The sequence below is a fragment of the Phalacrocorax carbo genome, chromosome 3 (genome assembly GCF_963921805.1).
Source record: "Phalacrocorax carbo chromosome 3, bPhaCar2.1, whole genome shotgun sequence".
Lineage (NCBI taxonomy): Eukaryota > Metazoa > Chordata > Aves > Suliformes > Phalacrocoracidae > Phalacrocorax > Phalacrocorax carbo.
This window is the reverse complement of record NC_087515.1, coordinates 93,307,932-93,452,110: the sequence shown is the minus strand read 5'-3', so window position 1 is coordinate 93,452,110 and position 144,179 is coordinate 93,307,932. Positions and strand designations below refer to the sequence as shown.

The following is a 144,179-nucleotide window of genomic DNA, read 5'->3' as shown; positions in this document are numbered from 1 at the left end:
CATTTAAACAGAATCAGGAACAGTCACTGAGTTCAGTCACTACAAATCACATCTTAGGAAATATGGTTCCTGGTGGTGAAAAATTACTCATCTTAAATATGTTTTTAGAGTTGTTTTTTAATTGTACAGAAGCATATCTTTTCTCATTGTTAATTTTTTCCCACTTTGTGGGGTACATAGGGGATGTAATGTTTTTTCCAGATGCCAGGTTGTTTCAGTCAAAACTAATTTTTCCCTTCTAGCTGGCTGTAATCTTTCAGGGCACCCCAGAGTCACAATTGATCTCTGCTTCTCAGACCATTATTTTAACCCCCAAGCTGAATCCAGCCTGTGAACATCCCATTTTGCTCATGTCTATGCCCATGTGAGAAGCTCTTCTACTTAACAGATGTGCTAATGAGGAAAAAAACCAGAACAACGCTGACTGGTTAAAAAATGGCAAATTTGAATGCTTAATGACTCCTCTGGGTTTTTTTTTTCTGTGTAATTTCTTCAGAGGACAAAAGTTTTGCTCTTTTTTCGTTAATCTACCTTGGAGTTTAAACATATTGTAAAGCAGATTGGCTTCCAAGTGTACAGTGCCATTCAGTTATCTCCATCTTGCCATTTCACTGACATGTTTACCTGCCTCTGAAGTATCATTACTAGCTCTCTTGGAGAATTTTGTTAAGCTTGTATAAGTACTCTGCTTATTGCATTGCTATTCCTTGCTCCAGAATGCATTTTCATGCCCTAGCTGCTGCTGCTGCTAGACTTTTGTTGCTTTGAACATCTCTGGCTTTGTAAAATTCCACTGACTCTTTCAGGCACCAACCCGGGGGGGCACCCAAGAGGAGTGACTGATCAAGCATTGAGACCATTCTGTAGTGTGATAGGACACCCTGTTCAGGCTTGCAGAAGTGTGTGAAGATCTGTATTCATCCTTAATTTAATAACTTCTGGTCGTTAATCCTAAATTAAGCTGGTAAAGAGTTCCTAGTGGCACAGAAACCACAGGCTTCCATGGAAAAAGCTCAACTCAGGGTGCAAAAGACATGATGGATGGCAGTGCTGCTCTCCTCTTATGAATTTTTTTGCCCAGCATAGTTTCTCTGCTTGTGCTGGATTTATAGCTAGCTGGGAATCCATCAGAAAGACTGTGCTGGTAGCTGCTAATTGCACAGTGATTTCAGGTTGTCAGGTTTTGATGGAGAGTGTACACAGAATTCTCTACACCTCATCTTCCAACCTGACTAAAGTCTCAGAGTCAAGCCTGACGGGAATGGGTTAGGATGGGTTAGGATGGAAGGGAATTTAGGATGACATGTGATTAATTCCAAGGCTTTGATTTTGTTGGTTCCAGTAAAAGTTCTCCTTTTATGCAGGACCCTCTACACTGGCAAGAAGATATTGCCTACCATTTAGTCACTATTTGTTCTAGCATCACTAGTTACACTTTTGCAGTTTCTTCAGCTTATTCTTGGTCTTGATCCACCAAATTCAGAAGTTCATCAGTACATGACATCTGCCTTAAGAAAATGTACAAAAAACATTACTCAATGAAAAACATTTTTCATTATCTAAATGCTCAATCTACACATTTTGGTGATGCCTCAGAAAAGCTACATACAAATTTCAGCCACAATAATGATCAGAGGGGTGGAACACCTCTCCTGTGAGGAAAGGCTGAGAGACTTGGGATTGTTCAGCCTGGAGAAGAGAAAGCTCTGGGGAGACCTTATCGTGGCCTTTCAATTCTTAGAGGGGCTTATAAGAAAGATGGAGAGACACTTTGTACCAGGGCCAGTAGTGACAGGACAAGGGGTAACGGCTAAAAATGAAAAAGGGTAGATTTAGATTAGACATAAGGAAGAAATTTTTTACAATGAGGGTGGTGAGACACTGGAACAGGATGCTCAGAGAAATTGTGGATGCCCCACACTTGGAAGTGTTCAAGATCAGGCTGGATGGGTCTTTGAGCAACCTGATCTAGTGAAAGATGTCCCTGCCCATGGCAGGGGGTTTGGACTAGATGACCTTTAAAGGTCATTTCTGACCTAAACTATTCTGTGATTCTATTATTCTAATTTACTGTTTCAGAATTGTATAGCATTGGAAATGCCGAAGTGTATTTGCTTTGTGTTAAAATTTTTTGGTGTAGTCATCCAGATCTCATACATTTTTGTCTCATATTACACTTGTTGACATTGTTACTAGCATCTCAATAATTGACTTTAGTTTCCAAATACAGCCTCATTTGAAGTATATTGTTGAATGAAAAGTATATGCAGCTAGAGCCTGTTAACTGATCACATTGTGAACTAAGCGCAGCATGTTCACTAAAGGATAACCAGAATTTTGTCACTCTGAAATTTTTAAGGAAAATACCTGAATAAGCATTTAGCAGTAGAAAGATGCCACTTTCATTAGTGCATGGAGTGGAAGGATTTGGGAGGTTTGGGTTATTTTTAGAGGGGGCAAGCTAGGTGCTGTGGCATATAATGGTTGCCTGGTAACATATCTAGGATTACAAGATAGCAGGGTCATTGATGTAGGCTTATTTCATCGGTAATAAAGAAAAGGAAAAAAAACCAACCAAACCCACTCCAGCAAACTGTTTACTTGGCAAGCTCTGTTTTTCAGTGTTTTGTGAGCAATTCAGTGATGCCAAGCTTTCAGAAATATATGTTCTAGAAATGCAAGACCCGGGTAGCGGCTTGTTAGTCACTGCTTTTGTTGTATCAATAAGAGAGACAGTTTTGCCTTTGGGCTTGGATTAAATTTATTTTCATTTGCCTTGCATGTCAGTTTACAAATTCACAACCAGTTTTGGATGCTCCTCTGTATGCTCTTCTGCTTTAATAAATATTTGTTGATATTTCTTTTGTATTATCTTTGGACCTGATCCTAAGAGTATAACTCATACTGAATGCAAAATTTATTTAATAAGATCACTCATGTTTTCAGCTAGTACATCTCATCACTAAGAGTGGCAGAATTAGGTTCTACATAAATGTAGACTGGTGAGCTTTTCTAAGCATGTGTACTTAAGCCTCTATTTAGGTATTCAGCTGCTGAAAAAGTATCCTAATTTGCACAGGCAGTGAGAACTTAGAGTGAACATTGTTTGCTATGAGCATTTTTGATCCTCAGAATGTCTTGATTTAGGGAGCATTCAGCAATTTTGGCATCAAAATATGCTTGAAATTGTTGGTTAGCAAATACAGTTGTCATTGCCATATTCTTAAGACCACTTTTTTCTCTGAACATGTCCTACCTTTCTGCCAAAAACACTCTCCAGCCAAATTGCGGACAGCTACGTAAGTCACTTTGCAGGTGGTTTCTCAGAGGTTCAACCTCTTTCTTTGAAGTCTTTTAACTTTCCCAGAATCTTTTATTTCACTGTCAGGGACCAGGAACTCATCCTACATCATATTTTGTTTGTTGCTAAGTTTCTTTAAAGCTCTGGTGTAAACAGGAACTGATAGTGATTGATGATGAATCACACTGGCCCTTGAGTTTCTTATGCAGTAAAATTAATCTTCCTGGGTTCACATGTATGGACTCAGCCTGTGACCTCGCAGCTGTGACCTGTGCTGAAGCACAGCACAATGAATCACAAAAGACCTTGTCATAGACTTGGAGGGGTTGAAATTCTCTTTTGTTACCCTCTGGACTCTCTTCCTAAGGAACAGAGGGACAGTCAAACTGGGGAGCATTATACTGTAGTGTAACTTACTCAAATAGCCAGAAGGCTCAGCCAGCAAAAGAGATGTGTTCTGTCCTAGGCACAGGTCCTAGGATTCTTCTGATTTTGGGCGGGTGGAGGGGTGTGTGTGGAGAGTGATGTTTTTGTTTTCTGATCTATCCTGTTGTTCAATAAATGCTTGTGTCAATCTTTGGTGTTCCTTGACTCCGCTGGAAGATGTTTACATCATCAGTAGTTTGCACATCTGCTAGGCAGACTTTTAACATCATTTTAACATGTAAATACAGGCTCTTGTGGAAAGGAAAAGGAATACAATGGGAGAATCACTGCTACCAGCTTCTTCCTAGCACCCCAGTCCTACTTCTCTTTTTTTGTGTAGGTGGTTACCTGAACTCTCCTTGAGAAGCAGAACCTCTTCACACTCACCTGTTCCTCACAAAATAAATCTTGATCCCTTACACACCTCTCATATTTGTGCCATGTTTTGATCTATATGAAATTGCAGCCTGCAATGGACAATATTTTCTCAGTATGAATAAGTAAATATAAAAGATCTACCTTCATTATCAAAACGAGGCAATTAAACCCTTGCTTCCTCCAGGTATTTCACTCCATCAGTCCAGCTTTCCTATTGGGAAAGTTTTCCATTTTGTCATTTTGGTTTCTGCTAACAAAAAGTCTTTTTTTAAAAAATATCTGCTTTGGTTTTTGTTTTTGTTTTTCACACACACACACACACACACACCCCCCAGCAGCATCCTTCAAAATCTCATCTCTACCCTTATTTCATAATTAAAATAGATAAGAGAATCTCCTCCCTACTTTCCATCTCCATCGAAAAGAAAAGTAAAATGGAAAATTTTCTCTTGAGTATTCTGACTCTTTTAATTACCATCTCAAATTTGATCTAGGTTTTTTTTTGTTGCTCAAAATAATTTTGCTTGCCAGCAATTAGAGATAGCATGTTGTACAGCAAACTGTTCCAAACACTGGGGGAAACCTCAGGAAAATAGTTTCCATGGTGTTTAGTCAGACCTGCATAACTGTTGCTTAGGGAGGAAAATAAGACAGGGGTACTCAAGAGCAGCAAAACAGAGGGCACTTTATGTTACGGGTTTCAAACTGACTGTTCAGTCATACTGGCCAGACCTGGCTGCCAGCCTGCTGATGTGTTGTGCCACAGCATGGATGGGGTACTTTACCAAGGTGAATTTGTTCCAGATTCTCAGCCTGAAGGCCAGATTATTATACGATTCGCTTTCCTTTTTACTTTGACAGTTATGATGAATAAAAGATGCTGAAAGCATGATTTATGAAGGGGTGGATCTACAGAACTGCCTCCTTCAAAGACCACCTTTCTTCTCTTAGCTCACCACTCACACAGAGGAGGATTTCACTGTTTCCTGAAAAAACATCCCTGAGCCTCTTTGGTATTGCTCCAAAGCTGCACAGAGCCACCCAGGAGTTGGAGGCTGGGTACCGGCCATCCTGGAAATGCAGCTCTGGGAGTCACACTTGAAACTAGTGAAATGTGTTGCAAGTCCTTAAAGCTAGAAATACTATTTCTTGCTTCTTCTACCCATGGAAAGAAAGTAAGAGGGAAATGTCTCTTCAGGGTAATCTGCGTGTGGGACAGGTTCCCTTGTAAAGCTATATAAGAACTGAAGAGTTTTGGTTTTATTTCGATGAACTTGCAATGTGGTCATCAAGCTCTACTCAGGCAGGGCAACCTTGTGTTTAGGAGTTCCCACAAGACAACCTGGCACTTCCCTCAGAAATGATGTCAACCCTTTCCCTCTCAAAAAAAATTTCTCCCAAAGAGAATGGAGTCACGTGTTGCTCCTGCCTTGATCACAAGCAAACTTTGACAGATCCAGAGGCCTTCCTCACATTTTCATGGACCATATGATGCCCAAGACCACTGATTCCACCTGGGAGCTTCAGAAGCCTGCAGGTCACCCTTGTCCCCACCTGCCTTGCGGCTGTGGCTCATGGAAAGCCAAATGCCACATGCACCACACCTATGGAGCAGTCAATCCAAGGGACAGGGGATGGATAGCTCAGTCCTGTTCCATCCCATGCTCCAGTGTGAATAAGAGAGCATATTTTTAGTGGCTTGCAGCAGATGGCTGCTTATGTGCATAGTTGCCTTTGCCCATTTCATCACCCTCCCTAAGCTGAGCACCTCCAGCAGCATTGCCCAAGTGTTATACAGACCTGGCTCTCTCCAGGCTCTTCCCCATGTAGCTGTGTTTTTAACTATTGCATTACACTGATTTATCAGTGCCTGTTAACTCCATCCCCTGTAGAAAGAGGACAAGCTAGGAAAAAAGTCTTTAATGCATTAAACCAACTTCTGCCCACAAGTGCTCCATTAATTCCATCAAATCTATTTTGGTCTTATTTCTGCCATCAGTTCTGCCACATTTTGTGCCAGCTCAAACCAATGAGCTAAATTATTAAGGCTCGGAGCCTTACTCAGATAATATGGGCACTTTCTGAGCAGCACAGGACAAAGGTTAGCAGCAGAATGCAGCAGTGGAAAATGAAGCACAGAAGGGATTTAGCATAAAGTTGTCACTGGTTTTCTAGTCAGTCCTAGCATTAATGCGCTTACTATATTTTTCATGTCATTTACACCATCCTCTTTCCAGTTAATTTTGTAATCTGAATCTGAGAACTCAGGCTGGGGAGATGAACTGCTCTTCTGGAAAGGGGGAGGCTGTTTTGACTACTTGAAAATTAAAGTAGAAATAGTGGAAATGGGGAGAGAGAATGGGGAGAGGCTGGGGAATTTTGGCTGGGAAAAGGAATGTGTTTTATTTGACTTTCCTTGCACTATAAAATGAGCATAAAATGAACAAGATTTGGGCAAGCAGCTTTAGTTTAGAATGATCCCAAAGCTCTTCACAAACGCAGCTGAGTTTGTTTTTAGGGGAAGCTTTGTTTTCCACTGAAGAATTATACATTGCTTGGGTCAGAAAATGAGGACTAAAGCCTGGATTTGTTTCTCCTAAATTGAGGAGTTAGGTGTCAAGACATCACACCACAGCAACCACAAAGATTTTCAGCCACTGGTGTGCCTTTCCAGCTCATGGCACCCAGGGTAGGGACCCTAACCCCACCTGCCTACCCCAAGGTTTCTTGCATTTGATCTATTCCTCCTCATGCAAGGAATATTACCATCTGTATAAAGGACTTCACCTCATCCTGACCTTTGTGCTAGCTGGGGAGGGACCAAGCAGAATGAGTTGAATGAAATAAACATTGAGTGTTCCTTTTTTTTTAATGGGTAAGTGTGAGCATAAACTAAACTGGAGAGGATTGGAAGATATCAGCAGGTTTTAGGGAGAGAGATTAAAAAGGAAATCAGCCCTGTACATTTATTCCAGAGTTTGTCAGCTAGTCACGCTCCCTATGGGATGCTGGCAGAGACATGACCTAGGGGCAGGAAACTGTGTGTATGCCAGTATTAGGAAGTTCATGGGGGACACAAGATCTAGCCAAAATACACAAGATCGGCTCTGTGTAAAAGTGACACAGTGCAACCTTTCAAGACTATCTGTGGGTCCCTGCCATGATACTTCTGCATGGTCCAAGTTTAGTTTCCTCACTCTCTTCACCGTCAGGTAATTTCCCAAATAGGCATCTACTTCATAAACAAGTCCGAATGGGGACTCATCATATTTTACATTTGATGTTGCTTTTGCATGGTATTACTACTATATGGGCAATGATTAAGTGCTCTTCAGAAGGAAAAATGCCACCTTCTATATAAAAAAATTCTGATTTCCTTACGAGCCTGAATTTAGTATTTATAGATCCTCACATGGTTTTCCTTGTTTAAAAAGCATATTCCTCCTCCTCCTCCTCCAAAATCTGTGTCAGAAGCATGAAGGGGAGAAGCACGCTTATTTGTAAGATTTAATTTCTTTTCTCTTCCTTACCATCAGTCTTCACTTGGATAAGACAAGGTAGGTTAAAAGGTCTCTGTAAAACACAGAGTTCCAGTTCTTATCTTTCTTAGTACAGACTTTTCAGTCTCTTCCTAATCTTTCTTATTACTCCCATCTGCACCCTTAGACAGATTATATTTTGAGATAGGCTAACCTGAGGACAGTATTCCTAACACAGCAGATGTATCTTGATTTATAAATGGGCTTATGATCTTTTTATTCTTCACACCAGCCTTTTGTAGCCTAATATTTACTTTCTGATTTTCATCTCTGTTGAGCAGTGATCCTTAGAGAGTTGTGATTAGTAATTTAGGACTGCAACCAGATTTATTGTAGCATTGAATTTCATATTGCCACCTCACTACACTGCCCATTCCCCCATGTCAGTCCTTCTAGTTTTGCCTGGGTTTGCTTGCCCTATGTAATTTTGCTAGCTTGCTGTTTATCACCCTTCCCAGAGCACTGCTACACATCTATAACTGCACAAACCTTATGAATATATTTGCTGTACCTCAGCAGTCACCTTTTTTTGACTCTTAGCCAGTTTGTTGTCCATGGTAACAAATGTCCTCTCACCTTGATCCTGCTAAATTTCTTTATCCATTTGATGTGAGGGGTTTTGTCAAAGGCAGTTTCAAAATCTAAATAAATAATGTAAATTCATTTTCCTTCTCCTATAAAATATTTTCCTGGCATTTTCAAAGACTGCTAAATAGGTAAGAAGACATGATCTCCCTTCTAGCATACTCACCCTCACTGAGCCATGACGCTTTAGAGGACATGTAATTGTGGTATTAATTATATCCATAACCAATTCACAAAGTAAAAATTCAAGAGATTAGGATTATTCTAGTAAAAATATATTTATCAGACATTAGCATTGTATTTGAATAAGAATAAATGCTTTTGAAAATTTAATTATTGTGATTTATTTCTCCATAGCAAAAAACATAGGCATTGTGGAAACTTACTGCATTCAGGGGATAAGGTTCCCCTCTGCAAGTCATCTGTACAGTCATTAGAAGGGATGCCACATGGTGTTATGTTGATTTTTTAGAACAAGATATCCATATGGGAGATCTCGGTACTACTGATGTTTTCAGTTACAGCAATGTTGTTTGGCAGAAAAATACTTCTGACATTTAGGTGAGATTTTCTTCAGGACCCCTCAGTTGTTACATGGGCCTCTCATTTTTCTTCATTTACGCGGGAACATGTTAAAGCACACTGGCATATATCAAACACCCTATAAAAGAGTGACTCTTTATGCTTTAGTGTTGGTGTGGCATTAGAGTGCTTTGACATATTTATTAATTTAAACAAAGTTTCATTAATGATTATAAGCCATCAGTTTGAACAGTCAAAGGCTAATAGAATGGGTTGTAAGATTAAATAAAAATCAAATTGTTAGCTAGCAGATTAAAACATTAGATCACACTTTTCCTTCAGTTTACCTCTAGAATCCTATGTCATTTTTACAAGGGGTAACAACTGTCCATATTTCTTGTTTAACTGGGCAAAATGTGCCACCACAGTATGCTGATCTCTATAGGTCTCTGCTGTGTTCCTGTCCAATTACCATTTTTTTCCATTTTGAACTGCCAGAGCATCTTATTACAAAGAGCTCTACTCCAACCCATTCTAAGCAATGAATAATTTTCTGCACATCACTTCCCTTCCTTTCAAATGGGATAAGCTTTCCTAAGCTTTGGAAAGGTCCTGGAGGACTCAGACGGAAGCACAGTCTTTGAGAGGGTGATTCAACCCATCTTGAGATAAGCATGAAGACAGATAATATACATTGCATTTGGGAAGCACCTATCTCTCCTCATGGGCTGTGGAAAGTAAACAATACATCTACATTGCCCAGTGCAGCGCTACAGAGAGATACCTGAGCTTAGTCTATAAGCAGAAGCACAGAGGCCACTCCAACTTAATTAATTAGTCCTTCTGAAAAAGCACCAATGTGGCTGATCAAAGGATCTGAACGAGCACCTCTGCTTGACACTCATATTCAGAAGTGCCTGGTGATCTATGGCAATACACCACATAGAGTAGGTATGCCATAAAGGCATAGGCAAATGTCACGTGCAGATGCCAAGTCCAGGCTCAGAAGCAGCCAGGAATGTGGATGTGTTTTGGTTTTGACACCATCCACAGAAATATCAGGGCCTGATGTAAAGCCTGCGATGATACGCTAACGCAAGAAAGCCTTAAGAGAACCTTCTGGCTTTAAGATTATTAAAGCAGGGAATCAAAAGACAGATTAAAATTTCTCTAGCAATTTAAGGATTTTGAGGTTTTAACTGATTATACGGGTCTTTTTCTAAATCTGAGGCTTCATTTCCCTCTTTTATTAATGAAATCCTTTCCAAATGAATGTGTATATTTTCTCTGTATGTATAGAAAGGCAATTTAAATCTACTTTTATTTTTTATTCTAACAGAGTACTGCTCTGAATAAATACTTCATTTATTCAGAAGACTTTCTGAAGAAAAACAGGTTTCCTTGATGGAAGGCCACTAGAAAATAATCCAGTAAAGAACAAGACTTTTAGTAAGTTAAGATTGCTACTTCTTTATTAATCTTATTGTCATCATGGATCTCTTGACAGGATTAGGAGCAACAAAAGTGGAAGCTTCTCTCATCTATCCCCATATGCCATTTTACTCAATTACAACATGCTTGCCTTGTTTTCTTTCTACAGCATAGATGTCTAAGGAATAGATATTTCCTTAAGCCAGTACCAGATGTAGTCTAAACATGACTAATGCTTTTAACAAGATGGCTGTACAGATAACTTTTTTCATAGTATCTTTCCAATATTTTCTTCCTGGATGTCTTAGCTATATTTACCTTTAGGTTTTAGCACCATATGTCCATTTTATATACCTTTCAATTGTTTGGACTTGCTACACAGCATTTTCTTTTTGAATGACTCCACAAAACAGTGAAATAACAAAATTGTTATAATTCATGGTCATAGAATCATAGAATTGTTTTGGTTGGAAAAGACCCTTAAGATCATCGAGTCCAATGTTAACCTAGCAGTGCCAAATCCACCACTAAACCATGTCCCTAAGCACCACATCTACATGTCTTTCAAATAACTCCAGGGATGGTGGCTCAGCCACTTCCCTGGGCAGCCTGTTCCAATGCCTGACCACTCTTTCAGTAAAGACATTTTTCCTACTACCCAACCTAAACCTCCCCTGACTCAACTTGAGGCCATTTCCTCTTGTCCTCTCTCTAGTTACTTGGGAGAAGAGACAAACACCCAGCCTGCTGCAACCTGCTTTCAGGTAGTTGTAGAGAGCGATAAGGTCTCCCCTCAGCCTCCTTTTCTCCAGGCTAAACAACCCCAGTTTCCTCAGCCACTTCTCATAAGACTTGTTCTCTAGAACCTTCACCAGCTTCGTTGCCCTTCTTTGGACACGCTCCAGCACCTCAATGCCCTTCCTGTAGTGAGATGCCCAAAACTGCACACCATATTCAAGGAGCAGCCTCACCAGTGCCGAGTACAGGGGCATGATCACTTCCCTGCTCCTGCTGGCCTCACTATTCCTGATACAAGCCAGGATGCCGTTGGCCTTCTTGGCTGGCTGGGCACACTGCTGGCTCATGTTCAGGGGGCTGTCAACCAACACCCCCAGGTCCCCGCTGGGCAGCTTTGCAGCCACTCCTCCCCAAGCCTGTAGCGTTGCCTGGGGTTGTTGTGACCAAAGTGCAGGACCTGGCACTTGGTGTTGTTAAACCTCATACATTGGCCTCGGCCCATCAATCCGGTCTGACACAACCCTCTGCAGAGCCTTCCTACCCTCAAGTAGATCAACACTCCCACTCAACTTCCAATGGATATAACTCCATTCACCACAACTCTTTGGGCTCAGCCATCCAGCCAGGATTTTTACCTAGCAAAGAGTATGACCTTCCCAGCCAGAAGCAGCCAGTTTGTCCAGGGGAATGCTGTGGGAAACAGTGTCAAAGGCTTTACCAAAATTTAGGTAGACAGCATCCACAGCCTTTCCCTCATTCACTAAGCAGGTCACCTTGTCACAGAATGAAATCACGTTAGTCAAGCAGGACTTGCCTTTCCTAAATCCGTGCTGACTGGGTCTGATCACCTTGGTTGACCTGTACATGCTGCCTGACGGCACTCAAAACGATCTGCTTCATAACCTTCTCCAGCAGCAAGGTCAGACTGAGAGGCCTGTAGGTTCCCAGATCCTCCTTCTGGCCTTCCTGAAGATGGGTGTCACATTTGCTAACCTCCCATCAACTGGGACCTCCCCAGTTAGCCAGGTTGGCTGATAAACAGTTGAAAGTGGCTTGGTGAGCACTTCTGCCAGCTCCTTCAGTACCCTTGGGTGGATCCCATCTGGACCCACAGACTTGTGCATGTCTATGTGGTGTAGCAGGTCACTATCCATTTCCCCTTGCATTATGGGGGCTCCACTCTTCTCCCCATCCCTGTCGTCCAGCTCAGGGGACTGGGTACCTGGAGAACAACTGATCTTATTATTAAAAACTGAAGCAAAGAAGGCATTAAGTACCTCATCCTTTTTCATTACGTTTCCTCCTGCATCCACTAAAGGATGGAGATTCTCCTTAGCCCTTCTTTTGTTGCTACTGTATTTCTAGAAACATTTTTATCGCCTTTTATGGCAGTATCCAGATTAAGTTCTAGACAGACTTTGGCTCTTCTAATTTTCTCCCTGCATAACTTCATGACATCCTTGTAGTCATCCTGAGTTGCCTGCCCCTTCTTCCAAAGGTCATAAACTCTCATTTTTTCATACTTTAATGTCTTTTTTCATAATCTATTTCAAAGTAATTCTGGTACCTTATCCAACTAATGCTGCATCCTCTGAGATGTTCCAGAGATATTCCCAGAAAACACAAAGGTTTGTCCATTCATTGAACAAGATGTTAATGAAGACTGAGTTCTGCATCTACTGCATTCCTGCTTTTAGATATGCAAACCTCATCATCAGACAGCAGATTTAAGTGAGCATGTTTCTATAGAGAAATACCATAATTTTCCTTTATAATGGAAATCTGTGTGAATGAACACTTGATTTTGCAAGTAATTTTGGTGACTGCACAAATATGTTCCCAATTTAGGACTGAATTTTCCACTCAGATGTTTAAATTTACTTATGTGAATAATGTCATGGAAACATTCTTTTTTTTTTTTTTTTTTTTTAATTTAACCATACTGCATGTACATCTCTCTAAGGGTGGCTATACATAACGATATTGGCTTTAGTCTGTGTACTGAACAAGAGTTACAGATAATTGCTGAAGGAATCTACAATAGCAAGAAAATATTTTTAACACGTGTAACCAATTTCTTCAACAAAAATTGCAGGTTTTATTGTAATTAACTATTTGTAGTTAAGTGGCCTGAACTGGGCCTAGATCACATTGATTCTGTACATACTCCTGGATGTCACATGTGGTGAGTCTTTACTTCAGGAAGACCTCTCTGTCTTTGAGTCTTTTTCAGTGCCTCCTTCCACAAGTAGAATATTGGTGCTCATCATTTCTCTCATCACCACCAAGCTGCCGGTATGATCATCAGTATACAGCTACATAATTTTTCTTGGTTCAGGCAATTTTCTTTGTGCTATTTTGAATAAAACTGAAATTGGTTCTCCTTTGGAGATGACAGCTCTTAAACTTTTTCCTTAATTTGCTGCTGTAAAAATGGTACCCACTAAAAAGTAAAAATTTATCATGCTGATGTAAAAGCTATTGAATACTTTGAACACAGCTTAAATAATGTCTTTAAACTTCTGAAAGACTTTATCAGAAGAGCTTCTTAGAGAAAAAAAAACTCATACAGAGAAAAAGCTAATTAATATTGGCAATGCATTCACAAAGAGGAAACACTCCTCTCATATAGTCAAATAAATGATACTTTTCTACTCACTAAATCAGGAAACTGTCATCTTGCCAAACAGTTGCCAAATACCAGATTCTAAAACTAAATGAAAACAGATTGTGGCACATGTGCTGGACATTTTTTTCTCAGATTGCCTGTAACGTGATGTGCCTTTCCGCAGAGAGTGATGGGCTCAGCTGGTGCCTCTAGAGGGCTGGGAGGTGGTCACCGGTCCCAGGGAAGCAAAAAGAGTCTGTGGGTGAGAGAGTCATGGCAAGAAGGCAGGAGCTGTAGCCCATGGACATACTACTGAAAGGAGCAGGGATCTGACTTACCCATAACTCAACCCCCATAGTGGCAGAGAGAAACATTTTAGGGATCAGAGGGAGCTGGCTGCAAATCAAAATCTACTGTGATCACAGTAACCAGGTAGAGAAGCAAGAACTTGCCTGTAAGTATATGATGGATGGAGGAGCTTTGTTTATATACAATTTTATTTCTCCTGTCTTATTTAGTCATTCTAAGTTCTGTCTCTTTAAAAGGTTAATTATTTTGGTTTATATTTTAAGAAAATCTGGCTTTGAGTTGAAAGAGCTTTTTGGTCTTCTGGTCTCCACCCTAAAGCCGGGGTTAAGACACGCATCTCTGAGCTTTACCTGGTTCTCCTCTCACACCATTGCACACACATACTTTGCTTTGAATTGATGAGAATTGGCTTCAAACTAAAACTTACATCCTGTGAAAATGCCAGAGTTTCAAAATTTGTGCTGTGTCAGACAATAGAAATAGTGACACTTTTTTTACACGGCCGTAAAATTTCATGGCATCCCATTCTTTTGTTTTGCTATGTCATTCTAAGCTAAACAACACTTCTTGATATTTCCAGATACTGGGTTCACTGTGAGCTTGACCGAAGTTTCATCTTGCTCCAATTTACTCTGGATTTTGAGCTGCTGCACTGACTCCTGAAGACCTGGTCTTTGTGCCTGCACTCAATTTTAACCCAACGTATGAAACTTAACCATCTCAGTGCTGCGTAACCCAGCCCCAAGCTAAATATTTCATCCTCCAGTGGCAAGCTGAAATATTTCAACCTTGGAGGTTGTAATTTGGTTGGTTCTTAACTTTGAAAAATTGCCAGTCAGCTCCACACATCATTTATAAAAATACTGGACTTAACTTAAGCAAGTTCCCAAGGAAGAAAACCCTCAAGTTATTGTCACTATATTTTTCTATCCTGGAACTATAGGGCACTATGCTTGGGACTGATTTGTCTTCTCCCACAGGCTGCTTTCCCGATTTGGACTTAGTCTTAGATCATTCAGAAACTTGGGAAAAATCTCCAAACATCCTAAGAAAGTGGTTTTGACTTACAGAAATGCTTTTTTCTCCCCACCCACCCCACCCCACCCCACCCCCCCCACCCCACCCCCCCGTTTCATTTTAATAGTATTGTCTTTGTAAAATACTAAGTTATGAACATGGGTCTGCTCTTAGGTATCTAACGGAGACCTTACATTTCAATAATACACTATTATTTTGAGGACCCTTCTGAGCTAGAGACCTACTTCAATTCCTGGAAACACTGTGCTATTTCTGGATTCTGACTCCCTGTTTCCCTGCTGGTGCTCTCTCCCTATCTCCTCCTTCACATCATTTCCTTTCTCTCCTGCTAGCTTTATATGATCGCTTCCACTTACCACAAATACCACTCTTGAGAGCTGGGCAGGGTCATCCAAAAAGGCTCCTTAGTACTGTGGGAAATGCATAAATAATCTTGAGTCATCACATCTTACTTGATTATTATTTGCAGGTTGAGATCCTAATTCTTTAGTCTGAATTGATTCAAAGTGAGCTAAAGGTCATAATCATTTTGGCCAGGCAGTTGAGATCATTTATAATTCATGTTTCTCCAGTTTTAACCAGGGTAAAATACTCTAAGAGAGCTATGTCTGGAATGTAAGCAGCTTCCTAATCTAAGTACAAGGAAATATTTTTTGTATCCATTCTTTTTCTCTTTTTAAAAAATAAAATTTGGATTTTTAATTAAGAATATATAGGAAATTCTTAAAATAAATATCTGTCTGTTTTTTTCTTTCTGCTTTTCTTTTTTTTAAAATTGAATATTGAAATTTTGTAATAGTATGCCTTCCCCTTTAGGACTCTGTTTTACTTCTATACTAATTTTCTTTTGTTTCCATAATTACAGTGAAATTGTATTATGTCCAAACATATTTTCAAGTTGCTAATTTTATGACTATTACACCACCTTTTTATTGTGTTTACTGTTTTCCTCAAACACTAATAGTTTCTATAAGAGTCTACATGGCTCATGTTACTGTTTAATTCTGAGTAAATCTAAATGAGAACACCCTAAAGAACATCCCATCTCCTCTTTCACAGACACAGTTATAACTCTGTGTGTGTGTGTGTGTGTGTGTGTACACACACGGACTTACATGTATAGAATCATAGCATCATAGAACGTCCTGAGTTGGAAGGGACATCAAGTCCAACTCCTGTCCCTGCACAGGACAACCCCAAAACTCACACCGTGTCTCTGAGGGCCTTGTCCAAGTGCTTCTTCAATATTGTCAGGCTTGGTGCGGTGGCTGCCTCCCTGGGGAGCCTGTTCCAGTGCTCCAGCACCCTCTGGGTGAAGAACCTTTCCCCAATATCCAACCTAAACCTCCCCTGGCACATCTTCCTGCCATTCCCTCGGGTCCTGTCATCGGTCACCAGAGAGAAGAGATCAGCGCCTGCCCCTCCTCCTCCCCTTGTGAGGAAGCTGCAGACTGCAATGAGGTCTCCACTCAGCCTCCTCTTCTCCAGGCTGAATAAACCAAGTGACTTCAGGTGCTCCTTGTATGGCTTCCCCTTTAAATCCTTCACCAACGTCGTGGCCCTCCTCTGGACACTCTCTGGTAGCTTTGTATCCTTAATGTACTGTGGTGCCCAAAACTGCTCACAGTGCTCGAGGTGAGGCCGCACCAGCACAGAGCAGAGCGGGACAATCACCTCCCTCGACCGGCTGCAGTGCAGGGCTTGGTGCACCCCAGGACATATGTGTATGCCCAGAGCAGGGGATTTCTTAACTGCTCCATGGCTACGAGTGAATATTCTGAAGCTATTAAAAAATCTATTTTTGCACTGATATTATGTCAAGTAGTCATAGTATTTGTGACATTTTCCATTCTAAGTGTCTACAACTCTATAATCACTGTATAATTACAGTATTATTTGTGTATAAAATGTTGTGAATACTATGTTGCCCACAATAACTCTGCTTAAACCTGGACAAATGCAGGCAAATAATTAAAAAATGTGTTGCTATAACCCTTTGTTTCAATGTGTTGAGAATTCAACTTCAGATTTTTTATGTTATCTTCTGCTTTCACAATATCAAGTTATGATAGACTCCTGCTTTCACAATATCAAGTTATGATAGACTCCAATTTATTGCATTTAAAACTATTTTCTTGGAACCTCTGTTACCAAGATCTCAGACTGAAATAATATATTCTTCTTTAGAGAAGAAATTGTATCTTTCAGAATGCAACGGTCTGGAAACTATTCTAATGCATAAAGTGCCTTGCAGTGGACAGGTACTTCAATTAAAGTAATATCTATCTGTAATGTGACAGGCTAGCAATAACTGGATTCCTTGTCTAGTTTGAAAGCCCAGAGGTAACCATTGAAAACCACAGGAAATTAGGCTTAATTTGTCTGTGTGACCTTGTGCCTTGATCTAGGTTAGTTGTGTTATGGCTTCCGAAACCCTAAGCAGCCTCCTTAACAGCTGCCCTATAATAAGCACCCAGTAAACAATACCTCTGCCTCAATCTACCTATTTTTATTTTGAAGAAGGAGAGAGTTATGGAGATATGCAATGAAAACTAAAAAACAGTAAAGCAAATACACAACTAGAGAGGAAATAGCAAACAAATTGTCACACTACCCAGATGGCTTATCCTGTTTTGATAGCACCTCCTAATGGCTGCATACATCTAATTTAAATGCAGAATAACTACCTGCAGAACTACACCGTGTACTGTTAGTTAAGAACTGTTTTCAGAGTTTTACAAAGGCTCTTTCATAATTGTTGTTCCAAAGGAATAGATCTATTCTATTGCGAACACGTTTTTTTCTGTTCTTTTTCTAATCTAATGCTAAGAATTTTAATATATTTAATTTTCACTTGATTTACTCATCTGCTTGATTGGTTAAACAGTGATCACACATGTAGGTGTCTCTGGGATGTGCTTTCTCTTATTCTTTTTATGAACTTGCAATCCTGTGTGCTTATCAGAAGTAGTCATCTTTTAGTTAGGACTGGATTCAATTATAGGGCTGTTGTGTTTCACTGTCCCTATTTATGTAAGGTTATTTCATCCAGAATGTTATTTGGCTTGTCCATTATAATGCAAAATAGTATTTCCAAATAACTTTCTTCTTTTCTTATCTATAATTTGCTTTTTCATGGCCCTTTCTGACTGCTTGAAAATTTCCTTATTTGAATTCTCACGGTCTGACTCTCCCTTCAGCACAAGAGGACAACATATCTAAGTATTTTGAAGCTCCTGGGATTGCTGATACTAGTTCTCTTTCTCCCAAGCTCAGTTTTCCTCTACCTCCCCCTTTTGCCATTGCTTCAGCAATCTTCTTTCCTTTGGACACCTTGCAGAGTAAACATCCTGTGAGTAATATGGAGCTTTATGGTTCTGTAATGCTACTTCTCTTATCCTATTTCTTATCCTATTTCTCCACCCTGGAAGACTTCCAATACTACAGCTCTGCCTCCAGCAGTGCAGTTGTCATGATACTTAAAAGAGTACAGAAGTTACGTTTTAGCTCTTTATACATTTAAACGAGGCTATCTCTGTTGTACTTCTTTGTAGAATTTTTTAAATACAAGGAAACTTTTCCAGGCCCTGAAAATCATTACATAAAGGGGTAGACCCCACAGGCCTCTGCACCACAAGCAGGTTGCCTGTATGCCAGTGAAAGGAGAGATCTGGGGACACAAAAATGCTAATTGCTAGGCATAAATCTCTGTACTTCAGGAGCTATGGTCTTAGAAGTTCTTAAATTCCCAGACCTTCTGATAACTCCAAAGAAATGTTTTGGCACTACTTCTAATATCTAACCCTGAGAAGGGGTAGTTCTAAGGACCACAAAGGAAAATGCATGCATATGGGTCCTGTAACTGAAATGTAAGAGTATGAGCATTTTGGCTCTTATATGATAATTTAAACTGATGCAACCAAATCTATGCAGGGATAAATTGCTAAACCAGTTCCCCCAGACATTTTGATCTGAACCCTCCTGAGCAGCTCCACACCACAGGCTGGCCTGTGCCAGGGTCCATTCACAGCAGGCAGTTTGGAAGTGGCCACCCCATTTTGGAGGCTGAGAAAAATGAAGAGTATGGGCACAGCTCGTCAAAGCCAGCTGGTCTGGAGATTAGTGAGCAGACCTTAGGACTGGTACGTTTACTGGTATAGACATAACCATCTTGTCTATGGAGTGCTTGGGTATGCATTGCAGAACTGGGGTCAAAATCCCCAGGGAGATGTGGGGGAATGGGGTCTGACAACCTCATCAAATGCAATTCAGCTCTTTCATGGTAGAAGTGCCTGAAATGGGCATGAGGCGGCAGTGCTTCCGAGCAAGGCTTTTTGCAAAGTTACAGTCCATATACAGGTAGCAACTAGAATCTGCATGAGAGGGCAGGGAATGGACTTTGTAGAGAGTCCCAGTATTTGAGCAGAGAGCACTAGGAACCTCAGGGACAAGCCACCATGATGCTTCAGAAAATATCTGTAGTACTATCCAGAGAGGGAGCTCTTGGGTTAACTGCTAGCCAGTAATAGGCCTAGCACTGTAAATTTTCTCACTCCATAAGATTTTTACTCTGTTTAAGAGGAAAAAAAAAACTTTATGGACCACTGTAAACAAAGATTCAGCCAGATTCCCCTGCGAACAGCGATAAGGAGACAGCAAAGCTAGAAAACAAGGTATGTCCTACTGGCTAACTATACAAACCAAAATGGGAAGCACTATCATTTTAGGCACTATACCTTCTACATGGCTATTTCACCTCTGTAACACTTTGCACCTGTGCAGAAGAGGATTTACTTTCAGTTTAGCACAATAGACCTTATGGCCATGACTGCCTGTTGCCTTTCATTTCTTGTATCCTCCTGCATTCTTGGAAATATGTGTAAAATACTGCTGATCAGTCTGGATCTTTTAAAATCACCTGATTCTTTCCTGTACAGCAACAAGAAGCATAATGAAATTACAATCATCGATACTAAATAGGTGTGTGCTGTCCAGGAAAGATAAGATTAAATTGGTGGGGCTGAGAAACACCGTGGTAGTAACCAGCAGTGAAATAATGGATGAAAACAGAAAGGGTTTTGGCCACCTGTGTTCTGGAGGGATTGCAAAACAGATTTCACTGAGTCAGTCCTTGAAGTACTGCTACAGATCCTTAAGACAGGTGAATAGAGATCTTCATATTTGTAGTAAATTCTAATTACTGGGATTACAATTTTCCAGGTATACGCTGGAAGACATGTGTAAGTAATAATGATAAGGCTCCATTATTACTACATTGGCACATGTACAGGAATAACAAGCATAATGGAATAACAGCCATAGCTGGAATATAGGATTCTGCACCATGATGAGTTGAGTTGGTGACTGAGTTAGTAGAGATGGGACAACATTCAGTATCACAAGACACAAGGCCAAGGACTAACAAGTAGCTTCTAGAATTTCTGCAGTAAATTAGCTCACCTATTTGAACAATAGACAAAAAAAAAACCCCTTAATAGCTGGTAGTGATCCTGTGACAGACTGATGTGATGCAGCCTTATAAAAAGAAAACATATGCTTAAGGATAGAGAAGTACCGGGAGTGTAATCTGCAATTGTGGCTGGTTACACAAGTGAATTAAACATGCTGAAAAGATAATTAGGGGAAAGAAAGGTTATCAAGTGATCAGAGGGGTGGAACACCTCTCCTGTGAGGAAAAGCTGAGAGACTTGGGATTGTTCAGCCTGGGGAAGAGAAAGCTCTGGGGAGACCTTATCGTGGCCTTTCAATTCTTAGAGGGGCTTATAAGAAAGATGGAGAGACACTTTGTACCAGGGCCAGTAGTGACAGGACAAGGGGTAACGGCTAAAAATGAAAAAGGGTAGATTTAGATTAGACATAAGGAAGAAATTTTTTACAATGAGGGTGGTGAGACACTGGAACAGGATGCTCAGAGAAATTGTGGATTGTTCAAGTGTTCAAGATCAGGCTGGATGGGTCTTTGAGCAACCTGATCTAGTGAAAGATGTCCCTGCCCATGGCAGGGGGTTTGGACTAGATGACCTTTAAAGGTCTCTTCCAACCCAAACCATTCTGTGATTCTATCTTCTGAGAGGAACTTGGCTTTCACAGCCTAACACAATGTTGCGTGTCTATAATACTGCATGTTAACACACCAGAGAAAAGCTATTTGAACTAATAGCCACTGCTGGCACAAGAACAAATGGGTATAAACTGGCCATTAATAAATTTATCCTGAAAAGAACGTTTCTAAGCATCAGAGCAACAATGTTTTGGAACTGCTTTTCTAATTGCAGCACAAAATTTAATGCGGTTAAACAGCACGATCACAACCTGTATTAAATTATGTGATTGACCAAAATAGCAGAACTCCAATGCTTTCCTATGGCCTGTATTACGAGAGGAAAACATTACACAAGGTTTTGGGCAATAGAGGTATAGATCCTGTATCTCCAGATAAGTTTCTGAATTCACTGCACAGGGAAAAACACATTTACTGTTGCTGATTTTTTCTTGCCTCACTTAATGCTCAGTTTCTGTGTCTGTTGTTTGTTAACAAAAGCTTGCTAACTTGATTATACTTTGTTTTACTACTGTTTAGGTCCTTAACTACATGTCAGTCATTAAATATACTTTCATTCTTTTAATAATATAAATAAAACGTTATCATTTCAGTAGATTAGATCTTCGCAGTATATTGTTAATCTTTTAGTTATATTGTTACATTTCAGTTTGGCATGCTGATGTGTAATGCCCATTCCCCACTCCTCTTAGAGTTTTATTGGTTGCTATAGTTACCAGCCATTGCTCCTCTCAAGTCATTTACGTAGGCTACGTTCTTAGTGACCCTAAATCTGTTATCATACACATCGTGTTTCTATTTTGTGGGATGGCAAGGTACCCAACTTGTTATGAGGACGACTTCCAAAGAAATGAGTATAGCTTGTCTGCATGACAGTCTGGACTCAAAGGGCCGAATCCCTCCCTGCACTGCCATATTTTTTAAATCCACATTAACAATAACCCAGCAATGTCTTTTACATGCTGTAACACACTCTATCTTGATATTTATTATTTAATCTATTTAAACATTTGGTTCTCTTCACACACAGTTGGGGGACCAATTAAAAGTCCAGAAAACCTATACAAAGTTTCTCATGCAATTAGACATTTCAGGGCATGCTATTAAGGGCCATCTGTTCTCCTGGTTGACTGAGAACGACTGAGAAATGAGATGTTTCCTGTTGTACTTGGGGTTCCGTCTGCCTCAATTCTATATTTAATTAATGCTGTATGGGGGTGTAGGCTTGATTTCTTTATAACGGTCTTAAACTGTACAGTTGGTTAAGTATGGTTTATCAGGTAGGATGTTGAACTGTTTATCATTTGAGATACCCTTTATTGTTTCAGTGCAAATAATTCTCTTGAACATTTCTCTAGGAGAATCTCCACTGTTTTCTTCTTGTTTACATTCCCCCACCACCTGGTTTTTTCCCTTTCTACCAGTGATCCAATTTTGCCATGGAGTAAATGGTTACAGCTAGAGAGAAATCACTGACATTTCAAGCATTTTGAATTTGGCTAGTAAAGCCAAGCAGATCTGAGCAATACAGCAAAACATATGCTGTAAAGTTATGAGAACTGGTTTGCTGTCCCCGCTGTAACACCTGCATGGTCCCACTGAAGGCAACTTAGAATGTCAGACTGCCACACAACGTGGAGATACCCAAATTAACTTTTAATTTAGCTATTTCTGCTATTTCTGCCAGCTGTGATGTGTGAATACCATTAAGAGGAGAGTTCAGTCCCTTTCTGTCAGTGCAGCTGTTTGTCTACTCCTTTCCCCCTAAGTGCCTCTAAATCCTATGGGATCCATGAGCAATGACACACAGCAATACTTCCGTTTAACATTTCTAACAACAACTGATTGTTTCAGATAGATTTTTGCACTAGCACACACACATTTAAAACCTAAACCTGGTTCTAAATAATACTTTCACTTCTTGCATAAATTCATGCAAATAAGATCAAAGGTCTCATACGCTCTGCATATAGCAAAGTATTCATAAATCTGTGCCAAGCCAAGACATCCGGTCATTCTGCTTTGGTTATGGCACTGTGTTTTGTTATATCTACTGTGCTCTGGTGTTTCATCCACTTTATGTACAGCAGCAGGCACAGTTACAGCAATATTCAAACAAGACGCTTATTGATTCATTCACTCAGATGCAATATTGTATGAAGAATTAAACCTGAAATATGAGTTTATAATACACTGTCGCTGCACACTTAGCACTGCTAATGTTACTGCTCTAGCATCACCCTTAGGCATGTAATCCCTGGCACTTGCCCAGGCTGGATGGATTCCTGTCAGTTTTAGGAATCATTATCAAAATTCATAAGCAGTTTAAAAATAGTATTTGAAGATAATTGTAGGCACTTAGGATAGGATCATCTCACCAAAATTTAGACAAAGTTAGTTATCAAAGAGTTAGTTACCTTTCACTCCTTTTAGCATCAGCAGAGAATAACAGGAATTTCCAACTTGCAAATATTTCCCCTGACTTAGGGAAGGTGTGTAATTAGGTACCTCATTTGGAGTGAGACGAATCACCGACAAGTCCACATCCCTTATCACTATGAAGAGCTCAACCTGGACGTAACTTTTAGCACCCTGAACTTAACTTCATGCCCCTCCAGGATAAGTTTCCCTGGCCTACAATGCAGTGAACTCAGCATTTTTCAGCTATTAGTAGCTGACTCTAGAGATGTTCTTCCTTTCTCTTGAGGAGAAAGGGCATGCATTTTTCTACAAAGAAAATATAAGTGCAGCCACTGTGACCGTGAAGCTACAGCTGTTCATGATGCACACCATAGTGAACACAATTAATATAGTCATCTGGAATTTATTATCTACTGTGAAGGAGATGTGGATACTTTTGGGTGTAATTGGAGAGAGAATTTAACATCCTTTATAAAGAATTCTACCTGAAATAGAGTCTAATTTTTTTTTATTTAAAGTGAGTGAAGTTGCTTAAAGAACACAACAAAAGCTATTAAAACTTTGACAGATGTTCTGCTCTGGTGAAATGTGTTAATTTTAACCCAAATAACATAGAGATAGATTGAGCATGTCAGAACTTTTTGTTACACTACTTTTGCAGACTGTAATCTTTGTATTCTTTCCCTTCAGGAATTACTTTGTTTCAAAATTGTAATTATTCTAGAATCACAAAACTGGAAAAATGAACTTTGATTTTTTTTTTTTTCTAGAAGGGTTCTTTCATAAGGTATCTGGAAACATCAGGATATGGGAAGAAATGAAAGCATCCAAGAAACGGAATTTTCATCCTCATAGGAGCTCTACTTAAAGGGTCATTTTGCAAAGGTGTTTTCATCTTGGGAATGGTCATGGCAGCTGTCTGCTCCCTTGACAATAATAATGTACCTCAGTTCTCACAGTTTTCATAAAATGGAGGATGGTGTAAGTCACTGCAGATTATATCATTACTAGATAGTAAAAATACTGGGTTTATAGATGTTTTTACATAATTTTCTATGTGTTTTAAGACCTGTATCTTCTAGGTGCTACAGTAGTGGCTGTGCTTTCTCAAAATTTAATAATCATCAGGAGTCCTTATAATTTTTCTCCATTTTCTTGCTTCATAAAAATACACATTCTGTTACAGAGGAACTGAAAAAAAGAGATGCACAAAAAAGCCAAGGTCTGAAAAATGGCTATACTACCAGCAGGATGGAGAAAGGTGAATTTTCCAGCCCTCTTGGATTTTCTAGGCCCTGGCAAAAATGTCTGGGCTTCTCAGGCTCCTCCCCAGTCTCAGCAAATTTATAAATACCTACAAGGGACATGTTTTATTATAATTGAGACTGAGTGGCCAGAAATTCAGTAAAGTCTCTGCTACCCAGTGGCAAGTGTACTTTTCCATTCCAATACTTTACCTAGAGACACAGCGGATCCTTTGTCTCTCAGCATCAAAATTAAGATCAGTTTTTTATCTTTTGAAAAAATTCCTTAGTGATACCTGCTGTCTTCTGTGCTACAGGAGATTACTACAGCCTGATCTGCAAGAACCCGTGAAAAGTTTAGAGCTGTTTTCAGTGACTATCCTGTCCATGGGATTGCTCCTCCTGTCCCTTCCTGAGAAGAGGGAATTGCGTGTGAAGTCCTTTGTCCCCCTCAGGCAGACTCCCGAAGCCCCATGTCCCACATGCCTCAGCCTGTGAAGCCCTGGGCAGCCCGGGTGACTGGTGCCTGTGGCATTTCCCCATGGGCTTGGGTCTGGGCTGAAGCAGCAGTAGGTACAAACGGGACGCTCCTGCTTTGGGGAGCAGTTTTTCAAAAGATACTTGGGGAGTTTCACATCAGTGGGGTTAGTAGCATTCTTTTTTTGTTTAAATCTTGTTTTAGTGGAGGACCAAATGCGAATGGATATGTGAAAGCTCTTGTGTTAGGCAGAATATTTTAGACTCTGAGTTGGAGCTGTGTTTTAATCAAGGGTATCAAAAATACAGGAAGAGTTTGTCATACAGACTGAACATTGGGAATATTTTAACAGGCAGAAAGAAAGATGAGTGAGAGCTTAGCAAACTAATATAAGCCTGGAAAATAAAATTTGATGACCTTTTAATCACTGGCTTTCTCAGTATGTAGAGGAAGATAATTTATTTTCCCAGTGCTTCAGTTTCTTTCTGTACAGTGGGGATAATAACACTACTTGAAATAAGCCATGTAGGAAGAAATGTTAAATATTGGCAGCCGCTAACAGGTTTCGATCAAAGAATCACACTAGCTATTTACTTTGGGCAAGTAAATGCTATGTATAGATACAGAATTTCGAAGTAAAATAGGACATGAAATCACGACATGGTAAGGCACTCCTCTCAGCCTCTAACAAGAAGGTGCCAGAGGACCTGTGGTATTTTAAGAGGCATCTGTACCGTGAGCTAAAAAAACAACTGGACATTAAAGACCCTTTGACAATCTTCACTGGAAAAAGACAAGTTATCAACTCTAAATCTGAAATTACAGATAATTACATGTAGTTCCTGTAGTTCCAATTAGGCATGCTATTTCTCACTTCCTTCCCAAAGTGTGGCGCAACGCTGCTATGCATTATTGAACAGCTGCCTTACTTGACCCAGAGGTGACTGCTTCTTGGCGGTGGATGAAATGAGCCACACAGATTCCTTGACTACATCACAGAGATATTGTGACTAGCTTAATTAGATAATGCTCAAGAAGTGTTGTTAGATACTTGGATTAAAAGCATTATGTAAGGCCAAATTAATTATGAGTATTAATACAATCTTGATCTAAAGAGTAATTTGAATAAGGGATAAAATAATGAGATCTGTGTTAGTCACGTACAGAGTGCTTTGCTTCTCCACATAAAATATCTCCCACATCATTTAAAATGTTTCCATGGAGCAGAGCAGGCCAGTGCCGCTCAGAAATGACAGGAATATGCGCTGCCAGATGTGAGTCATCGCTGAACTCCAGCACTCATTTCTTTGTTCACATTTCAAGCACAAGACACCCTGTTCCCTATGACAGAGTTGCCTGCAGATGCCTTGATGGAACGTGAAGTGACGAACCTGCCAGACAAGGGGGTGTTGTTTGGTTTTGTTTGGTTTGGTTTTGAAGTTTGGGGGATTATCTTCATTCCCTGTGCAGATATGTGGCAGCATGGCACAACCATCCTCGTCCCTGGGTGAATCTTGGCATTTCTGAAATCAAGGAAACGTGCCCTTTGACTTCAATGGAATCAGGATTTCCACCATGTACATGTTTCAGTGCCATGTGGTTTGGGGTAAGGAAATGTGGAAATGCTGGAAATTATGTGAATTTATGTAGCCATGTAGTCAATTTCCCCACAGAAATAGACCGAACTGACTAATCTCCAAATCTGTCCTGACAGTTGGGTGGCCAGCACGGGTTCCCACTGCAGCTTTTTGCTTGGAAAGCTTTCTACATTTGTGAATACCTAGAAAGTTTGCTATCAGATTTATTTTTATGACATCTGAATGCATGGAGAACAGATTTCTAGAGTCTAAACTTTTTATATTGCTAGGGTAGATTCTTTTGATTAAATATACATCTCTACAGTATATTTTAGACATCTGCTTTTGGATGAACTGACTTGCTCCCTACATCTGCACTGACTGTAAGAGGAGTCTACAGTAGCTAACTACATTTAGTCATGTGAATTTTATAATTTTATACTTACTTTTTGGTAAGTACTTTAGGATTTTAATGAAATAGGGCTGGAATATTGAATTATTTAATGTTACTGAGCTAGTTACCACAGAAATGTGAGCACAGAACGGTATTTTAACTTCAAAAGCAGTGTATCTCTGCAAACTTCTCACTTTGATTGCTACCTAATGAACTATTTGAACTGAATAACCATTTTTTTTCAGGTATTGGACAAATATCTCTAATGACTACTCTTCACAGAAATTCCACTTATAAGGCCAGATTTCCACATGCAGACTTCCTTGTTATTTAAAACTTGAGCTGACTGACTAAAGCTGAGCATATAAATGACATTCTGAACATTTAGTTCTAGTCCTTTTATTTTTGTTTACTTCTGTACTTTATTGTAATGAGAGATACTTGTTTTTGTGTATTGGGATTATAATTACATATGTCCGTAAAGCACCTCACCAGAGAGTATAATTATTGCTCACATGTTGGCTCAAGGCAAGAATTAGACTGGAAAGTCTGACACAATCATGACTCTTACATTTTAATTTGTTCACCTCCTGGTAGCACCTAACAGATCACCTGTGCCTGTCCTAATTTTTCAAAACAAATTGTCCTAATTTTTCAGTACTCCTGCCACTGTATCCTTTTTTGTGAGGAAGATATTCATACTTGAGAATGAAGTTCACCTACCGACAAAGACGCAGAGCTGTCTGAATCACCACCTGATGCAGGGACGGCGATGGCACGCAGGGCAGCTGGCCATGCGTGCAGCACAGCCAATGTCACGGAAATGTCTGAGGCCACAGAGACATGACAGACAATGCTGGGTGCACAGGGATGGAGGATGTTCTCTCTTCTGGGAGAATTAAAGCAAGCTACGTATCTACCACAGCTAGAGAGATTTATTCAGGCTGGAGGTGACATATCCATTGCTCATGAGCCATGTGTAGATCAAGAATCGGGTTGGTGTGGCTGCTGAGGACTCCTTCAAGACAGGGGCTGCAGGGATGGCCACAGAGCCTGCACCACATGCTCTCTGTAGGTGCTGTGCATGCCCATCTATCTCCAGGTGCAACTTGGTCCAGAATTCGAAAGCACTTTTAGCATAGGAGGATGCTGGACTGCCCCTTACCTGCAGAACGGGAGCAGAGGAAGGTTGCTGCCCAGCACAGGTACCCAATCTGTTGCTGTTACACTGGCCTGTGCACCACTGACACTTCTGGTTTCTCCTCTTCCTGTCTGGTGCAGAGTTTCATTTCCTGAGAACTCCTCACGCTTCAGTACAACAAAAGTCTCCAGGCATTAACACAGCATATCTGGTAAGGCATTATGGTTTGTACTATACATTGGGCTAAACAAAAAAGGTAAGCCCTATCAAGCAACAAAAACTGTAAACGTCTCCTCTTTGCCTACTACCAGCAAAACCTGGTAATAGGCATCACTCTAAATCACTAAAAAATACCTGGTACTCAGGCCTTCCTGGGCTGGATTACTCTCAGTTTGTGTGAAGATCTTCCTCCATGGCAGGGAGCCCTGACCATCACCTCAGAACTATATTGCAGGTCACATATGCATGAGTTTATTTTGGGAACTACAGACCTAGCTATAATGCTAGGGTTGGCCAAGATTTCAACATAAGGCCTTGGTAAGGTACGTGAGCCTACACAGAGGTGGCTTTCCTGTTCTCCACGGTATGACTAAGTGAACAGAGGAACCACTTTTTCCTCTGTACTCATACAACTCATTACAAAACAATAATAATTTTTCAGAAATTTGTCTCCATTACAGAAATGCTGGAAGTGGTAAGAGGAGACTGAGTGAGCCAGTTGTAAATATTATTCATTCTGTTTTAATATCTCTTAGTAATAAATGTTGACAACAAGCACAAATTAAGTCCATTCTGCATATTTTAACTTAGGTTTACCTGTTTCTTTTATAAGACTATGTCTCACTATATGATTTTAAGTGGTTTTACAAAATTGCTTCAAGAGATAATTCTGTAGAGTCTGCATATACTTGATAGATATCTTCAGAATTATTTGTTCTTGTGCATTCTTTTAGTTACAGAATAAAGGCTGCTTAAAGTTTTATTGAGACAACTCAAGTAACTTCCTTACAACAAACTGAATGAAAAACACAACATTAAAAGAAGACTTAAAGGCAAGAAAAAAAGCCTTTTCATGAGCACCACTCTTGAATAATAACTTCAGCTCTGACAGTAATTGTTAGTTATTTAATGAAATACTAGTAAGCAGTACTTTATCACATAAGTATCAGGATTTTTCAGTGACAGAAAATAAACTTTGGTTCTAATGTGTGCTCTGGGAGCAAGAGGCACTGGGAAAATATTATAGTGGGGTGTTTCAAGCTTAATTTGCTCAGTTGTCTTTTAAGGAAACTTGAGTGCTGATAACAGCAGTTCCTGGCTCTCCATCAGGCTGTGCACGTGTGCAGGAAAAATTGTGTCACTGTCCTTTCCTTCACCACCCAACGATGTTATGAACACTCATGCTGATACACAATCCATCTCCCCAGCTCCCTCCCCAGCATCACTAACCGTGACCCAGCTGCATTTCTTCACCCACCTGCCATGTTCACCCCAAGCCCTTCTTTGCCATCACACCAGCCCCATGCTCAGCCAGCAAGCCAGAGTCTGGACAGACGCTGCCAGCGGTGCATGCTGGAAGTGCACATCCTCCTACGCTCTAGTACCTTGGCACAGGGGCTGGTGCCAGGACAGAATTGGGCGTCCATGGCTGCTGCGGTGCATGGCAGTAAGCCACCCTCATGATCACCGCCTGCCCCTTCCGTGCAACCACTGAGGTCAGCACCTTCGGGGCTGCTGCTCTGAGGTATCACTGCACAGTCAGCCATACCTGTACCCCAGCTGGGCAAGGTCTGCAGTAATGCATTAGGCCACTGAGGCTGCAATTCCTCTCACCTAACCCCAGCTTTCTAAAGGTTAGAGATCCAGATACTGGCCTATTCCCTTTCCAGCTAATGGAAGAAGACAGGAACAGCTGTGCTCAGAGCTGAAGCTCCGGGTGGACTTCACCGCTCTCCAGAAGTGTCTGCCCTCCACCTACAGGGACATCAGGTGGCTAACACTAACTGCATGTGGCATTGCCAGGTCTCAAGAGCTCGCAGAGACAGATCTTGACCTTAACATGCACCAAAATTATTTTAGCGTTAACAGAACCTGTCTCAGCAAGCAAGTTGCTCTACATAAGGAAAGATCTGCACATCATCCTCCCAGCATCTGGCCCTAGTATTTCAAATTTCTTTTGCAGTTTATAAGATGCAAGAACCATACAAACAAAACGAGCTCTCAACAATGAAGAAGTATCATTGTTAGAAGCTAATGAAATAACTTTCTAAATCATTTTACACCAGTTTGCCGATAGCCCAAGCCCAGACTGAGATAACTCAAAAGGACTACACATACTGATTTTTGAAGATTAATAAAATCAATAAAACCACACTAAGATTCCCTGAGCAAAATTAAAGGTGGAACCATGAAAAGTAGAAGATAATTATTTGCGTTTCTCTAAGATTATTGCTGGAAGTATATTTATGTCTATAAGTACAAAGGGGAAATTTATATCATTCATAAATCAGCACATTTAAAGTAACATTATGTAGGTAATTTCATTTAGTATTGATCCACTTAAAAGCCATACATCATAGAAGAACAGTGCTCTCATTACACAATGATTAATAAATAAGTGAACCACTGAGTAAATCCATTTCATTCATAACCCGTACAGAAGACGATAAAGGTAATCAGTGAGTCAAATAACTTCACCTAAATATGTCAGTGTTTAATATGAGGTTCTTGTTTCATGCCAAATAAAGCTTTCTCAAACTTTTTTTTTCTCATGTCACTACTCTAATTCTTTGTGATAAAGATGTATCTGAATAGAAAGTCAAAGTCATATCTTTCATTTGCAAATAAGAAATAATTTGAAATTTCATTAAATACTTTTCATCAAATGGCACATCTGGTACCAGGATGTGTTTGTGAAGCCCTTCCAGTATAGTGAATGACTTTAAGCTCTTGGGGTTTTTTGGAGAAAAAAGTTACTCGCTTTCTAGCACTAGCATTTACTTTTTTACTTTTTACAAATACATTTTCTCTACTATTCTTTTTTTTTTTTTTTTGTGATGGAGCTGTTTTGACTGATCTCACAGTTTTAAAAGTCAGTGAAAAACCTCTGTTTTGCTGAAGTGGAAGCCTTGATCAGGCATTGATTTTTCTTCCTAAAGCTGAAATAAATATAGAAGCGTATCTCTTAGTATGTTTAGACCAAACTTTTTTTCTGCTCATGAACAAAGAACTCAGGAGTGGAGGGAGAAGATGAGGGTTTTCTCTGGGTCAGGAGAGAAACTCGGGGTGGGGGGTGGGGGGAAGAATAAAAACCCCCATAGTTTCTCCTTAAAATCTTTTAGAAGACCAACGCTGCCTCCCCCTTTGTGTTTTGTGGATGAAGGGTTTTGAGTTGATTGGTGACAGAGGTGGGTTAGCATAAGGACCATTTATTGAAATGAGAAAAAATAGCTCTCCAGGTCAAATACTTCCATATCCTTTGCCTTTTCCGGTGGTTATCAGTACTGTCTTCTGAGACAACATGATTCTGTTGATTCCTGTTGCAAGAAGATTATTGCTGTAAAAATTTTCAACTGAGAAAGGTTTCAGAGTATATGTTATCAATTTGTATAAAAATCAAATCTTTCTTAGCAAAATCTCACTGGGATTTACTTGATCCTGCAAAATGCAGTTTCCAGCTCTAGCCTGGCGAACTTGTACCAGACATATACAACCCTAAGCAGACTGCCAGTCCCATGTATCAGAGTAAAGGTTTTCAGCGTGTTGCAAAGCTCGTCCCTAGTTGTTTCTGTTCCAATAACTTTTCTATACTTTTATTGTAGAAAGGTCTTGCAACTTGATACAAAATGCCTTTCTTACACTGCATCCATCCCAGAAGATGCAAAACAAATTGTCTGAGAACACACATACATATACACAATGTGCTCTAATACGTACACAACATTAGTCAGACTCCTAATATCTGCACACAAAATTAAAAGAGGGACTGTTTGACACAAGAACATGTAAACGCCCATAGTGAACTGAAAAGGCGAGGATATATTTTTTTAAAATATTCCTCTTACTGTGACCACTGACATAACTGACATAGCTCTCCTATCTACCATCAATTAATTTTTTAATTGCGGTAGGTGAAAACTAGATTTAAGTCTTGGAGGCATGAATTTCCATAGTTACATACCACTTCAGTAAACAGCCAGCTTCATCAGTTCAGATTTAATTTACTTGTGAGGAAAATATCAAAGACTCTGAAGATTTTCTTTGATCTGCTTATAAACATTTTGAGATCAGTGGCAAGAATCAAGGTACAGTAATATTACTGATTGATACAAACAAATTAAACATCAGTGAAGAAAGTCATTGAAATGTCCAAAATGCCCAAAATTTTTAGAAGACTGCATTTCTTCTAAAAGAGTTTTTTCTCAATTAACTGACTTGGCAGTTCTCAACAAAATAAAAAAGCTATTATGGCAAGTTAATAATAAGATAAGTGAATAAAGATGATAATATCAAAACCTATCAGCTTCTTGACAACCAGTTGTAACCAACAGCTGTGGTGTCTGGCTGGGAAAGTCTTGGCTCTAGACAGATTCTTACAGAAGAAATTTCAACATCAAAATAACAAATGGTTTCCATGTTTTACATTTTCATTTTTTTCCTTAAATTACATAAGGAGATGGAATTTTATTCCCTTATATATCAACCAGGAGCTAGGAAAATTTAGCCACAACAGCCTGGGTAGATGGTTGCACATAACATATTGAGTATTGCAATAGGATGTGACATGCTGCGTACTGCAAATGACATAAATCATTAAACACTTTAATGTTAAAGGCCCTTAAGTAATTTATGCAATTTACTGACTGGTTCACAAGTCAGTGTTTCAGGATTAATACTATACTCTTATGGGTTGTTGAACAATGTCAGTGGTCAGTTCCCTTCTTTTTCCACCACCTTATTTTGCGGTTGTCATTAGTGATATCACTTAACATTTTATTGAACGTCCATTTGCCCGTTTTCTCACTATGTAGATATATTTCTGTTCCCTGTAGCCAAGTACCCACAGAATAATATGAATACTATTCTCTTTAAAATGTAATGTCATTATGAGTACTTGCTTAAGCACATAAAAATTGCTTAAATTGAGAGGCCAGTAAATACGGGGTCAAGCCAATCTCAGGTGCTATTGTCAAAGTCTTCCCATTTTTCTACTTAGGTTTGTACATTCATTGAGTTATATGATTGCATCGTTCATAAAGAATACTGGGATCACATCCTGACTTTGTAATTTCTGCTGGTTTTGTAACAGTATACACTCCACTCCATCATCTTAGAAAAATAAGAAGGGAAAAGAAAGAGAACTTTACTCTCTATTCATCACTGTTCAGCATACAAAATGCTACTCTGAGCTATTTGAAGTTCTGCCTGAAATTTTTAGAGCTAAATGGTTGCTGAAATACAGAACACAAAGGAGATTTTTATTAACTCAATTAAAATGGAAAGACAGATGTCAAGCACAAAAAATCCCACAAATGATTAAATATTCCTTTACTATCATCCTGTCCTATAAAGTAGCTGTGAAAGTAGATTACTTCATTGTTGGGAGGAAATACCAAGCCAAATGCTATTACTGCACCCTCTCATTTTAAAAGAAGTAGCACAATATCAAAATGTTTTATTCCTGTAATTTACCTGACATTTTATTTTTCAGTATGTCTTTTTGTATGTGTTAAGAGATTTGTTTTTATGAAATTAATGGAGGAAAGAAGGAACAAAAAATGGAAGTCAAGACAAAAATAAACTATCTATAGTCATTTGTCTCTCTGTAAAAATGCCAGATATCCTTGACATTGGAATAATTGGCTGCTTTGTGTGACAAAGGGTATAGACGTACCAGCTTCCATTGGCAATATCCAGGTTTATCGGGTCCTTGCAGCAGGAAGCCCACCTGGAGAACAGCTGCAGTTCCATCCACATCTCTGTGTCCCCTGACCTGGTCACTCCTGTCACATGAAACCTCTGAGGATGTGAGCAGCATGATGAGACTTGTCCTGCTTGTTTAGAGAGGTGGGACAGGAACAGCATGTCCTTCCTGGGGCTGGTTCAAGCAGTGTTTGTCTCTTTTGTGTCATGATTGCCTTGCATCACCCACTGACTCAAAGAATGCAATTAGACTCACCCTAATTGAGATATCACTTTATATTATACCTGTGAGCAATGATATTGTAGTGTAAATTATTGTCAGTGAACAGAGGATGAATAAACAGACATTTTTCTGGTCTGCATTCCTCTTTTATTAATAATATCAATAAGCAAAATCACATGGCTTCTTAGGCAGGCTGCGCAATACAAGCAACTGTGACTGTTCATTAGCTCATTTACACAAGTACTTTTTGCTAAATAGGCACATATTCTTGTGTCCTCACTGCAGGAACAAGACAAGATTGCTGGAGCTCAAAAGAAACAAAGACAAGCCCAGGGGGACTGCAGATATTTACTTAATCACAGGACCATTTACCTGATTTTCTTAACCTATTTGCTCACTTGAATTCAAACCCATCTGTAACAAGAATAAGCAATTCACCAAACTTTGAGATTTAGACATCAAAACAAGCCTGTTTTATCTGATTAAGTAAATTGAAAGGAAAACTTTGCAGTCTCTGTCACATTAAAAGATAAAAAAACCTCCCCTGCCTTGCCCTCCCCCACATGCTTACACCTTGTCTCCAGGAACATGTCACATGAGAAATAAACTTGTCAGTTATCAGAACTTTTAACACTAAGACTGGGATTAGACAGAACATAGAAACATGTTTCAAAATTAATGCAGTAGAGAAATATGGCAGTAATAAAGGCAGCCTTATGCTCCTTTTTAATATTTCCTCATTCTGGTTACTGGTTTGCAATATCGGCATCTCATTAGAGTCTAAGCTACAAAGAAGGCTTCAGGATAATAGATCTTGCTTTAGGCACCAGCATTTGAAGGGAAAGGGACAATTTAATATTTTAAAGTCGGTGGAACTGTGTGTGGGCAGTAGGGAAGAGGGGCTTATCTGTAGATTTACTGTGAAACAACTACGCTCCTGCAAGCTCTAAATCCCTCTCCTACTCACAATTAAAGGCATAGATAACTTCTTAATGTACAGCAGCTGACAGTTCAGATGATGGAAAGCCAATATCTATCAGTCTCTGTTTACTTCTTACTCTGTATGGGAAAAATCAGCCATATGCAGAATCCATTTGGGACAAAAAGAGCTTGACTAGCAGTGTAGAGATCATTTCCAGTACGAAACTGTTTCATCCATCAAGTCTCTCCAGCAAGACACGACTGGATGTTTCATTTGCAGGGCAGAGGAGGGGATACAAAAGGAGGAAGCAATCAGTTCAATAAGAAAGGGAAACTCCTTTCAGGCAGAATTTCAAGCTCCTAAATGACTTCCTGAAAACCTCTGCATGTTTCCTTGATGGTTCTTTTGTTTGCTCGTTTATCCTCAGAAAGGTAATTGCCAGAAAACTTGACTTGAACTTGCAAGTTTTTGTTCATAGGGAGAGCAGTGAAAAAGGAAAGGGTGTGAGATATTCACAGGTACAGTGAATCAAATCCTGAAGTCTTCAGTTTCTGTTTTACAGTTTCATAAAAACTCTAACAAAATGCGGCAGAAGCTTTCGCACTTCAGTAACCCCAGAATTTGGCCTACTGTGTTTAGCGTAAAGCTCTTGCCTCCACCTATTAAACAGAGGTACAGTATTTGTACCTGTAAATTCAGTTTATTTCACTAGTAAAATTCATCCAGTCCACCAACAAAGGTTGCTTTTAATGCACATTACTGCTCTCTTCCAGCAGAGAAAGCTATGAAATGGATCATTCTGGATCCAAAGCATCCTGTGGGTCTCACTGTGCTCTTCGGAGGCAGAGAGCCTTGCCCACATGTTGGAGGATTGCAGGAGCAGGGAGTTCTCATTCTCCAAATGAGAAGTTTGGATTGTCTACAAAATATCAATAAAAACATCCCAATTTTCATATTACTTTTCAGATTTCCATATCCTCCCTTCTCCCCTTCTCCCCTTCTCTGTCAATCTGTTGAGGAGATTTGCAGCCAATCGTTGTCATGAAGATTTTGCAAGGAATTTGTTTAAGGGGAGTTTAATGAAGACGCCTAGCAATATCTTGCTCATGCTAACTATAGAGTAACTGAGGAGACCTAAGACTTGTCCTCTGTCTGCCAAGGTTTGTGGGTCCAAACCCAGACAGAAATGAAGTCAAACCCACTCTGTATCACTTGTGCTCCTTCAGGATCACGTATCAGTCTCAGTGGGACTGGCAGCAGACTAGGGCAAACAAGTAAAGATGGCAGGTACTGATCAACGCTGAAATTACTTCCTTTTTATTCATTGACCCATGATTGAAGTGATTGAAGATCACCCTCCTAGAAAATGGTATCAAAAGAGCAGGTTCAGCTGTTTTTCACCTCACTGGTTATTTAGGTGTATGTCTTTGCAGCAGCATTTTATTTTTTGAAGGAAATGACCCTTGCTTTGATCTTAAAAATTTATATCAATAATTTTTCATCAGTTCAATCATACCTGAGTAGCATATTTTTCTGCTTAAGCACACTGTGAAGAGATTTGCATCAAGAAAACTAGCAAAAGGAATTGTACTAATTCTTGGTTCTTCTTTGCAGTTCCTATGCAGAAAGTTTCTACAGTTGCTTCTATCCAGTTTCTGAGTCTTGGTGTTAGTTTCAGCTGTTATTAGTGGCTATTTAAACAAGAAGACACTTCATTATGAGGCTTTGTGGGTTGTTTTTTTTTTATGTTTGACATCAGAAGAACACGACCTGTTTGAAAAGATGCAAAAACATACTTTAAAATGAGATGCTACCAAATATTTTTAACATCTTTAAGAATCAAAGGTGTATTTACCTCTACAACTTTTGTAACAGTGTAGCTTTTGTAGTATTTATAACTGGGGTATTGGAGAGCCGGCTACAAGGCAGAATATAGTCTTCTTTTTTTCATCTCCTTGAACTTTTTAGGGGATATTTCAATGTGCTCTCACCAAAAAGAAGCATCTAATCACCATGCAAGACACTGTAGCTTGCAAGAAGTAATCCTAGAAATTAAAAATCTACATTACCGATTAGTCTTTATCATATGGGGAAAAAATAATGAAGAATATGGAAAAAATTCCATTAACAGGTTTTCCCTGTGAGTTTTGTGGAGGCTGAAAATTATTTTAAGATCTTTTCACTTCATTGTTTTAAACTGAAAATAGAAATCCCCATTTTAATAATTTTTTCTTTTTAGCTTGAACTGTTTTAGTCACCTAACAATCCATTGTTCACGATTTTCTGATATTAATAACTCAACAATTCCTTTCAAGGATCTGCTTTGAAAACTCACTGTCTAAGCCCTTATAAAAGTCTGTTTTGAGTTGCATTTATTATTTTATAGTGAAGGACCTGTCAGATTTTCAATTATGAAGTTTTATTTTCAAGGACATTTACATCATCTTTGAATTCCTTCAGGGACATCTGAATGATCTTTTTAGGGTTTCCTATATTTGACAGGATTTTGCAAGGTTTCTGTGAGCTACTTGGATATCTCAGAGGGGCTTCCTTAGCCTCGTGGTGCAGGCTTATTGCATATAACTCATGAAACTGTAGTTTAAGCATAGAAAATCAGTATGGGACGACATTTGACACAGCACTCAGATTTTTTTCACTTACAAATGGTGTGGTGTCTTTATTTGGGAGTACTCTTACAAAAATGTAAATACTCTGCCCTGCAAATGTGCTCAGAATTTAGGATCATGGAACAGTGGTTTGGACACACATTAAAACCTACTCTATCTAATTTATAATCAATTTATCTAAGCACCCAGTTTTTGAAAAATGAATTAACACCTCTGTTGCATTAGTGCCTTTGGAAAATATAAATAGTGATGATGTATATGGCCACAGCCTGACTTACAGCTGCCATTTCACCAAAGAAGGAGAAAAAAGCCACAGCATAATTTCAACCAATTGAAATAAGAAAAGAGTGAATTAAGGCCCTGTAACATTTAGACTACAGCTAACGAGCTCTGAGGGAAACATAAATGGAAAGTAGCCGCTTTTGAGAGAGAAAGGCAAATTAGTGGAAACCAACTTCCCCTTGATGCCTCCACATTCTTTGTTGCTTCAAGTTCTCTGTCAGCTTTGCTGAACTCCTCCCTTATGCTTTACTGAAGACAGTATCTTCACCTTACTATTTAAATTTAAAGGGTTTTGCTATCTTCTCCTATTGACCTATTTCAGCTGCTAATGGCTAACAGGTGACCTATTTTCTATGGAAGATTAGCTGAAGTAATCTTAAATATGATCACTAACTCTTGAAACAAGCTCTGGTTAAAAACCATTACCTAGAAGAGTAAAAACACTATCTGTATGGTTTGCATTTTTGCTTTGAACATAACAAATATGAAAATGGATGATCTTGGAAATAAATAAACATGCACTGAAGAAGGCTAAACAAATGAACATCTATGAAAGCAGCTGGGTTAAACAGAGTTGGGAAGACTTCTGTCCATGTTAGTTGCTAATTAATATTTTTGTTAATCACATAGGTCAAATAGGATAACTGACTTTATTAGATAGGGTTCTAGTAAAGAAGCTGGAGACAAGAGTTTAATTTCTCACACTGTGACTGATTCCTTGTGTCACTCAGTTCAATAAAATTTAAGCAATGGTACTTTCTTACCACAAAGATGACTAGGAAAACATAAGGATTCTCAGCTATGGCAGTAATGAAGGACTCAACGGTGTCTAAGAGCTGGAACAACACACAACTGAGAAAGGACATGCCAGTGAGCAACCTCTAAATAATATTCTAACAGCCTTTGCCACTGCTGCTGTAGGAGAGAGAAAACTGGGCTAGATGAACCTTTGGTCTCACCCACTGTGGAATTTCTTAAGTTTCCAACTGATGTATGCTTCCATCCCTCATATTACTTCCTACTGGACTTACCAGATACAGAGACGCAGCTGAAATCATATTGACTGACAGTCTAAGGAATGATCTGTGGGACACTGGGATCATCTCTTTGGCTCGGTATTGACTTTTAACTGAACTAAACTCTTGGAGCACTGAGACGGTCTATCTGATCTGTTTTCCACAAATAAAATAAAAATAGTGAGGAGAAGCTGGTCTTCACAGATATTGGCAGAACAATTTCTAGCCCTGAAAACAAGTGTAGAAGTAATTACTTCTGAGGAAAAGAAAGATTCTTAGCTTATGAGAAAACACCAGTGCTAACATAGGTTTCTTTGAACTTTGACAGTACTTCAAAACCCTGAGCAGTCAGGGGCACTGGAAGTGTCATTCCTCAAAGATATTTAATAGCAAGGAATAGTGTTCTGAGGCCTAGCTAAATAAACATTTCAAATGAGGAAACAAAGAGGAAACAGTTTTTTACTTTTTGTAGCATCTCACATGCATTGGCCATAATTATGGTTGAGAAGTTATGTTATGACATTTAGAGGTTTAAGAACATGATCTGTTGTGCTAATATTGTTCATGTTTGTTCACTACCCAAATACGAATTATTATGAAAGTGTGGTAAAAATCCAGTCTGGCTTGTTCTGAGTTATGGAATATGAGCAAACATACTTCTGCATAATTTGAAAAATGTTTAGGTTGTCCTTTTACACTCCAATTCACTTAACTTTTAGCTTGACATATACCTGCCTTTGGCATGTTTGAAGAAATCTGTTTTTGAAATAATCAAGTTATGCATCTTAAAACTGCCTGCCTCAATCACAATTGTGGCACATTGCATATTTATTAAAGGCCACATTTCCCCTTGAGAAAAATATGTGCATATGTGCATGACTTTCAATGAAGTCATGCACATATCTGTCTGTAGAATGTGGTGATAAAGCATAAATAAAATAGTAGAGTTGAAGAAGGAATGAAAAGTATAAAAGCTATTGGAAAATAACTCCCCTCCAAATGCAAGGTACACGGGAATACAAAAGGATTATCTCCAGAAATGCATTTCTTGGTCAAATTTCAACTTAGGTTCTCACAGATCAATGTAGAGCAAAACTTCTGATTAAACTTCAGTTTAACTTTCTTACAGACCTTAAGGAAATTATACAGCACATATATCAAATATCTCATGTACTTCACAGATCTCAGATTTCTTTATTCTCAGATACGAATTATCCAAGTAACCTACATAGGAATTTCACTCTGCTGACTTGCTGCTTTTTCTTTCATTGTTCCTCCAGTCCTCGAGACCTCAAGTTATACAGCCAACCCAGCTTATAGTAAAGAGCAACCTAATGTTACAATTGAAATGAAAAACTGTGCATTGATTTTACCTATCATAACTGAAAAATCAAATAGTGAATTATTTCCACAAAAGTCTAGAATTCAGTTAGAACTAAATAAGATAGAATTTAGTTAGAACTGAATTTAATTAATTCTATGAACTATACCTACACAGTAGTTTTCATGGCTTTAAATGAAGCATCTTTCCTTCTAACAAGGGTTTTAGTGCTGTTGAAAGTCATGAGAACTCAGTCTAGTTCCAAAATTTACACATATCATAAAATTTAGGTTCACCTTCACTGCAGTCAATTCCTTCTATATGTTTTCTTAATAATTACACACTTGGCAGCCTTGGCAATTTTTCTTTTTATTTTCTTCTGATGTTTTCTACTCATTTAGCAGAAACGTGATTAAAGACAGCACACACATTTTGGCAGATGGGTGATTGCCGCTTAAATCATCCTATGGAATGGATAATTCTGGAGACCTATGGGCACATGCAATTTTCTCCCCTTAAAATATGCACAACTCAGTCTTTGTGCTTCTAATCGGTGGCCTGAGGCCCACATACGGACCTTCAGATTTCTGGACAGCTGCATCAGGACATAACTTTCATGGATTTTATTTGAATTCGAAATTGTGTCACTTGAGTCATGCCATGCAAGTTTTAAATGGCATCTTCATTTGTATCTACTGATGCTCACATTCATATATCACCACTATTTTATTTCAGGCATGGGAACCCTGGTAATGTGACCCTATCATGCTGTAAGCAGATGCTCTTCTTCTCCGCAGCAACATTCCAGCTGTTGGAAGAAAGGATTTATGTCAGGTCTACTGCCCTTCCCTGATGGGTTCCAGGAGCCCCAGGAAGCACAGGAGAAAAGTTTCAAAGCAGACACACTGTTGATTGCAGCTCCCTTGATCTGTTAAAATTACATTCAACCCTTCAGCTGTAAAGCTCAGTAACCACTGAACTAGGACATGCGATGGGCTTTTTCTGAGGGAAGGAAAGTTGAATGTGGAGGAGACAAAGTGTTCTATCTTTGGAAGCCAGTTGCTATAGTTGAAACATTATTCAGATAACAAAAAATCACTTTATTTGCCTCTTTACCACAACCTGTTTCACTTTGTCATTTGTATCTAGCTATGTGTCTGTCTGTCTGTCCATCTATCCGTCTAAATGTGTATATACATATCTACGTGCGTATACATCTATATATGACCTATTCTATTTATACTATATATTGCATTAGAAATTCATTTTACTAGTCTAAAATATTTAAGTTTTTCCGAGTGCTTTTCCTTTCTCCAATCTCCTTTCCATAGTTGCTAGATACAAAGAATTCTAGGCTCCAATAATCTACATTTTTAATAATTTAACCCGAAGCCTGCATTTCACACCAGAAAAAGGAATGAATTAATGGTTTAAGGTTGTTAAACTCAGTGGACACATTTACAATTAGAGCAAACTGACAAAACTCCTTTGAAGTGAATGAAATTGTAACAACTTACATGGCTGAACAGATGGCTCTCCCTCTCCTCACCTATGAGAGCAGTACAGTACAGTCCTTTTAAGGGGAGAAGTTACCCTAATTTTGAATACTAAACCAGACTATATAGACCTATAAGAATAGGTCTGTTTATCACTACTTATGTGTGCGCCTGTGTGCAAGTGAGTGTGTGTACACAATACAAGCTTCCACAAAATGAGGAAACGTCTATGTTGTCCATCGTGGACCGAAGCAGGAAGAGTACTTTGGTGCCTGGTCAATCGGTGTGGATTTCCTAACACGCAGGGCTTCCCTGTGCTCGACAGCAGCTGTGTGGTGCAACCAGACTGATATTGCAAAGTTCATGACCTGGATAGTGCCACAAATATCACAGAGAGGCTTTTAGGTCCAGAAAACAACTTCCATGCAGTGCAAAGACTATGGATGTTTTTTAGTAGGAGGCTTCTCAGCACTACTACTTCCCACTGTCTCCCACAGCATTCTCCTGGAGAAGCTGGCTGCTCACGGCTTGGATAAGTGCACTCTGCGCTGGGTTAAAAACTGGCTAGACAGCCGAGCCCAGAGCGTGGTGGTGAATGGAGTCAAATCCAGTTGGCTGCCAGTCACGAGTGGTGTTCCCCAGGGCTCAGTGTTGGGGCTGGCCCTGTTCAATATCTTCATTGATGATGTGGGTGAGGGGATTGAGTGCACCCTCAGTAAGTTTGCAGGTGACACCAAGCTGGGTGGAAGTGTTGATCTGCTGGAGGGCAGGAAGGCCCTACAGAGGGGCCTGGGCAGGCTGTATCATCGGGCCGGAGCCAACGGTATGAGATTCAACAAGGCCAAGTGCCGGGTCCTGCACTTGGGTCACAACAACCCCAGGCAACGCTACAGGCTTGGGGAGGAGTGGCTGCAAAGCTGCCTGGAGGAAAAGGATCTGGGGGTGTTGGCTGACAGCCGGCTGAACGTGAGCCAGCAGTGTGCTCAGGCAGCCAAGAAGGCCAATGGCATCCTGGCTTGTATCAGGAATAGTGTGGCCAGCAGGAGCAGGGAAGTGATCGTGCCCCTGTACTGGGCACTGGTGAGGCCGCACCTCGGGTACTGTGTTCAGTTTTGGGCCCCTCACTGCAAGAAAGACATTGAGGTGCTGGAGCGTGTCCAGAGAAGGGCAACAAAGTTGGTGAAGGTTCTAGAGAACAAGTCTTATGAGCAGTGGCTGAAGGAATCGGGGTTGTTTAGTCCTGAGAAGGGGAGGCTGAGGGAGACCTTATCGCTCTCTACAACTACCTGAAAGGGGGTTGTAGCGAGGTGGGTGTCGGTCTCTTCTCCCTGGTAACAAGCGAAAGGACGAGAGGAAATGGCCTCAAGTTGAGTCAGGGGAGGTTTAGATTGGATATTAGGAAAAATGTCTTTACTGAAAGAGTGGTCAGGCATTGGAACAGGCTGCCCAGGGAGGTGGTGGAGTCTCCATCCCTGGAGTTATTTAAAAGAAGGGTAGATGTGGTGCTTGAGGATATGGTTTAGTGGTGGACTTGGCAGTGATAGGTTAGTGGTTGGACTCGATGATCTTAAGGGTCTTTTCCAACCTTAACGATTCTATGATTCTATGATACTACCAAGGTTCCGGGGAAGAGTAAGACTGACAAAGGCAGGTGCCAAGTGAGGAGCTTCTTGTGGGAATCAAAATTCTTACCAATGTGCAAGACTGCCGGACCGCATGCCATTTCTTCCAGTGTAGATCAGAGCATGTATGTTCACATACAGGTCACAGCCTTCAAAACCTCTCCTGATTTTAGGTCTGGAACAGTCAAATTTTTACAAAATACAGACAGTAGGTACTTTAACCAGTTTCTGTCTGATAACTCAGTGGCCAGAAAGCTCACCCGCAATGTGGCTCACACATACTCAACTCACTTTTGAGTCAGTGTTCAAGCCTACTTTGCTCACCTTGCAGCCCAATTCACCAGACTATAGGCTATCTTCAGGTGGTTGAGCAGAAGGGAGGGGCAGAGCACTCTGTTTTGCTTTTGTTTTGTTTTGTTTTGTTTTGTTTTGTTTTGGTTTGGTTTGGTTTGGTTTGGTTTGGTTTGGTTTGGAAAGGACTTCTACCAAAGTTTGTCTAGTCAGTCCTATGTCCCACTTCAAGTAGGACTATCACCAAGACCAACATTGCTACTACCGCTCTTCCATCAAAGGAATGAATTCCTGGCCGAGGCAGCATATTATATGGTATCATATACATCCCCTCACATAAAGGTAGTTTGGTTTCTTACCTGAAAGTAGGGCACATTCCAGTTCTTGCAGCAGAAAGATACACATTACCTAGAGCAGGGATCAAAACTGGAGCCCTCACTTTCCTGCAGCACTAGCACAATCACTGTGTCTTAAGCAGGTTAGCATCTGATATTTTTTGTGTGAAGTGTGATTAGAGTGAATATGTTCCAAGAGGTGAAACTAATTTCATCAAAAGTGATGCCAGACATATTCAAGTCAATAGAAAGAAATGGACGCTGTAACCCATGATTCAGCTGACACCCAATATTTGCACAGAGGAATGCCAATCAAAATGTCTCAGGATTAAATCAGATTAATGTGGATATTTTAAGGCACTCGATTTTCTGTATTATGAGGCAGTTAGGGAGGACTGCTCAGATGCTCTTTGATTCTAGCCCCATATGTAGAAGTGTAATTTGAATTTTGTATATCCTAGGATAGCTATTTGATAGCAATTGCCTCTTCCTCTCTCTGCTTTTTTATAAACATTATAAAGAAAACCTTGTGGAATTACAATAAAAAAGTACTAAATTCAATGAAAACTCTTTTTATATGGCCTTACTTTAATTTTTGTTTCTTCAGAGATGTCTGGTGTCCTATACAGGGAAAATAGAAAAAACCACTCACAACAGCATTTTGTTAGTCTTAGATCAATGATGAAATGCAAATGCAGAAAATTGTCTGCTATATCACCACATTCATTTTTAAACATCTCTACACTAAAGTATGACCACCATTCTGATTACTTGCTAACATGCTTTTACTTTTTCTTACCTGGTGGTGTGGGAATCTTTTAGTATTGATTTCCAGATGGTGAAATTCTTTGAGGGAAATGTTTTCTCCTTCTTTAGTATATACTCTATAGCAAAGAATGGAATATATTGTCATTATGTAAGTGATAACATTTAAATAAAGCACAGGAAAGTATCTATTCGTAACAGAGCATACTGTCACAACTGATGGTATGTTGCCTCTTAATAGTAGCAAGTTCTGTTTGTTTCCCTGTTCTCCTCATACTATGTCTAACTTTTTGTATTGCTTTTGTAGAACAAGGTTTTCATTGCATCTGATGCTGAAGTATTATCTTTTTTTCCTGGTGGTAATGCTTTATTTCTGAACAGTAACAAAATCATCATTGCATAACATCCTAAATCAGATGATTTGTTTAGATCAAAGGGACTACTTGAGCCATAACTCTGGCATTAGAATTACACACAAAATAGAGCCATCACAAACACATTATAATCTATTTTTAAAAGAGCATGATGCTGAGTAATGAACAATCATGATGCCAACATGTTTAATTAAATATAGCACTGTAACACAGAAGAATGAAGGCTGGAATGAAAAGACACTGATGCTCCCGCTCATGATTTTCACATGCTTCTCTCAAGACAGTGTATCTCTTGCCCCACATCAGCTAATCAAAATTGCAACAACAGCTGAGACAGCGTATTTCATACGTGTTTTCAGACACTTCCAGCTCTTGGGTAAATTGACATACATTAAAATATAAAGATGTCTGATGAATTCTGACAGATTGTAGTTCTCCAAACGAAAAGGTATTCTTTCATGTTTGCTTAAATTGTTGTTGATACTGTAGGCATCCAAGAGAAGGGTCTGTATGTCTGACAGTAACGCAATCCATTTACTTTTAACAACTGATTGAAACCTGTGTTTTTGCAGTTTGTTCTCAGTTGGCCACTGACTTGTCTGTAATTATTCAGCAAGCAGATTGGTAAAATACTGAGAATTCATGACCTTTAATGCGATTTAACACCTGCACTGCTTTTATGTTTAATTATTAATAAAAGCAGCTAATTATTTTTATGATCTTTTGCCATGAATATATCCTTTGACTGTTTTTAAGATGAAGAGGCATCTTCAGAAAGAGAGGTCAAAAGAATTTAAGTGCAACTAGTAGAAACAGCTTTCTTCATGACCTACAAGCTCTTTATTTCAAATCAAAGCCTTATTTTTCTGTTGGTTCACTTGAGATTACATACAGTGTTAATCATCCCCCATTTGGATATCAAAATGGGAATTGTATCTTATTTTTTATTAATTGGATATAATATTAATTTGCACATGTGCACAAATGCATGTGAACACATCCCCATTGTTCACTGTTCATGAAAAAGTAACATTAGATTATGCAATCACTGGGAATTTTCAGTGCATAAAGTTAATACAAGCTCTATACATTATTTTTGAAAAGTGTTCTTCACTAGAACAGGATCACAGATCTCACCGAATCTGTGGTTGATTGTGTTCAGATTTTGCTGCTTTTGGATGAATAAAAACTTCCTTAGAGATGCTCTGTTTATTGGGGGGTGGGAGGAAAATCAGGTTTTTTCCACCTTGAAAATATCGTGATGCTTCAATTTATTTTAAAGGCAAACCTAAAAGCTATAAGAAGGTGTACCTTGGTTGGTATTCTGAAAGCTGCATACAATAAGTTTGTAAGTTTGAGAGACATTCTTTTTAACTACCTCTAGCTCCAAATGAAAAAAAAAGGCTGTGCATCTAAAACTAAACTTATGCAGCTCTTAGATGTTTAAGTACAAAATAATGAAGTGAAAAACATCCCTCCAGGCAGCTTTTTAATGGTAGAAGGTCTCAAGATTGTTAGGTGCCTCTCAGTAAGCCTACAACCATGAGCAGGACTGGTATTCTTATGAAACGCAGAGCCACTTTCTGTTTTAGAACAGTAATAATGTTGCCTCTGCCTAATTCTGCTTTTTAGATTCAGCTCTCGATATGTAAACCCCAGGCTTGCAGGTAAAAGCACTGATGTCTCTGAATCTTTTATTTCAGTCACAATTGAAAAGATTATGTGAAAACGGGGTTGTTCTGATCTACATAGTGACTGTCCACTTTGCAAAGCATCTGTATCACTTACATGCACAAAAGATGCACCGAAAATTAGAAATCAAGTGTAGCTGCTGATGTGACACTGTAATAAAAGGCTAGAGAATGTTTTGTTATTTTTTCCCCTGGGTTTCAGTGAGAAATAAGTAGAGCTGTCAGAATGAAAATAGTCTCTAAATTATTCATTCTAATTTATTTTTATCATTTGAAGTCTAAAGTGAAAGTCCCAATGTATTAGCAGTTTTCTGCAGCCGGGATGGTAAATTTATTTTTCAAATTAAAAAAAATTAATTACATTACCTCAGAAGCTACCGCTATATATCTCGACAAAAAATAGTTAGTTTTTTGAATAAATTAATTGAAAGTGTTAAAAATAAAGCTGTTTAGATTATGCAAGAACAAAAAATGGGGATGAGAGTTTTAAAAGTCTATATTGTTTGTTACATCTGAATACTTTTGTGTACTTCTCTGTCACATCTGAATACTTCTGTGATCAATCCCCCTCTACTCAAGAACTTGTATTGTGATAAGTCCAACTGCACCTAATGCATCTAACTTCATCACTAATTTCTTATCTCTCCTCCTGTCCTCCCTTGTCACCATTCCCAAATGAATAGAATCCATTTCTGGCCAAGAAGTCTTAATACAGCCTTTTCAGCACAGTCGTGTAAAGAATATAATTTTACATACAAAAATAATTTCTTAACTGGTGAGCTTTGATCTCGGTGTTTCTGCTGAAAGGCAGCTTCTGTTTCCAATGTACTGTTAAAGAAATACTGCTCTTATGTTTTATGATCTCATCTGCTCTTAGGATATCCGAACATGTGAAATGCTTAAAGAGACCTAAATTAATTTAAAAAAATAGTTCAAGAGACCTACATGCAATTTATAGCAGTAAAAATGCCCGATTTGGGACCATACATAGATCAGTGTAAGAGCATGCAGGTCCTTTCAAGTGACCTAGGTGACTGTGAGCTCCGTCACCTCGACCCTCAGCAGGCTGAGCGGGAAAGCCCAGCGTGCAGCGGGGTGCCTGGGGGCTGCACCTGCACCTCTCCACAGGGCCCTGCTTGCCCAGCTGCCCCTCTCCCTCCCAGGGGCAGCACAAGGGGCCTTTAGGCATCTCCCTTCACGGGGCTCCCCTGCTACCCCTTCTTTCACCTTCCCGACTAAGGCAGTCTTTGCCTTTGCGGTGAGGTGGCCTTCGTCCTTGCCTTCCATCCCTCAACTCGCCCCAGCCCTGTGAGCAGGAGGAAATGCCCACGGCATGAGCCAGTGGGCTCCAGCAACACCTGTAGGCAACACATGTGAGTTGTGGTTTAGCCTCAGCCAGTGACCAAGCCCAACACAGCTGCTTGCTTGCTCCCCCCCAGTGCAATGGGGGAGGAGAATCAGAAGAGTAAAAGAGAAGAAACTTGTGGGTTGAGATAAAGACAGTTTAATATGTAAAGCAAGAGCTGCACACACAAGCAAAGCAAACCAAGGAATTCATTTACTGCTTCCCATCACAAGGAGGTGTTCAGCCATCTCCAGGAAAGCCAGGCTCCATCACGCGTAATGGTTACTTGGGAAGACAAACACCATCACTCTGAGCATGTGTGTCGTGTTCCCCCTCCCTTTTTCTTCTTCCCCCAGCTTTATATACTGAGCACGATGTCATATGGTGTGGGATATCCCTTCGGCCAGTTCAGATCAGCTGTCCTGCCTGTGTCCCCTCCCAGCTTCTTGTGCACCTGTCAGTGCATGGGAAGCTGAAAAAGTCCGTGACTTGCTTAGCCACAACTAAAACATCTCCACATTATCAACACTGCTTTCAGCACAAATCCAAAACGCAGCCTCATCCTAGCTATTACAAAGAAAAGTAACACTGTCCCAGCCGAAACCAGGACACCGTGTTTGGGCGAGGTAAACACGAGTGGGAGGAGGAGGGCCTGCACCGAGGGGCTCCCCGCACGGCGCCCCGGGGCTGGGCCCTCGCGAGCGGCTAGCGGGGCCCAGCAGGGGGCGCGGCCCCTCAGCCCTGGGACAGCGCCTTGTGAGGGCGGCCGCCGGGCGCTGCCCTCGCCATGGAGCCGGGAAGCGGCCCCCTCGGCGGGGCTGCGGCTGCAGGTGAGCCGGGGCCCGAGGTCATCGGGCCTTCCCGGGGGCCTCGGCCTCCCTGCGGCCGGGGAGGCGGTAAGGGAGGATGGGGGAGAGCTCCGGGCGGGAGGCGGCGGTCCGAGAAGCTGTCCCCAGCCACCGCCGCGGCGCGGGGTTGATGGGCCGCCTCCCCCGGCCGCGGCTGCCGCTGCGTCTGGGCACGTCCTTCGTGCTTGTAACCCCGGCGTGTCCGGGCGGAGGTCAGGGGGCCGCCCGGGGTGGCAGAGGTGGGTCAGGCGAGGGGAACGGGCGCCTCAGCCCGCCGGCTGGCTCGAGCCGCCCGGAGCGCTCTCCTTGGGGGCGGGAGGCCTGGCGTGGGCGGTCCCGGGTGTTCGGGGAGGGGTTTCCTGAAGAAAGGTCTGGCTAAATTGGTTTATTTGGAAGGAAATGTCTTATTTGGAAGTCTTCACGTGGAAGTTGCACCTGTTACTTTTAATTATTAATGAAAACAATAGGCTGTGAATGGTGTCTGTCTATATGCATTCAGAGTCTTGGTTTTCTTTTAGAATATGCTACAAATCTGAAGGTTTTTTTCTTACTCATTTCGCTCAAGTCAAGAGTAAGAATGCAGTGTTATTGCTAAGTTGTATTGGATAGATGCTAGAATGCAATTAATGTTATTAACACCTTGTTTGCTAAAACAAAGTTCCATTAAATATGCAGATATGAAAAGAATTATCAAAGAATTACCAATATTTTTACCTGAAACTGATAATTTCTAGTTTCAATGAATTGAAATAATTGCTTCTGATCATCCTGTCCCTAGGAATTTAGAAATCATAGTGCTCAGTCTTCTACACTTCTATCAGTGACCGACTGAAGAAAATAATGGTTAATTTTCTTTTATTTACCATTCACTTTCTTAATTTGAATATAGTAACTGAGCTGAATTAAAGTGTAAAAAATTCTTTTCTTTTCAATGGACTTGGCTGCGAACGCTTGACAAGTTGCTTCTGTAGCCCACTGTCTTTTATATCACCCAGTACTTCATGAACTAATATTCAGGCACTATGTATTTAGTTGTGGTTATAGTTATGTTAGTATCTATAGTATACATAAAACTTTGTTTTTCATTTCACACTGTATGCTTTTTAGCATACCAGATTTGTAGTATCCCTGCTATTCTCTCTTTTCCTTGTCTTTTATTACAAACATTTCCTTTCTTCTGAACAATCTCATCTTTCATACTGCCAGTATAAAACTTACGTGAGGAAGCCAAGCACAAGGTTTTTGAAATGCAACAGATGCTTTCTGGTAACTTACACGAAGGAAACTTGTTCACTGAAAGGTACTGATCTTGCAGATATAAAAACTTGTGGAAAAGGAACTATTCAGATGAAGGCTGAAAATGTGAAAGTAAAAAGGAAAAAGTATGGTGATATTTTAGTTTATATATTTTAACATGGGAAGAGATGCAAAATAACCTCTGTATAATCCTCATGATTGCCTTTTTTTGAACTCGAGTTTGAAATTCTACATTCAAGAACTAATGTAGTCATTGCAGTAGGTAAGATTTAGGAGATGTGGCTGCTTTCCTGTTGTAACTTGGCAGTATATAATGACGGGGGTTATTTTCCACAGTCCAAAATGCCAACTAAATTTATACTTTATGTAATTAAATATTATTAGCACATGTGAAACTTTGTAAATGACTAAGGGTCTGACTTTTGTGGTCTGTCTCATAAAGCTGTAATGAAAAGTATGTCCTCAATTTCCAAACCAAATGGATTTCCACCCAGCCAATTGCAGTTCTGTTTTCGTAGGGGAAGAAATCTGTGCTGACATAAGAACAGATAAATTTAGTTATAATTTCCGAACAGCAGGCTTTATAGAATAAATTCCCTTTTGTGCAAATATGCACAAGTCTTTAGTAGTGAGAATAGTAAAGAAAAACATGGTAGTGGTAACAGTACTGTGTGCCAGATCCGTTACATATCGCTGTAAGTGACACAGCAAACAAAAAACCAAAAAGCCTGTTGAAAAAGAAAGAGTGCAAAGGGAAGAACTCTCAGCTTGTAGGGAGAATATATACATAATTTAAAACCATCAGAAATCTCAGGCTTACATTAGGGTTTTTTACTTGGTGTATCCTAATGGGAATAGAGCAGAAGTGAATCCTTTTATCTCTGTAAGGCTCCTGTGGTGCGTAAGGTGTCCTTGCTGTCAGTACTTTGGAATGTTTCTTGAAGAAGATTGACAGAGTCGAACTTTCGAGTGACTTGGGATTCTTGTATGTTAAATCTGATATGGTATTTCTTCTTGCTATGTCACTACAATAGCACGTTAGAAAAAAGTTTAAAAAACCTGTCAAATGATTCTGTTCAGAAAACAAAATGCCAGAGTAGTCCAAACCTGGAAAGAGTTACTCTAAGCATATGGTTATGGGAGTATCGATATACTTTTGGTATCTTAAATTGCGAGTTTACGCATTTTGAAATGGGAGGAAATAATTTCCTCACGTGGTTTCACTGAAGAGTGATGCACAGCAAAGTTATGAGGGGCCAAGCTGATTGTTTTATGCTCATTTAATTCTGGGCATACTTGATGCTTCGCATGTGTTTTACTTTGCACCTGTATGCTATTTGTGCATGGACAATGTTTAAATGTGCACAAGGTTATTATCACAAAATTTTTCCATGATTTTTGTGTTTCTTTTAGAAAGCTTAATTTTTGTTTTTGGTTGGGTTTTTTTTTTTTTGAGATATTAAAAAGATCTGGGATTACAAACCTCTTTTAAAAGGTGCTGATTTTAGCCTTGCAAAATTTAACTTGTGTCCTTGTTTTGGCTGGGATAGAGTTAATTTTTTTCACAGTAGCTGGTATAGTGCTGTGTTTTGGATTTAATATGAGAACGATGCTGATAACACACTGATGTTTTAGTTGTGGCCAAGCAATGCTTACACCAGTCAAGGATTTTTCCAGCCTCCCATGCTCTGCCGGGTGCACAAGAAGCTGGGAGGGGACGCAGCCAGGACAGCTGACCCAAACTGATCCAAGGGATATCCCACACCATATGACATCATGCTCCACATATAAAGCTGGGGGAAGAAGAAGGGAAGGGGGCTGTTTGGAGTGGTGGTGTTTGTCTTCCCAAGTAGCTGTTGCATGTGATGGAGTCCTGCTTTCCTGGAGATGGCTGAACACCTGCCTGGCCAGGGGAAGTAGTGAATGAATTCTTTGTTTTGCTTTGCTTGCGCAGGTGGCTCTTGCTTTACCTCTATTAAACTGTTTTTATCTCACCCCATGAGTTTTTTTCACTTTTACTCTTCTGATTTTCTCCCTCAACCCACCAAGAGGGGAGTGAGCAAGCAGCTGGGTGGTGCTTAAGCTGCCAGCTGGTGTTAAACCACAACACCTTGTTAGTTAGGAACTTAAATACTTTTTGAAGGTCTCTGCTTCAGCTGCCTGTGGTGTACCAACTTATCTCATGGAAGTTAGCCATCCAAAGTACGTATATGTGCATCTGATCTCGTAATCTTAACTCTCTGCGTAGTCCAGGGAGGGAAACACATGTTTCTGTGTTATGTCTTACTTCATCACAAGGTAGGTGTACACATCACTTGACTTACTTTTGACATTAGAAATCTCTGTTTCTGCCCATTGATGATAAAGGAAGCCTAGACAGCTAGCTCAGCTGTAGACTTCTAAACTGTAGATTTCTGTAGTTCAGAGGAGATAAATCCCATCTCTAAAGTGTTACTGAAATTCCAAGGGATTATGCTTGTTTATATTCTTAAGTGCTATGATATGGTTATAGTTGGGGAATGTTAAAAAGTTCTAAAATATTTTTCAAATCATTCATGTTATTTGGCTTTGGAGAATTTATGATGTGATTCTAGAAGCTAAAATGATTTAAAACAAATTGTTTGAAGAAATAAATCATGTTATGTTTTAATCAAGTTTTCCTGTGCTTTTGACATGATGAATTTTAAATATTTATTATCTTCAGTATCATTTTAGCATCTTGAGTCCATTTAAAAAAGAAAGAAAAAATATGCTGGAGGTATTGTTTGGGTAGTAAAACCAAGTTTTTCCCTGAGTAAGTATGTCAACATTATGTACCTTTGTGTCTTATGAGTACAGGTTGTTTAAAGATGACACTGTGGAGTAGCCTTGGTTCAATACACATTTTTACAATAAAAGCTGCTTAATTGGAACACAAGATGTACTTCAGTTCATCGTGATTATGCAGCTCTCCCATTATCATTATTGTATACATGAAAGACAGTATTATGTTAGGCATACCAATTAAATCAAGTTTATTTTATTCTTGCTTAATGTTATGGCCTTATGTATGTGCAGCTCAGCCCAGTTCCGCTAGAGCACTCGCATTATTTTGTGACCCGTATTGTGTTCCGTTATAATGGGTTGATATCTCGAATAGCATTGAACAATGCTATTGTGTGATGCAGAATGAGGTTACAAAGATGTGGGTAATGTTTTCACCTTTATCTGCAGTGTTTAATTGACAGACTAGTGAAAGTAAAATTCATGGCAAAACCCCCTGTTTTTCCTGTTAGCTTGTGCCATTAAAGACTGACCATACACTTAAATTTAGAAGGAAAACCTTTTTTTTTTTTTTTGATATTTGTTACTTATTTTTATTTAGGACTGTCTGAAGATTTGTAGCTGTGTAGTAGTGGTGACTGGCAATTTGTTTCTGTCCTGACAAATCCTTTTATATATCGCATCTATTTCAAATCTGAAGAAAACTGAGCCCTTGAACGGCCTGGAAGTTAAATGAGTTACAGCCTATTTTGTGTCTTACTCTATTAATTTTTAAAATGTTCAATCTTAGATGGTAATGAGTTGAATAACAAATAAACGTCTTGTTGTAAGCTCTAAGGTTTTGCCTATGACATTTGAAGAAGTTTCTTCCATTATTAGCCATAAATTTCATGGGCGAACTTAGTGCCTAAGGTGTACAATCCTGTGACATGAGTATTATTCAAATGCTGAATTATTTCAAACAAGTTTAGGTTTTGGTTTTATTTTGTGGTGCCTTATAATTTTAAATCTCAGTAGAACTTATCCCCGTTCCCCCATCACTCTGTGACTTCCCTTTTTCCAAGGTCAGTCAGAAAACTATGTAGCACTTGGAAAGGTAAATTATCTAATCTTGTTCACTTCCCTTACCACAGAACACCCCAAAAGACTTGTTAAAAACTCTAAACCTGAGGATTCAGCTGTGCAAACTGAGTAGGCCACCCCTTGATGGCCGGGTGCGACACATGCTGCTGTTCCTCTGGGTAGAGGAACCCAGGGCTGGCTGAGAGATGCCAATGAGTGTGGGCCCAGGAGCTGGCCCACCCAAGGCTCATCCCAAGAACACTGGGTTTTTCCTCAGGGAGCATTCCATTTTGATCTGATTCCAGACTTAATTGTACCCCTTTCTAGGTTAATCCTGTTTGGGAGGCTGATTCCTCTGGTTCACATGTACTGATGTAAAGAATAATGAAGTGATCACCCCTGCACTTGTGTTAAAGACAGAAAATCATTGTTATCCCTGTGAGCCTGTTGTTGACACTAGTGCAATTCTGGCATGAGGTAAAAAAAAAAACGGCTAGCATCCAGGAGTGTTTTTTTTTCCTCTTGAGACTTAATTTGGTGTTGTGTTCAGCAGCGAAGGCAACTGCTGTGCACTCAGAGACTGGGCTGTTCAGTTGTGTGTAGTTAACAGTGAAAAAAGAAGCAAGAGGTAAGAGCAGAAAAGCATCTTCTGATGGCTAAGGGAGTGCTAGGGGAGGAAGGGATGCTTTTGCGCCGGTAGTGGGCTCAAGAAATTAGCTTTGTTTCTTGAAGATGTCATGTGTTTGACCTCAACTTCCAGACTTTGACAACGTGTTATCAGTATGAAAGTGGGGACCACTACCTAGCAAGGTGCATAAACAGCCCTCTTGTGGGGTTGCAGGTTTTTTGGAAACAGATTTTATAGGTTGTTAAGATGACCTTAATGAATGGTTTAAGTTTAGATGCAAGTTTCATGGCTTTAGTGGATGTTTTCAGTGTTTTAATAAAAATTATTTTAATTATTCAGGGTTTTTTAACCAATAATGTGAAACCTTTGACCTTTGTAATGGAGTTGAATATGTGAAGTTTCTGACTGAGAAGAAAACAAACTAAAAAGGTTGTAATCTGAAAATAGTGGGGATTTTTTCTAATTAGCGGGAATTATTTCCTCTTCACATGTTGCAGACAGCGTCAAAACAAAGGTGGGACTAGAAAGATATCTTGCTGCAGTTAATGGTGTAGTAGGTGCTGCTGCATCAAATGCCAGTTGCAAAACAGCAGGAGTGGCAGGTTGGTGGAGTAGGGTAGTGTTTATGAATCAGGTTTTCCCTGGTTCTTTCTGTTACCCTGTTTATAGCTAAGGTCCTCAAAGGATCTTAACACTACCTCTTAGTTCCCCTTGGTTATCAAACACAGAGCTGTACAGGACAGCTCATGACTAGTTTTGTAATTATTTCAGCAGCTGAATGATTACTCAACTGCTTTCCATGGCTAGGACCTTGGTGGGGCTGTGGGCCCTCAGTACCCTCTCCCTGCATAAGAGGTAGAAGGCTGGAGCGACGCGGCGGGGTCTCTCATGTGTCGGAAATCTGGAGGCCCAGTCCTGTTTGATCACGATTTTAGCTGATCCTGTTCTCGGAGCGCACTTCCAGTATCAGACTGTGGATTTAGGGGATTGCATAAGAAACTTGTCACTGGATGCTGTTGTTAAGGTGCCGTGCCCTGTTATCCAGTGGTTATTCTTGCTGAGTTACTTGGGTACCAGATGTGTTTTGGTGGATAATTGTTGATCCTTCCAGTTCCTGTAGGACATCATTTTGGCGTTGGTACCTAGGGTTAGACTGGTGACTTCTTTCTGCTCTTGTCCTGGTACTACTCCTGATGAAGGCAAATTTCTGGTTTAGTTCTCAACCTTTTTTCTACCTAACCATTGGTGTCAGTTCTGTGCTGATATGAGCAAAAATATTATTGATAAAACTCTTTAGCTGCCAATATGCTTTTAGTGGAATGCATTTGCATTTGGTGGTCTTTGGTGCAGCACTTCCTGAGAGCAAGATTGCTGTGCAGTTTTTGCTAATGCACAGTTGGCCAGTATCCCCATATTTCTAACATCATCCAGTGAGTTTTTTTCTAGATTTTTTACAGTGGTTTCTGAGAGAGCAGTTGTCCCTTTACACAACTGTGGAAGAACATGAATCAACTCTTAAAACTCCTGTTTTTCATTCCACAAACTACTCTCTTCATGATCATAAAAGAAGAAATGAGAAATGGCGATAGTGACAGTAATAGAAAGGAAGTGAAAGAGCAGTATATTCTCTATAAAATCTTTATAAAATCTACTGTTTCTGGAAATACATGCATGTTTTAAACTGAGATTTTGAGAGGCCAACAGAATTTCTTCTCCAAAAACTGCTCTGATTGTGTCTTGTTCCCAAGGAGAACCAACTTTGTGATCTGTGCTGCCTTTATTTTTTTTTTAACAGCATCTCTACAAGTAATTATTCCAGAAAAGGAGTGATTATTTTTCTCCAGAATAAGAGGACTTCATTAAACTTATTCAGTGTAAGGCAATACACTCTAGAAGTGAGTCTGTATAAGATGTCAAAGAGAAAAAGGCCTCCCTCAAAATCCAAATTTCATTACCTAACTGTATGTCCTAAGTGTTAAGGTGGAATGCTAGTTAAGACTTTGATGATTGTGTTTTAAAGCAAAATTAGGTACAATACTGTGGTTTATGTGATTTATTACGGATACATCTCCATTAGGAAATAGCATTTTGGCATGTTGAGAGTGAAAGAACCTTTTGCTTTTCTGTGCTGTATTATAAGCATGTGCACTAAGGTTTTTACTCTGCTTAAAATACAGTAGTCCCCTTTAAAACAAAGTAGGAAAGTGACTCCCTTTAGTTTGGTAATAAGTAGCTAAAAATACTACTACAGTAGCATTTCACACTTCTAAATTTCCTTGAGCTGTAGAAATTCAGTCTCAACTATTTCTGGTCCTGTTCCTTGTAATACTTGTCTAATTATTAGATTCTTTTTATTGGGGATTTTTTGGACCCTAAATCACTTGATTTAGAGTTGCAGGTTGAGATGTGTAAAGTGCCTAGTGGTAAAGTATCAGTGATCAAACAGATAACTTTGACTATTCTTTGTAATGGTATGTCATGTGAGTAGAAAAAAAACCTGAGCATGATAGAAAAGAAGGTATTGATGGTGACCCTGTAATGATAAAAGGCACCTGAACGTTCATGAAATGCTGAAATTAAGTACTGTTTTCTCACGCATACTGGAGTGTTGGTCCTTCTGAAACTTCTCGGAATGTAATGTAAAGCAAAATGCTAGTACTGACAAAGCATGTAATAAAGCACAAAGTGAATCTTTATTTGTCCTTTTTTAAAAGGAGGTGAATCAGAAAGCTTTTGCAAGTAGTCTCTGGAGATACCAAAATGATAAATGAGCAGTGCAATCCATTTTTAAGATATCTTTCTGCCTGCCTTAATTTGTGGCTCAGCTGTGTAGAGGAGCTTTGTAAGAATGAAATTTGACAGACACTGAGTGGTATCTGGGCAAAATCTCTATTACAAAGACAAGATAATCTGGGGAGCACCTTTCAGGTTCAAAGCCAAAGATTTTGGATACCTTACTGCTACTACTTAATGGAACCACACTGAAAGAAGAGTATTTCATTTCAGTCACAGCAGTTTAATTACCTATATGGTTCTGTAATTGCAAAACATTTCCTTTGATGTATAAGGCAAACGAGTCCTACATCGGTTTGTCCCACAGAGGTGCTGATCCTTGGAGGCTGAGAGAATGAACTTCTGCTTTTTCACTGGAATTCTTAGATATGAATGGAAAAATAGAATTTTTTTTATTTTTTTTACAAGGAAGATTTTTTTGCAAAAAGTACTGTTTATTTAATATATAACTGCTTTAAGGAGTGGTATAGATAGTACAGTTCTGTTTCTAAGCGTTTACCCTTTCATTAGCTTTAAGAGTGCACTGGTGGCTTGGACTGTGTTTTTGCCCACACACAGGACAGGAACATAGTGTTTCAAGTGGAGAACAGTAGCTTGAAACATAGCTGCAGGTAGATAGCTCCCAAGGAATATTTGCAGCCTTATCCCTTGCGCCCTGTACGTTTCAAAGTGTAACTGACTGGTGTGTCTGAATTGGCAGTGTACAAGGAATGTACAGGAATTGTTTGTGCATTTCAGAAGTATTTGAAAGGTGAAAGAAATATTTAAAGGCAGCACTTCCTGTAAGTGCCCCCAGTGGATAAATAAATATGTGATGGTTTACAACGTACTGTCCAAAGCTGAGGAGAACCAAAGGAGGAAGTCAGCTTAGTGATAGCAGGTCATCTGGTTACAGGATGACATAAAATACCTATATTCAAACTTACGCTGTGACTATTTCAGAGGTACTAAACACAACTTATTATAGTGCTTAGCCTACAGTTTTCTTGGATAACAAGAAAAAAATAGTATTATGAACAACTTTCAGATGTCAAGGCCAGGACAGAAGTGTGGGAAGTGATTTTTTTTTTTTTTATTTTTTTTATTAGTATTCTGGAAGTAGTATTTTTTCAAGAAAACAAATTGAACTACTGAATGAAAATGGTAGGGAATTAAAATCTTTGCTAATTAGGCTGGGTATTATTATTATTAATTTTATTTTTTCCTTTTCCATTCCTAGGTCCTGTGCTGTTACCCATGACATAACCATCTAGATAAATCTTTTATTCTTCTGACGCTTATAATGACTTTTGCCCTGTCCTCACTGTTTGTAACAGAGCTGATAAAACTGTCTTCTTCACTTATCTTACTAGACACTTGCATCAATTTGAAGCTGTATGCGTAGACCTTTCTGCAAGCTTGAGGCTTAATGTAGACTTAGAAGTGCAAGTGCAATACCAGGTGTCCAAAACCAGACACTAACTACAACCTCAGAAGTTTTATCTTTGAGCACTGGGACCTTTTGGCAGATTTTCAAGAAAGCATATATATTGTGTTTAAGCTAAGTATAAACAAACCCATATGCATTCTTCAGTCATGGGCTTAGGATTATTTTGGGGGGTAGGGAGTGAGGGCTTTTTTGAGGTTAGGTTTTTTTGGTGTTTATTTTAGTGGACATAACGTTTGCATTTAAAATTTTGCTAGAATAAACCTGTTTGAAGTGCTTGCTATTTCCACAATTATTTTCGAACTCTGCCTGAACTTTATTGTTATAGCTGGAGCACAGCTTATGTATGTTTTATTCTCATTGTGCACACATGCTTATATTTCTACTCTTGATGATTTAGGAATGTGCTAGAAATAAAATAATTGGTGTTACTGTTGAACAGTTTCCAAAGGTAAGAAAATACTGTGCATAATTTGCTTAATAGAGTCATAGCAAAATTACTTTTTTGTTTTCTGTTTTTCTAATGTAATAGAAATCAAAGGCGGAAGAGAAAATCAAGTTTGGTATTTGAAAATATCAAAACTAGCTTTGGCTTTTGCAATTATCCACTCAAAACCACTAGGGAAGAGTTGCAAAGAATACACTGAGCACCTTGCCAAAACTGTATCCGAACAAGATTTTGGATGGAAATTGAAAGTTGAAGCGCTGGAAGCTGAAGTTCTTCGATTACGTCAGGAACTTCTTTTGAACAAGATCTGTCCGAGATTCTGTCTGGAAAATGGTAAGTTCCTGAAATAATTTCTGACTATGTTACACTTCAAAGATGCTTAAAATCAGAATTTAAGCCTGATGTGTTGAAAGCATGAATTCCTAATATGTATAATGGGAAGGTTGGGCAGGCAAAGGACTGTATTTCTGCTATCTCTGTTAGTGTATTTAGACTGTGGAAACTGCGAATATTTATTATGACATGATAAAATATTGTGAGTCTGATATTGTAGGATTCAGGAAAGCTGTTAGGTAAAGAATATGGAAAAAAACAAATGATGAGCTCAAACAGCATTGTTTCTTTGACCTGTGCATGTGGAGTGAGGCATTCTTGCTCCAAGAAATCAATGGATGAGTTTGGAAATTAGGCAGTGGAGGATGTCTCCAGGCTCTGGGGAGACATTCCCCAAGGGGATGGAGGTCGAAATACTCTGAGCTGAAGGAGACAGTTTACTGTTGAGGGGATCTCTAAAATAAAAATGTCTAGCTAGTTGCTTTATAAGTTGAGATTTTTAGAAGGTTCCCTGATAGAAAACTTGATGAGGCTTTACTGGAATGCTTTTGTACTGAAACAGTAGCTTTTTTATTGTCTTGTGAAGATTTCTGGGTTCTAAATTTGGCTGAGAGGGCGCATGTATTAGACTTCAGTTAGAAGTCCTAATGATTTTTTTTTTTAATAGACCTTTCTAGAGAAGTGATTTAATGACTGTTCATACTTAGTTATTGTTTGTGTGTCTGTTCTTTGCAACCTATTGAAACATGAAGTTAATTTAACAGTAAAAGTAACTTTCAAGCTACTCTTTGCAGCAGGTGTCTTAATGTTGTGAAGAACTGGTTGCATATAATGCATATGATCAGGATTGATTTATTAACATCTAATGTTTGGACAGGATATTCTAATTGTGGGTTAAGTAGAACATATCAAACACTAGAAATGAAATAAATTAATCTGCAGCTTCTGTGTTCCATGTCTAACTTTTTAAAGATTCTTCACCCCAAGCTGTTGAACTGAGCAATACTGAGATCTCACTTGCCAAAATAAGCTCTTCTAGTTGCGAGACAGACAGAGAAAAACAACTGTCTCTGGTGAATAACACCTCTTCCAAAGGATGTTAATTTTCACTGCCCTAGTCACAGTCCAGTTTCTTCAGAGACCTCAAATGTGATAAATCTGGTATCATTTCAGATTTCTACAGCTGCATTAAATTTTCTGTGCTTTCATCATTGTCTGTACAGGTAAATAGCAGGCTTACTCTACAGTTTATAGTTCGCTTGACCCGTTGCAATATTCACTAATATGCGTATGGTGAATTGTCCACAAAGGATGTCCCTCTCCATTCTGCGAGCAATAGACTGAGTGGCTTAGAAGAAGTCCCACGGTTCCCAAATCACTTCAATAAGCTGTTCTTCATAGATAGTTCTTTTCATTTTTGTATGGTCTCAGCAGCCTGTCCAAATACCTTGAGCAGCTGACCAAGCTTCATTTTTCAGTGAAGTCAAACTTTAATTTCAGTCTATGTTTAGCTAATGGAATCATAAATAATAGTAGAGGTATGTGGTATCTACAGTCCTTCTATATTACTTCAGTTTCTCCAGGGTACAAAACCAACACCGTACTAATTTGAAGGATTAGTGTGTAGCATTACACACTATTTTCCCTTCAAATGTTTGTTTATGATTTCACTGTTGATAAACCTGTTAGACAGAAAACCTTCTGACATTTGAAATAGCTATGGAAGTTTACATCAGCCCCACCTGCATCACATGCTGTCCAAGAGGAGTAAGGCATAGTCTTCCCCTTTAGTTTCTCTGAATTGCATGGGTGTAACAGGACAAAAATATGTGGGAAATCTGAACTGTATCATAATATCTACTTCTTCATACAGCTTTTCTGTAACATTGAAAGGACACTTTTGAGCTCCTGAAGTCTGAGACAGCCATTTTTTGTAATATTTCTTTTGACTGTTTTGGGGTTTTGTTGCTGCTTCTCCCCCCTGCCACCCCCAGCTCCCCCCTCCTTAAACCTTGGTATTGCGTGAACTCTTCTGATAATGGATTTGAGCCATATGTTATTTTGGAAAGATGTTCTTCATCAGACGGATGTAACTGATGAGTGAGCATTCATGGTTACAGTCACATTGGAGACAAATGCTCAGTCTCTTGCTTTTGAGTAAAGAAAGATTGTTACTGATACCTAATGGGCTATCTGTTGGTGATATCTCTGCACTCTTCTGATGATCCAGCTGATGATGTATATTAAGAGCAGAGCACCTGTGGTTGACATGCACAGAGGGGTTGGACTAGATAACCTCTAAAGGTCCCTTCCAACCTAAACCATTCTGTGACATTTAGAGGAAGATGGTCGTAGAAGCAAAACCTACCTGAAATAGGGGCTGCTCTACCACTGACGACATCTGCTCTCTTGTATGTTGTGCTAGTTTTGAGATTTTTTCAAGCCCGTGTTGATTAGAAGTTAAGCATTGGCTACTGCTGAGATAGGAAGGTTCAAGGAGCTTGAATCTAAGTTGAGGGGAAAAGTGGTATACGTGGTGTTCCATCCTATTCACCTGAAGGCTACTATAGATCCATCAAGCCATTGTTACTGTTTTTTGTTGATGGTATATTGCACAAGTTTACTACCTAATATCACACCAAAGAAGTTCTCATTAGGGCCGAGGATAACTGGGCTTGTTCTTAGGGCCAGGTAATCTACAGATATGTATTCTTTTCCTTCTCCGCTCATTTCTCCAGCCTTATTTTTGGAGTTGCTGTTCTGCTTAAAACAATGTGACCTCTTAGAAGAATTCAAACTCTCAGCTTTTCTTTGGCTTTCTTGTGTTCTGCTTAACAACTCTGTAGATGCAAGAATACCAGAGTTCCACAAATTCCACCACTGGAAAATCTCGAAGGATCAGATACTGCGTTTGTGTCTGCTGCTCCCTATTGAGAGCTGAAGAGTAGAGTCCTTCAGCCAAGATTTCCTTTGCAGCTGTATCTTCCCTGCTCTGCATTCTGAGTGTGAGAGCTTTCTTCCACCTGCTGTTTGTAATAATAGTAGTAGGTCTTTAGGAGGCTTCAGGAATGATTAGAGACTGTCCATGGAGTTTAATTTCCCTGACGTGAGAAATTTGTAAGCTCTTTGAAGCTGATGCCTGTTCTCCTTCTCCACATAAAGTCACACACAGTATGGATGCACAAGCACATGAGGGAGAAAGAATAAAGTATCTGTTCTTGAAGATATGTTGTCTAAATTATTTTTGTCCCATCTCACTAGTTCTTTGTCCTCAGAGACCCTAAAAAAGTTTGTGTTCCTTGCTGATGGGGAGGAATATGCTTTGCTACAGGTGAACTGTTTGGTAGTTTGGGTTGTTACAGTTTAATGTGTTGTTTAGAAAATTGCTGTGGTATACATTCCCTGACTGTGCTGTGTTTTGGAAGTTCCTATATTGATTTTATGTGCAGCTGTCTTTCTGAGTACAAGGACAGTGGTATTCCTTTTACGTAGTGGTGCTTTTGGCTGCATGCCAGCCATCCAAGGAGGAGAAGGAAATCTTTTTGTAATTGTCTGTTCATTATTTTTCACCTTACCAGTATTGTCCTGACAACTATGCCCATGGGTAGAAAAAAAATCAAATTTCATATTTAGTCAAAGTTTCTGGCCTTTCTTTGATTCAGATGGAAATTTCAGAGAGGAGGAGAGAAACTCGTTGGTGTTTTTCCAAGTATAAGAATATAAAATATTTGAGCATTCTGTTGAAACTTTGCTTTAGAACTACATGAAAAGCCAAAGGGTCTTACAAAACATTGGTGAATTGATAGATTCATGGATTGAAGCACCTGCCCTCTAAGACAAATTCATTAGCTGTTATCAGCTCATCAAATCAACAATCATATTGTTTCTTGGCAGCCTCTGTTAAAGAGATCTGAAAAGCCTGCAGCTGTTACACCAACCTAAGAAGGCATAAATGCAGTACTCTACCCTTTTTTTGCCAAGCACGTATTTTAGGAATGACAATTTAGAGGATAGATGTTTATTGCCTGGGTTGCTTTAGGCTGATACTCTTGAAAGGTTCCAAATCAGTTATTCAGGGTATATTTTTAGCAAAACTAGTATGGAGTATGTATTCTCTCTTCCTTAGCTTTACCTTCAATCTTGTTTCCAATTATTCCCTTCTTATGCAGTGGATAGGAATTTACTGAACCGCTTGCTCTTCTAATAATAATAAAAAAACCCAGATCCCCCCCCCCCCCCTTTATTTTTTTTAACATTTAGTTTATTCTTCCTTTTATAAATCATTTAGGCAAGACCTCATCTGCCATGCCCTGAAGTCCCCTCCTGTGTTCTAGGCCTCCACAGTAGCATATGGCTGCCAGCCCGCTCTACCATAGTGCATGTATATGTTTAGGGAAGTGATCAACTCTGAGTCAGAATGTGATTAATGTGAGTGAATGATTTCTAACTGTGTCCTAAGGCTGCATTTGACTTCTCAGGGTACTGTCCCCTAAATTCTGCTTCTGGTGTCAAGACATTTGAAGCAACTTGTATCTCTTTAGGGAATAAGAGCCAGAGACAAAAAGAATTTTGTATGATTTGCTTCGCTCCTTAACTCAGTGTTTCCTGAGGTATTTGGTTGTGCATGTAGAAAAAGGGAGCGATTTCCTTTGTAGATCCGTATGAAGACTCTTCAGTCTCCTTTCTCCTTGTTGGAAGCTCAGACTTACTGCAAAAACAGAAGCATATAGAATTGGAACCAACCAGCTAATCAGCTGAAGTAAAACTAATGATAAATGATACAAAACTCCAGTTTACCAGCAGCCTTGTTTTGGGCCACAGATTCCAGCCATCTTTTCCCTTTCCACTTCTCTATAAGTCATGGTGTGGGTGTTTCTTGCTCAGTAGGGAGAGGCAGAAACTCTGGCTACTCAGCTTCAAGCCTCAGTAGGCAAAGGAGGGATCAGGTAAGTCCTGCTTTGGTGAGAGCAGGAAGAGTGATAGCCAGTCAAAATCTTTTCTGAATAATTTGATTTCAAACCTCTGAAAGGGCAAAATTCTTCACCATGACTTAAATAACTTAACTTGTGATGTTTCCTCTGCCTGCTTACATTAAAAGGAGTGGTGGGAGGACATAATTGATAATAAAATTTTTTTAAGCTCATTTTCAAAGAGGAACCAATCAGATGAATTCAGAAAGATCAGACCAAAACATATGCAGATTTCTCAGAGAATATGTATCTGCAGTCTCATAAAGGAATCTTGCTTGTTAGTGGAGGGAGCAGCAATCCAGATCAGAATGAATAACAAGGATAAAAACATAGTAGTCTATTAGGAGAAATTACTTCCCTCCCCAGAAAGAAGGTGAAATTATGTGAAATGTTTACAGCTGCCCTGAATAGCATGTAGTAAAGATTTTCGTTCCAATGGCATAGTAGTAAGGTAGAGGAATATAGACTAGAATTTCCAAGTTATCATGGTATGTTTATGTAAAAGCTATTTCTTCAAGTCAGTATGTTTGAATGAGCTGCTGTTATAGCTTGCTGTGTCCTGTCACTACTTCCCCCCCCTCCCCGGTATTTGGCAGGAAGCAAGGAATCCAGAAGAACAGAACAACAGTTGCAGAGGAATTGTCAGCCTCTGAGGGGAATCTTTGCCTTCTTTCTTTTTCTAGCTTCCTTTTTCCAAGGTGAGACGATTCCTCATTGGGCAGCAGTCAACACTTAGTTTGATGTCACCATGGAAAACAGATCTGATTATTTTTATCTGTGCTTAGGGATGTGATGTTTCTGCATTAAGAGATTCTTCATCCCTCCCTCTGCCCCCCACCCAAAAAGTGGCCTTCTCTTCATACAGATCTATAAGAGGAACCCAGTCTAACCATCATCTCAGCATTTTGTCTAAGGCATGATGGTGTCAGGCAGACAGTACTTAAAAAATGAACTGTCATTGCGATCTTAAGTGTACTAGTGTACTCCCATGCTTCTACCAGTGGTACTAATGCAAGTAGGCAGCATTGCAAGTAATGTGTCACAACCTAAAAAGTATTTTAATTTTTCAGGAGGGGAGAAAGAAATTGAGAACAGATACGTGAGATGACAAAAATGGAGCTAAAATGTGTTTAGCACAGATTTATGGGAATATGGCTCTTGGAATATGATGATGAGATAAATCTGTTCCCCATAATTGTAGTGACACAATGGGGAACCTTATGAAAGCTGAGGCCTTTTCAGGATAATTAAATAAGTTAATTTGCAATCTGGAAAAAGCACCAGCTGGAGTGTAATGATTCATTGAAATCTCAGAGTACTGCTCCTTCCATGGATAACAGGTCTGTTTTGGTTGTGGAAACTTTCTTCCTTTGAAAACAGATGCTGTCTGTCTTATCAGATTGCTACAGCTGTTCTAAGCACATACTTGGGGCAAAGGGACCCAAGAAACACCCTTTTTTTTCCAGGTTTCTGATTAAGGAACCCATTCAGAAGCAAAACCAACCCAGTTGTCCTAGCAGGAGGAAGGGTTTGCTATTATTTTATAAATTCCCTGTATAGATCAAGTTCCTGATAAGATGCATAGTGATTTTTAGGAATAAGGTTCATAAAAGCAAATGGGATTCATAGCGTAGTATAAATTAATTTCTTCTGGGTAACAGAATGATAGTTTTTGGGGAAAACTGAATAGATATGGTAAAAACTAGTGAAGTGTGGCCATGGCAATTAGTATCCTCTTGCCTGTAAGTCTGCTGCGGGGAGCTAAGGATCAATCAAATTTTTCTCTGGAAATGGTGAGTTACAGAATGTTTGAGGTTGGAAGGGACACTGGAGGTCACCTTGTCCAACCCTCTGGTTGAGCAGGGCCATGTACAGTCAGTCATGCAGGACCACGTCCAGACAGCTTCTGAGTATCTCTGAAAAATGGAGATTCTACAACCTCTGTGGGCAACTTTAACTTAACTCAAACTTAGATAATCTGAGTTCCTCAAGCAGATCTTTGTTTGTGGGCTTCTGGGTGTATAAACACAAAAGCCAACATTTATACCATGTTGTATTCAGGAAAAGAGACATTTTTAGGAATACACACCCTAGCTGATTTCTTGGGGAGTCCACCTCATTTTAGCCTTCATCTCATTACAGTTGCACCCAGACCATTGCTGTCTACATTGGCTGATACTTCTTGTCTCTTAACAAAGCTCAGTTTGTTTGACAATGCAAAGCATTTTTAATACAACATAGTACTACCAGTTCAGACAGGTAACTTTCATAGATAACCTTAACTTACTGTGCTGGTTTTGGCTGGGAGAGAGTTAATTCTCTTCACTGTAGCTGGTAAAGTGCCGATGGCACATTGATGCTTTAGTTGCTGTTAAGCAGCAGCTCAGTGTCACCAAGTAGCACCTGTAGTAGTCAGGGACCTTTCCAGCCTCCCATGCTCTGCCACTGTGGGCAAGAGGCTGGGAGGGGTGGGGCCACAGCCAAGTCAGCTGACCCCAACTGGCCAATGGGATGTTCCTTCCATACCATGTGACACCATGGCCAGTATATTAATGGGGGCAGTTGGAGGGGGTGTGGGGGTGTGTGTGGGGTGGTTGTGGCTCAGGGACTGGCAGTGTTGGGTCAGTGGGTGGTAAGCAGCTGTGTCACATGCAGGTTGTTTGGGTTGTTCATTCCTCCTTCTTCCCACCCTGGGTTTTGTGCCTTTCTTTGTTTTCCTTTCCATTGCATTATTGTTGCTGTTGTTGTTATTGTTAAACTGTTCTTATCTCAACCCATGAGCTTTACCCTTCTGATTCTCTGCCCCATCACACCAGTGGGGGAGTGAGTGAGCGGCACGGTGGGGCTGAGTTGCTGGCTAAACCACTACATTCACTTAATATCTTGACACATCCCCTATCTAGCTTAGAACTCAAATTTCAGTCCTCTAATTGAGATGGTCAATATTGTAAAGAATCTTAGATCTTTTGCTGTGAAAGCTGCTTGATGAGCAGTAACTGACCCAAATCTGTATGTTTGTCACCTGTTTATCGATCCTTCCATATCTTTGCTGCAAGCATTCTTCATTTGACTTGAACTACAAGAGATTTGTGCTGTCTTCTACAGAAATCCTCTAAAAATGAATGTTTATATCCTCAAAATCCTTCTCCGTTCTTACTGAATTCTAAACGTTTAGATGCTTTATGTAAGCAAAATCCCTGACAGATTGAACTGCATGCTTCTAAGCCTTCCGAGAAGCATTTAAATCCTGGCATTGAACAGTTGATTTGAGAATTTTAGATACTCAGTCCTATAATAATTTCTGTGAAATTATTCCTAAATGGGACAAAGTATGTCAGCATGAAATACTTTAGCTTTAAACAGAACCCCATGGAAATGCAGAAGCAGAGTGTGGGATACACAGCTTCTAAAATGACTTCATTTGGAGAATCCTGGAAGCTTCCCCCCACCCCGTTATTTCAAAGTGCTCAAATATATGAGACAGTATTTCTTTGCTTTGATATATACAGAAGTTTGGCTTGGTTCCAGATCAGGACAACAATGGTGTGCTAAACACACAGAAGTTCATAAGGGAGGAGAGATGTTTTTTTTCAACCAGCCAGCTTGGTTAGTAATGAAAACAGCAGAATAGAGACAGGCTTACACAGGAAGGAAAAGGTAAAGAAAACAGTTAATATGTGTAAGGAGGGTTGGTTTTTTGGTTTGTTTTATTAAGAGAATAAACTTGATTGATTGCTCATGGAAAGTACGCTTGTAACAAACCAGTCAATGAAGATTAAATGAAGAATAACAAAGTCCTGAAAAATGCATAAGTGGCGAAGTGAACGCAATAGGAAAAAAATGTGAATTTCACATACGTTTTCATTTCCTTTTAGAAGTTATTGACTGAACACCTACTTGGAAAGCAGAATACAGTATCATCAAAGAGTTTTTAAGATTGTATCATTTTTAGTTTTTTTAATTGTCTTTTTTTATAGAGGTGGAACGGAGCCTGTCAATTGGAACTGATTTTTAAGACAGCTTTACATGTCTAATGTCATTATTTTTGATTTTCAAGTGATAATCCATGCATGTGCTCACTGAATAAATTTTTTTTGCAGAATTCAAATCATGTCTTCACTTCGTTTCTTTTACCAGCCACCTTCAAGCCTGTTTTTTGTTCTACAATCCCTGTTGGTGGTGTAACTCCAGGTATCAAAAAAACTGCAGGTGTCAGAAAAATTCAAGTTTTTTCAAAAGATTTGAAGGCCATTTTATGATTCCACAGCAGTTTTATCAGTTGAGGACACTTCTTCATTTTTTTAAATTTTGAACTACATATAGCATGTGGCCTTCCTCAGTCAAACACTGTCTCCTCTGTGACAGCCAGTAGGGCAGGTGTCTGAGAAAGCATTTTCCACCACCCCCCCTCCAGCTACATGGATATTACAAATGCCGCCTCTCTTACTCTGCTTTGGGTAGGACCAGGAGCCGGGTCATTCCCTGTCTCTTCACAGCTTTGAGAGTTCTTATGATATACTGCTGGCAACGTGCACTGGGGAGACAAAAGGTGTTTTCCTGTCCTGATGAAGCAGCTGGCTGCTCCTCCTCCCTTTCTTGTCCCTGAACTGAGTCTTGGTGTCTGTGTTAAGATGGCTATTCAGAAGCGACAGAGTTCACCTGGGAAATGGGGGGGTTTTTGGTGTTTGCCAGACTCTGCTTACTTAGGACTAGCTGAAGACTTCACACTCTCTAATACTAAGATCTGTTGGCATCTCACTCTCCTGATAAAAACCTCCGTGTTCTGCAGTCCCACAGCAGTGTGACTTCTTATGCTTCACAGAAGTACCTGCAAACCTTGCTTACATACTATACACAGTATACAAGTCGCTACCTTGAATGACTGCTGGTTTTCAGGCCAGACACTTTCTGTGGGGGGGAATATGTGTAGAGGGATGTCTTCAGCCTTTGCACCCCAAGGCTCTTCTTGCGGCCATATCTTGCTTTGTTTGGGGAGCACACAATTCTGATCTTCAGCTGAGGATCTTAATGTAGTAAGGACGTAAAATCCTAAATAGGAATTAACAGTTTAAATATTTCCTGAATCTGATGGGATGTATTTAAGGAAGTTGTAAAATTGCTCATGAACAGGTATTTCATTACCTATAAAAAGGCATTGTAAATTTTGTCAACAGTTTACCAAGTATACTAAATTTTCATATTTCTTGTTCCAGTATATTTATAGTGAAATGTTCTTGAAATTACCATTTAAAGATGATTGTTAGTGTGAGGCAGGCTTAATGCTGTTTTGGTTTTTTGTACTTGATAACGACATAGTGGTAACATCAAGACTGTTTTCTCATTTAAAGAGTAGGTAAGTACAAAGTGATTAGCTTACCTTCTTTCAACAAATAAATTGTAAGCTGTTTCTAGTCATTTTGAGGGAAATAATGAGTATTTCCTGGTGGGTGTTTTCTTTTTTAAAAGATAACTTCCACCTCCTCCCCAGATGACTAGACTATATCAATGACTGAACACGTTTAAAGCATTTTGTATTATTTGTTGAACAGAAATATGCTGCTATTGGGGACTTACTATAACAGGGTTTTCTGGAAGTTCATAATGGGACAGGAGTTTGATATATCAGTGAGTAGGAACCTAAGCGTAATTGCAATAGTGTCTCCTACTTGTAGGAGTGTTTCATTGTATGTGCTGCTGCTTTTATTTGGGGACCATCTTAAGTTTGGTTCCTATGGATATTTCTGTATTATTCTTCCCTTTTATTTCTCTCTCCTTCTCCTTTCTTTCATCTCTGCTATTTTTTTTTCTCTCAACAGGAAAATTGGCGAACATACATACGGGTTTTTTGCATCTAGTTCTTGCTTTGCTTCTTTTGACTCCTGGCACTACATCCTCATGAGCGATTTTCGTATTGCCCCATGGGATTAAAATCAGGAACAAAATATCCACATAGTGAAACTCACAGTAGATGGATTCCCTAGAAGGGCTTATTTTCCTTAAGCAGCACCAAAAACAACTTTCAATTTTTTTTCTTCTACAATGTCTTTTGCTCAAAACCCTAGGGAGAGAAGATATGAAAGGCTGATGCCTGTTTTTATGAGTCAGACCACAGGAAGTGTGCTTTGCTTGCTTTCCAAATTTGGGTACGTAGGGCATTTGGGAACAGTGTTAATATATAAAATGCTAGGCTGGCCTTACAAGCCCTGCTTTTCCTACCTCCTGGAAATGTTGGTTGATTTCCCTACAGTTAGCCCTTTCATTGTGAGTCAGTTGGTACCAGCCCTGTTCAATTTTGAGTATGTCTGAACGTTAAAGGCATGAGACTCAACAGTAAATAAACAAACAAACAATGTTTCCAGTTTTGATCTCAGTAGTAGTACCCTCCGTAGATGATCTGGTATGTTTTCAGAGACTAAAGTAATGGTCAGAATTCCATTTGAAATTGGATATTTAATGAAGTCTGTATAAACTTTTTTTGAGTAGTGTTTCGTTAGTGTACAGAATACTGTAGATTGAGGCCTAGTGATGTTTTCTGTGTTAAAAATGCTTTAAGTTGCCATGAAATATAACATTTATTTCCTGTCAGGTCAAACCATCTATAATATCTTTTTATTCATCTAAGAATACAAAGAGGAGTACGGTATTGCTTTGGATCATTTTGGAAAATATGAACAGTATGTGCATGCTTTTTAGGAGTAAGAGGAGCAGCAGTCTGGCTTTGTCCCAGTAAGCAGGGCACAGCCAGGAGTTAGTCAGATGGGGTTCTAACCTTGCCTCATGGCACTGAGATGTTTATGTGTGTTCATCTTCTACGTCACTAATGTCTCTTGCTAGTTTTGACTGCAATCTTTTGGCATAGGTAGAATGTAGCACAGAGGGAGTCTGGCACTTAGTACTGAGTTTATGCCCAGAGGCACTGACTTAAATGTATCTAATGCGTGAAATAGGATGAAAGAGATTCTACAATGGTGTACAAAAATAATTCAATAGCATGAATGCAATGCATACTTTCTGTAATGTAGTTTGTATGTCTTTGAGGAAGAAGATTGTATGAGAGATAGATGGTGACCAGAGAAATTTTTGATTCTGAATGTTTTTCTTCGTTAAATAATAAACAGCTCAAGTGTAATGTTCTGTTCAACTTTGACTCTGTTAGAATTCCTTACCTGGCCTGGGGAGAAAGAGTACAAGTACAGGGCAAGATCTTATTTGATGCATTTGTAGTAACATTCCTTCACTGTCTTTTAAACACAGTCTGAATTCTTGAGAATAAAAGTAGTGAAAATATTTGGGAGGCCAGAAATTTACATGCATTTCCTTCGCTGGGAATTAGTGAGAGTATAGATGTCCACTTAAATTATATATGTGAAAATGTAAAAACATCAGGAATTTTAAACTCAAAGTTGTTGGTCATATTACTATGAGCATAAAACATCTTGTTCACAAATAGAGACTACCTTCTGAAAGTTCTGACTTTAATTTAAAAATGTCACATTCTTCCACAGCTATATTCTAGTCATGAGAAGTTCTTGGGGAACAAGCATATGTATATATTACATGATTTTTTGCATGGAAGCAAAAGGAGAAGGATATACGACACTTTCTATAAGCATGTATTTAAGTATTACACAAACATAACTTTCACATTTGTATTTCAGGAAAACCAGATGCCCCTGCTGAAACTCTTCTGGATCAGGAATGTATAAACCCTGTGAGTTACTCAAGCCAGCTAGAAGATTCTGGATGTGACATGTCTAATGACTACGCATTTGATTCTTTAGGCACAGCTTCTGATTTTCACCAATCTGAGCATGGCAACACTTCTAAACGTTGGTTGGAAAAAGTTCCCCCATTAAATCTTTGCTGTACTAGCAAGGAGGAGTCTCTGACTGCTCCAGTGCAGTTTTTGCAACATCTGCTTGAAATAAGAAAACTGTCAGAGGGAGGAATTCTTCAAGCAGACTTCACAGAGCTTGAGAATGATTCATTCACCATATGCAATTCAGTGTCTCGGTTGCTTGATGGACTGACTGTTTTTTACAACAGTCCTAAATTTCCAGTTTCTAATTTTCTTACTGAAGCCGTTTGTGTTTTGATTGGTTTAATAACTGATACTAAATTATCTAATCATGTTTTGAAGAAGTGTTTCAAGAAGCTGGAAGAATTTAAGAAAAATCTAATTCAGATTATTTTAAGAAACAGCAATGTTAATAGGGTAAGTTTAAAACATCTTTCCTACATCATTTCAGCATACTGTGATATTCTCCTGGGTTTCCACACTTTTTAAAATATTAGTTGATCATCTTATATTTTGAAGAGTGCTTCTCAGATATTTGTAATTGTTCTCTTTTGCGATATGGACAATAAATGCTCTACAGCATTTGAAAAAGTCCTTGCTCATGCATGCAAGTTCTTTGAGTCTATTCCTGAGTATAGGATGTTAAAAACTGTTAAAAAGGCAGATTAAAACAACTTCATAGAAAATACAGGAGAAAACCACATTATTTCTTTTGCTATCTGAAGATATAGTGTAGATATTCACAAAATAATGACTATACAATTTTTTTGTTCTTTCTTGTACACCTCGATTAGTAGGTTTGTTTACCTCAGATGATCTCTGTCACTCTCTAGACGTTTGCAAATTTGTGTATTAAAAATAAGTCAGCAAATGAATGAAGGATTCAGAAATGGCATGTCCCCAGCACAAACAGCAGATAGGACTGAGCTGCATTTTGCCTGTATTCATCATTTTGCATTGTTCCGTGCATCATTGTTGATTTCCTTATTCAGCTGAAATATCCATAGTCTGTCTTCACAAGATTTCCCATAAGTAGTGAATTCCATCGTCTGTCTTAGGACTTCTTGTTTTCATTTTGTCTTTTAGAGCAACTTGGAACAGGCATGATGGTGGAATTGTTTGAGACTTAGATGTACCAATTTAGCGTCCACATGTATGTAACTACACTACCATGATAGTAGATTAAGACCATGTCCCTATAATCCATGGAGCCTAAAGAATGCTGACCAGGTGCTAGGTCCCTATTTTAGGATGAGCTCTAGACTTGTCTTTAGCAAAATGAGAGCCTAGACATCTGCTATACCTGTGAACAGATGTACCCATTTGTGTTATTTTAAGATGAATCCCACTTGCTGTGTATTAAGTATTTACCCAAGAATGTAAATATCAAATATTACTACCAAACTAAGGGGGGAAGATATGCCTGTGTTTTGGTTAAGTGTAGGAAAGTGAAAGCATTCAGAAGGAAAACTTCATATACTGAAGATTTTCCAGGACTAGAGCTGTCCATCTCTAATACCAGGGTGACCATGGTGTGATACTTTTTAGTTAGAGGTGTCCCTGGCCAGTGTATTGAAAGGATGTGAGCATACATACCATTTGTGTGGTATTAGGAATAGAGTCATGCAGGTGTGACTCTTTTTCATTTTTTGTGTGACTACAGGATACAGAATAACAAAAACTTGAGCAGGTACTCAGTAAGGACTTCTTCATAGTTGATGATGTGCAGTGTTTCCACCTGTTCCCCTCCTCTATTCCAGTGGGAAGTTAATAAATAATAAAAGTTAATTGGAGGAGCACAACCAAGAGGTTATCCAGAGAGGAATTACTTGGTGATTGGAAGAACCTGGGGAGAGGACAGAAAGAAAAGCAAAGCTTAAGTGAGAGGAGTCACATCTTAAATGAGAGAGAATATCCTCATAGATCAGGGACCTTTCAAGTCTGCAAAGTGCTTTTAGAAATCATTAATGAAGGGTGGAGTACATCCACATAATTTGCAAGTGCCATCTTTTCTCTAAATAACTTAACTGAGATGGATGGCTTTTAATGAGATATTTATTTATATATTGCTTCCACTAAAACATTGACTTAACAGTCATTCCTATCAGCAGCCATGACTTAAATCAAACAGATTCAAAGACTTTAAAAGTTGTATAAACCAATTATTAAGGAGTACTCGTGAGAGTTTCCAAATTTCTAGGAAAAAAGGGGGAACGTTGTGTGTAGTAATTACTATGTTCATAAAGATTTAGTGAAAAGTTCTTTTTAGGGGTTTGTTTTTCTTTAAACTGAATTGAATATGGAAATAAATATCTAGAATTCAGAATTAGTGGAAATTGTATAACTAGTTCTTAATGTGCTGTGTACCAGTGTATCTCCCAGGGACACTGTGCTTCAATTTTAATCATCACTGTTTACTCAAGTGGTGATTGAAATACCAAGATTATAGGTTTAAAATAAAATTACCATTAATTACAAGGCTGTCATCTGGAAAGAGTAGCAAACTATGAATTTTGGTTCCAGGAGGATGCTTAAATGCCTACGGTATAAAAACATATGGAATTTTGTTGTATCTAACCTTACTAACTGTCAGAAAGCATTTGTACAGAGAGCCAGCCACCAATGCAGCTCTAGTATTTGACAAAACTTTCCCTTTGCCATCCTTACCTATAAAGCTGTCAGGAGCTGTCAGGGAGGACAAAGGACTGTGAGAAACATCTTTAAAAAGTGAACAAAGAGAGAAATGGCTGTGGATTACACTTAACGCCTCATCTTTAAAAGCAATTCCAGCGTTTTGCAGAGCAAATTAAATAACTTTAAAAACCCTTGAGAATTGGAAAAGAGATAATTATCTCTACATTAGATATAAAGGAAGAAAAACGGCAGCAGAATTACTTGCTGTAACTGTTGAGGCCCATTGTTTGAGATGTTTCTAATTATAAAGCACTGGAAGTTGTAGGAACCAGCAAAGACGTGTACTCAAGAGTTTTTCTGCCTGGATTCAGTTGTCTAAAGCTGTGCACTCTGGGTAGAATTTTTTTTTGACCTGAAACTCCAAATTGACACAAGTATTGAAAGGAAAAAAAAATCTGAAATTTAAGATATGAGCGGTAAAATAAAAGGAAATATTACTTAAAACTGTTTCAAACAAAGATCTACAAATAAAAGTAGCCTCTTGAATTTCCCTCTTTAATTTTTCTCCTCTCCTTCCATGTTTGGAGAGCATCTCTGAAGTCTGCATACAGCTGTCAGGCACACAAACTTTTGGAAGAAGCCTTCTGGAAATATCTAGGAGTCTTTTAAGTCACAGCTGCTAAGGGTGAAGCATGAATGCTGTGAGGTTAAATCATGTGCTCAAAGGGCTGCCCCTGCACCTTCTACTGCCATAGTCTTACATCCCTGTATGGCTGTTACAGAAAAGCTTTTGAGGATCCTGTGACGAATTCTGGTACAGATGAGCTGTTGTTCTCATGTTGCAGAGTGTGTGATAGCTGCTACTGATCTGTGGAGCAAGTGCTTTGCTTGTCACCAATTTTTGAATACTCAAAGCTGAGGCTCTTGGAGGTTTGTTTGGGTGTATTGCTTTTGGTGCATTGCCTTTTGATGTGCAAATTGTTTGTTCTTGTTGAGTTGCTCTACTGTGAGCAGTGCCACTGTCCTATTTATGTGGGTTCTTTGCAAGTCCTGCTTTGAAGCAGAGAGAAGTGCTGTCCTATTATAAGAAAACTGCACAAGACTGGATTCAGTCTGCGGAGCCACTGGCTCTACTTTTCAAATGGGCTGTTCTCTACTTCTGTCAAAACATGGGAAAACAATTCCCATGGAAAATTTTTGCAGGAGCTATGGTATGTAATTACAGGCCTAGTGGTGTAGAAACTTTGTCTCTTATGCTTCAGAAAGGAAGCACAGGAACATTTTTTTTCCCTTGATCTAACGATTTGGGATTTGATAACAGCTATCTCCGTCCACCTCCACAGGGACATAGTAAGTGTGCATCCCTCCTGCTCCTACATGCATTAGCTGCCCACGGGCGCTGAGATGTGCCTGTTCTGTTGAGGTTTGTCTCTGTTGTCCAGGATGTGTTGGAACAAAGGATCATTTCTCCTATTTCAGAAAAATGCAACAGCCAGAGGCACTGGGGATCCCCAGCTCCCCATGCTGTTCAGAATAGCGTGTGTTTCATGTTTCTGGTGAAGGTTTTGCACAGCTTGTTGCAGTAGGGCACTTCAGGGAGGACACTAAATTCCTGTTATATTGGCAGCATCTGGAGCTTGCCTGGAAACCTGCAGTGGTGAACCTGAGCTGGCTGTAACTTCATCATATATGGAATTAGCTTTAGACATTGAATGCCTGTAGCAGAAATTAAGATACTTCATACATTCTTATTTACATCCCTCATATATACAGCTGTGCAAAACTTCAATTATTAAGGAATTCAGAGACTCATATGTTACTTCTTTCAGAACAGTTCAGCTATATTCAAAACTGTTGTGGCCAAATACAGTCACAGGGTGCTGCGTTACATAGGATTTATGTGATGTGATTCCTAGAGGTGTCACACTAGTTTATCAGAATTGTTGACAGAAGTTCAGTTCACTGGTTGTACTTTTTAGGTGCAGCTGATACTGTAATTTGAGGCATGGCTAAACATCAATTATGTGCCAGAAGATCCTGGCCTTGACCCAGGGTTCTGTAGAGACCTGTGTCTGTTTCATGGACTTCTTGCTTTAAGGAGTTAATTGAAACACTAAAACAGAAGGCAATGGTACATTGCCTTCAGGATTCTAGAGTGAAGTTGAACTGTGTAGGTCTTTCAGAAGAGACTGCTTTCTGGTGCCTTGTTCCTGTTTAACAAACACCTTATCCATCTGCCCCATCTCACTCCTAATCTCTTTCAAACAAGACCCAGAGGGAAAAGAGCTGTGTTTGTGAACTGTGGTTGTTTGCTTCTTCTCATGCTATATTTAAAATGGCAGTACTGACTTCAAAGATGCTGTCAAGAGTCATGAATTGCCTGCTCCATTCAGACAAAGCAAAAAAAAAAAAAAAAAAAAGTTATGTGCTATTTCCTTCCTTTTTTTTTTTTTTTTTTAAACCCTTGACCCCTTTGAAATTGGCTACCCTACCTTTAGGGTAGTTGCTTTGAAGTTGTTTTGTGTTAAAAGTATGTGAATGGATACTGAGAGATGATCATCCTCTCTAGAACTTCCCTTATCCTCTTTGGAACTTTACTGCCTGTTTTCATTTTTCTCTCTCTCTATGTTCCATCTAGAAGTCTTATGTAAAATTTTGCAAATGCTCAAATACTACTGTTGTGTTTGCTTTTCTGTTAAATATATCAAGAATTCTAAGTAGTAGTTTAATGCCTTTACCGGGTATTTGTGAGAAAGTATTCAAAATTCTTCATTAAAATAACAAGTTGAAATGTTGTTCAGTGCGAAGCAGGAGGAGAGAATTGTTTGAATCTCATTGGCGATTATATAGTGAAATGTATGTAAGTGTGCTTGTGCAACTGAAAAAGGACACATTAATCAGAACCGTGGTTTTGAATCTTTTCTTATCTAGGATGCAATTTGTATGATTTATTAATGACTGAAATTGCCTGGAAGAGAGTAATCATAAACTTACTCTGATGGTTTTAATACATGCAACAGTATGTATTTAATTCATGCTCCAACTAGTTGTGGGTGACAGTAAATTCCCCCAGCCGTGTACAGTTTGCAGTATTTTTGTCAGCAACTGCCAGGGCAGTACTTAACTCATTCATTTACAAGTCTTGCCTACTCAGGGACAAATAAGATTTAAAAGTAGTTATTCATATCACTGGTGGCTACCAAGTACAAAATTAGTGGGCTTCACTTTTCCTGAATTAACTGAGTCCCAAGGGGAATATCGTGGTTCTTGAGACATGATGCAATTTCATCAGCCCAAGAATTTTGCTTGTATAGTGGAAGAGCAGTTCATTCATATGAATATTAAAATGTGTTGCCAGGATTTTATGGTCTAGTAAGAGTCAATGTTTGAATCTCTTGATTGTTGAATTAAATTTTCTCAGCAATCTGTTGTCCTATGTAGAGAGCTATTTAAGTCAAATGGTAATCAAAATCCATTGTCTTGTAAATCACTACAGTCTAAAGCAATCACCAAAATGACTTACTCTTCAGTAAAGTGGATCATAGGAGGAACTAGACAGGAATGAATGAAACAAAATTTTGTCTGCCTCTTAGACTTCTGTCCACCTTCCCTCCTCAGGCAGCCTCAGCTGATATACATCATGCACTAAAGCCACAATTATTGAAGGGTGAAGTTAGCAGGGCTTTTTTACCATTAGGACAAAAAAATTTTATTCATGGTTTCCAACCTGCCTGTAGTGCTGTTTGTCAAGACTGTCTCTTTTCCCAATAACAAATAGTGTCATTGCTTCTTTTTATCCAAGTATTTATCTAGTATTCAGGGCTATTACAGATTACTTCCACTAGGATGAGAAAAAAGGGATGGAATAGGCCTTTGCTGTTCTCTTGATTTACAAATTAAATATATAGGGGCCCTTAATGCAAGTACACAGGAAGGTCTTGTTTTTGTTGAATGTGATAAGAAATATACATCAAAAGCTGTGTGTTTTTCCTCTGCCCCCAGTCTCTCTCCAGTGAATGCTTTCTGTCAAAGCTCTCTTAACTTTCTGTAGCATCGCATTAGCAGTGTCATTTTGCTTCTTTGGCATCTCTGTGATGTTTGTAGCTGAGACCATGTGGAACAGCAACATCAAAGTCCATTCCTCAGTCCTTCACTTATCATCCCTCTGTAAAAGCATTAGAATTCTATCTAGGCCTTGTTTTCTGTTATTCTAGTCATGCTCTTGAACAAAAGGACCGAAAATTGTTCTGGTTTTTTTTGTTCTCAGGGGTGCCATAGTAGGTGGTTATTCAAAGACATGATGTGACCACCTTAGCTCCATCACATCATTACTTACCCCAGCTCTTTAGTTTCATTCTGATCTAGGGCTGTACTTGCTGTAAGGATGGTCTTTCTGTTCACGGTAAAATTCAGTTTGTTGCTTTTTACAGAGATGTTGCCTTTTTTCCTTGGGGGAAAATCACCTCTTAAATCCTCTAGTTTTTGAAGGTGGCTATATCTCCCAAGGTGTTTTTTATAGTAGTCCTCAGCTATTGCTTAAAATGTGTATACGTACTTTAATAACGAGAATCTTAGGGCTTCTCTGTTTTTTTGCCTGTTTACTAATGAACCTTTTCTCATAGCTTAAATTTGTTATGCTTATCTAGGAAATATTTTTGTGTGCCCAAATAGGGTGTATGTTTGTGTTATGGCAATAGAATTGAAATGAAAAATAAGCTCTGTAGGGCCTGCAATCTGCAGCCCATTGCAAAGAGAGTTGAGTGTTGCATGCTCCACTCCTGCAGTAAAATACACAACCCTAAACATGGTACCTCTGTTCTTCGTAGGCATACGTGCCAGATACTTGGCATCTTTAAGTGGTATTCAAAGTAGCTTGTACATTGTGGAGAGAGGGAAGAAGAGTGAAGGATCGGGAAATAAACATCTGAAATCCATTTTCATTTGCAGGGACAGTCTGTAAGTCTTACACTAAAATAAGACGTTGATTTCCACCCCTGAAGTTTTTTTAAGGATGACTAGCTCACTCTTTAGTTTAAAAAAAAAACTCAAAACTGTTTTCTGTAATTTGTCCAGTGACTTTTTCTAAGCGGTCCTGAGACAAAAGTTTGAATCCATACCTCTTCTGCTCTGAGTGAGCTTGGCAACTCAGCATCAGCAGGCAGTTCTTCACTCCTGTAGGCTTCTGACCAGGACTAGTTAAGAAGGAGAAATGAAGAGTAATATAAATTTCAGTCTCTCAGGCAGGGAGGGCTTTGTATGTAGAGGTGCTTCTTCATAATCCGTAGAATATTTACAGTAGATTGTTAAGGAAATGGGCAGCAGTAACATCAGCGTTGTCTGAGTGGAAGCTGTTGTGAATGCTGTTTGCTTAACGGGGATTGAGACTGTCTTGCTGTCGACAGTATTTACTGGATCCAGCCTTTTGGATGTATTAGATATTTAGATACCTAATTCACAAATCCCAAGAAGATGTAGTCATTCTTGATCTCTGCCAGATAGTATTGCTTAAAGTAGATCTATTGGTGAAAACTGAGGTGCCAGCAGCATCACAGGTGTCTTCAGTAGTTAGCTGGATTTCTTTGTACATCGGTTTCTTGTACTTAGTCTTCAGATGAACTGATGACTTCTGTGTTTGTGTGCCCTCAAGGAAAGTGTTGCCTTTTCTGTAAAGGTGATTGGGGTGAGGTGATATAAGCAAGGTACTTGGTTTTAGTGTATGGAAATGGATATTACCATTTTGAGGTGGATGCTAAATTAAATCTGACAGTGATTTGAAGCCCCAAATTCCTCTAAGGATATCCAGGTCATGCTTTTTTTTTTAGGGGTTTTTGTTTGAGAGGTTTGCCTTTTTTTTTAGTTCTGTTTGTTGTTTTTAAAAAACCCACAGAAACTCACAACAGGGTCTGTTACATGTATTTTATCCTGTCAACAAGGTGTCACTGTTTTATATAATCCAACAACAGAGGACGTAAGGTGTTCAAAAAGGAAAGACAGGATAGGTCGTCATCCTATGAAACTGAAAGGAAAAAAAAAAAGTGTTTTAGAATCAAAGACTCAGAGATGATGCTATTGTCACTGCAGAATTTCTAATATAGCACACTCCATATTTGAAACTGAAAGTTAAGAGGAATTTATCTGGATAGTAGTTTATCTCAATAACATACAGCGCTTTAGAACAAAGTTCTAAAGTTTAAAACAAAGAAAAGAATAATTAAAGATTTAGAGATAAATGATACAAAATGCAACCTGAGTTTACCAGAGGTAACTGTGGCATTCTTTGTAAAATAAACCATGTTTACAGATAAGAGCTACCATATCTCCCATCTGTCTGGTGTTCACTAAAGCATTTGTTGTGGAACTGACACTAGAAGAGTATTAATGAAACTAAAAGGGATGTTCTTTAATGCTTTAATCTTTTGTTATTGGATAAGAAAGCAGGTAGAGAAGTAGCAGCAAGTTGTGCTATGTACTGAGTGTTTGTACCTGACAGGAAGAGGAGGGGAAAGGTTTGTGTATGTCAGTCAATCAGAGGACATACTTCTTAAGGGTAGTCCAGTCTCTGCAGGTACTGGGTCTGGTGTGAGTCTGTCCTTATTACTTCAACACTAACAGCTGTCCCCTGGGCAGGGAAGGAGAGGGTAAACACTCAGGAAATGGTCTGGAAAATTTGCTTCTGCAGAGGGCTTGGTGGTGTGAAGGAGCAGTAAGAGGGAGGAATAGGAAGATGGATGCAAGGGTCTTTGCTTCACAGCAGTTGCTGTGGTCTCTCATCTCTACCTGTCTTTGCTGATGTGGCAGCAGCAGCCAGGTCAGCTTAGTTTAGCCTGTGGACAGGAGCAAGCAGATGCACTAATTTACTGCTTGTTTTGCTAGGGTACTGGTATTGGGTTGGATAAAAGTGTATTTCGAGCTAGAGGGAGCCTGCTGATCAGTGAATCAGTGTGACTTAAGCAGCTGTGAAGAAATAAACCAAAGAAAGGTATTTTCAATATGTTAGCATAAAATATTGCACCTTCACATTCCTAGTCTGACTTCATGGTTAGAAAAGATGACTGGGAGGAGTCATGTAGAATCATAGAATCATTAAGGTTGGAAAGGACCTCTAGGTTCATCAAGTCCAACCGTCAACCCAACACCACCATGTCTCCTAAACCAGGCCCTGAAGTGCCACGTCTACGTATTTTTTGAACACCTCCAGGGATGGCGACTCTACCACCTCTCTGGGCAGCCTGTTCCTGTATAAAAGTGAAATTTTTCAGTTGATGTTGATGAGTTAGGACTGGAAGTTGGACTAAATGGGGAAAGGGTAAGAGTGATGTGAAGTCAAAGGCAAAAATGCTGTTTTGTTTTTAACACCTCACAGTTTGAGGATACCTGTATAATTATTTGCCTCACTCCTGTATTGCCGAATATGCCAGTTGCTTTCAGAAGAGAGATGTTACTTGGCATAAAAGTTGTAAGCTAATGAAACAGAAACTGAGGTGCAGTTTTCATAGATGCAGGGTGTAGTGAATCATGCAACTCATGAAGGAATTAAACTCACAAGTTCTGGATAAGTTACTAAAGAAAAGTCTGACATTCTAATAAATTAATTTAAACAAATAATTCATAAGTTATTATTTTTTATCCTGGTTTCCTGAGGAAACAAGGCTCAGGAGCATGCTGTTTATACTGTTCGCCAGTCTTTTCCTCTACTAGTAACTTTTGAAACTGACAGCCGGTTTGAAATCACTTGAAAAGAGAAGTGGAAGGTCAAAAATACCTTCCACTTAAAATTGGTGGCTGGGTGGAGGAAGGAGCAAATTAGTATACTTGAAGCAAACAGAACCTTGACATTAGATGTTCATTTTTGGCAACAGCCAGGCAGACAGTCCATGCATCCTTCCCAGCTACTGGTACAGCATTGCTCGCTCTTGCTCCGCATCCTGAGGAGCATGGAAAGAGAACAGAAACTGGGGTGTGGGGTGAGACAATGCACCTCCTGAACAGTGAACTAAGCTCCATTATTTTCTTGTTTCTGATCATATGTTTTTTACAATCTAATTTTCTGACTGCTTTTAACTAGGAATCCCTGAGGAGCATAGTTTCATTTCATCTATACCGTTAAGCAAGCCCAAGGGATTAAAAGATTTCTGTTCCTTTTTTAGTGTTTGATAGATTTGAAAGCTGAAGATATGCTTTTATTTTTAATGAACTGTGTACTATTTGAAATGTTATCAATTTGACTGTTTCCAGAGTTTAGTGAGCAATACACAAACATTGTTCTGAAACAGTCTTACTTCTGTTTGCTGTTTACAGATTTATTGCTTATATGCTATAAATTTGTTCTGTATGCATTTAATGCATACTGTCTAAGCATTATTTTAACCTTAATTTTTTTCTTGTCTCCTTTTTCTTAAAATATACTGAGATCCACCAAAATACAATATTAAATACATAATAAATCAGCAGGTGGGATTTTTCAGCAGCGTTGATATCCGTATCTCAAGTACCCTAAGTACTGTCATTACAAAATTCCTATTTACTTCCCTTAGTAGAGGCTCAGGCTTTAAATTCGAAGATCCTCAGTCATCTAGTCCTTCAAAATTCCAACAAGAAAATGGTGATTCTTGCCAAACCAGAAAGGATACGGAATTTTTTTGTGAAAGATCCTAGTTTAGTTAAATCTCAGCTGCTAGCATTAATAACTACACAAATACAAAAACTTTCATTTCTGTCACTCTCCTTCTAAAAAATCTTGTAAGCAGGTAGAAGAAAGCTTAGAAAAATGGTAATCATGTTTGTATGTAAATATATACATTTAGTGTGTACTTTGAAAGAGATAGCATTGAAAAACTACTGTTTCACCTAATGCACACTGAACTCCTATTTAATTTCTGTCTCTGAATTGTCGAATCAGTGAATTTTGTCTGTGAGAGAAGTATGGAATGTTGACCAATGCCTAGAGAAATTTCATTAGTTTGTAAAGATGTTAAGCATGTTATATAGAACTATTTTTTTCATCTTAATGTAAGATTTATTCTCGCTTCTCATATAGTAAAACTCGGGGTAGAAGTATTCATAAAAAGGGTTAGGCAAAACTTATTTAATCTCTACAGAGACATTTCAATTGTCTAAAATCTGCTCAAGGTAGAGGGAATCAAGCTTTATTTAATGTGATCTGTTCAAAGGGCATCTGCAGAATCATCATGTACTAATTTCTACTGTCTTGCTACCAGAAGAAAAAACGTGTTGGTGCTCTTTGAAGGCCAAAAGAGGTGATTCATGAATGAAGAGTCAAGTTACAAAGGGCAGAGCAGTGTCTATTTTGCCTTTTTCTTTTCTTTTCTTTTCTTTCCTCCTAGTGATACCTGCAGGTGATGGTCATAGAACTCTTTTGACTTCCAGAATGTAATAGGTAAATCATACTAGTCAAGAAAATTAGGAAATTATGTGCTAAAAACCCATCAAAGAGGATTTCCATAGACTTGTGTCTTACTGTATAAATTTAAATATGAGTTATAACTAATGCCTGTTTTACTTCTGCTTAGGTTAAGAATATCATATATTATTTAGGTGATTTTTTTTTTTTTGTTAACCTGTCTGTACTCAAGCCATTACGTTGCAACTGCTGGTCAGAAAGGATTGTGGAAGGCCGCTTGATATTTTGCAAACTGCCCAGTGTAGTGGATCCCAGGAACAACCAATCCATTTATCTTTTCTTCAGGGAAGAGGCCCAAAAGCCTTGGGAAGAGGTGGGGCAGCAGAGGACCTTTCCTGTGTGAAGCATGCAAAAGATCTTGTATTCAGTTTTGTTTCATGCTGAAGTGAAACAGATTTCTCAAATGTGTTATTTGGGACAGAAGAAAAGTGTGAGGTGAAGGGGAAGAAGTAGGGGTTGTAACCCTAGAATACCAGCAGGCTGCTGACTATAGTGTTTGCATGAAATATTGAATCACTCTGCTTAGTGTAGATACTTTAATCCGAGTTCAGTGTTCTGAGTTCAGACAGCATAAATTTGAACTGGAACCTCTCACATCCATGCGAGTGCTGTAACTCAGCAAACAGGAATTCAAGGGTCTCCTTACTCCCTCACGTTTTCAAAAGGAACAGTACTCTGGATGGTCTAGTTCACTTGATTGCCAAAGGAAAATTAGCAAGTATACACAGCGTTATGCTCTGAAAATATAGAACTATATAAAATGTGTATCCATTCTTCATTTATAAAAAGAAGCAAAAATTATTTGGGACTTAAGTGAAAATGTTCTAATTTTTAAGCATCATTTAAACCTCTGGGTAATGATGTGAAGCAGTCTTAGCCTTTTGGAACATGTGTGCTGCCCAGGCAGAACTATCCAGGTTTTGCAAACTTAGTTTCTGTTATACAGTTTGAGTAGATACTATGGAAGATCTTTCAAAACTGTAAATGTCTAGATTATTTTTAGGAAGAGGAGTCATTGTTTTGTTTGGAAGGGTGTACATTTCCAGTATATGGAAGTCTGTTTTTAATTCACATATCCTCAAAGCATATGTAGGTGCATGCGCTACATAACCCTTTCATAACATTTCAATTTTTCAGAAACCAATTTTTTCTCACCTTCATTCACATTCCATCTTTGTAAAATCTTTGGTGTATACATTTATGAATTATTTTAATGTCAGATTCTCAAAACTGTATGTGTACAATTTGTGAATTCTCTTTAACATAAGCCGCTTACTTTGTATCTCTGTCTGCAGATTTGATTCTGAACATAAGACTTGTCTGCCTTTTATATTTGTTTGGAATTTATATTTGTTTTGGAATTATGTGCTGAAGTGACATCATTAACAGCAAAGATTGATTAAAGTTTGATTGTTATGATTGTGAACAGGTAATTGTCTCATATTGGGCAGATAATAGCCAAGCTGATCAAACTCCTCAGCTGTAAGAGGCTGGTAAATAGGCATTGCATCAACTGGCAGGGCAGTTTGACAACCTGATCAGACAGACAAGCAGTAACTGTAAATGGGAAGCTACCTAATTAATGTTTTTTACAGCAGAATTTTTCAGTCCACCTCACTGTCTGCATATCTAGCCCCAAATTTTGTCAGTAACAATTTTACAGGAGAGAGTGTGGAAAACCAGAGTAAAGCCAAGGTAAATGATACTGCTTTCCCCTCACCCACTCACCCAGTCATCTCATCGTAGGAGGTGATTGGGTTGGTTAAGTATGGTTTCCCCTCAATAAATCCATGCTGACTACTACTGGATCTCCCTCCGGCCCTTCATGTGTTTGGAAATGGTTCCCAGGAACATTCATCATATGCAAACTTGTAAATGGTGGGCAAGTATTTTTGTTCGTGTGTGTGTGTACACGTGAGCTGGCTAGGGGAATAAACTAGATTGTTAGTAAGATGTGGTGGTCTGCTTTTGAGTGGTTAAGACATGGTAGTTATTATTAGACATACAAATTTCATCAGAGTGTCCTTTTAACAGTCAAAAATACTCATCTACTGATACTGAATATTAGTATTGTAGGGGTATACATTTATACAGAAATATAAATTATAGTCATATTTAAGGTATATTTTTTATTTGAAAGAACTCTATAGACATGATAATGTCTTCTAGTAGTGTTTTGTGAAATAATGTCATGTTTACTTTGTAGAGCAGTATGTTTCATTACATAATGGGTATACATCTCCATTTCAGGGAACAAAGAAAACAGGTTTTATTTTTTTAATAGAAAAGACTGTTGCAAAAAAAAAATATTACTAATATAATTCTCATGTAAGTTCACATCACTCCTGTGTTCAAGAGAAATGCCTTGGTTACAGCTTGTTAAACAACAATGTGAAAGTAAATTGTTTGAATTTGAAAATAGAGTGTATCTTCTATCAGTTAGCATTTAATCAAGTTTCTTCCTGATAACGCTATTAACAGAAAATTTCAGTATAGCTTTTAGCTTGCTCATGCATTTGAATTTCAAAGAATTTATTTGTTCATTTGTCTAGCTGTGACAAACAAAATTACTGTATGTGCAGGGTAGTCACCCACTTTCTATGACAGTAGATGGGCACAATGACAGATAATGCTGAAAAGCTGCCTCCTGGGGAATTCACACTCTTGGAGGAGTTTGTTCAAGTGACATTTTCCTGTAGTGCTAATCTAGGTAATGGGTGTGGACTTTTCATTAATTACACACATGTAAGATATATGAGAGTTTTAAACTCTCTAAAATTTAGAATTTTACTTACTTTCCTTAAAACTTTAATATGTAAGTGCCATTTCTGTTTAAGGTGATTGGGATAAAAATATGGAGATGTATTCTGAAATTAAATTTACTATTATTTCTCTTTAGTTTCAGGAACTGCATGCTGTATCACACACGCTGGTTTTGCTAGGAAGGAACAACGTACTAAGAAATTCTTTAATATCTCTTCTGCTATCAGAAATACATCAGTTTGCTGAGCAGCTATTGCAAGCTCACCAGGTACTCTTATCCTTATTTTTGGAGGAGGACCAAAGAGTGGTATTGGGGAGAGTTTTCTCTGTGTCTGTATTTCATAAAATGTAGTAAATGGATCATTCTATAGAATATGCAGGTTTAAGAGCCCAGAAAATACTAGCACCTAACCTTAACAGCAGATTGAAAAAAAGATATATAAAGTAAAAGAAAATTTCCATATGGACAAAAGTAAAATTATCAGACTTGTATTTACATGATGCAAAAGCTATCCAACATTTAAAATTGTAAATAGTTTGTTGCAATGAGTAGAAGATGAAGGGGAGAACAGAATGGTGATAATATTTTTGATGAAATTTGTTTTTAGGTTAAAATTTTTCCAGTAAACTATAGAGTCTAAAAAAAAAAAAGACAGTAAGTGGATGTTCCTTTAACATATGGGGAAGAGGTATGTGAAATAAATTGGGGTTTCATAGATTTTTTTTTTTTCATGTATTTCTGAGTGGTGATATGTGTTGGATGGTATGTGTTGTTCACACTCATATGGGATTATGACTTGATTGTACACTCTCCTAGAAAGGTCAATAAAAAGAAAGCATCCAGCTTATTATTTGCTGGAAAATAGTTATTGACATATATAGAAAATATTCATCATAGGTATATCTAGTAGTGGGCCAGTTTAGCAAATGTTTTAAGTGTTGCTCAAGCAGTCTTAACTTTCTTTTTCTCTCTAGGATGTGATGTGGGAGTAAGTTCTGACTGCTGGAGAGGGAACATGTAATTTCCAACCCAAATTCATAATATGGTTGAATTATATTCTGAAAAGGCTTCAGAAAGGACAGTTTTGAAAGAATTAGGCAATGAGCTGTTTTACTAGTGGCATACAAGAGTTATTCATGGCACCCAAAAGTGAACAGTCTTAAAAAAAAATGTAAGGATAGGGAAGTATGTAATTAAAAAAGAAGTTTGGGGTTTTTTTATTTTTTTTAAGTTTAAACAAGTTGCTCATTTTTAACATTATTAAATCTCATCTGTTAAAGAGAATTAGTCATACCTCCTTTCATCAGAGTTTTTGCCAGTGGCAGCACAAAACTCTCCAATGCCCCACACTGATGAAAAGCTTACATTGAGCATTGCACTTTGAGTTGGTTACTACAGTACTACTTAACTTTGCTATACTGTAATTATTTTAAGGATTTCTTTCATATGTGGTACATAAAATTTAATTCTGGAAATTTGTAAAAGAAGTTTGACTCCTCTTAGGCTTTGCTTTACATTGGAAAGATTCATATATTTGTTTTTAAAGTCATGATGAGAGATTACAAAGCTGTATAACTTGCAGTTGAGAAGATGGAAGTAAATTAGTATCTTAGCCATTATCAGTCCACAGTACAGATTTTCAGGCTTTCTACTACTAAGAGCCTTGAAATGCCTCCTACCTTTACAAGTGAGGAAATGTATGTTTATTATTGTGCAATGGGAAACATAGAATAACTCTGACAAAATACCTAATGAGGTTCCTTTTCACCCCTTTTTTTTAAACAGCCCTTTCTATTCACCCAGAGAAATAATTTAATTCTCTCATATTCAAGGATTTAGAGTCATGTTTACATAAGGAGTCTCCTGCTCTGCTTCTGCTTCCTCCTACTAAGTTGCCAGTCTGCCTTCTGCTATGGAAATATGGTAGACCCTTCTTTTCCTTTTTAACTGATACAGTAATTTAGTTATCTGTTTGTATTTTCTTCATGCAGCATTATAAGCGTTTCTTGGAAGATTAATGCATCTTGATCAACCAACCACAAACTGTGGTCTGGAATAGGACTTTCATATAATCTTAATAAAGTTCATGGGGCTTTCTTTTGAGTCCTTTTAAAACACTTTGCATATAAGTGACTATCAGAAGAATAAGTGAGCTTCAGGCACTTTAGGTAGAGGCTCCAGTGACTAATTTTACAATGACAAAGTAGTCTTGAAATGTTCACAAACACACACCCCCCGCCGACTCCCATTGTTGGACTTTTTCTGGGAATAGTGGAAGGTTCAAGGTGGCTGAATTTGAAGCCATAGGAGCTCTGCATCTTTCTGTAGCTGATACTTTGTAGGACTATAAGATTTTGAAAAGCTGTAGTGCATGAAGGGAAAGTAACTGAAGTTCTGGTTTGCTTAGCTTGCTGTGAAGTCAATGTTTTTAAAGTTTATGCATTCTTGAATTTAGTTTACAAATAAGATGTATTGTGTTAATTTACAAACCCTTATACGCTCTGTATGTGATAATTATTTCTGAAAATACTGATTAGCAAAAACCTTTCTACTTATCACAATAGGACACTAAACTCTAGTATTTCTGACAGCCTGATTTGCAGACCTGCTTTTGAATGTTTGACTGTTAAGCATTACTTTTGGTAGGCACAATTCTGAAGAGGATTAAGATATTTTTTCTTGTTTTATAATCAAAACTAACAATATGATATCAGTTTGAAATATACAAAATGACAGCTTTAAAAAAATTCTTCATAAATATTTGAATTAGAATTTGCAGAAGGATAATGCTTTATATAATCGAACTTCATTAGCTGAGAAGTATCCTAATCCTGTTTTGTTATTTAAGCAAAACTGCTGTTAATTGCAGAGGCGTTTCATGTCTTCCACTTAAGACAATCAAATGAGGGACTCTGAATTTTAGTTAAGATTAGAGGTGTGCAAATACCTGTTTTCTTTTTGTTTTGCTTTGTTTCTTGTTTGGTTTTTTGTTGTTGTTGGCAGATACAAGAGATAAAGAAATCTGAGGCATAAATGCAGGTTAGCTTGCAATTAACTTTTAAACATTTGGTAAAAAAAAAAACAAATTGAAAACATTGCTTATTCATCTATGAAATGTCTATGTTTCATTTCTGTAAAAAAAAAAAAAAAAAGTTGAAGATGTTTTCCAACACTGACTTGGATTGAAAACAAAATTCCTTTTAATTTTTCTAAATGAATCATGTAGATATCTCAACACTTTTATTTTAACTTCCTCATTAAGACTTGAGCTAAGCTACAAATAGTCTGTAATATGTTTGCGTTCCAGAATATGCAACTTCATATTCAATCATTTCTTCATTAGGAAGTATGCTTAGCTCAGGTTATGTAGGTGTGTGGATATGTTCTTTGATAAATACTGAAAATTTTTTCTTTAAAATTCTGACTGATTTTAGTGAATTTGTATTTTTGTCCTCTTAGAACAAGCTTATCTGTCTATGATCCACAGTTTTAAAGACCTGTCTATGCCCCTAGCTTTACAAATTAAAAAAATAGGTTGACTGTAGGAGAGTATATCTAACGAACTATACCAGGAAAGTACAGAGGTTACTCTGCATATTTTCATATTCTTCCCTAATTGGCTAAATCCATTAATGGGAAATCCATTAATATTACACAATAAAGTGAAATATGTGAATAAGAGAACTTAAAAAAATATTTTGGAACAATATTCTCACATGTTAATATAGAAAATAAAACTTAACTAATGAGCATGTAAAACAGTATAGTTACCCTGATTTTTTACCCAGTTAAGATTAATTTTATGGTAGTAAACTTTCAAGCAATTTAGTAGTTTGCTTTTATTTATTCAAAGCACTTCATAATGTGCTTAAAGTGAAGCTCATACGTCAGTGCTCCACTGACACCAGGACACTGACTTCTAGGCAGAAGCATATTAACATAAACTCAGTTGGATCCCTTAATTTTTACTGATGTTGGATACATACTTTTCATTTTTAACTGTAATAGGAACCTTTCAGGCTTCATAACTCTGGTTTATAAGATTACAGTAACTGACACTTATCTTCCTATGGGATAGAAATCATCTGACCCCCAATTGGATTCCTGCTGCAGAGCAGATACAATTCTAAGATACGAAGATTTCAGAATTATGCTATGGAACATGGATTATTTTTCAAATGCTGAGGTCCTCACCATGATAGCAGATCATCCTTTATGGTAACTCTTTCAAAGACAGAGGACCAGAAATGAAAAGCATGTTCAGTGCCCATTTCTAATCCCCCAGCTGTTAATTCCAAGAACTCTGAAAAAAGAAAATTAAAAACCAGAGAATAGATTTGAAAATAGAAAAAGGAAGACATACTGTGAGGTTTTGGGAAGCCCTTTTATTCAGGAATTGCAGATACATAGCTTGTTTAGCATTAGATTTTTTATATCACATCACTCCCTGTATGCCATTTTTCATTTTTAAAACTTTAAAATATTTAATTCACAAAACCTGTACACTGAATATTCTTTTTCTTAAACAAAACACCAAATTATATGTAATTCTTTAATATTATATGTAAGCATTAGGTCCAAATCCAAATCTGGGTTCTAACTTTTCTCCTGAAATGAATGGTGCAGTTAGACTTTGACACAGGGTACGGGATGGGATCCACTGCTGTCCACTTCTCATAGAAGTCAATGAGGCAGCTAAGGTTGACTAAAAAGTTTGCCAGTATGAAGATTGGGCAAGGCTTTGAATGTTACATACATTTTTGAGAATCAGGCTCATTGTGACGGAATAGCTTTGACTCAAATGAGCCAAAGTTCTTAGATATATGGTGGGATTTGTCTCACTTAACTTCAGATTTCTGTGATGTTTCCATCTGGTTTGCTTACTTTAGTTCTCCTTTATAGCCAAAGGAGGGAGAGAGGCATTTCTTGTCCAACCTATTTTGACGTACATAATGATGGTAATTGGCCCTAGAATTGTCTGCTTCTCTCTTCTGGCTGTGAGAAAGGGAACTTAAGTTGATCGGCTGAAGTGTAGATGTTTACATTGTAGACATCTAAAGTTTTAATGAGGAAAATCCCATCATATGTCTCTGACTCTAGGATGGTCTGGGCCAGACTTGTTATGCAAGGAAAGGCCTGATCCTACAGAACAGTTGTAACAGGTAGTCATGCAAAGTGTACTTCTGTCTGAACGCTGACCAACTTGTGTAAGTAACCTTATTCGATGTTTGTAACAAGTTGTATTTCAGTTAGGATAATAAATAAGTTAACTTAGTTCCCAGATATTCAAATTCTTTAAGTGTACACGTTGTTGGAAGAGATTGATGATGAACAGGGGTGCGGGATACATGTATTAGAGTTTCCTGTAACCTGCGTTCAGGACTGGCGTGTCTGATGCGTATGCCTCTAAATAGTTAAAACTAACAGTCTATGCAGGCAATGTATTTAGGAAGAAAAAGAATAAGGAGGAGCATGGATGCAGTATGATTTTGAGCATTTTCCAAGATTTTTGTTGCTATTCAGCACTGCGTAGAAAACAGTCATGTCACTGAAATGTCAGACTACATGGCAACAGCTCTATGTGGAAGCAAATTAAGGGCTGAAATAGTTCTGTGGCTGGACAGCCATTTTTTTTTCTAGCAGGCCTGCAAATTGGAGGCATTACGAATGTCAAGATGGACTAGCTCAGTCGGTAATCAGTCCATCAGGGAAAATGGAGTTTGCCTGGAGCTGTGTTCAGCTAGATAACAGAAAGGTTTGAAGTGCTAAGAACTGAGCTATTAATGTCAAGGCTTGTCTTCATGAGCCTTTCTCCGTGCAGCCATTCTGTACCCAGTGGGTGCTCTGGGCTGGTATGGTACCCACCATATGCTTTATTCTAAACGCAAGTGTGTCTGATGTGATGTAGAGAATTCTTCAGATAAGCTCCTGTTTCCAAGAAGTCTATTTTGTTTACGCAGTATGCCTGATCTCTTCAGCTGTAAATTTATGTATGTTGTAACAGAGCTTTTATATGGGTTAGGAAAAAAGATATAGTAATTTTTTCCAAATACGGTAGAAAATTACTAAAATCATTAGTTAGAAAAAATAGCTGAGAACTTATGCAACTAAAAGTTAAATGCTTTTTACAGTCCACTGTTGTTCAAGGTACTAAAATGGCTATCCAGCATATTTGGCTTTTTGTACTTTCTCCTATTGACTTTTACTAATGCATCAGATTACTAATACTTAACCCAGGTAAAAGAATAGAGGTCAATGCTATGTAGAACTCATGAAAATAATTAAACTTGCATCTGGACATCTGTTCATCCTTTTTAAGATGTGATTTCTTTCCTTATTATTCTGGTAAGCACAGATTGTAACATATTTCAAATTGTGAATGGTTAAAGATGCTGCAATATAGTGCTCTGGGTAAATGTAGAATTATTTTTTATTCCATGTGACTGCTGATACTACTGGTAACAAAGGAAGTAATGTCTGGAAAGAATAATCAGTGGATCTGCATTTTGTCTCATAGATAAATAGTTAGTTTAGAGATATGGACTCATGAAAACATAAATATTTCCCCTGAAAGACAGGAGTGAAAGAATCAGTTGAGACTCAGTATATGTCAGAAGAACGCCATACACCTCTGCAGTCTATACCTGCTTTTGCTGCATATGTCATCCCCTGTTACAGATTAGATTTTAAGGTGCAGACGTGCCAGGCAGAAATGGAAAATGACAAATGGTTCCTGCGGTTTCTCTTCCCTCTCATACTATCATAAAATGATTGTGCTAAGGAGAAAGGAGTTTAGAAGTATACTTAGAGCTAAAAGGTAGCAGGGCTTTGACTGTACTCAGGTGCTTGCCAAAATTGAGGATCACATGGTCAGAAAATCTCAGGTGTGTTTGGGAATAGAATCGATTACATGAGAACTCTGTATTACTGTTGACTAGAGAATTATTACTTCTAATATTGGTGAATCATCTCATTCATGGAAACGTACAGCAGAAAAGAAAAATGCTTAATTACAGAAATCAGAATGTATCATACCTCAACAAGTGAACAAGTAATATTCCTGGAAATCTTGTTTCAAATTGTGCACAAAATCCAGGCTTCAAAAAAAAAAAAAACCCCCAACCAAAAATAACATGATTATAAATCAAAATGACCTATTTGAATTCTTGATACAGTAAAAAAAAAGAAAAAAAAAGTCAATGAAAGCTAATCTGGGTTGATGTTGCTTTTACTTCCTTATTCTCCGTGTTAATTATGTCATTTTCCTATTGTGTTCTTTACAGCTCAGTTAATCCTTTTGCATGCTTGAAAGAAGAATATGAATAAGGAAGAAGCATCTGATTTTTGTGGCGTATGTGGTATACCCATTAGTCTGGAAGACCATTTGATTATTACTTAATCTGTGTCTCAAAATAGGTAGTTCAAATGATCCTGTTAACCTCCTTTCTTTATGGAGCATTCTTGCTTACTAGTAGTGATTTGCAAAATGGAATGATGTTACAGGAAATTAAGCACCCTTCCTTAATGCTTTTTTGGATATTGGAGTTGTCTGTGTGAATTAGCACATATACCATGTGTGCTCTTAAAAGTTCAGTTTACAGGCAAGGTGACATTTTGTTACAGATTTACCTTCTGATTTTCTTTTTTTTAATTTTGGAGAACTGTTTAAAGTCTTCATTACGATGTACTTTTAACACATTCACTAAATGCTTTTCAGGATACAGTATGAATGCACAGTTCCTGTGTCAATGACTTTGCAGTTTATTTGCTGCTCTAGTATTTTATAACTTTATGAAATGAAAAAGGTAAGAGTTGCAGCCCTAGAATTTCTAAGTAGAAATAACTGACAGAATGGATTTCTGTTTGGAAGAGTAATTACAGCTGATAATTAAAACTGTCTTTAAATGTTTTGAACCTAAGGTTGGAATTATGGTTTGCATGGCTGAGACGTGCAGGAGGTGAAATCAGGTTCTGTAGCCTACCTCAAACTTAGTCTAGAGTTTGGGTGACAGCACTCTACCGGGCTGGTTGAGGCTTGATCTGGCAGGGCAGCAAACTACTATTAATGCCCTGCCCAGAGGGCAAAGTAGGTTTCAGGACTGGCGTCAGCAGCAACTCCTATTCATTATTAGATTGCCAGGATTTCTGGTATAGATTTAATTTAGGGAGATAAGAAGGATGTGATGAGCTAAAGCTGAACATGTTTACAGAAGGTATCGCAGAGTTAGATTTAGAGTTGTCGTGCTGAGGGCTTAGGTGTCTGGGGTTTCAGTTTCAGGTAGGCACTGATGATGTAGCCTTCTCAATCCACAACTAATTTGGAGGAGCTAATGTATTGGTGGGCTTGGGTAAGTGTAGGAATGGGAACTGAGCTTATTAATGCCTTTGGGACTCATAGGGGCTTTGGAGGTACATAAATGGGATGCTGGGCTAGGTTTGTGGAGGGAGAAAGGGAGCAGCAGCTGAGTGTGTTTAGATGGAGTGTTAGTGACATGCATTGCTGGGTTGGTGTTAAGGTAGAGAGTAAGGCTTGGATGTCCTTGGATTTGTGCAGCTGAGAATGCTTTGCTGAAGTTGGAGTTACTCCAGAAAGAGGAGCTGAAGTATGCTTGGGCAGGATATGAGTTATATGGCTTGATTAGATTTAGAATTAAGACAGTGTTGATTACAGTCCTGGACTTGGATGAAATAAAAGCAACCGAATACCTTTGCTGGGCTGAAGCTCAATTGTAAACACGCGTGTGCACACACAGAGTCACAGAATAATTTATGGCAGCACAGTCTATTTGCATATCTTTTAGAATTATTTCTTTCCTGCTGAAGTATACATTTGAAATGCATGTAGCACTAACATTACATCATTAAAACCAGTTTTAGGAAATAACATCTTGAATGTTTATGAACGTCTTGAAACAGTTTAACTTCCTATTGTATAAGAATGGATTATTTTAACTTGATTCCAATAACAATTCACATAGGGAAAAATAAATTGAGTCAAATGCATACAGCAAGAAAACGGGGAAAACAGAAGGAAAAATGTGTGTGTTTGTATTTCTCCTTTTTTGTTAGCAATGTCATCCTAGGCTGCACGATTACAGTGCAGCCTTTGAAGATTTAGCTTGCATGTTTTGAATTTCATGGCATCTGTCAATCCCTGAACTGAGTTGCAAAGCACAATTAAACCTTTAGGTGTATTCTCTTGAAACAAGATAATTTTGGCTCTATTTCATCCTTATAATTAATTCTTTCATTAAAAGTTACCCCTAGTCTCTCTGAGTTTTCAGAGTATTAAACTTCTAGCTGAAGTTGCTGTTTTAAAGAACTGTTTTGTGTAGCCTTATCGTTTAATCAAAGCTCTTTTACTGAGACTAGCTTCTACCTCTAATACAGAATACTGCAGGGGGTTGTGTATGATAAATGTGAGAGAGAGAGTTTGTGGTAATAGATAGAGATAAAAATCTGGGTAGTAATTCTGCCTATAGAATAAATTATAATCAGGGCTTAGTTTAGGTTAATTTATTCAGTTACTCATTCTGAGTTCTTTCTATGCAATTTGATTGTGTGAACTATAACTCAGTCCTGTTGACTAACTTAAACAGAATGAGTTCATCAAATGATCATAGAATTACAGAATGGATAAGGCTAGAAACAACCTCTGGAGATGAGCTAGTACAACCCCCCTGCTCAAAGCAGGCTGAACTAGAGCAGGTTGCTCGTGGCTGTGTCTAACCAAGTTTTGAATTTTTCCAACGATGGTGACAACACAGCCTCTCTGGGCAGCCTGTTCCAGTGCTGATAACCTTTATCATAGAAAAAATTATTTCTTATGTTTAAATGAAATTTCCTGTATTTCAGTTTTTGCCCATTGACTTCTGTCTTGTCACTGGATACCACTGAGAAGAGTCTGGCTGTCTTCCTTACCCCCCACCCCATCAGGTATTTATATACATTGATAAGATCCCCCTCTGAGCCTTCTTTTCTCCAGGCAGAACAGTTCCAGCTCTCTCAACCTCACCTTATATGTTCTTGCCTCTTCATCATTTTTGTGACTCTTCACTGGTCCACTTCTATATATCCAAGTCTCCTTTGGGCTGAGGAGCCCAGCACTTCAGGAGTGTCTCACCAGTGCTGGGCAGATGGGAGGGATCGCTTCCCTCAATTTGCTGGCAACACTTCCCCTCATGCAGCCCAGGACACAGTTGGCCACCTTTGCTGCAAAGACTCAGTGTTGGCTTATGTTCAACTTGCTGACTGCCAGGGCCCCTAGATTCTTCTCTGCCAAACAGCTTTGCCGCTGTCAACCACCTGCCTGAACTGCACATGGGGTTGGTTATTCTTCCCCAAGGATGAGATTTTGCACTTCCCTTTGTGGCAGTTCAAGATTCCTCTTGGCTAGTTTCTCCAACCTGTCAAGGTCCCACTGAATGGGAGCACAACTGTCTGGTGTGTCCATCACTCCTTCACTTCCTGAGTTTGGAGATGATACAAAAACCCAACTGTCCAGGTCATTCATGAAGGTCTTAAACAGTACTGGTGCCAGTGTCAGCCCCTGGGGTGCACCTCTAGTGAGTGGCCTCCAGCTGGATTTTATGCCTCTGATCTCAACCCTCTGAGAATGGCAGTTTTGGCAGATTTCAGTCCACCTCACTGTCCAGTTACCAAGCCTATAAATCTATGCTTTATACTCTCAATCACCAGTTTGTCCATCATATGCCTGGAAATGGATTATTTGCTCCATCACCTGCCCAGGAATCAAGGTGATTCACATGTATTTCTCTGTATGCTCTTCCTTGAAGACAGAAGTGACATAGACTTTCTTCCAGTCCTCAGGAACCTGCCCTGATTGCCATGACTGTCCAAAGATAATTGAGTGGCTCTGCTGTCACATTGGTTGGCTCCCTCAGCAATCACAGGTGCATGCTGCCAGGTCCCATAGACTTATATATGTCCAGTTTCTTTATATGTTCCCTAATCCAATTCTTCTCCACTGCAGGTAAGTGTTTCTTGCTCCAAACTTTTCCACTGGTCACAGGGATGTGGGATTTCTCAAGGCTGGTTTTACCAGTAAAGATCAAGGCAAAGAGAGCACTGTGGCCTTTGTCACCAGTTTCCTTGCCACATTTTACCTCGTCTTCATTTTGCTGCTGATGTACCTGTAGAAATCTTTCTTGATGCACTTCACCTTCCTTACCAGATTCAACTCGAGATGGGCTTTAGCTATCCTAACCATCTCCCTGCACACTCCTACAGTGTCTTTGTATTCCTCCCAATTCACCTGACTGTGGTGTATGCTTCCTTTTTATTTTTGTCAGGAGGTCCTTGTCCGTCCATGCAGGCCTCCTGCCACCTTTGTTCTCCTGTACGTGTGCATTCTTGAGCTTGAAGGAGGTGATCCTTGAAAACCAACTAACTCTCTCAGATCCCTCTTGTCTCCATGGTCATAGCATGTTGGATTTTCCCAAACAGATCCCTGAAGAAGCCAAAGCCTGCTTTCCTGATGCCTAAGGTAGCAATCTGGCTTTCTGAAGTTTGATAAATTTTAAAGCAATAGGTGAGATTGTAGTTGCAAATTAGTTGAGTTCCTAAGAGAAGTGTTAAGTCATATAGAGGCAAGTCACTTTTCTGCCTACCAAGGAGTAATTCTCTTCAGGAAAGCTTACAGGAACTTCAGGAAAGCTCTCAGAGTTACTACCCAGTGAAGATAGTGATTAGCATTATTATTGAAAGTAATAGTTCATAATGAAGCCCACTGTGTGTGAGTATCGAGACAGGCTCTGAAATACCTTCTTTTTCTCGAACACCATCTAGAAAAGATTTGCGTATACCTAAGAAGGTGAAGCAGGCTGGGATCTGTTCTGGAGGATAGATAGTTAGCCTTATGGCCATTGATAGACATATGGAGTTAGTCTTCCAGGGCTGTATTGCATTTGCGTAGCAAAGCTTTGGTAGAGGGGGGCTACAGGGGTGGCTTCTGTGAGAAGCTGCTGGAAGCTCCCCCTGTGTCTGAAGAGACAGTGCCAGCTGGCTCCAAGATGGGCCTGCTGCTGGCCAAGGTTGAGCCCATCAGCGACAGTGGTGGCACCTCTGTGATAACTTAAGAAGGGGAAAAAAAACCAAAACAAAACTGCACAATTGCAGCTGGAGGGAGGAGTGAGACTATTTGAAAGAGACAACCCTGCAGACACCAAAGTCAGTGAAGAAGGAGGGGCAGGAGGTGCTCCAAGCACTGGAGCAGGGAATCCCCTGCAGCTTGTGGTAAGGCATGCTGTCTCCCTGCAGCCCATGGAGGTCCACAGTGCAGCAGATATCCACCTGCAGCCTGTGGAATATCCCACCCTGCAGCAGGTGGATGTGCCCGAAGGAGGCTGTGACCTTGTGGGGTGCAGGTTTGCTGGCAGGACTTGTGACCCCATGGGGGACCCACACTGAAGCAGTCTGTTCCTGAAGGACTGACCCTGTGGAAGGAATCCACACTGGAGCAGGGAAAGAGCATGAGGTGTCCTCCCCCTGAGGAGGAAGGAGCGGCAGAGACAAATGTGTGATGAACTGACCACAACCCCCATTCTCTTTGCTTCTGCAGGGAGGAGGTGGAGAAAATTGGGAGTGAACTTGAGCCCGGAAAGAAGGGAGGGGTGGAGGGAGGGTGGTTTAAGACTTGGTTTTATTTCTCATTACCCTACTCTGATCCCCACGTTGAGTCTGTTTTGCCTGTCGCAGTAATTCCCGAGTGATCTCTCCCTGTCCTTATCTTGACCCATGAACCTTTCGTTGTATTTTCGCTCCTCTGCCCAGCTGAGGAGGTGGAGTGATAGAGCGGCTTTGGTGGGTACCTGGTGTCCACCAGGATCAAGCCACCACAAGGGCTAAAAGATACTTCAGAGGGACCTTAAATAACATCTAGAACAAAGTATATTCAAGTATGTTCCATATCTTTGCTGTTATTTTTTATTATTTTATTGAAGGAAACAGAGAAGCTAATATGTTGCCTTCCTAAAAACTTTATCATTTAGAACTTGCCTGATTTTAAGAAGGGTCTTTAATAACTTGAACAAAGAAGAAAGCAAAATTATTTCACTAAAAACTTCAGTATTGGAGTCTTTTAGGAGCTGTTTTGTTTTTCATCAGGATGCGTAGATTGGTTGGAAAGCTTGCAGCTTAAATGGTAAGCTTGACAAACCTTCTTTGTGTCCACTCATGTCAGAGAGCGAGCTTTCTTTCTGCATCTGGGGGAGGTATAGTACTGCAGTTTTAGCAATGCACAGGGAATGGGGAAGCCGCCAAGGATTACTGGGAACTCACATTACATCTAGAGCAATGCTTGCCATTAGCAAGAGTGTCATCAATGTGGTGGTTCCTTCACTGTAATTAACCTCACTTCTGTGTCTGTCCAGATACTTGAATTGTCATTGCCTAGTCATTTCTGTCTGGTACCATTGTAAGTTACTGCTTATCACTGATGTTATCGCACCTTCCTTCCAGTCACCTAAACCCCATCGCAATTATCTTTCTTTTGCTTATGTCAGCCCTGGTTACATACCAGGGCTGTCTGTCTTTCACAGACTCTTAGCTCCAGAGCAGCCTGGCGGAGGTAGTACCAAAAGTCTAGGGCCAAAGAGAGCCTAGCTTTTAAGTTTTTCAAGCTTTTAGGCTTAAAAACTCTGTCTTATTAAGAAAAAGTAATTCTAGATAGTCACTAAGATTTTTCTCAAAAGTAAATGGGGTATGATTCCACTTGGTATTTCTAAAATGGATAGCAAAATTAGTGAGTTGTGCTTCTATCGGATCCATGCTGTGTGTTTGAAAGATGTTATTGTATCATGTGCTGAAAACAGAATAAATTGGCAGGTGTAATGTGAAAAGAATACTTTCCTCTCTCAGTAATAAGGCAAAAGAAACAACTCTCACAACAAAATTCAGCCACACTAGATCAGATAAATTATAGTGTTTTCTACCATAAGAGCTTGTTTTAATTTTGTAAATTTTGGCAAATGTTAACCATTCAGGCTGAAATTGTTTCCTGCCTCAGGCCAGTTTTATACGTGCTTTTTATTTTACTTTTATTTCTGTGAGCACATGCGTACAAGTTTAAAGAGGAAAGCGTAAGTGTCCGCACCTTTCACAGAAGCTGGTAGCAGCTTTGCTTTGAATTCATACAGTTCTGTGTAATGGCGGGTATTGTAAAATCATGATCTAGTCAGCCAAGATTGGCATTAGTGGCTACTTTGAGTATTTAAAAGCCACTTTCATAAAAGGATGAAAGCATTACCTCTTTCTCAAAAAGCAGTTGTGAAGTTAAAGTAATATTTGTTGTATGCATGGAACTATAGTAATGATGGTAATTAAAAAAAAAAAGTATTAATTCTGTATTTGGAGCAAAATGAATGCTACACATCTTATGCCCATGCATGTAACAAGGACAGAAAAAGTACTGAATAGTGTTTCTTCTAATTGAGAATAATCTATCCTCTATACTAATGGAAGCAAGTACCCTTGCAAAAAAAAAAAAAGAAAAAAACCCACAATCAAATAGTAAGTGATCACGTAATTAAAACTGTAGGCATGAAGGAGTCAAATTAGGCTTGTAATGTCATCATATTGATTTAACATTGCCATTCCTAATAAAAAGCAGGTAGCTAGTAGTATATTAAGAAACTATAAAATAAATGAGATAATGAATTAATTTCCAGTATTAAAAGAACATAGTCTGAATCATAGACCTTAATCTCAGCAATGCTTCATGATTTTGCTAATGAATCCTTTGACCAACCTTTGGAATATGTCCAAGTACTTCATTCTACATGGTAGTTGCTCAAGAATCACTTACTTCTACTTAGCTTAGAGGAGGGCGTAGTTTGATTTTTTTATTATTATTATTATTATTATTTTATTTTTTTATTTTGCTGCACCAGGAAAGGTTTAGATATTAGGAAACATTTCTTCACCAAAAGGTTTGTCAGGCATTGGAACAGGCTGCCCAGAGAAAGTGGTTGAGTCACCATCCCTGAAGGTATTTAAAAGACATTTGGATGTGGTGCTTAGGGACATGGTTTAGTGGTGAGCTGCCAGTGTTAGGTTAACGGTTGGACTTGATCCTAAAGGTCTGAGTTGAATGAATTAGCAGCTTATACCTATATTTTCTGTCCGTAACAAAGGGGGTGATTCCAGTTTGTTTTTTGTTGTTGTTTTTTTTTTTTTAAGATACAGTTTTCCATGGTCACAGATTCTTAGAATTAATTAGGTATCATATGAAAGACAGCAGTGAGTGTGCATACCACTGTAGAAAAAGTAGAGGAAGTTAAATTTCAGGGCAAGTATAAAGCTGCAGAGACTTTCCTTATGCATGATTTAAGGCTAATGAGAAGGAAGAAGGTTCCTGCTCCCATAGTGTTTTTAGAAGAGGTACAAGGAGATTAAACTGCTTAAGGAATTCTTTTTTTATGTAATACTATTGTGTTATTTGCTCTACGGCATCACTTGTCACCTTTAAAGTGTAACTTTAAATTATGGAAGACTTACTAATATTTTGCTGAAAATTCATCTATTTTCCATAGACAGTGTTGCTAAATAGGCCAAACTGTAGAAGGTGCTTTATGATGAGGAGTGCGGAATGTTGCCCACCATTCGTTACAATTGTGGTAGTATGTAACTAGGCAAGTTGTGAGATAAAGAACCAGTTGATCAAAGTGTCAAGAATATAATATGTTTACGAAAAATAATGATTATTGGTAATTTGTGTTTTGGTTTTGTTTTTAAACTTTCTGATATATTTAAAAATACAGTAAATCTTAGGGCATTTTCATGTTTGATAGGGAATTTGCATGGGCTTCTTTTAGTGCATGTTTAATGTATTTTAAGATGTTGACAAAATGTGAGTTTCCGTAAAACAATCTAGATAGGACTGAGGGGGAAAAACAGTTGTAATAGTCTTGCAGAAAGTGAAAATTTGCTGTACAAAGACTAGTCCTTTTGATGTCTGGAAGGAACAAGAGAAAATGTACTTGTTTGATATCTAACCTTAATCGCCTTCTTTTACTGAAGGTCTTCAAGTACCTTCATGATGAGCATCTCTTGAGGGTGACCCAAGTATACTTGAACACGTCTCAGGGTGAGAGCTGGGACTAGAACACCTGAGGACCCTTCCAGCCATAAATTTGAACTCTGCACTCCTATTTATGTATTATATTAACATTGGTAATTATGGTCAAAATTTGAATCAGTTGTAAGGGAGGGGGAGGGAGGCAAAACTCCACTGCAGATTTCCTGTGCTCCTGAGTTTTTTAAGAAATTGAAGTACTATGCCAATTAAATATGTGGATGCTAATTTTGGTGGGGGATATTGGTATAATGAAGATTTAATAGTTAATGCTAACAGGTTAGGAAACAGTTTTTACAGAAAATTTACAAAACTCGACTAATGTTAGAAAATTACTAATATGTCCCACAATCAGGATTTCGAAGTGCAGGAGGTTAAAACTCTCTTCTTTAGGCAGTAATAAAAAATCAGGATGTAGATTAGATGTGTCCTGGCAGGGATTTTAAACAGGTGATATTTGCACAGAAGTGACTGGTTTGCGTCAGAGGAAGCCTCTTGGGGTTTTCATATTTGGACTCCTCTGAATTCTGTATTGCTCAGGCAAATTACTTTTGATGTTCCCGCTTACATGCAGTATTCACTGTAACACCTGTGTATATTTTATCTATAAAGATGGAGGAAACAGTAATTTTAAGAGAGGTCTTGGAAACTGGGAGAAAAATGTAGCTGAAGACTGGACTGCACTATTGATCGAGACCTTAGAGTTGCGCTCAGTTACAGCGGTGCTATACATACGTATAAGGATCTGAATAATGAGTGGCTTACAGCTGTGTTCACTTGAATAGCATTTCAAATAATATGTACTGTTCTGGGTTGTTTTATGCTAATGGAAAAATAATATTCAAGAGCCTTTTTGCTCATTTTTAAATATTTCTATTTATCGTAAGAGCTATTCTTCAAAATGTATTTTAGCATACATTTTAATTTCAGAACATACATCTTAACTTCCTTGTAGACAATTTTGGAAGTTAAATGGTATTATTTATTCATGGATTCTGAGGTCAGAGGGAGTCACTTAGTCCAAGCTCCTTTCTATACAGGCAATAGATTTTTCCAGAAGCTGAATTTCAGAATGCGTTATTAATACTTCTAATCTGAAAGCTGTTAGTGGTTCTGTTCATTGGTTACAATTATTATTCTCTTAATTCTTTAATAATAGCTTATGAGTTTTAGGTTTCTCTGTCTGAATTTTATTGCTTAGAATTAAGTAATAGTTAAAAAAAGCCATGATCAAGATTGATAGAATATGGTGAAATAGTATTGCAGCTGCATAAAGTAATATAGTGCTATATATAAGTTATATAGTAAGATAGATAAATTTTGAATGAAGTGTAAGCAGATGTCCAAACAATTAGTTTTGTTGAATCAGCTTGAATCAGTAGTATTAACTCAGTATTGATTTGTTTTGTTATTTATTATTTATTTCTTAAAATACTCATTTGAGGAAGAAATCCAGCTAGTGGAAACATATATTTTAGTAGAACTCATTTGAAAGAAGTGCTACAAATGCTTAGAATACTCCAGCATTTTCAGTATCAGTTAAGATAATTGGGAATGATCCAGTCCTGGCTATGTTGTGGTCTAATTGCATTCTGTATGCTGCTAGTCCTGTTAATTCAAAAGTCAAAGACCAGATCCAGAGCTTGTTGAAATCACTAGAGGACTCTATTTTAAAGACAAAATGCATTAAATGTTTGGATTTGTAATATGATAGCATTATGCAGTTGCTGAGTTCAGGTACTTTTGAGATAATAGAATAATTACTTAAGAATTGAGAATTTATGTAAGCATAATTGAGTTTCCTTTTATCTAGGGATTTATAATTTTTCTTCTACTTCATATAACCCTTACTTTCTATCAGTAACTTTTATTATGACCCTAGGTAAGGCACGATTTCATAAATTTTGTTGTTTATGAAACAAACTCTTCAATAACGCTACCTGCACTTATCAGTGATGTCTGCCATTGTCTCTCCTACCTGATGCTCTGAAACAGGATTCTCTGTATCTGTCTTCTTTTCACAGAGGGTACCACCACATTTAGCAAACCTGAAGTACTCTACTTGCATTTTCAAACTTCTTATTGGCCACTTCTGTTATGATTCCTCTAAGAAAGCAGCAATTACAGTAATACATATTCAGTAACAAATGCAAATGTCTGGTTTAGAGAGACAACAAACCTTAACAGTGTAAGTTGACTGTACTGTTTTGTGATTGTTTTCATGTCATCCATATTTTCTTTCTCGTATTCCTTTTGTGTGAACAGTTATGAATTGCAGTGTAAGATATTCAAAGAAGAAATTGAGTGGAGATTTTGAGGGGTTATCAGGATACAAAAAATAAGATATTTGAGATTGCTCCAGCAATTCAGTCTTGTTTCTTATTAACAGCATTGGAAAGGGGAAGAAATTTTAGGTTTTTAACACAACCCCCCAAAAGATATAGCCAAAATAAGCTGTACTAAACATAGCAATGATGAAAAATATGTAGCATAGTTGCCATGGCAAAGCTTTTTTATCTTTCTGGTGACAGGCAAAGCAATTGGAAGGGCGCTTGCTTTTCCTTGGTACCCCATCAGCCTCAGGTCCTGTGGGACAGCACCCCAGGCAGCTTGCTGCCAAGCCTGCAAGCAGCAGCTCTCCCTTCAGAGCCAAAGGACCATTTGCTGACTTGGCACATCTTTTGTCATCCTGGGGTGCTTTCTGATGGATTCTCCTGCCTGAGAAGTGCAGGCAGAGGAACCAAAGCAGGGCATTTTAATATCCTTGCTGGCAGCCTTAAAGACACTTTACCGTCACTGTTGCAGGTATGAGGAATTCTGTCAGAATAGCAGAGAGCATACAACATTACTTTTAACTCTACATACGATACAACCACCACCCCTCCACCCAGAAGATCTCAATTTTTCATCTGTTGCGTTGTCTTTAAAGATGCATTCCTCATGTCCACTTCTTTCTTCTATTAGGCTGTGCAGTATTAGGAAAGAAGACCACATAGTTTTTTCTCCTCAGTATCAGTATCCAGATCTGAATTCACTGTGAGCGACTGAGGGTGGTTTGTGTGTGCAAAAGTGATGGCTCCAATTAATTTATGGACACACATAAACATGGCAAATTTTATTGTAACCTGTGCAGAAGGTACTGATTTTTTTTTTTTTAAAAAATTGCATTTGACTCAGCAGGAGACAGATTTCTAGAATTTTGTTCACAAAGATGAGATGCCTGTAGTCATTTGATCAGTAGTAACTTCTTTGTTAAATATCAGCCTGTGCTAAGTTCCAAATTCCAAAGAATACTTTTAAAAAAAAAAATCCAAAACTAAGAGTCTGAAAAGACCAACTTATTTCTAAGGAACCTCCTTCCTTCCATAAGAATTTTAAGGAGAGTCAGGATTTGCAGTCAAATGCATCATGTGAAATAGCAAGATTTGTAGGAATTTTTAGCTATCAGTGTATATAAAACTAGGTTGTCAGTGCAATCTGTGGAATTTTCTTATAATTACGTAGAATTTGAAGCATATTGATTTAATTGCCCTTGTGCTATATTAGGAGTCTGCAGGAGCAGCAATGAACAATTCTCTTATCAAATTATAACTGTTTCTATCACTGGCAAATGAAAAACTTTGTTTGTCAGAAGCAATGCTTCTATACTTAACTATTCAGGCTTCTGAAAAAAAAACCCTCAGATATAGGCATCCAGTTGCAGTTGGCATATTTCTAACAAGACCTTCAGGGCTTTGTTGCTGTAGAGAAATACTAGCAATTAATGTGAAATCTAGTAAGTGCATGTCTGTCTGCGAAGTTAATAAATAAAACATAGATGGGTTTTATTAGCTGCCAATTGTATCCAGGAACACAAGCAGTGAACCGTGATACTTAAGTAAATTGGCATCTTACAAATGCTATTTGAGAAATAATTATAGTCCCTGAAATGATTAGCCATAATAACAAATTCTACTTTTCCACTTCTTCATGTTATTTTAAAATTAACTATATAAAAGTAAACTATAATTTGGGGACTTAATTAAATATCTGCTAGTTCCAAGATCTTGCTGGCATAGCAGACAGGTCTGCTTCCTTTGATACTCCTTATTTGCAGTCCAAACCATGAAATATTATGTTTGTATTGAACATAACACTTTTTGCACAGGAAACTTTGTAATATTCAGCATGAACATAGGGGACGGAACTGTGCTGCAGTTAATTCATAACTGTAGTAGCATAAAGGAAATTCCTTAGCAGACAGGCCCCGCTGTCTTTTTGGCAAATGTAATATCCTGTTGAAATAGATCTTCCAAGTAGTGATCTAGGGCTTAATATATATGTTTGATGTTTTAATGTGGGTCTTGACATATACTCATTGTGACAAATACTACAAAGGTGCTCTGGAAAGAACTTGAGAGCATGTTTTAATACATTGTTAGGCTGTTGCAGATGATGCTTCATATCCTCACTTTTTCAGTTCTGTCCATGATATCATATGGAACAGAAATGTCCTTTTCTTCTTCTACTTCAGAACTGGAAGAGAAACCACTCTTGACTATTTCTGGGGTTTTTTTGCATGACCCCTGAAAATTTTTGTACTTACATTTAGTAGGGTAACTTTGTTTTTTATCTGTGCGTTTACTTTTATTCCTGACATGCTTTAAAGTTCTTTCTTTTGGGATTTGTTAGGGTATTTTTGGTTTGGGGTTTTTTTTTAAGTCTAGTACTTATTGATATTCTGTGATCCTTTTAGCTTCTCTCATCAGTTACTTGCATTATAAATTTTTACCTTCAGTGCCATTAATTGCTTCCTTCTATTCCCTATGTATAGATTATTTAATGTTTTATCAGTGCTTTCACATTTTCTTTTAATAGGTTCATTCTTACATGAGCATACTTTGTAATGTTGATACTTGGAAAATTTGGCTGACATCCTGGCAGCTTACAAGGCAAAATAGCAACTTCTGTAGTCTATCATCTTTAGGATAAAGCTATATATCTTTCTGAAAGATGATTAGATTAATTTTCTGGGAAAAAAAGATGTTAATTTTTTTCCTTGAACTTTCAGATCAAGCGCTGTGGTCTTTGTGGTCCCTTCCAGATTTAAAATTGAAAGCTATGCAAAAACATCATACTACATTATTTAATACTTTCAGATACCGGATCACCAAGCACTTGGAGTTATTTTTAAGAGGCAGAATTACTACTCTGCTTTTGTCTGTTTCTTTGCTGTTAGAACTTTTTCAGAACAAGTATTTTGACTTAAATATGAGCTTGTTTACTTAATTCGTTTTCACATGCTCTTCCCTTCCCTTCAAGGGCAGTTGTGCTGTAGAAATGCCACTGAATGGGTATGAATTTGGAGTTAGGAAGGGTGAAGTAATTGTGTCATAAGATGCGAGGACAACAGCAGCAAAAAGAAAAACCTTTGAGAGATGATTTCTAAGTAAGCGAAGTAGCAGCAAAGGAGGACTTCTTGTTTTTACAGACTGTGTAGAATTTCAGCCTTCTGCAGTCTGGTACACACATGCAAAATAGAAATAATAATATCTGTCACAAACTTAATGAAATGCTACACATAATTAGACAGTCCTTGTTTGTACATTATAAATTTTAAAATAACTGATTTCTTATCTTACTACTGCTTCTGGTTCTTGTGCACCTGCCTGTAGCCAATATTTGAGCAACAGATGTGATTTTTCTAGTTAGGGTGTGCTTTTCTGAGTGGGCTAGTGAGTCACCGTCACTGTCCGTTTGGCTTTTTGCTGTCAGCCAGGTTTTGCTGCCTTTCTCACAGCTTTTTGCAACTCTGTCAACTTTGCATTTTTAATAATTGTTCCCTGTCACTTCACTGCACAATTTGCTCTAAGGCTGTTGATTTTTTCCTACTTTCAGAATTTCAGTTTTGTTTGACTATGTTTAAAGTTAAACTGCTGTTAATATTATTAAATATTTATATTTTTATCTTATGTTTCTTGATTTTAAAAAACAACAGAAATTATTTGTACTGTAAGGCTAAGTGCTGTATCACAGAAGGACAAAACTGAAAAAATACCACAGTGCTTCCACTGGTATATGCCTAGTTCCCATCATGAAATCTTTTAGTAAGCTTTTTTAGTAAGTAGGAAAGAGGTGAATATTTCAGAACATGCTTTACAGCAGTAGGTACGAGTGGGAAACAGCTATTCTAAGAATTAGGAAAAGTTAAAGAAATTGGTGTTTTTTAAATTTTATTTTTCTGTGCAGCTGATAGATATGTACAGCCTAATCGGTGATTTAGGCTCAGATTACACTGTTCTTACCAGCCTACTAAATTCTCTACCAGACTTCTTCAAACAACACTTATATAATAACCATTTTTGATTAACAAGCACAGCAAAACCAGTTTGGGGCTAAACAGGCGATGTAATTTGTAGAAAACAATTGCGGTAGAAAGTGACACAAGAAACACTTGGACAACGTACAAGGGTTAGCAGCACAGGATGGCTCTTGTCCAACACACCACATTTTTCCAGTCTTGCTAACTCATGGTTTCACATCAAAACTACCCTTAAGTATTGCCCTTATTCTAATCTTATAGGTTATTCATGTTTGTATTGCATTTGCTCCTCTTTCCTTTTATTTACTTACACACACTATTAACTTTCAGAGTTCCTTCTGAAAATAGACTATCAAATTTGTATTAGTCTTCTAAGCATCTGTGTCACTATGTTGTAATGGTGTTACTGTCATACTGCATCTTCCTAAAGCAATTCAGAACCCGATTGTCTGTCTCTGTAGTAGTCACTACAGAGTGAATAGTATTAGTAGTAAATACAACTAGTATTCACGGCAGCTACTGGCATAATCACTACTTGAATTAGTTAACTTTTTCAAAAACAAAGACAAAAGAAATTCTTTCAGACTTGCATAAAGTCAAACGCACTTTGGTCAAAATAGGTACAAAAATGTACCTACGTTCCTGCAAAGTTATTCCCACCAGTCAGTGACTGTCTTCTCAAAAGCTTGTAATAGAAATGCAAGGGGAGCATTCCAAAAGAACAAGTAATTGACTGCTATTCAAAACTGCTTACAAACATGAATATTATAAAAACCAGTAGAATGGCAATTACAGTCTGTGTAGAATATTAATGTGCTACTTTGCATGAAGCAGGCCTTTGTTATGAGTTCATTTTATAGGTGAGCCAGTGTAGATTGTTTTCAGTATGAAATATGACATGCAGGGGTATTAATAAAATCTTGTTGCACATATTGCCATCTCTTAATATGCAGTTAAGCAGTTTTAAATCCTAGGATAAATCATACTGCATGCAAGAGCAGCAAATTAACCACTCGGAGTATTTTGTCATTCTTTCATCAGTTAGTGTAGCAAGGTGGTGCTAGCTATTGTAGATCTAAATTTTGAAGATTGCAGTTAGTGTAATTTTTATTCATAAATGTAAAAAATTATTATTTTGTTTAACCCTCAAGAGTGAGTTCTTTAAATTTAATTTCATGTCACATACCAAGTACAGGCAATAGGTTCTTAGCTATTATTTCCATGCAGAGCAACTGTTCTAAATTATTAGGATTATGAGATAAACTGGTAAAGATATAGATGATGAGTTGTAGCAGCCTTAGTCATGTGATAATGTCTTCTCAGAAAATATGAAACAGAATGGAAAGGGGTGAGATAAAATCAACAGATTTAGAGACTTGTGAAGTCATCCATTCTGAGAGAAAGAAGATTGTGGTTTAAAGAGGAAACAAATGAGGGTTAGAACAGAAGTATATAAAACAGTGCGTAATGTAAAGAAGAAAACAGAGTATTTTTCTGCCCTTTATCATTATGGAAGAACTAGATGGCATTGAAATTTGGAGATAAAAGTCTTGCATCTGAGAAAAAGACACCTTTGTTCAAAGGTAATATCTAGTGTATTTTCTTTCCCGATCTTCAGATCCTGTGCAAGAACTGTCTGGTTGCTTTCTCTGTGTGGATATTCCATGAAAAATCTTGTCATTTGACCTAATTCTCTGTAATATTTTTTCTTCTGCTTTACCTTTTATCTTTGGACTATTGATATCACTTCAGATGCGTTTCTCGCTAAGGCCGTAATTTGCAGCCAATACTTTGTGCTTCTCTGAGGATCCGCATCTATTGTATCCTAAAGGGTGAGTAAGAAGAGTGGATTCAGGAAGTTCTGTGCTTCTAACCTTTATCTTGTTCTAGGAAAACGTTGTTAAAGCATGCTGCAGTTTATACGAGAAGTCCTAAATGTGCTAAAGAATTAAAAAATCAAAATGGCTCCTTGAAAACCCTCACTTAGTGTTTCTGAACATTTCCAAAGCTATTTAATTTTTTTTGAAGGAAAACAGGGTGACTGGTGGCAGGGTTGGGAAGACCAGATATGAGTAGAATAACTATTTCTTTGTCACACTAGTCTCCCACCTTCACAGGGTTGTTGCTTTTAGGAACAACGTATGTGGGTAACTTCAATAAAAATAATTGAAGTGCTACTTAAGCTTTTTTTCCTGGTACAAAGGTGGTGAGAAAGAGCATTGGTTCAGGAAGAATGTTATATTGACTCTCTCACTCTCCGTATTATTACAGTGTTGATAATAGTTGAATATATTTCTTTTTTTTTTTGCTGTTGCGCACTTTTGCTTGACAACAAGGTTGTATCTTAAGTCAGGCAGTATGAACCTAGTGTTCAAATAGAGCTGTGAAATGAAAGATGTTTGTCCCAAACAATGACGATTTCCAACTGCTGAGCGAAGAAGACAGAAAGCCGTTTCGGGATCTACTTTGTTTTTTCAGCATTAAAAGAAATTCACAAAGCTTTGTACAATTTCTGCTGTTAGTAATTTTGTTATCAACTCTAATAAAGCCAGAGAAAAGCTGCAAAAGCCATTGACTTTATCCAAAAGGAAGTCTTTGGTCTCATGTTTCAACATCAGCAGAAGATGCATATGCTATGTCTGGCATCATTTTCATTCTGGCTATTCGAGGATCATGGTATATTGGGAGAATTACGCTTGGAGTTGCTTAAATTCTTTCAGCTGACCTCATTGTAGACCAGTTGGCTTGGGGATTTGGCAGTATTTAGAAGCTTCTTTGTCTTCAGACTTGTGATGCTCCTCATGATGACACAACTGACTTGCTTTTGTGAGTTCTGCCTTCCCACAAGTATGGAGATTCTACCACTTACTCTCTGAAACATCCCTCTTTTCAATTGTTTGCTAACTGAACATAGGAGAAGCAACACACAACACTCTTCAGAGACTCAAAGAAGTCTGCCACAAGTCCCGCTAGAAAGTTGGTTGTCGCCTTCATGAAGGTCATAACAGGGAGTATATCACAGTTGAGCATGTGTATACTATGTATATACTCTGGGAGGAGCATATGTTTTTTACCCAGGTTGATCTCTGAGGTCTTTCAGCCAGCCTTTCAGTCTGGTTGGTTTGATCACAAAATCCCTGTCCATCCTTTTGAAGAATGCATCATCTGTCATAAGGTGTTGGCCAGAATATCTCTCTGTTAACAAGGCCATGTGGAATCTGGCAAAGTCATTATAAAGGTCTCCAGTTTCAAGCTATGTAATGAATAGATTAAAATAAAATAACAGTGGCTGTTGGTTGACTTATAATTTGGGGGGGGGATGAGAGGGTGTTGTTACTTCTGTAGCCACATGGGAACTAGTTGATGGGAGAGAATATAAAATAGTTACGTTCTAGAGGTAAAACCCAGAAGCATGACAGTGTAATTGGGAAGAAGTTACACTTATTTGTGTCATCAGCTTCTCCAGCTAACTATCAAGCTGTCTATACAAATTCAAAGTTCTGCATAAACTGCCTTCCCTCACCAATGTTTTTGTATTGACTTAAAGAAGAATTTTCCTTCCGAGGCTTATTCAGTCATCACAAGGTTGTTGGAGGCAGCAGTGGTTGTGCTGATATTCTCCATCAAACAAGATGTTGTACAATTTCCATGAGGAGCACCTCCTTCTAGTTTGAGTTTGTATGCTTACCTAGAGAAATGCCTTTCTCTGTGGTCAGCTACCTATTAGTAATTTCATTCTTTCTAATGATAGAGTGGATGAGGTTTTTCTTTCAACTGACAATTTTAGAACCATATTAAGATCTGTTGGCTTAATGACAATCACTGTTCAGAGGACTCCAGTTCCATGGACCGTACTTTGAGAAGCCATGCTTCTTGGCTGTTCCACAAGTACAGTCAGAGTTGGATCCACTGAAGGCCTTTCAGTACGTAAAGGGGGACTATAGGAAAGATGGGGCAACCTGTTTAGCAAGGCCTGCTGTGGCAAGACAAGGGGTAATGGTTTTAAACTAAAGGAGGGTAGATTTAGACTGGATATAAGGAAGAAATATTTCACTATTAGTGGGGTGAAGTGCTGGAACAGGTTGCCCAGAGAGGTGGTAGATGCCCCATCCCTAGAAACATTCAAGGTCAGGTTGGACGGGGGTCTGAGCAACCTGATCTAGTTGAAGATGTCCCTGCTCACTGCAGAGGGTTTGGACTAGAAGACCTCAGAAGGTCCCTTCCAAGCCAAACCATTCTATGAGTCTATGAAATAATGGCATTAGCATCACCCAGATGAGGGCATAGTTTGGCTCTCATATTGTAGACCTACCCAAGAGGCCTGATACGTTCCTATTCTTATTACTTCTCCAGTTTTGACTATAATCCCTTCTTTAAGTGCATTTACTCTATATCTATGAGCATAAATACATTTTATTACCACAGCCAGAAGCTGTTCTCTTTAGTTTTCCTTACCGTCATCTTGAACTGCTGTTAACTCTGCCCCTTTTCAAGGATAATGCTCATGAAGAACTTTCACAACAGGTTAATTTTTCTTCTGATCCTGAAAATAAGAGCAGTTTCCTGTAACAGGAAAAGAGGCTCTGCAGCTCATAGGTTCTTGCCTTTTTTTTTTTTTTTTAAAAGGAATGGAATTAAAATCAGTCTAGAACCCAGACACTAAGTTCCTTCATCTGCACATGAGTGCTTGACTTGATAGCTGATAAAATCTCAGACATTCAGGAGTTGGGGGGGATGTGTGTGTGTGGAATATTTATAAACTGATTTCCTGCTTCCTGCTAAATCCCTGCATCCCCTGGGGTGAAGAGGGTTTGGAACAAATCATGGGGCGTATTTTATTCTGGAAAGAGATTATAGCTATCAAGACAGTTTCATGGGAAGATAAAGCAACATACAGAGTGGTAATGGCTGAAGGCTGACCTTGTACAGTTCTGAACACTTGACTGAGATCTCAGTGAGGGAACAGTAGGTGGAAGAAGTATAATTAACCCTTTAGGAATAAAGAAGTCAAAGTCTTTCAATTCTTATTGGCCAGAGGTCTGAAAAGTGAAAAGAACATTAAATGAACCGTAGTTCTACATGGTGATAATCCTGCATCCTCCATTTCCAGTAGGGTATATAAAATACACAGTATTAAGGAAGAAAGATGGACCTGTGACAAAAACAAATGAGAGATTTTTAAGAGTTTGCAGACTGGAAAGCTTAAAAACTTTTCTAAATCAATGCTGTGTGCCAATATAGTACAGGAGAAGCTGAATTCAATTGAAATGAGTTAAATTCGGTAGCACAAACAGTCTCAGCATGAGTTCCCTATTGGCTAATTTGCTGTCATCAGGGAAACTTGAAGGAATGTATTGCATGGCTACCTTAAAGCCATTAAAATGTAGCAGTAGTCTCTTTCTTATTTGCTCATGGTCTGCAAATTGCTGTATTATCCCAGAAGTTTTCCCTCTACTATAGCATACATATTACCTACAAGAGCACTGGTAGCAATGGAACATACAAAAGCTCAGATTCAAGATAGTGACTTTCTTCTAATACAAATGTAAACATTAAAATAGGAGGTTTTTATATTGCAGCTGATGTCTTTCACTGGTTAGTAATGTTACGATTGAAATACCAGGTAGGCTCAACGTTCTAATAACTAGAGATTTGTTAGGAGTCAGTTACAATGTAACAAAGATGATCTGTGCACCTTAATTTTGGTAGGATGAGTCAATCTGTAATGATTTCCTGTCATATTTTTGTTAATGTTATTTCCTGCAGTCATCTGAAATAATTTTGAGGAGCTAGGTGACCTGTGTATTTAGTATGATTTGATAATAAGATCTTTTAAGCTCTTTCACAGTGGTTTTAATCCTGCCTAATAAATTAAACAATTATCATAGAATCATTAAGGTTGGAAAAGAACTCTAGGATCATCAAGTCCAGTATGTTAAATTGCATTAAATTTACAGCATTTTATCTCTTTAAAGTAGTAAAGAGAAAAGAGGAATGCTATTGTGTTACTAAAGGCACTTAAAGAAGCATTGCTACATTCTTGTATGTATTGCCTACTGGTAATTGTTAAATAGAATTAGCTGACTGTAAACAGCTTTGTGCATCAAATACCTGCTATTTTGAATTATTACATCTGGTCCACAGTTAGGAAGATGCTTTATTTCTTGTTCCAGACCATTTAATTAAAGAAAAAAGAATCTCAAACTGAAACTTACTATCCTTTTGAAAGGCTAGTCATCTTCTGAAATGCTGGAATTTTTCTAGTCTTTTCAGGACAAATTTTTAATAAATATGCTATATCTAACATTGCATACTGATTGCACAATAAATCTGACATTAGCATTGCGTTTTGCCTACTGTGTGCTCATTTAGTTATTGGCCATTGCTGTGGCACCTGCAAGAAGGAGCAAAATCATCTCTGAGAATCTGCTCTGAATGTCAGTTACCTTAATTCTTCTAGTACAGTGCCGCTTGTTGTTTTACACAAAAGGTGATGTGCTCCTCAGTGGTAATGAGGATTTGGACTGTTTTCTGTAACCTTCTTGAAACTGCATTAAGCTCTGAAATTGTTTAGGTGAGTACCATGTTCTGATTGCATTTTTAAACTACTTTCTATAGAAGCAGTATGCAGTGTTTTAAATAGTGCTCATTATTCTGCTAGTCCAGTCCCCTTCAAAACATCCATAGTTTTGAAGTGAATGTAGAGAGGTTTGTATCTTTTTCTTCAGTTTGCAAATTTGATTATTTTCTGCTCTTTGATTTTATTTTCTGTTTAAATTTATTTCCCCAAGACCATGTTCTTGTGGGAAGTTAAAATCTAATTTAAAAAAAGAGTTTGTGGTGATTAAACTCTTAAACCCCTGTGTATTTCAGATTCATGTGGTTCCACTCATGGCCCAGAGCATGACGATGCCAGTGGGACACTTTATCTTACCTTTTTTCTTCCTGAGATGAGGGAGGGAAAAAATTGAGAAGAGCCAAAAGGATGGAGATGGAGGTACAGCAGGGAAGGGAATGGCAGGACAGACTGTAACTGCTAAGGAAGGCTGAGGCTTTCAAATGTAATTCAACTGATACTGTGGCTGGTTCATTAGCTGAAAGGTGGACTTGAACTCTTTTTCTATAAAATTCAGTTCCACCAAGTGCAAGTATGTTCTTTACTTCCAGTGGTGTCACAGACTGTCACACCATTCTATTGCTGCAATTGTTTATGTTATTCTCTGGCCGGTTTGTTTGATACCATGGTATTTCTTTTATGCAGCTATTTTACCATGTTCACGTGAATGACAATCTGTTCCTGGAAACCTTAGCTTACTGTTACCAGGGTCCCATACAGGCCTCTACAGGTACATGTATGTCAGCATTCTGTAACAGGTCCACCCAACACCTCAGTCATTTTCCTAAAACATTTTTAGATGTTTCATTGGGCTTTGTTCATATCTTTTGTGACTTTGCACATACTTTGAGCTCCAGTTGGGCTGTTTTTTCTAATTATTTCCTGAATTGATGCTGCTGCTTCAAGCTTAATTGCTTTAAACTTCGATGATATCTCTGTAGTTTGGGTGCAGTAGTCTCCTTTTGGGGAACTTGGTGCAACAGAGAGCACTCCTGGTCATTTTTAGCTTTATTGTTCTTAGGTGTTTGGCTTAGCACACTTATTTGATAAAATTATCTGTACTTTTGCTAGGGTATTTGGCTATCCAGTTCAACTGCAGAACATTATCCTTCAAATAGATTCTATGAACATTAAATGAGTCTGTACCTCTCCATTACTTCTCAATTCTAGGTGGTCTTACTGAGCTGTGGCATAAAAAGTTATACCAAAGATACCATGTGTTTCTCTTGCCATATGTAATTCTTCCTGAATTCACTTCAGCTTTCTTCTAAGTCACTTCAAATCCTGGCTTTCCCAGGTTCATAATTTCTTAATGTCATCCTACTAGCACAAGGAGTGAGGCCTGCTGTGAATGACTGTGTGCTTGCTGAAAATGGAGGTGCTGTACGTCCAAATTTTGACTTAACTTTGCACTCTCCAGAATCTTTTCCTTTAGTTAAGGCCAGTTGTGCCATTGCTGACTGGCACATTTGGGATTTTTCAGAACAATCCAGGTGACAGGTTTGGCCATGCATAAACTGTTACTTGCACAGCAGAGAACTTTCCCCAAACTACCTTGAATGGGAGTCAAGCTATTCCAGAATTAGGTATAGGAAGCCCTTGGATTTGGATTGGCTCAGTATGACCTAGTATATTTCACTAAATAATCATATAATAATACTCAGACTACAGCGCTTTCTTCAGTAATTCTTCCATGATTTCACAGAATCACAGCATCACAGGTTGGAAGGGACCTTAGAGATCATATAGTCCAACCTTTCTAGGAAGGGCACAGTCTAGACAAGATGGCCCAGCACCCTGTCCAGATGACTCTTGAAGGTGTCCAATATGGCCAAGTCAACCACTTCCCTGGGGAGATTATTCTAATGGTTGACTGTCCTCAATGTGAAAAATTTCCCTCTGGTGTCCAGTCGGAATCTCCCCAAGAGCAACTTGTGTCCATTCCCCCTTGTCCTCTCCATGGGACTCCTTGTAAAAAGGGAGTCTCCATCTTTCTAAAAATTTGTTTCAGATGATAAAATAACTTTTAGGATTATAAGCATTTTCCTGTACCTAATCCCTCCTGTGTATTTTTTACATTCTTTTCTGCTCCAAAAATTGCAAAAAAACCCTAGCTGGGTTCTGACAGTCAATGTATAGTTTAATCCCTTTCAAGTTTACTTTGATTTTTTGTGTTCTGTCAGGATGCTGCAATTTTCATACAAGCTGCAGAAGATTTTTCAGTTTCAAAAGGATCTTTCTAAATTAACTGCCTTTAGAGTCAAGCCTGGCATGCTGAATTTTAGAGGGCCAATCTTGAAGTACGTATGAGTGCTTTCCAGCACTGGTTTCACTGTGGCACTCGGAAATTCTAAACTGCTGCTCTGAAGCTGTCTTACACTACTAAGTTGCTATAGCATTTAAAAAAAAATAAAAAATTTAAAAATGTAAAAATGTGTAGAAAACTACTGGTTTGAGGTTTGCTAGAAGAGTATAATGGAAAATTAATGTAAAAGTAAAATTTTAAAGAGCAACTGTATTTGCTCAGTCATACCCATTTAGTTTCTGTAAAGCCTAAAAAGATTGTAGGAAGCAATCTGTTCCATTCTCTGTTTCACTGTGTTTTAGTCAAAAAAGTACTTGCTTCTAAAATTAAGCTTTACAGCATGTATATAAAATTTTAGATACACTGTGGTGTACTCATGATTTCATGATACATTGTATTTTGTGTGATTTTCAATTAAATATTTTGCTTCTGTAATTTCTCACATATTTAAGCTCAATAAGTAACATCATTTTCATATTTTTAAATTCTGTTAATCCATTCAAGGTTTATTCTACATACATATTTCACAAACTTCTAAATACATTAAATAAGAAAGTAGCACTGCTTGTCTATCCTGTCTTAATTTTCATGAAATTGTGAAATCCTAACATGCCTCTGGAGTCTTCCAGGTAACACTTGGAAGACACTGATGGTATTCTCTGAAAGTTGGGAGGAAGTTACAGGATTTGGTGACGTAATAGTAGTGGAGAGCTGGTGTTTTAGGCAGATAATAGAACCATTGAAATAGGTTTTGGTTTTTTTTATTTTGGTCTTATTTCATAGTCATATCTAAGGCAAATATTCATTTCAGGCAACTAGTTTGTGAAAATGGTGAATTTATATGAAATACGGGTGTTTTCCTAAAGATTTTCTCTACAACAAAATGTAAGACTTTTTCCAAAACAAGAGGAAGATAAGTAGATAAATAAAACACTTCTTCCTAAACCAAAGACACAGGTTTGTTTAGTTGAACTTTGCCTTGAACAGTCATACAATATTCAGCCTCTAACTGAAGAGGAAAAATAACTGTATAATTAGAAGAAAACATGTCATCTTTAGCATTATGCTTTTTTATTTATTAAACGTGTGCAGAGACATTCATTGGATGAAGGTGAGTCAGAAAGCAGATGTCACTTTTTTCTTACAAATCTTAAGCATGTGTTCCAACCAGTTTTGTCCATTTCCTCTCATAGGGCAGTGCCTAGAATCACTCCTCTTGCTCTCTAAGTGTTTCATTTTGTTTTGGTTTTCATGGCTTTTCAATTTTTTTTTGCAGCAGATAAATACAAGCTTTAAGTATGTATTGCGTTTTCACTTAGTCCAAAACTCCCTAGGTTTGCTTCTGTTCAGGCTTTTTTTCTGTGTGATTCTGAATCTAGAGCGGTGGATTCTGTCTCCGGCTTTGGAGACAAGTTCAGTCCTTCCAAATGAATTTGCCGAAACTGAAGAAGTTTGTGGCGTGTATAGAGCCGTGGGTTGTGGGCTTCCTGAGCTGAAAACAAGCTTTACTTTTCCTGGAAAAGGGAAGGGTATTTTCTTCTCTGAGGTAACTTGATGTTGGTAACAGGTAGGGCACCAAAGTAGACTGGGATGTGGGAGAACACAAGAATGGCCGTGCTGCCAGACCAGAGGTCAAATGTTCTGCTTCTGACAGTGGTCATAGTAGATGTTAAGGGAAGAGTTCGGAGGTGTATCCAGGAACAATCCCCCGGTATGCAGCAATTTGGGCTATCTAAGGTGCGGTGTGTGTGACTGTTTTTACATGTGTATCAGTGGATTTCACTACCATACAGCTGTTTGCTTTCCTTTCACCCCATGCAAGCTTTCAGCTTTCACAGTATGCTGTGGCAAACAGTTTAAATGCACATTGTGTGATAACCTACCACTTTGATTTGTTTTCAGACTAGCCCTCTGCCACTTGCTAGTTTCGTATGATATTTTCCATCCTGGTATTGGAAGAGATAATTTTAGTAAGCAAGCTGAATGTGAGGCAAGGTTGTTATGCTTTTAGAAAAACAAAAAAACCTTATGAGATGAAAAGCATGTTCAAAAGCTTCTTTTCAAAACTGAAAGAATTAGGATTCGGTACTAATAAGTGTGCATCTTGCATTACTGTCAGGACTGTGTTTGTTAGAGCCACTAAAGCAAAATGATGGCTGTTTATTTTCACTACTTCTGTGTGTTTTCTAAAGATATGTAAACTTCTGTCAATAAATCTTTTGAAACTAATATAGCTGTATTTTTCAGTAATCCGTTGTTTTCTGATGTGACTTTAATAGAGGACTTCTTAGTGGTGTTATTCAAAACTTAATTTTATTACCTTAGTGTCATTCTTTACCTATAAAAATGTTATATGTATGATGTTTACTTTCAAGACTTGCTTAAACTACTAGTATTGCTGTGTATTTTATGACATTTATATTTTCCTGTAGGATGAGAATATAATTTCTTATGTCAACAAACAATATCTATTATTTTAATGATGCAGTATTGCATACTACACTTGCTTGTGGTAAATGAGAGATGCACATCAGACATAGAAGTGATGTTATGAATGTGTTATCTCTTGCCTTTTTGCTAAAATTAGAAGCTTCATACATGTAAAGCTGACCCAGGGAACTGAGTAGAAATCTTGAAGGAGAGAGACAGTTCTGTCTCGGAAGGCCTGTTCAAACATCAGCTGCAATCAAAGTACCATAGGGTTTCTGCTCAGGAGGAGCTTCCTTAAAACTTTTAAGAACAATTGAAAATAAAAAAGAATGAGAGCTCTTTTCTGTCCTACTCCTTGCTTTTCTTATGGGCAGTAGCTGCTAAGTGGGGAAACTGATGGGTTGACAGCTTATATTCTTCCTGATTTTTTACGTTGTTTTTCTGATATGTTAGAATAACTTTGATAGGATACTTGACCCTCCAGCTATAAAATTTGGATGCTTATGTGCTGAGGCCTCTGTCTTTCTCATTGTCTTTGTTTCCACTAGTAATTAGCAACTTATTCATAACCATGTGTATGTTATTATCTGTCTTCCATCTTTTCACTCCCTGAAAGCTCAACAGAACATGGATAGAGAAATAGAAGTCCCAAGCAGGACTTTGAAGATGGGGTGGAAGATGAAGCACAACAAAGTATGTGGTACAGTCTGACAGTTTTTTATGACTGATTGGAATTGAAAGTCAATGTAAATTGTCTTAAGGCTCATTTTTCGAGGGAAGCATACATCTGAGGGAGCTAAAAACAGGGGCTTTTTTTCTTTATAGTTGAATTGACAAGCCTCCTTCCTCCCCTTTCTGTCACAGTTTAAAACCAGCCAGCAACTAAGCACCACTCAGCCGCTCACTCACTGCCTGTCCCCACGGGATTGTGGGAAGAGAAGTGGAAGGGTAAAAGTGAGAAAATTCATGGGTTGAGATAAGAACAGTTTAATAATTGAAATAAAGTAATAATGAATTGTAATGAAAAGGAAAATAACAGACAAATAAAACCCAAGAAAGACAAGTGATGCAGATGAAAACAATTGCTTATCATGAACCTACCAATACTCAGCCAGTCCCCAAGCAGCACCTCCCCCACCAACCTTCCCCCTAGTTCTGTTGCTGAGCATGATGCCGTATAGTGTGGAGTATCCCTTTGGTCTGTTGGGATCAGCAGTCCTGGCTCTGTCTCCCAACTTCTTGTGCACCCCCAGCCTACTCACTGGTGGGGTAGTATGAGGAGCAGAAAAGGCCTTGACTCTGTGTAAGCGCTGCTCAGCAGTAACAAAAACGTGTCTGTATTATCAGCTCTATTTCTAGCACAAATCCAAAACATAGGCCCATAACAGCTACTATGAGCAAAATTAACTGTACCCCAGCCAAAACCAGCACACTTTCCCACAGTTCTATTTTCCTATGAGTTTACAGGAATGGAGGCAATACCTTGTTTTCAACAAAGAGAAAAAACACCATAAAAACCTTTCCCTAATACTGAAGTGTTCCTCAACGTGGTATTTTGTTAAGCAAAGATAGCTAATGGAATGGAATATCTCATACTAGATATTTTGTTAAGTTATTTTTGTTGGTTTCTTTCTCCTTTTTCCCTTATAGTGACTTTGCATGCAACTGTCTGATCTAGAACTCTACTCTTTTTTTATTTTTTTTTTTTATTAGAAATATGCTTTAAGTAGCCCATTTGATTTGGAAGGACCCATACTATAATAGATATTTTCACAGCCTTTATTTCAGATTCTTTTCTGAAAAAAAAGAAAATCCAACATACTTCATGCTTCAGCTTGCGAAGAAATGATTTTTTTTTATTCTAGAAGAGCTTTCAAAAATAACATATACAATAGAAGTCACAGTTGACATTTATGCTTTGTAGATTGGTGTGAAATAGGTTTATAAATTCCTGTTATTCCAAGAAGGTTCATACATTAATTTTTTAGTTTTTCTCTCTAAAAGATATTTCTTAGTGGCTCATATTTTAGCTTTTTTTAAGAGGATAACAGAGGTTAGAATTTACTTTTTAAAGCTTTCTCTGTCTTTATTATGTTACTTGTAAGGCAGTTGCTAGAATTCTTACAATAAAATGGAAGCTTGAATGCTTTACTGTTCGTGTATTTAATTTCTTACAATATGTTATGGAAATTGTAATACTAGATAAGAAAAATATTGCTTGGGAACTTCTTGTAATTCAGTGTGTCATATTAAGGGCCAGTAACAGGTGACCCTGCTAAATGATACATGGAAGAGGCACAATGTATAGATGTCTCAGGGATAAGCATCTTCTCCTTGTTCTCTTTGCTCTCAGAAGTATTTTCCAGGGTATGCCAAATGATCATGTCTGGACATTTTCGAAAGATTCTTTATCATTTTTGAAAGGTTCTTACTGTTGCTTCTGAAACTTCTCTAGCGTGAGGCTGGCTGGGACATCTAAAGTGTTGTGGACAAAATGTTGCTCAGGACTGTGGTCACTGCACACACCATAGCTGCGGATCTGTTTGTTCTGATAGTTTAGATGATGGTCCCTCTTCTGGAATTTAACTTTCACATATGTTGGTAGCTCCTTGACCCTTTCTGTAGGCATGTTTGGTCTTGATCTGTTAAATCTTAAGGAGCTACTTGAGAATAAAGTCATAGTCAGCCTGAATGAAGACAAATTAACTATAATTTCATATCCCATTGAATAAAAGATGAAAGTACTTTGAAAGCTTGAGGGGGGCGGTATAAATTTAAATAGGAAATGTAGGTGGTATGAATTTTGCTTTAGATACTGAAAGAGCGTATAAATCAGTTTGAACTTTCTGGGCAGGTGAATATTGACATGGTTAATGAGGATTATGATTACTGGGAGGGATGTTAGGGAAATATACATTTCAAAATCACAAAACAAAAAGCAATTATAGGGAAACGCTAATCAGCTAAAACCTGAATCCTGAGTCATGACAATTTGTAAGGCAAGTACCTTTTAGCTAAATAGAATAGTATTAAATGCAGAACAAAAAGATTTCTAGTAGTCTTTCATGCATGCCTTCCTTTAAACATTTTAGAGATGCTTATCGACCTGTTATTTAAACATTAAACAGCAATTAGAGATCACCTCTTTTATCCTACTGTGTGCTTTCTTACATGATGTATATTGTTGGGTTTGTACATTTTAATGATCCATATAGAGGTTATTTACATGCTTGTGGAACATCCAGTTAAAAGGCTTTCTGTGTTGTTTTGAAGTAAAATGCCTATTATCTAAATGGATATGCCGCACTCTGAAAAATGTTTGTCTTGTGTTTAGGACTTGCACACAGCAATGAGTAGCCTGGATAGGGATTTCTCAAAAGAAAAATGAAAGGTCAAGAACAGAATTCCTTGTGAGAATTGATCTTCTTTCTTCATAAAATGAGAATGATGGCTCATTCATGAGAGAATGAGGATGATGAGAATGCTACTTCTGGAAACAGTTCAGTCATTCTTGAAATATATTTTCATTAACCTCTGACTCAGACTGGGCGGGTAGAGTAAAACTGTTGATTTCACTGAAAACTTAGGTTTGTCAGCATTACCTTAGCAAACACAAAATTTACTAAGTGCTAATCACTTGTTTATAGCGTTTCCAGCCAGTCACTTCTTCCGTATTTTTCATTATGATGAATTAGAAACCTTTTTTCTAAAAAATTACATTGTCAATATCTCTCCATCTAAAGTCTTGTTTTTATAGTGGTATACTTGTTAGGACAACTGTAGTGTTAAAATACTGGAAACCATTTCAGAGAAGCATCCCTCCTATATGCAGGCATAATGATCACAGTTTTGGTTTTTTTTTTTCATTTCTGTGGACAGCAACGGCTGTATTTAGTCACTGCCTTGTTTTTTAGTCCCAGATCTGCCTTCCTCTTAGTTCTAGATAGAGCAACCCCTCCTACTTCCAGCAAGTCAAGGCAGCAAATAAAATAAATTTAAAAAACCCACTAATTGGGGTATTTGACCGTAAAATAGCATACCCAGGATCGTGTATCTCTAGATTAGACATTTTCTAACAGGCATGTGCCACTTCAAACACTTTGAAGTACTTCAGGTAACTCCCATGTTCTGTATTAGATGGGACATCAGCTTACGCTCACTCACTAGCCCATGAATCTTCATTTTCTTGCCAAGAATTCAGTTTGCACATGTACCTGCCTGTACCAGCAGCCTTCTGCAAGAAAGCAAGGGGTACTGGGACTATTTCCTGAGAAGATGCGTTGGTTGGTGATAGACTATTTCAAGGTAGATATATGTTCTTTGTCTGCTTCTACTTGCTCTAAATAATTTCTAGAAACTTCAGCTCCATTTGCTTCCCTGAGGAGGTAGTGGGCCATGGGGATTTTTGCTGGAAATGGCAGATGTGGTTCTGTTCTGTTTTCCGTCCTCAATTAACTATGTAAGTGATCACAGCCCAGCAGCTGGTGGTGCTGCAGTTCCACTGCATCCATTGAAAGGCAATATTAGAAAGGCTTTAGAAGTTCCTGTTCCAGCCTGGGCAGGCTGGGGAGCTGGGCCAAGGGGAACCTCATGAAATTCAACAAGAGCAAGTACAGAGTCCTGCACCTGGGGAGGATCAACCCCATGCACCAGTACAGGCTGGGGGCTGAGCTACTGGAAAGCAGCTCTGTTGAGAAGGACCTGGAAGTGCTGGTGGACAGCAAGGTGACCCTGAGCCAGCAATGTGCCCTTGTGGCCAAGAAGGCCAACAATATCCTGGGTGCATTAAAAGGAGTGAGGCCAGCAGGTCAAGGGAGCTTATCCTCCCCCTCTGCTCTGCCCTAGTGAGACCACATCTGGAGTACTGTGTCCAGTTTTGGGTCCCCCAGTTTAAGGACATGGAACTGCTTGACCATGTCCAGCGGAGAGCTACCAAGATGATCAGGGGACTGGGGCATCTCCCATATGAGGAAAGGCTGAGAGGCTTGGGTTTGTTCAGCCTGGAGGAGAGAAGACTGAGGGGGGATCTTGTCAAAGCTTATAAATATCTGAAGGGTGGGTGTCAGGATGGTGGGACTAGGCTCTTTTCAGTGGTGCCCAATGACAGGACAAGGGGCAATAGGCACAAGTTGGAACACAGGAAGTTCCAATTAAATATGAGAAAAAACTTATTTCAGTCTTCGCTTTATGATTCTCTGAAAAATAGGCATGCAAAGAAGAGAAATACCAACTTTTAACATTTGATATATCGATGAAGTTTGAAATATAATTTCTTGGGATGTAGAAAAGACACCTTGCTAGCATAAAAGTTATTTCTCAGCTGAACAGTAAAATTTTGCCAAGAAATGGAAGTGGCAAAAGTTGCAAGAACAAATTTACAAGAAGGAAAACTGTTAGAATATGATGGAGTGAGGAGATTTGGGCAGAACACATTCCTGCTAAAATAGCCATCTTTTCTAGAAGTGTCGATTTTATCACTTTATAAACAGAAGAAATGTCTAAACATTCATCTTCCCAGTTTGATTCAAATTTGTATCAGTGTGTCAGTATTTTATATAGCATTATGGTGTGTATAATTATTTGTTGCAATAAACATTGAAACTTGGTATCTTCATAGGACTAAAAAAGCCTAGATGTTAACTACATAATAGGGATAGAAAAGGAGGAAATCAAACTAAATGGTGCTTCTAGATTACTTCTAATTGCTTTAATTTTGTCAGAAACTACAGCATTTCACCATTCCATTCTAAACCAAAAAGAAGTTTTCCAGAGTTAGAGCTGCTGCTGGCTTATTCCAGAAAACATACAGGTGTGGCTGATGCTTTGTCCATAGCCAACATAAGGATCTGGTTGCGTGGAAGCAAATATTAGTTTCCATGAACGTAATCTCTTTTCATCTAATTTGTGTTGTGCACTGGTAAACTGTTGTCTCCATTCTGTACGTCCTTTGAGACATAAACGGAATAATAGTTATTTGCTGATACTCAGGAGGTAGCATCAGTCTTCTGTATGTGAAAATTCCAGCCTCAACATACTGCATCACTAGAAATACGAGTTGTGGCTGGTAAATGGCTTAAGAATTGTAGAGGATTTCTTCAAAGCTAATAATTATTCTTCTGTTCTTGTTTTATAATGCTGTTACTAAAAGCATTTGAATAAATAATATAAATGTGTATGAACCACTAAGACATGAAAACAAAAATTATTCTAAGTGTAAAAATTGCATGTAGAATATCACTTGGGATTTTTTCTGAATCTGGTTGAATAACCTTCAGAGATTACATCCATCAGTCTGTGAAGGTTTCTTCAATTAATTCTGTGCTTTCAGATCCCTACTTTTTGTCCAAAATTTTGCTGAAACCCTGACTCCAAATCTGTCCAGTAAGAGAGCAGTGGCTTGGAATTTGATCTGGGGCCATCTGATCTGTTGCTTTGCAAAGAGGAAGTGTGATAAAGGCCCAGGGACCTAATTGCATAAATTAGTGCTACAAAAGACATCTAACAAAAGAAATTGAGACATGTTTTCTTCAGATTTTTAAATGGGTTGGAAAGGTTAATAAGTCTTGAGCCAGAAAATGTTCTAGACTGATATTTTTTTCTAGTTTTATAAGACAATATTTCAAGGTGCATTTGTCCCGTGAAAAGCAATTACCTCAAAAAAATACATCCTTCTTGCCATCAGACTTACCCTTTCTGTTCAAAGTCAGTTCTGTGTGGCTAAAATAATTTTCCTTTAGTGCAGTATTATTTGCAGAGGAAAGAAAATTAGTTAGCTTGTGGTTACTATTTTCCATAATCAATTAGATAGTTTACTAAGTTGCAATTAGTTGCACTTTTCAAGACCTACTGAAAGTAACAAAATTGCTTAACTGCTTGGAAGAGCCTGAGATTACAAGGATAAGTGAAATGACATAATTTGCCTTTCTAAAACATTTTCTATTGATTCCTCCTGTGAAAGGAAGATCTGAGTGGATTTACAAGGCCAACACTTAAGAATCAAACAAAGGTTTTTTCTTGTAATGGTGTACTTCTAATATCCAAATTACAGGAACTAATAGCATAGAACTTCAATTTATGTTTCTACATAGTCATTTTTCTGGGCCCAATCATACTCTATCACTGTAAAGAGTTCCAGGACATGGTACATCTAAGAATCTAGTTTAGAATGGGATTAATTACATCCTGAAAGACTCAGTTGCCAAAACTCAGACTTCTAATACCACGCTGGATGCCTTAAGGTACTCCTGGCTTACAGCTGCTGACTAATGTGTAAAGCGCTCTAGTCATGCATTGGATACCCTTGGACATCCAAACCAGCAATATATATCTACATTCAAGCAACTGGGCCCCACCCCCTGTTTCCCTTTGTTGACTAAAACAGGAACCAAGAATAACTAGCTCAGCTTGTTGATGCCTGTGATTGGTCAGATGACTTCTACACTGGCAGTATTAAGAGCAGACTTTATAGGTCTTTAGAATCATCTATTCCTTAGAAATTCCGGAATTCATTAATACCAGTTATTTTCTCAACTTCAAAAGCTGTAATTTAGTCAAACAGGCAAAATAAATCCATTTATCTCACTAGTATTAGTTAATAGTTAAAATAACCAGTGTCTAGGCATAGTTGTCCTAGAGTCAGATGCTTGGTATCTGAATCCCAGAATCACAGGTTGGAAGGGACCTCAGGGATCATCTAGTCCAACCTTTCTAGGAAGGGCACAGTCTAGACAAGATGGCCCAGCACCCTGTCCAGATGACTCTTGAAGGTGTCCAATGTGGCCAAGTCAACCACTTCCCTGGGGAGATTATTCCAATGGTTGACTGTCCTCTGTGAAAAATTTCCCTCTGGTGTCCAGTCGGAATCTCCCCAGGAGCAACTTGTGTCCATTCCCCCTTGTCCTCTCCATGGGACTCCTTGTAAAAAGGGAGTCTCCATCTTCTTTGTAGCTGCCCCTTAAGTACTGGTACATGGTGATGAGATCCCCTCTGAGCCTCCTTTTCTCAAGGCTGAAATTAATGCGTTATGGCCTAGACAAGTGGTCTGTGCAGTGGGTAGGGAACTGGCTGACAGGCCACAGGTCCCATCCAACCTGTGATTCTGTGAATTTCTCCAGGAGGAGACTGGGGGGGACCGTATCAAAGGCCTTGGGGAAGTCCAGGTAGACAATGTCCACTGCCCGCCCCGTGTCAACCAGGCAAGTCAGTTTGTCATAGAAGGCCACCAGATCCGTCAACCACAATCTGCCTTTAGTGAAGCCATGTTGGCTTTTCCCAATCGCGTGCTTCATTTGATTTGTGATGACCTCCAGGAGGATTCATTCCCGAGTGAACTAAAGTTTGCTCTTCTAAAATCCAGAAGAAACAGTCTGTCTTGTTAGCTCTTTTTTAGAAGGAGGTTTTCCCTAAATATACAATTCTATTTAATTGGACTTCAAAAGTATGCAAATACTTAATATTGTCCTTTTATATTTTTTGGCGTCTGTTGTGATAAGAACATCAATATCGAATTCTTGGCAGCAGCTATTGAACTGCAGATTTTTCTTACCAGGTTCCAGAGAGGCAGAACTGGACCATGCAAGGCTAGGGATAATATTTTTCAGCAATTAACTTAATTTTCAAGATGTCTAGAAAACTCAGCAAAATTACTTTGCTACATTGAGGCTGTGCAAAAGGATGACTATGATGTCTTAGTGTTGTCCCTGAGGTGGGAGGTTACCTGAAAGACATTACCCTAGGGAACTTCAAACACAGATTTTAGGTTTAAGAACTGCTAGCTTGGAAAGACAAAGTGAGCAATCCCTGAGTCACCATCTACTGCAAAGGTAGATAGTAACGGCCTTACCTGAGGAAGGTAAAGTGCTGTCTTTTTGTTAGATTCTAGTGGAATAAAAAATTACTTACATTGTTTGTAAAAACAACTCTCATATGATAAATTTCACACTTTGGGAAGTCAAGCAGTATGTGGTTTAAGGTGGGTAAAATAATTTGATAGTGATTCATAGACCCATGTCGAAGCCTAGGCCCATCTGGCTTTGTACCACAGGTCTAAACAGTTGTTTAGGCTCGCTAGAGCTATTGGTCCATTTTCTAAAATATATATTAATTTTCTAGCAGCTACGATTTTACATTTCAGTTCTGATCATCTAGCTACTGTAACTGCAGCCTTTTCAGAACAACATCATCTCATACTATTGGTAGATTTTGCTGTTAAGGAGGACACAGAATTTCATTCTAGAGACACAGACAACTCCCCAAGGATAAGTTTCTATCTTACCAGTTATTCCCTACGTACGGCAGAGATTCTGAAAGCTTCAGTTTGAAATTGCAGATTCCAAACACAGGACAGATAAATTTGTATTAGATAAAGCAGTAAGGCTTTTAATTAATTCCTAGTTTAGTTAGTGAGCTTATTTGGCAAACTGACTCTTCCACTTTGTAACTGACTCAGATATGTAATACTGGCTTGTTTATTTCCGACTGAGATTGAGAATTTGGACTTCTTATTCGCTTTCTAGGGGTGTCACCTGAATAGCTGATTGTCTATATTTAAGAGTAAAAAATTTCTTTTTTTACTTCTTATTTTATTTCTCAGAAAACCATCAGTTTTAATGATATGCCAAAACCAAACAAAGCTGTTGTTGTTGTTTTTCTGTAGATCATTATTGTATGCCACAGCCTATGGATAATTAGGAAGAGAAAACCCTCTTTGACTTATTAGCAGGAGGTTATGCTGACTTTTCATTTGGTAGTATGATGGAGAGTTAGCCGTTTGGGTGTTACCACAAAAAGAAAAACATTTCTTAGAAGTAGCCATACTGAGCGTATTGCTGTTCTGATTATGTAAATACTACTGCTGATTTTAACAGTATTCCTTAAACGATCATCGAGATGGTGGGCTGCAGAAGCATTTTCACACTGTGCTTATATATCAGTTTTTCTTTATTCCTAGATCCAGGCCATGTATGACATTACCCAGTATGAGAATATTTTTCCTCTGTGCATGATTCTGGAACAACTTCTTCAAAATGAGACGGAAGAAAGTAACGTTTCAAGCGCAGATTATGATGGAGAAGAAAAAATCAAATTTTTGACGAACCTTGATCAAATTATTCTTCACCTCTCAGATGAATTCCCTTTGTTTTCTTTATATTTATGGAGAGTGAGTGTTCTTTTGAACTCAGCTCAAATACAAATTGATTAAAACAAACAGCCTCCTTCTAACAGTGCATTTGTTGTAGAATTGCATTGGAAAATTTTTGAGCCAGACAGGAAAACTGTTGTTATTGGAAAACATTTACTTCAAACTACTATGCTATACAGCAGTTTCAGAGATAATGCAATTTATTTCCACTTTAAAGATAGAAAAAAAGTAATAATCCAGGTGCCGTTTTGAATAAATGCTGTTTCTCATAATGGAAAACAATATGTTCATGTTTGCATACACAGTGAAAATGGCAACAAAGAAAGTTCTTTCACATGATGTTTAAAATAAGCACTATGGATTTTAAAGTCAAGACATAACGTGTGTGTAGAGCTTCCAAGTTAGGAAACTAATGACTGTCTGTTAAGAGTTGTATAGCTTCTGTGTGCTTTAGAGACAATGGCTGGTTGGCAGAAATAAAAATGTTTATTTTTAAACTTGGTAACTTATTGCTACAAATTCTTATAGGACAGACTTAGTTTCTGATTTAATCAAAAGAGTCATTATCTGAGCAAAATAAAATCTGGTGCTCAGTTTTACAGCTTTCTTACATTCATTGTATACTGCTTGGCTTTACTTGTGTACACACAAGTGTAGGCACAGGCGGCCTAATTTACTTCAAGCTGACTAATGATTTCAAAGATTTAACCTGTATAAATTTAACTCTTTTAATGATTACTTTAATTATTTCTGTTCAAAATTAATGAATATTGATAAAATCTCCTTATGTATTACCTGATTTTTAGATTTGTATTTCTCTGCGATGGAATTACACTAATAATTAAAGTAGCATATTTTAACAGAAGCCATTTTAAACATAAAAGGCCTTTAAAATACATGTTCAACAATACCTTAACTTGACCCAGAGTCTGATAAATTTAGAGGGTAACTGTTACGATGAATGGCATTTTTTTCTAATAGGTAAACAGCATTTTAGTTTTGTTATGTCCCCTAGTAGTGCATATTCACCATACATATGAAACACTTTTAGCATTAGTCCTTACCCTTCCCCTTGCACTTGTTTAATCAGATTCATTTTTATGTCAGAAAATTTCTCAGAAAAAAACATTTTTTTAATACTGTAAATAATTTATCTTGTTAATTTGAGCATATTTATTTCAGATAGTAAGCCTTTGTGTCTATATATGTAAAACACAATAATACTTACAAAACAAGTTGCTTTGATGTTAAATTTGCTCCCAAAAGAGATTCTTATACTTGATCAGGCAGTCGCCACTGTTCCATTCCTTAAATGTTATTTTGGTATGTCATATGGTAGCATTTGTTTAATGCTTTCTTTTAGCAAACTTACTTTCAACAGAAATGTTTGATTTGCAAAACGTGTTTCTGAATATTCATATTAGAAAATCACATACGTTTAGCCACATTAAAGAAAATGATGTTAAATAAACATGTAAGTTTGGTAGCCACTCAGGAACTACTGTGCTCTTTGTGTTACTGCTTTACATTTTTGTTTGTTTCATTAAGGTACAGGATCAGTTCTTCCATCTTCCTCCACAGCGCTAAAAGCAGGATTACAAAAAGAGCAAGGAAAGGAATAAACAAAAGGAACTGGTATCTAATTGATATAATAATTTTCTTTTTTTAAAAAAAAAAAAAGCTTCATCAAAAGCTCTTTGTAAAGGAAAAAAAAAAAAAAACCCAAAAAACCAAACAGAAGCTTTTGTAAAGGAAAAACACAAAACACAGGAGGATACCGGAATCTGTCTAATAGCCAAATGTGTATTGTTTCAAGACTCCTGTTCTGAAGAACGATTTCAATGCTAGATTGCACACCACTGCATATTTGCTGATCCATTGGCAAAAAATATTTTTGTTAGTAGTAAAGCAATTCGGGCACAAAGGGACACATATTTTCTTCTTTGCACATTGTAGCATTTTCTCACCAGCAACCTTTCTAGGCCACTGGAGGAGCCGTGGTTTTTTGGGGAAACACATGCATCCTTGATAAGTTTTGAAGTAACTGCTGACTTAAGCCACAGTTTTTGAAATCTTTTTCACAGCATACAAGGAAAGGGGGTTTTGTGTCCAAAGGTGGAATAACGACATGGCACTTACGCTCTAACAAAGATTTGAAACAGTTTGTTATGCAGCTTTGAAGGTGCTGGGGAAGAGTGGGGGTTCCCCTTGTAATGCCATTGTAGCAATTTAGACACACACTAGCCTCTCTGCAAAAGTGCTGTTAACTGGTCACATGGGCTCTCCTTATCTGTTTCAGTGCAAAACTAAATAGTGCAGTTGAACCACATTAGTGAGCATATCTCAGCTTTGGTGAGAGCAACAACCTCCACAACCAGAAAAGTTATTAGACAGACTGTTGTCTCATGTTTCTTGAAGAGATTTTTCACCAAGAGGGGACTCACCTCAGGATGAAGATGCGCAAAGGTAGACATGTGCATTTAGATGTCTCCATGTTGTTGGGATGTCTAAGCTATGAAACCCTTACCAAGTAGCCTAATGTTTTGGCCTGGATCTCCAGCTGCTACCCCAAAGGACTGCAGACCTTCTGTAAGTCCTGTGTCACATTTTTTTTCTCCATATAGATGCCGCGGATATCCTGGAGCATCTTTAGTGGCACTGTCTCTGCGGTGTACACTGCGTTTAGTCTTAATGCTAGGACTAAATCCCACCTGTGTGATATCTTACCTGTTCTTAGGAGTAAGAAATCCTAGGTTTAAGTCCATGCTTTTCAAACAGTTTCTGCTCTTGTCCAGTGACTGTTAGATGTAACTTGAGTAAATGAACATCACTGTCTTTAGTTTTGAAATAAAACGGGATGACTGAGCCAGTCCCTGGAGTTAACTGTTACAGGGAGGATTTGCAGCCTGGTTGGAAGAAACCTTCCTGCAGCTTGGACTTTATGTCTTAAAGTACTTACTAAACAGATATGGCCTACTACATATCTGGCCTTCATAGAGGAATCCCAAATCTAGAGAAAGTAGCTATGGTCTTTGCTGAGTGGAGGCTATTAGATGTCTCAGATGAATATCTCAAATCCCATGTTTGAGCATAACATGTTGTAGACCTAAAGAATAGGAAACACTAAGAAAAGAACTTGGTATGACCTGTCATTGCTCCCTGGAGTGTTTCACCTCAGTTACCCTTATGGTTGTAGAATTAGCAGTTCCAGGATATTTCTCGTCTTGTTGATTTCCTTTCTGTAAATATATGTACTTTAGAATTTGGGAAGACACTAATGTTCTGCAAATGCAAATTGTTCAGGCTTTCATATATATATATACACACACACATGCATATATGGTTGAATTTTATGTTTATATGGTTGAATTAGCAGTGCTTATTTATTAGTAGCCTAATAGCGGTGTATGATTTTGTAATTGTTACTTTGCCACAGGCTTAGCTTCCCAGGTGACTATGTTTTGTACCTGTCTCCATCTGTTTTAAAAAGAATTTTATGGTAGCATGTATCTTTTTATGAGAAAAATTATGAGACAAGGAAAATAAATTTTTATTCTAGTGCTGCTCCATTGAGTGTTATATTTGCTAAAGAATTTTACGTGCCTCCTAATGACAGCAGTGGATGAGATTTTGAGGTGAACTGTCTCAGGATATTTTTGTAAACTTAATTTGGAATCTTTTTATAATCTGTTTGTGATTCACTGATTATTTTTTTTTAGGGTCTTATTTCTTGTATATATTGGTAATAGTGGAAATGAAATTGTACCGTATTTTAATTCTGCAATAATCTTTAGATTTTTCTTTCCGTTATCTATGCATTACTAGCTGATACAGAATAACACTTTGTAGGTTTGCTGTGGTGCAACATTCAGCTGACATTCACATGATCGTAGGAGAATTTGGGTTGGAGGGGACCTCAAAAGGTCTCCAGTCCAACCTCCTGCTCGAAGTAAAGTTAGCTGTGGGGTCAAGCCAAGTTGTCCATTGCTGGTTCAATTTTCAGTCAGGTATTTAAAACCTTCAAGGACAGAGACTGCACAACTTCGCTGGATAACGTACTCCTCTGCTTGACTGTCTCCATGGTGAAAAAGTTTTTACTTATAAACAGTCTCAACCTCTGTTTTTCATTTTATGCTCAGTGTCTTTAGTCTTCCCACCACCCAGAGCCTGGCTCTGGCCCCTTGGTACCTTCCCCATAGGCACTAGAGGCTGCTGTTAGGTCCTTCTGAAACCATCTCTTTCCCAGGCTGAACAAGCCCAGCTCCCTTAACCCACTTCACAGCACAGATGCTCCATCCCCAGCCATCTCGGTGGCCTTCCATTGAACACACTTCAGTTTATCAACATCTTTCTACTGGGGGCCCAAAACAGGCAGCAGTAGCCTAAATGCCGAATAACAAGGGGTGAGTAGAGGTGAGTAATCCCTTCCCTAGATCTGTGCTCCTGCTGAGACAGCCCAGGATGCTGTTGGCCCTCGTTGCTGCCAGGGCCACTGCAGGCTCACGTTCAGCTCACTGCCCTTCAGGGCCCCCAAGGGGCTTTCCCCACGGAGCTGCTCCCCAGCCAGGCACTCCCAGCCTGTATCACTACAAGGGGCTTTTCCTTTCCAGGTCGGACACTTTGTACTTGTCCTTCCTGAATCTCGTAGTCTCTGTCAGCCCATTCTTCCAGCCTGCATCAGCCCCTCTAATGACAGCACCGCCCTCAAGCATGTCAACCAGGACCCCCACTTTGGTGTCATCTTGATACAGGTGCACTCCATGACATCCTCCAGGTCGCTGATAAAGATGTTAAACAGGACACGTCCCAGGATAGCTCCCTGTGATACTCCCAATTGTGACAGGCATCCAGGTAAAGTACAACCCATTAACCACTACAGTGTGAGCTTGACCAGCAAATCACTTTTTTATCCACATGGTTTTTCACTAGTCCAGACACATCCTGTCGTTACCTTGCAAGGACATTGGCCAGTTCTGTCAGCACCCATGGGTGCAGGACACCTGATTCCATGGACATATGGGCTGAAATCTTGCAAAGAAAAACTCTAACTTGATCTTCAGCTACTTGTAATAGTTCCTCTCCTCGAACACTTTCACTAAGCAAAAGGCCTAGGAGACCTTGTTGAAGATTGAGGAAAAGAAAGCATCTACTTCCTCAGCTTTGTCTGTGTCTGCCATCTCTAAAAGTTTCATCCTCTGTAAATCCTTAGTTCAATTAAAAGCTATCTGTGAAATACCATGATGTAAATCACTTTGAAAGTCATCAGTAATGTAATTAAGTTTATCTTCGCATTTCCAAAGGATCTAGCTTTGAAATTTCAGAATTAACGTCAGATTTGTATAAAACTATTTAATATGAAATTCACTTCAGCTTAGCGTGTTTTAAAAAGCCAAGGGTTTGGGGGTGATTAATATATGTTCATATTTTATTGATCTAGACAAGGGAATTTAGATCTCTTGCTGGTGTGGGAACAGAGGACTCAGAATGATGGCTTCATCAAACAAAAAAAAACTTACAGCTTCTGCTTTTTTATTAGTTCCACAACCCATGAGCATGTCTGGCCTGCAGGGACAGCCAGGTGGACCAAAACAAAGTTTTACTTAGAGGTAGAAAGCCCTACTCATAACTTGTTTTACACCGCAGAAGTGCAGAGTGTTCTCCAGAACTCCTGACTGCAAGGGAATGCAGCAGTGCTCCTTGTCTGCGAGGTGAAATAGCAGTGACTTCTGAGTAAGGGTATTAAAAGCACAGTATTTACATGCAGAACCTCTTGTAGCTCTTGCACAGTAGTAATTCCTTTAGCTATCTTCAGCATCCTGCGACAAGTGGAGAAGCAGCTCAACCTGAAAAATAGACTGGGGAGAAGAGTGAGGGGGGAGGTACAGGTGAGCAAGAATCTTTGATGCTGCTGGGGGTGCTAGGTGAGATGAGGAGTACGGAAACATCAGATGGCTGGGCAACAAAATGAGACACAATGTGCAGAGAGATCAGTACTGTGAAGAAAACCCATTTAACCTTTTCACAGAGGAGAGGGAAAAGGCAAGGGCAAAATGAGATTGTTTTTGAGCTAAGGCGTTGTCACTTCACTTCCTCACAGACACAAATCTGACTTCAATTTCGGCTTCTTCAATTCCTACCCCTTATAAAACTCTCTTCTGTACCTTAGTGTCCCTGTGCAGATTTCAGTAATCAGCTTGAGAGATAAATAGTTAAGAACTACAGTCAGGTAGTAATCAAAGGACTACATTAACATTAGCATCTTACTGTGCTTAGCTTAGTAGTGAAAAAAGGGCAAGTTTTAAAATATTTTCAGTATTCGTAATGCTAGGCACAAAACCAGGAAAAGCAAAGGATGAAGTTTTAGAGGTTTTCCTTCAGTGTTTGTTTCATTCTCTGAGCAACTGTCCATATATGTACGTTTCCCTTTAGAGCTCAGAGAAGTTTTGCCCAGCTACACACTTGCAGATTTCTGGTCTGTGCTCTTCTTCTATTGCATGCCAGAAAGGGTCTTTTTCTGTTCTGCGATTCGTAATTTTCTTGATTTGAGCTTCTGCAGCTTCATCCAGATGGCGTACCTCACTTAGACCTTCTTTAAATCACCTCCGCCTCCTGTAAAATTTTTCATCCTCCTTAATTGTGTTTCCTTTCAGTTTTCCCTTTTTTGTTGTAAGTAAACTTATTTAGTCTGCACCTGTTCAATTGAACTAGGAAAGTTAGTTTTCATCCTTGCTTTAAGCTATTCCTTCAACATGGTTTCTTCTAAACTTGCTGTTCTCAAATTCATCCCAAATTCTTTGGGGTTATGTCCACCATTAAAATAGTTATACTAAAGAGAGGCTCATCCTTGAGAAGAGCACGGTTTGAATATCACCTGCTTACCAGGCTTGAGTTCATGTTTGAGACAACTCTTTCAAATTATAATTGAGGAGACAGTCTCTGCCAGCCAGGAAAATCCTCCAGGGAACAGGAAGAGTTCCAAGACAAGATCTTTGTCTGGGGTTGTTCAAAAGGACAGTCTTGTTTTTTCTCTTATTCCTGTAGTTGCTGGAGATTCACGTGACTTCATGAAGGCCAATCCTGGCACCTTACAGAATACAACTCTTCAGCATGTGAGCCTTAAAAAGCAGCATGCATGCATTCATCGGCATTTTCTCCATCACAACAGCATGAGAAACTGTGCACTGCAGATTTTAGCACTGATGTTGGTTACTCCTCCAAGAAGTTTCGATGATTTCTTGCCTCCTCCTGTCACCTGCTGTTTCTGGTGTTTCTTCTGACAAAAGAAAGCTTTTTGCAGTTATCATTATTGAATTTAGTTATGTTCTTTGAAAACCTTTCCAGCCTATGAAGATTGAAAATTGACTCTGTCCTCCAGAGGAACTGTCCTCCCCTGACCCTGGCATGATGACACCTGCAAATTTCATAAGTATACTCTCTGATACATACAGCCAAGTTTGTACAGACAGAGGAATAGTGCGAAGTAAAAACTCTGGAGAAAACAACAGAAATGGAAACTCCTGTAAATGACTATTATGTACTGAAAGCAGATAAAACATTGAAAGCAAAGGTACTTTTACAAGGGAAATACAGAGCCTAATATGTTTTCATTTAACATAAATGAGCTCCATTGATTTAGTGAAGCATTTACTTCATGTTTCTGCTGACTGCAAGTAAAAGCTGTGTCAGCCTGATTTTCTATTATCTTTTCGACATACAGAGTTAACAAGAAGGGTTTACATCCACAAAAGTCTTTGAATACACTTCTATACTACTCTTTTTGTTACCTGAGGAAGATTCTGGGGCATCTCTGACCTTCACAGCCCTTCAGTGTGTCTTCTGGAAAGTTGTTACTTTTGGCCGTTGGGTATTCTGGGCTTTGTCTTTCGTACTAGAGATGAGGAACTATGTCTTGAGACAGAAAAAGAAAGAATGAAAGATTAATCTTTTAGTTTACTCTCTTTCTTAGTGACTGCCTACTCTGAACTCTGCCTCTTTTTTTGGGGGTGGGGAAGGGGGCAGGTAGGAGAAGGATAAGGATTAACTCTTTCCACAGGGGGAGTCTCAGTACCTCTTTTCAGGCTCTGAGTTTTACACAGTATCAGGATGCTTCACTCGTACCTCACTGGTACTCATTACTCATCTAGTAAGGAGTCCCATCAAGATCAAGGTTCTTGAGGCCTTAGAGATAACAGAGCATCTTTCAACTAAACTTCCAATTTATTTTAGTTGCCATTCATAAAAACAGTTCCAATTCCACATTGACCTTACTCTGAGGCTGTCTTGTCCTCATAATACAAGGGGGAAAAAAAAGACAGATGAAAAAACAAAAGAAGCAAAAAGGCAAACTCTGATGAGACCTCCCAGAAACTGTGAACTCCAGTGAAAGTTTCTAAAAGCCTTCAGCAATGTGTCATCCTTTTATGGGTCCAAGCAGCATGACTAGATCAACTAAGGAAGCCTTGCAAGGTCCTTGCCATTAGGCTGGACCTAGCACAGGCAGTGGGAGGGATGTTCCCACAACCTAGTGCAGAGTCCTCAGCATCGTGCACCTCTGGGATCTGCAGCACTAACTGGTTTGGATCGCCAGGGCAGGCATCTGGACACTTAGTAGGGCAGTTCACTACAGGTTGTCTTGAAAAACACGAGCATAGTCTGGTTCCTAAATACAGAGCCAGCTGCAGGTTTTTGTATGTTTTTGTAAAAAAAATGAAACGAAACCCTCATAACTGGGTGATGAAGATACCTAAAATCCCATTCGGTGTTAATTTTTCCTGTTTATTATTACTTACTTTTTAAGGCAACTAGACAAACCTTTTGTTTCAAAGGAGACCTTGTTTTTCTCTGTTTGTGTTTGTATAAAAGGCTCTTTTGAGCAGAGAGAATTTATAAGAAATTATGCAACACTTTAAATGTTACTCTGCCAGCATTAGAATATAACAGAATAGATTCTGCTGCAGGTTTTTGGTGCAGCAATTTGTTCTACTATTCAGAGAACAGACTGTACTATTTGGTGCCTTAAAAGTCTACTCACAGGTTAGAAGCTAATAGAAGCAAAAAGGAAGGCTGTTCCACATGGATACCACTGGACTTCAAATTCCTCGTTGCACTAAGGTATTGTTGCAAGCATTCCTATGTAATATTAATGTATGCTCTTGAGCAGCACGCTCTGCTTTGCTTTTTTTCCTCCTAATGATTATATAAACCAAAATTGACATCCAAAACTGTAAGAAGTAAACTGACTATGAACTTTAGGATTCTCTTTGGCATTTCTAGTTTTTTGCTCCAAATGAGAAGGAAAATCTGCTTAAAATAATTTATGCTGTAGTATGAAAATCACTTAAGGCAATAATTGAAACAAATAAGCTAAAGAAATACATGCCAATCATGTATATAATGGGAATTATTTTTGATACTTTCTGTTTTTTCACTCATTAGTTTCTAGTAAACTCGAAAATGGTACTGGAGGCTGGTGACACTCAAGTCATTTCACTGCTAAGTTAATGACCCGGTTTCGCACAAAGTACCCTTGTGGTTATTTTGAAATAAACTAAGAGTTTTCATTTTTAATAGGGGAAAACAATGGCTTAAAGGCTTTATTGCATTCTGTTACCAGACCGTAACATAGATCTCACATCTACCCTTACTTTTAACACCTTCCCTCATGTCTTCAGCTTTGGTTAGGCAGACTGTACAGTGAGAGTTTATCTGACAATTAACAAGAAGGGTGAAGTACTGAAATTGTGTGATCGCCTTTAAAATGAAACATTCCTGAGGCTTTCTTACCTATTTTATTTTTGCAAGGTGTTTCATCTTTGTGTTCGTTGCTGCAAGCACGCAGGCATAACTTAGATTATGTTAGATTTTACATTCCTTACTCAGGGTAACTTAGGGTGGGACATTTTGTTCCTATTCATGGTTTATTAATTTATTTTAACTTCAGGATGCACACATGATGCAGGAATTAACAGAAAAGCAGAGGCACGACACCTCAGCTCCCATAGCACTCCTGCCCCAAAGAGCAGAAAAGACAAAAACCTTATAAATGACACTGATGAAGCAGCCTATATAGTTTTCCTTTTCTGCTCTGTATAACTTCTGGATGGATTATTTTCAAAAACATTTTGAAGAAAAGCGCTTATCATAACCAAACCATCAAATCCACGTCGAGGCTCAGTGACAGATTTTGTGTCAGCAGCACTTTAAAGGAAGATTAGAAATTATAAGTAAGTGAACAAATATCTTACTAATTTCCAGACTGATGAACAGCAGATCATTTTACATGTTGTCTCAGTAATGTGCTACCAAGTGTTGATAAACAGGAATATATCCATTTAATATTCCATGTCCCTGGTCAGATCTTACATTCTTCATCTGCTTTCATTTAACTCTCTTGACTGTCCCATATGATTCAGTCTTCCCAGGCAGCATTATTTGTGTTGATCTCCTGTGAGCTGATTTGATAATAACTTTCCGATAACATTATTGTATTTGGAGAGTAGTAATTCTGGCTGTGAGTGTACATGTTCTGCTTTGTATGACTGCAGTCTTCCTTGTGCATGTTGCAGCTTCTTGTACAAAAGCACCATACATCGTGCTAGATACATTAGACGTTTAAGTCCCGTAACACCACTGAGGTTTTCTGTGCAGTAAAATTTAGACATGCATCCTTTTTTCTCCAGTGAAAGAAGTGGCTGAACTCTTCTAACCAGTTTCTGATCACACTGAAATAGCTATTTCAGCTAAAATGGGTCAGTCTGGCACAAATGTGCTCTTTACAGTAGCTCATTTCAACAGAGATGGGTTGTGGGTGTGGACAAGAGCAGTTCAGGAGGCCATCATGATCCCAGGAAACAGCGGTCATGAGCAGCTAGAAGTAATTTTGAGAAGTGACCTTTTCAGTCAATTCATCTACAATCAGGAAAAAGTAAGTGTGTCTGCAACCTTACTGATTCCTGGGTTCTCCTTTCCTCTTTGTGCACTTAATTTGTCTCTCTCTCTTCCCCCCTTTCTCATCTTCTTATGGTAGACACCTGTGTTATTTGCTCTGTTTACCACATAGGTGCAAAGAATTATCCTAAGCACTTCTCACAAAATGCATTTGCAGGTACCTTGTTTCGAAAGGTGGCCCCAGAAGGCAGTAGTAAGGACATTCATTCTTTCTTCTTATGCCGTATCCAGGTGGGTCGCTCACCCAAGCGTGGAAAATCAGTGATCCCTGCTCAGCCTTTCAAAGAAAGGCTCCTGGACAATTGTTTTCAGAAAAGATACAATCTGTGGCTACTGAGTACTTTCCTATCGTTTTGTGTAAAGGGTTACATTTAAGACACATCATTCTTGTTACTCTCTCAGTAACCACTAGTTATATAGTTACATATAGTATAGTTATTGGACCTTGCTAAGCATGTTGGCTTTAGACGGCTCCCTGCCTGCTGTGCTGCCTGCTGCAATTCTTATTCTGAGGTGCACAAGATGTGTGCCACCCTGGTGAGGCCCAACATTCAAAGGCAGCATCTGTACTATCCACATGACCAATGCCAGGGCCTTCCTCTGGCCATCAAACCAACTTAAATTCTCATAGTCTTCTAATCAGGGTTGCCATGTCCAAAGCAGCTGTTGAGGGATGGTGCCTGGGCTATGCCAGCACCCGGGCTGAGTTGGAGGGAATCATGTGGGGAAGTGCCAGACGACCAGTGCCAAAAGGGTACCAGGGACTGTTCTGGCATTTCAGCGCTAGGTGATGTAACTTCTCTGCCCTGACACTCTCTAATTCACTGGTGCAGGCAAAGTCCTCGGGTTTCTAAGGTCATGGCGAGATTGAAATAGGGTTACATTTGTGTTTACAAATTCCATCGCAAGGTTTGTGCCCTTTGCATTAAATGTCATCCTACCCGGAAGAAAATGTCACCAGAGCTTCTCAGAAGGTCTGGAGAGGGTGTCAGGAAAAGTCCATGGGGAAGCAGAGCTTTACATGGGTGACAAGCCATGAGGCCTGAACTCCCAAGAACGAGAATAAAAGGAACTCAGAGTAAAAAGATTCCTGAGAAGTAGAGCTAGTGCCTGTGCTTCCAAAGTACATGGCATGTGAGAGCTAGATCACAATTCAGTTGTTGGAAGCGGGAGATCATCCTGGGCTGAAACCTCAAGTATATTCAAGATTGTTTTCTTCCTGGAGGCATTAATTCTATTTTTTTTTCCATAAACTGAAAAGCTTTGTGTTTTGTTTATTCCTCTAATGAATTTTTCTCATTGATTTCTCTGCCTTGTTTGTGATTTGCAAGTTCTCTCCTTATGCTCTGGTTACATTTGAGAGCGTCACTAATATGATCTTTACTCTTTCTTGCAGACCACTTATGACAGTATCAAACATTGTCAGTCTAAACACCACCTTCTGCAATACACACCAGGGTAGCTGTCTGCAGTCAATTCACCAACATTTATCATTACTTTTTGCTAATGCTACTTTCAGCACTTTTTTATTTACTCAAGCTGTAGCAGGGGAAACTTCCAAGGGGAAATGTCAGCATAAGGTCCCCAAAGCAGAGGAGAATGAGCCAGGCTGGGAGAAGGGATCATCAAAACTAGGGGTCCTGTTATATATTCAGATTCCATCTCCAGCACCTGTTTAAATCCTTGATAGCACCAGTGATCTTATCCTTACATCAACTCTGGTGTTTATCATCCAGAAGGAAATAGTAACTGTAAGT

At 38.6% G+C, this 144,179-nt stretch overlaps 1 protein-coding gene across 1 annotated transcript; it reads left to right on the top strand.

The window, feature by feature from the left end:
* The first annotated feature begins 49,192 nt into the window (after positions 1-49,192).
* Positions 49,193-131,855, top strand: MEI4 (meiotic double-stranded break formation protein 4). Its single transcript, XM_064448634.1, has 5 exons — positions 49,193-49,274; positions 59,754-60,002; positions 72,631-73,187; positions 87,725-87,856; positions 131,284-131,855. Exons 1-5 carry the CDS (start codon positions 49,232-49,234, stop codon positions 131,533-131,535), a joined length of 1,233 nt encoding a protein of 410 aa, XP_064304704.1. The 5' UTR covers positions 49,193-49,231; the 3' UTR covers positions 131,536-131,855.
* The last annotated feature ends 12,324 nt before the right edge of the window (positions 131,856-144,179 follow it).

What these genes read in the sequence shown, in the direction of transcription:
- MEI4 (XM_064448634.1), top strand. Translation starts at nt 49,232, where the DNA reads ATGGAGCCGGGAAGCGGCCCCCTCGGCGGGGCTGCGGCTGCAG. An exon ending in CGGCGGGGCTGCGGCTGCAG is followed by an intron (nt 49,275 to 59,753) that starts GTGAGCCGGGGC and finishes CTAATGTAATAG; the next exon opens with AAATCAAAGGCGGAAGAGAA. An exon ending in GAAACAGCAATGTTAATAGG is followed by an intron (nt 73,188 to 87,724) that starts GTAAGTTTAAAA and finishes ATTTCTCTTTAG; the next exon opens with TTTCAGGAACTGCATGCTGT.